Here is a 121,896-nt window from a genome sequence, read left to right on the forward strand (position 1 = left end):
AGATACAGTTGCAGGAAACATTTCGACAGCCATAATAGTGTTAAGGGTTAACTCTGAATGGGAATCTCCAAGAGAGTAAAGTAATAGTAATCATCATCATCCTTCATCATCATCGTCATCATCATCGTGGCAAGTGTTAAGGACTCACCCATGTGCCAGGCACTGTTCTAAACGGTTTTCATGGATGAGTTTATTTAATCCTCACTAATCTTGGGAGATGGCTGTTATTAGTTTCCTCATTTAGAAAGCACTGAAGCATAGAAGCTAAGTGAATTTCTCAAAGCCACAAAGCTGCCAAACGGCAGAGCTAGGATTCAAATCCAGGCATCCGAACCCCACCACCAGTGCCATGTTGCCCCTCAGTATAAGGCAGTGTGGACTACTGGCCTGTGTGCTTGACCACCGGCCATTAGAGCATGAGCTTCTACTGTCGCTAGAGGAAGCCAAAAGGGAGAGAGTCAAATGGGAATCAAAAGCCCCAGATCTTCTTTTTTTCTCCTCTGCTCTCCTGGGACAGGTATGGATGAGGTCCTATTTAAAAATGCCTCTGAGGCGGCCATGCTAACTGCCACGGTTGGTATACCCCTGTCCTGCTAGCTTGAAGGTTCACCCCTCCCCATCCTAGGAAGACCAATCCATTCTAAAGGCGTCACTCAGAGGGCACCCCTGTCTCAGGCCGAACCGGGAGACGTGCCATTTGAACCTTGTGCAGAGAACCAGCCCTGCCAAGCTGCTCCAGGCCACTGCTTTCAGACTACTTAAAAATTAAAGAATCTTTATTTTTTAAACTCCATTCTATACAGCATCTCTTGAACAAATAATGTTTTAATAATACATATAAGACAACTGGTAATAAAGCAAAATTTATACCTGTGTGTATAAACTGGTATTAAGACAAAGCTGACATATTGTTACTACTAATAATAAAATAAGTAAAAAACAAGAATAGTTAAGCTGGAAATATAATACTTTTTTTGGTTGTTATTCCTTTGGCTCCTTAAGTACCAGAAAACAAAAAAATCTAAAGTTCTCTTTGATTGGGTATACATTTGTTCTAGTGACCTTAAAGAAACTGAAAACTGTGCCTCTTTCTAATCCCCTCCTCAGGACTCTAAGAGTATCCTTGGATACATCTTTACCTCCATACTCTCCCCTAAGTCATGCACTTTTGTCTGTGCAACACCCTCTGTCAGATCAGGGGTGGGTAAATATTTCAGGCTTCATGGCCCCTAAGGTCTCTGTGGCAAGTTCTCGACTCTGCCGTTGTAGCAGGAAAGCAGCCACAGACGATACATGAACAAGCAAGCATGACTTTGTTCCAGTAACACTTCATATACATTGAAATTGGAATTCTTATAGTTTTCATGTGTCAGGAATATTACTCTTTTGATTTTTTTTTCCTGACAAAAATGTAAATCCATTGTTAGTTTGCAGGCTGTACAAAAACAGGAAGTTCACTGGATTGGTCCCAAGAGCCATACTTTTCTGACTCTTGTCTTAGACTCTAAGCTGCTTAAAGGCAAGGGAAGGACTCATCCTTAACTCCCCATCACCTAGTGCAGAGTCTGCATCAGAGGAGAGCTCAGTATCCATATCTTGAATGGCAGAATAAATGTAAGTAATAATTTCCCCTTGTGAAGATCCAAGTGTAGTTCATTAAGTTTTTGCTAATTTAATTTAATCGTAAGTGCAAATTCCCATGTTTCTAATTATTGCATCCTAATTTCAACCTCGATTCTGGGTATGGGGCTCATACCTAAATGTGTTTATTGCCTTAGTAATTGATTCCTGGTTCATCTTCCTAACTGTTTATTTCCATAGAACACTAGCTTTTCTACCATGAACTTTGTGGTATTCAGTTTTGGCCTTGTGGCTCTATTCCTTAAATCCACCTGCCCAAGATTTCTTCCAGCCATCTTGTTTTCAAAGATGCATGTGAGTGTAACAGGATGTCTTGGCCTGGTGGGGTCCAGGTTTCAGGGGCTCACCATGAGTGGAGGAGGTACCTCCAATGCTCCTTGGAGATACTAACATCCTAGATTTACATGGGGCTGAGGAAATGGGTATAGACGTGTCAGGTGGGATGCAAGATTGCAGTGGAGTCTCTGCTTGGGAAAGATCATTGAAAGAACTGCCTGGCTAAACACGGTAGCAATGGGGGCTGCAAGCAACCTGAGCTCAGTGTGCTGGAGAGGAGCACATTCACAGTCATGACAAGATCACCGGGGCACATGGCTCTCTTCCAGGGGTACCAACATCACACCCAGATTTCCAGCTCTACCACCACTTGAGGCTACAGACGTGAAGGCAGCCACATAAATGGGAGTAACATTTTGGCTCATGACAGCTACTCTGTTCATTGAGGCCCAAGTCCACGGAGCTCTAGCTTGGCTAGTAGGCAATGGTCAAGAGTACCCAGCCGACGCACGGGAGTCACCTAGGTACTCCCAGGAATTCTCAGGGTCAGAGAATCAGTAGCACTTCATTTCCCAAGTATATATGATCACAAATGTATATGATTGTGAACTGACAGAATAGAAGCCGTAGCACATGCCTGGCATGCAGCAGCCACTCAATAAACTTTTGTGGACAGAATGACAGAATACAGTGTTTTGTCTGTTTAGTCTACATCATATCCAGCACCTAAAACTGTGCCCAGCATACAAATGGCACTCAATAAGTATTTGTTGAATGAATAAAAGTTGAGTGTGTGCCTTTTCAGTTTATTTTATTGTTTTCTATAAATGAAATTTATTACTGAGAATACCTTTTAAAGATGTAAATAAATTAACAAATCAGGGAAAAGTCTTTGGTCCTATGTCCCGATTTATGTGTTAAAATAAGCTATCACTCTCCCTTATATCATTCCTATGATCCACTTTCCTTTGAACCTGCAGCTACCATTATCCCCTTGTACAGGAGATAAATTATAAATTAGGCCAGCCCGCTATGGCTAACAGTGCTGATGATATTTGAATATCCATTTAGTAGCAACTACTGCTGGCGTTTTCTTAATGTGGTTTCTCTTGTAATTCTGACAGCTTTATGAATGCTCCAGTAACTTTCAGCTAAGTCATCACAGAGTTTCAATTTCCATCTTTAAGCCCTGCGGATAGATCTTATCCATATTATGCTAATAAATAACTGCATCTCAGGTGGATGGTGGGAAATGATCTAAAGGAACATACAAGGCAATATTGGTGGTCCTTGGGCTTAAGCTAGCCCTCATTCACTTATTCCCCTTCAGTGATCAAAGGCACATTAACCAATTAAAAATTAAATTGGTAAATGTTGCTGACATGATTTCATTCTTGCTGTTTACTTTAGAAAGGAGAATCTTTCCAGTGAGTCAGTGCTCTCCCAGCAATTTTCCAGTACCATCGCAAAGCACTGGGGGACAGTGGCAGGCATATGTACGTGGCTATGTTTCTCAGCTAGTAGAAGAGAAAAGGAACTTTGCAGTTATTGTTTAGGGAGCTGACTTTGCATTTATGGCCCTGGCTTCTCTACATCTTAGTACGTCCATACGAAAAACAAGGAACTCTGATCCTTATGGGGTATCATTAATTACACTTGAAAATTTCTTAGATGTGTACAATTACTGGGCTGTCTTCCATTTATTTAAGGCAGACTTTCTTTAAAATGTACTTTTTTATTCCATAACATTTCAGTGTTTCAGAGCTCTCAGAGTTTCAGATGTCCAACTGGATCAACTCAAAGTTTTCTATTTTTAAAAGAGAAGAAAAATATCAAGAAACAACAAAATATCTTCTGAATGACAAAATGCACCGTGTAAATGACTTTCTTTGGAAGATCTCTAATTCTCAGCCTTGGAGTCTATCAGAAAAGTTGATATGGTTCCAGAATACACTCCGGTTAGTAAAATGAATTTGTAATATCTGTCCATAGGTAAATCACATGACTCCTTTTGTTCCAAGTGCAGTTTACTTAGACTGGCTACAACTTCAATTCTTCTTGCACTGAATCCAGTCCAACCCTGCTCGGCTGTCCTAACCATGGCCATCAACAAGGATTTGTTGAACATCTAGGGGCACATTCTTGTGCCAGCAGAGAATGCATTTTCAGTGTCATAGGATGAATGATGGCCCCCAAAGAGATATGTCTATTTCTTAATCCCTGGAACCTGTGAATGTGGCCTTATTTGGGAAATGGTCTTTGCAGGTGGAATTAAGCTAAGGATCTCAGAGATCATCCTAGACTTAGGGTGGGCCTTAAATCCAATGATAGATGGCCTTATAAGATAAACACAGAGTGAGATTTCAGACACAGAGACATACAGAGAAGAAAGCCATGTGAAGCTGGAGGCAGAGATTAGAGTCTGCAGCATTGAGCTATGCAACACCTGGAGCCACCAGAAGCTGGAAGAGGCAAGGAAGGGCTCTCCCTGAGAGACTTCAGAGGGAATGCAGCCCTGGAAACACCCTGATTTCAAACTTTTGGTCTCCAAAACTGTGAGAATATTAATTTCTGTTGTTTTGGGTACATCAAAACATTGTATTGCTTTCCATTGCCCTAGGAAAGCAATACAATCAGGTACCAGGTTCAATTTTTCATGCTTGAAGACATGTCTAGGATTTGGTTCTAATGGATTTATTAGAATCCTTTCTGTTTTGGCAAGCAACTTCCCAACTCCAAACACCATCCCCCTACCAGGCCCTGCCAAAAAGACAAAAAATCTACTCTTGTGTTTACTTTAGTCATACCAGCACATAATGTTACCAAAAGAACATAGTTAAGAATTATTGACAATTTGTTGCTGATTATTAAGTTGGTTAATTATGCCTCTTACCCTTGGGTGGTCCTTCTTGTCCTCTTACTTAGAATGAGAAAGATACCGTTGTCATAATATTTCTAGTTGCTCTTTGATGAATCAACAACTCTGAGACAGAAGGAAGATCCAGAATGATGAAATAAGAGAGTATTAAAGACCAGTTTCAGCCTGGTCCTGGCCTTGAGCATTTCAGTTTCCCTGAATATGTTTATGCAACTTGGTGATTTCCATATATGTCCTGTTACCCACACTAAACAGACTTGAAAGCAGCATGATTTCCACCCCTTGGATAGTGAGTAATCAGAGTCTCCTTCTCAAAGATACATTAATTCCAAAAATAAAAGCTCCACAGAAATACCTTCGGGCTGGAACGGAGAAATCACCGAATCAAAGAACTCTTGACAGCTGGCTAACAAACAAGGATGTCTTCTAGGGCAGCAAGAAGCCCAGCACGTTGTATAACTGGAAACAACTAAACCACAACTTCTAGACCACTTAACTGGATTTCCAACTGTTATTCTTGATGTCATTATCAGAACAAAACAGAAGAAAATCCTAGTATAAACAAAGCTATGCTCAGCCTATAAGCTTTTTGAACAAGACAATATAACATTCCCCAAACATGCCCCATGTTCTCTGTTTCCTTGCCCTTGTTCTCCATGAGTCTCTCACCAGGAAAGCCACTCTCACTTCCCCTATGTCTGCCTATTGAATTCCTACTCCATCCTAAGTCTGGCTTAAATGTCATTTCTCCCACAAAGATTCCCCCAGCTCCTTTCCCTAACTGAGGCCTAAGACCTGCCTTTCAATCCCATACTAATCGCTTGTGTCTTCTTCCTCACTCCAGCCCTGTAGTTCTGTGTGTGCTCCTCTGATCATCCTCCAAAACTAGGAGACCCTAGGGGAGTTCTCAACATTGTGACTCAACACATATCCCATGTTAGAGTCAAAGGAAAGAGCTACTGAATGAAACAAAGCCAAACAAAATCACTGAACTATGTAGGAAAGTAGTGGACCTGGATCCCTTTTCCCTCATCCACACTTCACAGAAGATACTAAAGAAAACATTCAATCATCTCTGACTCTTTCCAAAGAGAACAGTACAGGCTGACCTGGCCTCTTCTCTAAGTCCTCTTTCCAGCTGGAGTAAGGACTATGTTTTGTTCACCTTCATTGTTCCTATATTGCTTATTCTCACACAAGACACGTGGTAAGCGCTAGAAAATGTTTGTGAATATTGATCTCAGAAGCTGTCTGGCCAACTGGAATCCATAAAGAAGCACATGGTTTCCTGGTCCCTCAGCTCTCTTTGATCCCCCCCAAATCTTGCTCAGTCTCCCTTAGGACCACTCTCAGTATCCCTTTTCCTTTCTATTCACATTGCCATCACCCTTTTCCTCCCAAGCTGTTTTGCTGATGGTCTTCCTGGTCTAGAAGGCAAGATTTGGCTTCTTAAAGCCTTATTTGTTGTCACTGTCAATCATTTATCTATGAGAGAACAGCCTATGTTGCCACTGTCATTCATTTATCTCTGAGAGAATATCTGACCAAATCAAGTCAGAATCCTTAGTCTTGGCTCTAAGGTCTTCCATAGGCTTGATCTGGTCAACTTTTCTAGACTTTTCACTCGCTATTTCCCTTAAGAAACTCGAGGTTTTTTGCCAAGCTAAACATTATTCACTTCCCAAGCATACCAGAACCTTTCAATCTCCATATATCTCCTCAGGCTGATTCCTCCACCTGGGGTGCTCACCTCACCTGTCTGGTTACACACACCCACTGTCTTTCAAGTCCAATCCAAGTGCTACTTCTAACTTGACACCTCCCCCAGACACTGCAGCTGAGAAAGATCTTCTGACCCTTTCATATTTTATTCATAGCACCTTCATCAGGGTTGCCTGATTCCATCTAAGCGCCATTCTCTGAGGCTACTCAACCCCAGGCACTGTGTCAGCCACAGGCTTGTCTCACCTACTGCACAAGCCTTCTTCCCACACCTCTACCCCAGGGACCCAGGCAGTGAGTTATCAGTGAAGATCTGCTGAATGAAAGAATAAATTAAAGGGTAAGTCATGTGTCTGTTCTTGCAAACAGTCAGCTTTGATTATTGGAGAAGGAAGAGAATCTGTACAAAAAGGAGTTAATAAATAGTCCTGGAGGGCTTCCCTGGTGGTGCAGTGGTTGCGAGTCCGCCTGCTGATGCAGGGGACACAGGTCGTGCCCCGGTCCAGGAAGATCCCACATGCCGAGGAGCGGCTGGGCCCGTGAGCCATGGCCGCTGAGCCTGCGCGTCCGGAGCCTGTGCTCCGCAATGGGAGAGGCCACAACAGTGAGAAGCCTGCGTACCGCAAAAAAAAAAAAAAAGTCCTGGGCCATAGCACCACCACTCGCACCTTCTCACTGCCCTCAGAGAGATGACAATGTGGGAAGATAGAGAACCTTTCGCAGCTGCAGCTCCAAGCCTTGAGGGCTTCCCTGCACCGTGATGCGGTACTGAAGATCACACCTCAAAGTGCATCTCTCCCCACCCCACTGCCAGGTTCTCCACTCTCACCCCCTTTGTGGCAGAGGACAGAGTAAAGGGGGGGCTGGGAGGACGGGAACAGGATCTGATAACAAAGCAGGTCAAACCACAGACCTAAAAGAGCACGTGGTAAGCCCCAGAGAGTGGCACAGGCAGCGGCCGAAACACCAGGACTGCCTGCCCCTCGGCTGCCCCTTGGCTAGCTCCTGTATCTCCAGGGAGGTCTGCCATTTGGGGCTGGGCTGCAGTCCCAAGCCTCCTCTCTGACCTCCTTATCATGGTGGGCATCACAATCCAGGACCCAGAATTCTCTCCCACTGGCAGCGAGGCCACAGTGCCTGGAAAGGAGGGCTGCACTCAGCTGTCCAGGTCAGGGCAGGCCAGACCGAGGTGGTGGTTACATTGGGCTGTTTCAAACCCTGAGCAAGGGCAGTGGGGAGGGCACCCACATCCTCTGTGGGCAGTGATGGTGGACAAAGTGGCAACAGAGCAGTTCTGGGAAACTGGGCCAAACCCAAGGAAAAGGGCTTAAACAGGGTGTGGAGGGACCAAGGGTTTGCCATGTGATGCAGGCCCAGTACCAGCGAGTGCAAGAATAAGTGCAGGATCTGACTCCTGAGAGAAGAAGATAATCTCACCTGCACCCCACCATCACCGGGTGAAGAGCCAGCAGCTGGTAACACAGGATCACGGCTCCTTAGTTTCTCATGATCCAATTTCCAGCGTAGAAGGGGATTGTAGATGAGCTGGGAGACAGGTCTCTGGAGGAGACAACCACCGCTGGCTCTGCTGCATGAGGACTTCTGCTGGACCAGGGGAAGAGGCAGAGAAGAAAAAATGCTTAAAGTGACATCCTACACTGGGAAGTGACAACTGGGGAAGGCCTGGCAACAGGAGGGGCAATGGGAGTTTTTCAGGCAGTGGGGATAGCTGAGCACAGCCAGGATGCAGGAACGTCCATGTGTACCTGGAGGAGAATAGCAATTCCTCACACGAGGATGAGAAAATAGAACGCTTCATGGTCCCAGAGGAAGACAGCCAGTGGGCAGAGTAGCTGAGGAGAGGCAAGGTGGGCCTAAGTGATGGAAGCTTGATCCTAAATTGGCTCCAGGGCCCAGATGAGGAATTTGCTCAGCAGACCAGTATTTTCCAGACTTGCCTGGGACCTTGATTAAAATACAGATTCCTAGTCTCCTACCACTGAGATTCTGATTCTGTAGATTGGCAGTTGGGTCCAGGAACCGTAAACAGCGAGGAGCTATTGAAATAGAAGAGTCTGGATAAATGAAATCTGGTTGGAGGCTGTCACAGAAAATACAGCAGTAGCTGTAATCATAATAATAACTATGACACTTACTGTGTGCCAAGCACTGCTGTAAACAGAGGTTACTCATTTGATCACGTGCACATCAGCTTTATTATTCCCATTTTACAGGAAAGGAAACTGAGGCACAGAGAGGTTAAGGCCCTTGCCCAAGTTAGAGCAGCAGCATCAGATGTGTCCCCAGAAGATCTGTCTCAGATGCCTGTGCTCTGAAGCACTCTGTTATTCTGCTCCTTGAGGGTGAAGATGAGTCCCCTGACCTATAAGGAAGTTATGCCCTCCCCTTGCAGTGCCTTCTGGGCTCATGGTGCTCTCACTCTCTTCACCTCAGTTCACCTCCTCCTTCCTCTCACCCAACCCAGTGGGGAGAGGTGAGTGGACCCAGGCTCCGGAAGTCAGAGGGATCTGTCCAGTTAGGTGGAATGTGGTGGAACCCTCAGGCGTTTCCTCTTTGTCCTACCTTCCCTGCCTGTCAGCTAAGAAAAACTGACACTTCCACCAGAGAATGTGCTATTTTTTTCTTTCCGATGTTCATCTAAACAGGTCCCCTATCTCCGTAGGCCAATTAATTGTGCAGACCTGACAGCAAACAGTCTGGGAATTAATCAACCAGAATCTAGAGATCAAACCAAACCTTACGTATCTGGGTCGGACACTTCTCCAGTTTTCTCGGCTGCAAGTTGTGTGGTTCTCCCCCCCTGGAGTGTCTTTAGGATCCCTTCCCATTCAAATGCATTCTGCTGAAATCCTTGGTTTTCCCGCATGTTTCTTCCCCGTGTCTCTAATCTGAATGTTCTCTTCTGTTGGCCTTCCTTCCCACATGACTGTAAGGAATTTAAATGTGGACGAAATTCCCTTGGGAATTCATAATGCTCCTCAGTTTATTTTTAGAGCAGCTTTGGCATGGTGAGAACAACACTGAACTTGGGAACAAAAGCCCAGTGTTCAGAGCCTGTAAAGTGGAAAAGTCACTTCTGGATTCCTCAGGGGCAAAACGGGAACACTACCGTGAAGGTTGAATAACGCAGTGAGTATATCCCTTCTTTATAAGCAGCAAAGACCATCATTTCCTATAGTCCAGTAGATCCCCTCTAAGGCCAGGTCAGTTTGTCTAAAAATGAAACTCTCCTGGCTCTGCGTGTGGTATGTACATTATCTCACCACCTTGCACCTGCAAAAAGCAGGTCACTGGAGTCCAGATTTAAAGACCTCAGCAGGGCTTGGCTGTGAGTCAGAGGCCAGAAGACTCTCAAGCACCTTTCTTCAGGGTTAGCCTGTCCTTGATCAGTCAGGGGAGGCTGGGAGAAGTGTCATTCTGACCACAAATATGGAAAGCCAGAATACATATATTACTAGGAAGATCCTGGAGACCCTCCAACAAAGAGGCAGGACAAACCAGCCCATCTCATTCCAGCAGCATGTGGGATGCGAAACCAGAGCACCAGTTATGATGCTGCTTAGAGCTCTAGCCCACTAAACATCAGTACAGGCGGCAACTGGAGAACACCCGTGCCTGGTGTGGATGATGTTTTGAAAGTTTATTAGGCTGGTCTGAGGCTGTTGTTTGTTTCCTAGGAGCAAAATTATCTCATGAAATTCTCTGTCATTGCATATATGAGTTTGGAATATGAATATTAATGAAATAAAATGATACACCTTCCACTGAAACTTTATTTGTAGATTTTATTTTCTGCTTACAGGAACATTGATGTTAGTGCTTAGGTCTTTGCTGCATTTAAAGTGCCTCTGTAAAATCTCATTTGGAGTGAATATTCCATTAATATTTTGTAGTTTGGGGCATTGTTCCTTTTGTGTTTTGGTTGTTTGCTTCCCCACTTCAAGGGAGGGGTGGGAAAATGGAAAGAGGAAGGCAGAATTCAAGCTATTGAGAAGGAGCTGTGTACATCATCAGGCAACAGAACAGGGTGAAATGGACAGAGCCCTACAAGGTCAATTCTTGTTACAGCGAAGGCACGTCTTGTGGAAATTTTTCATTCTCTCCGTGGTTCCCTACCACCAACCACCAATTCTTTATTTTGATTATTTTCTGTATTTATAACCTCACCTTGTTCAAGAATGGATTTAGGTAGCTTCAAGAAGTTCCTGTGGTTAATTTATTTTATCAATTGAGGAAACAATCCCGAATCTTTGAACAAATGACTCAAGCTCCCTGGGAACAGATAGGATATGGAGCTACCTTCCCAAACCAGCTCTGATGACCAGGTCAGAACTGTTCAAGGACTCCCCAAAATGAAACTGACAACTTGGCTGGAGTCATCCCAGGGTTTGGGTGAAATACTCCATCACACAGACCCCTGAGGGAAACCCAAACACTGACTTGTCAGCTCCTATCATCAGAGCTCTTTGGAGGGTTGAGTAGTACCTCACTATACACATTCCTACAGCCCAAGAAGGCAAGGAGCCTTGGTGGCGGGGCCGGGGTGTGCCCCACCTTCCCCACAAGCTCTTTGCAGGAACCCGAGGCAGGGGTGGCAAGAGCTCACTGCTCCATGAGGCCGAGCATCCTCCCAGAGCTTCTGGAGCAGAGTAAAGCCTTGCTCTACCATGACTCTAGAAGGAGTCCTTAAGAGTTCCAAGTGCACAGCTGGGACCTGGAGCTTAACAGGTTTTATACTACTCGGCTCCACAGAGAGAAGAAAAGGTTCACACCAGAGCAGTTTGAGGACAAGATAGCAAATGCTGTCCCTTAGTCTCAACCCAAATAGTTTCAATGAATATCAGACTCAACTTATGCTGCACAGCTCCTACCAAGAGACAGGGAAAAGGTGCAAGGGCGGTGCAGGCACGGGCTGGGAGGCAGTCATGGCTGGGAGCAGTTCCTTTTACCCTACAGGGCCACCTGCACCTGCAGCCCAGTCCTCTGGCTAATCAGAATGTAAAGAATCCTAAAGACCATATAAAAACAAGGTGAACTAGCCTAAATTTGCTGAGAGTGAGGTTGTTGATGTCACCTCTGTTACTTACCCAAAGTTAGCAGACATGCTCCTGTTCCCTTTCCTATTGCAAAACCTGCCCTGGGATGGGATGGCAGGTGAAGCCCAGTCACGGCAGAGCCCACTTCACTGGGGCCCTTCTCCCAGTCACTAACATTCAAAATCCCTAAGAAGAGGCACTAGTCTGTAATGTTCAGGGCTGGATCTTCAGTAATAGCAGTGGGCCTGGCACCTGGTAAGTCATCAATAATATCTACTGAATACATGAGTGAATGGAGTTTATCCTCAAGAGAAACCTAAAAAACTTCTTCAGTGTACTTTCTGTGGATTTATTTATGTTTTGGAAAGGAAAACTCCAAGGACTGGATCACAGAAATCAAGTGACGTTGGAGTTTCCAGGGGCTGAAATGAACGTCCTGAGAGAGCCCAGCCAGGCTACAGAGGAGGGTGGCAATGAGCAAGGTGGTGTCACGAGGAGAACCCTGATGAGTCCACATATTCTAGAATCTTGGCAATGCCATCTTCTCCAACCTCCTTCTCAGTAAAAGGACTCCTTTTCTATAGGATCCTTCCAAGCAGGGTAAGAACCCACAGTCGTTGATCAGGGCAGTTTTTAGGTTGCAAATAGATGGTAAATGAGTATCTTCCCTGTCCCCACCCCACATCCAAATCTTTGCATATAATCAGAAGGAGTAATATCAGTAATATCTGTAGACTATTTGACTCATTTGTTCAACAAAAGTTTAAGAAGTCCAGGCTCTCTGAGGATATAACAGTGGTCCAGATCCAAGGTACTACAGGACCTTATAAGGTACCACCTGCCTTTGTAATGCCTATCACAGTTTACAAAGAACTGTTAGTTGATTGTATGGCCGCATTAGAACTGCTGGCAAAACTGCTTTGGGGTACAGTCTGTTGAATAAACTTCTTCATGGTGGAGGTGGGGAGAGAGTAGCCTCCACCTGGGATCCTAAAACTTAATCACCCATCATGCCTCGAAGTTTCCAGCCAAAGGGCAACAATCATTAGTCATAGCCTATCCCCCAGTTCCCTTTCTTCCCATTTAGCCTTCAAATCAATAAGATAATTACTGCTGTGGTCTGAAGGTTTTACATTTTCTATTATTCTTGTTGACTGCCATTCAATTTTTAAAGTTTATTTTTAACTTAATGATTTTTGTGGAGAGATTTTCTGGTTCATTGGAGGTTTTTGGTTTTATGGTAGGATTAAAGAAACATAAGAATATAATTTAGTCTGATTTTCTTTTCTGGCCTAAATCTGAATTTGACAATGTTTTCCAAGGCTGGGTTTTTGTGAGTGTGTCTGTTCCAGTGACCACTATTTCTGTGGAGGTATTAGAGTTAGCTACGAGGAACAGAATGCTGTTTTGTGAAATGACAATTGGGGAGTCTGAGGAAATGAGAACAACTTCAGCAGTGAGTGTGGAGAAGGACTTAATTGGGGAGAATAAGGTAGAGTAGGAAAAACACAGTCTGGTTTGACCCCCAGCTCTATGACCTTGGGCAGGCCACTTACCTTTCCTGAACTCTGAACTTCTCATCTGCTAAATAAGAAAATGACTCTGGGTAGTGTGTGCTAACATTGATAGCAGTGGCCATGACAAAGGGTCATTCTGTGGCATGTAGGGCCGACACACAGGGTTGGCGCATCAGGCCCCGAAGTCTGGAGACTGGCTTTCCGTGCAGGGTGACTGGGGCGCCTCTGTTGGGATGACATTAATACGGACAAGCCTCTGGTACTTCGTGAAGACCGGGCTGAGGGTATTAAGTAAAGGGGAGTGAGGGTGAGGTCTGCCTCAGTCTCAGAGAACTGAAAAGAGGCTTCAAAACCAAGGGGCCCATTCAGTAAACAAGACCAGCTGCCTGTGGAAGGGCTATAGCCACCATCTAACTCATCCACCCAACCCAGTGTGTTTTCACTCCATGACAGAACTCCTTGCATCTTTCCCCTTGTCTTCCTCAGCTTCGAAACCAGGTGGTAAAACAGGATTCCTGTCCAGCTCCACATCCTTCTCAGATAATTTAAGCCCCACGTGGGCCCTCAGATCACACAGCTCACGCGAAAACCTCCTTAGCACATGTTGGGAGAGTCCAGGGTGCAGGCTCTGGACTGACAGCCACACAGGGGTTTCACCAAGTCCCACATCATGCTTGGCTCAGCCAGGTGTGGAGGTCAGTTTGTAGAGTGACCCTACTTCGCTGGCTGCTCCTTGTGTCCCACGTGACTAAAGCAATGCTTTTCTGGCCAAGCTCTGAGTACAGACAATGTTACAGACAATGTTCCTTCCCACTCCCACATCAAAAACCTCATCTCCATGGTATTCTCACTCTAAGGTACCCATCTGCTGCCCTGGATTCTCCAAACAGAATCTCTCCCACTTTTCCCAGGTCCTACACATCTGAATGTATTTGGGGAAGCAGTTTATTTTCTTTCTTTCTTTCTTTTTTACTTTGCCCCCAACCTTCTCTTTGGACATCCAGGAACGCAGTTACTCCCCTTTTGAAGACGCCTAAGTCAGTCTAGGACTCACCCATCTCTTTGCAGCCTCACTCTCTGCTGTCACTTAAAAAAAATTTTTTTTTCATGTTTCCTGCCCTAGCCTTGCAGCCCATAATCCATCTCACCCTCTAAGACAAAGCAGGTCTAGGGTATTCCAAGTCTTTCTTATTTTGAACACCACCTTGGGCCTTCCGCTTTCCCCATCACTTCTCTTCAGCATCTCTCCACCCTGGGACCTTGCAGTACAACCTGAGGCCAGACAGTCAGGCTCAGTGAGGCACAAAGCAAATCCACTTTACCACAGGGTGTAGACTGTCTAAAGGACAAACTCTATTCAACTACATACAAGTAGATAAATCACAGCTATCCAGGACCTAAAAGCACAGGCTTGGAGTCTGTTTCATTCTCGTGTTCTACTATTATCCCCACCCTCTTTCCACCTGTTCCCTGTCCCCAGCCCCGGAGCCTGGCCCTCCACTCCACCCCAGCCAAAACATAACATCTGTCATCACTGTGTGGCTGGTGGGATGCACCATCCTCCCTGTCTGGCTTCTCTGCGACTTATCATTGCATTGAGGACAGGCTGTGCTCCAAGTCACCCTGACGTTCAGAGAAGGGCTCCTCCCCAGCCTCCTGAAGACTTCTCCCTGGATTCCTCTCCCCACTAGACTCTCAGCCTCCTCTCTACTCTCCTAGACTGTATTGCCTACTGCAGACTTCTCCTGTCTTTTGGGCACTCTTGACCATTCTGCAAGCATAGTCACGTCACGGGGCTTTCAGGTCCCAGTCTCTCAAAGATGTCTCCCTTTTTCTTCATCTCTGCCCCAATTCCAGGAGGGCCTTTGTTCAGGCCCATTACCAAGGCCTCAGCAATTCACCCTCTCTGGGCAGGCAGACTCTTGGCAAGGGGAGCAGAGACTGGATTTTAAACCCAACTTGTCCCCAGAATGGGCTTCTAACTGTCAGTTTAGCGCACTAAACTCACATTTATATTAACAGAGGTTTCTGCCTCAGTCAGATTCAAGTGCACTTAGCAGCAGAGGTTGGGGGGAGGTGAAATTTCCAAGATTCCCATTTACGGATTACATCTACCATAGCACTGATTCCAGCCTACCTGAGCCCCGTGGAATAATTAAGAGGAGGAACGTTTTACTGTATTGGAGGAAGAGAGGAAAATGAAGAAAGAAAAGGGGAAATGGAGGAGTAGAAAAAACTAGATTTTCATTTATCTGCCTTTTTTGGTTAATTTCGATGTAAATATAGAAGGTCTTTCGATTTATTTTAACACAATTAAGTACCTACTTGCTGTTAGGAAAACAAATTTCTAAACTGTTATCCCCTTATGCTCTTTTCCTAAGTCACAACATCTGTCTTTGTTTTGGGGCTTGGATTTCTTTTCTTCCTATTTTTACAGTCCTCAAGACAGCTACCCCAACGCCACAGTGTCATTAACACAGTTGCAGCTTTGATTCTGCTGGCTCTTTACCGTGGTTCCCGCAGCCGTTGCTAGCCCATTGTCCTACCCTGCAGAGAGGTCAGCAGACGCTATAACTCATGGGCTGAGGCATTCGAAGAGATACCAGGGAGCCATCATCTGGGCATCAAAATAAGCTAAGTGCTGAGAACTTTAATGCAGCAAAGAATCAGGAAATGCGAGGCTCCTGCTGTCCCTGCTGCTCAAGGCATCCCCCTCCAATGGCCTGAGAGAAGGTGAAGCCTCAGGTGTCCTGACAGCTGGAAGCAGCCTTAGCTTCTCCTAAGACGAACAACAGGGGCACCTCCTAGGTGCCCAGTACAGTACTGGTTGCTCTACCCACATTATCTTTCATTATTTTCCTTGTATTTTCCAGATGAGAAAACTGAGGCTAAGAGAGACACAATGACTTTTCTAGAGGTCACATTATCACCAAGAGATCAGTTCATATAAGGGGAACTTGCTATAGGTAAATTAAGGATGAGCAGGGCTCAGGAAGCAGGGTGAAGCCATTAGGAAATTAAAGAGGGGAGGAGAAGAGCGGCACTGACCCCACTCATCATTAGGCCAGAATTTAGGTGCCAGGACACAAGCCTTCTAATAACTTGAACTGGACCCTATCTTGTGCCCTGGTGCTCAGGTGATATTCAAACGTTCCATGGCTCCACTCCTAACCCAACTCTGAGTGAGGCAGCAGGTGATGTGAAGCTAAACAGCTACGTTCCCAGCCACCTCTAATCTCATTTGCTCACCTGGGTGCACGTGGCTTGCTCCTTAGGACTAAGATTGTTTACACCTACTTTGTCCAGTGTTGCTCTAGCCTCTCAACTCCTCTCTTCTCTCTCTTCAGGGAAGAGAGAAAACGTCCCATTTGGGGGCTGTTGGCTTCTAGCCCAAAGGCTTTATTCCAGATGGATCTGCCTCTGGCTGGCCACCCAGAATAGACAGGTGATATCCATATTCTCAGCTCATCCAGACCATCTGTTCATTTTTCCATAACACTGTCCTCTGGGTCCATGCTAACGGCCCATTTAAGAAAATGCTGCTCCAGTAACTAAGCCCTTTGGTGGGAATTTAAGATGGAGCCTTATTATAATTTACTTCACCTAGTAGCCCGTAAAATTATGGTGGGTTTCCAATAGAGTCCTAATGCTCTCCATAAAATGAAAACAAGGAAGAATTAGAAAAGTAAACAGTCTTTTTTACCTCCTAGAAGTCACTGCATAAATCCACTATCAGAGCAGCAATGTGGCCCAATTCATTGATTCCCACAAGCACTGACTGACTCTCTGTCATGCCCAAAGTTTTCTGATAAAAAAAAAAAAAATCAAGGGACACAGTTGTGATAAGATGAACCCTAAGTTTGAAGAAAAATACGTGGTGCTTATTAGGCTAACTTGGAGAGCTTTATTTTGCTGACTAGACTTTTTTTTTTTTTTTCTTTTTTTGCGGTACGCAGGCCTCTCACTGTTGTGGCCTCTCCCGTTGCGGAGCACAGGCTCCAGACGCGTAGGCTCAGCGGCCATGGCTCACAGGCCCAGCCTTTCCGCGGCATGTGGGATCTTCCCGGACCGGGGCACAAACCCGCGTCCCCTACATCGACAAGCGGACTCTCAACCACTGCGCCACCAGGGAAGCCCAACTGACTAGACTCTTTACTCTCACTAGAGAGAAGTTGTAGAGCAAGGGGAGAGAAATGCTGCCTGGTGTAGAAATTTGATTGTCCTGCTGTATGATTTATGATGGACTCTTACTTCCAATAAATGCCTCACAAAACTGTTGAGAAAAATCTACATTTTCATCAATGTGTTTCGAGTTTCTGTTTTCTTCATGGAAATAGATGCACTAAAATGCTATGTTGGCAGAGTCCGCTGAGGAGGGCCCAGTCACAGATGTATTACACAAAATGAGACAAACATGGTTCCTGCCCTCAAGGAACTCATGATCTGGGAGGATTGGTAAGACAATTACAGAATAGCATTGACACGGGTAAGGCTTTGGTCAGGACCCAAGTTAGGTGCAACAAAGAAATTCAGAGCAGAGCAAGACATTATGACATCTTCATTTTGACACTGCTGATTTTATATCATAAGTGCCACCTAAGTACTGATTTTTATTGCCCCATCTAGTGAAATTGAGGCTGGAGAGAATAAGGAATAGGGTTAGGATGTATGTTTTGCATCTTATTTGATATAACTTGACAATGTATGGTTGTAAAAGTAACAGAAGATAACTCACAGAAATAGTTCTATCTGTCGGGATGGAGGGACTTTTAAGCATTATACCAAAGGCAGAAATAATAAAGGAAAAGATTGATTTGACTGTGATTTCACACATAAACAGACATATACACAAACACACAAACCAAGTTAAAAAAAACTGGAAAAATATTTGCAACATATATCACAGACTGTCATCTTCTTTCCTTCAAGTTGGTTTAAGTTTGCCTTGATTATGCACTTAGATTCTTACCAAGCTCTGCCCTGCATCAGTGTAACAATGGTTTATTCAAATGATTAATAAAAATATACACCTGAGAAACTGTCACTGACCAGAGGAAACAAGGGAGAAATGATAACTAAGTGCAATGTGGGATTCTGGACTGGATCCTGGAACAGAAGAAGAAAATGGACAAAAATATATGTTCAGATAACTCAAAAGAAGAAATGAATAAAAATGAATATGGCCAATGAAAAAGGAAAAGAAGTCCAACCTTACTTTCCAATCAAAGGAAAATTGTATACATAATCCATATTATAAATTGTATCTACAATCCATATTATATATAATTTATACTCTACACACACCCCTTGGATTGGCAAAGACAAAAATGATCAATGATATTCAGTCTAATAGTGGTATTAACTGGTAAAAATCATAAAAGCATCCATTTTCCTATATTTCTGCCTTGATTTCTTATTATTATCTATACTTCAAACTAGTTTAAGGTGTTATCACCTGTCACTTGGACAACCATAATAGCCCCCTAACTTGTCAACCTCTGTTCATTCTTGCCTCTGTTCATCAGTTCTTTCTACTCAACCAAAGTTATCTTTTTAAAACACAGAGAATCCCCAGTCATTGCTTTTATCTCTCCTTGCTGTTGGAATAACAATAAAATCTTTAACAAGACCTGTGAAGCCACCTGCGGCATGCTCCCTACCCATTTTTCCAGCCTCATTTTGCCCGGTGATTCCCCTCTCTTTCCACTCCAGCCAAACAAGCCCTCTTCAACTCCCCCAGCAGACACATTTGCACAGGCTGAGGCCAAAACGCTCTTATCTCCCCTATTAGTCTAGTTATCTCCTACTTAAGCTTCAGGCCTTATCTGAAATGTCACTTCCCCCAGGAAGTCATCCTTGAACTCTCCAACTAGAAGGAATTCACGTGACTGTACTTTCTAACAGTATATGTGTCTTCTCCTAGTAATACTTACACAGAGTCCACAAGGGCAGGGACCACACTTGGTGGGGACCACACCTGGTGTTGCTCACCGTTGTACCCTAAATAGTACACAGTACTTGGCACACACTAGGATCTCAATAAATGTTGAATGAATCATGAATCTTTCTGGAGATCAGTTTGGCAACACATGTTAACATTTTAAACGTGTATATTCTTTGACTCAGTAATTTATTTCGGGAAATTTATTTTTCTTTTATTCCATTATACACATACACAGAGCACAGCACACACACACGGGAGGGAGTCCTAAGGTTTTCCACATTTCTAAGTACAGTTGACCCTTGAACAATTTGGGGGGTTAAGGGTGCCGACCCGCTGCGCAGAGAACCCAGTAGGGCACTCTGTCTATGTGGCTCCTCCATTATCCGGGGTTCCTCTCTATGCCTGGTTCCGAATTCTCAGATTCAACCAACTGCAACTCCTGTGGTACTGTAGCAGTTGCTACTGAAAAAGGAATCCATGTATAAGTGGACCATGCAGTTCAAACCCACGTTGTTCAAGGGTCAACTGTATGTGCATGTTATATAATCAGAAACAGAAGATATTTTCATTTGGGGGGAGGATGTACATTAATTGTCTTCCATAGGTTGTATCAACATATCCCCAGATTAAAACAGTCGCATCAAAGGGAGGACATCAAAATATCACTGTCATTCCAGTTCCAGAGCCGGTCCCAACTTGCTGTGACAAAAGGGTCACATGTCAAAAGTCAGAGCAGGGGAGCACCCAGGGGCGCAGAGGAGGAAGGCGGCCCCTCCCCCCAGCCGCTGCCGCCCAGCTCGCCCCAGGTGCTGCTGCTGGGGGAGCCGGTGGAGGGCTTCGGATGACCCTGGTGGACAAGGGTGACCTGAAATGGGAGGCGGCCATCTTCGGGCCCCCCAACACCTACTCCGAGGGCAGCTACTTGAAGGCGTGTCTCAAGATAGCCATCGACTACCGTTACTTCCCGCCGGCCTTTCTGTTCCTGACCAAGATGCGGGGCCCCAACGTCTACGAGGCTGTGGACGTATGCATCTCCATCCTCCATCTCCCGCTCGACTACCTCCTACCCTCTGAGCGGGAAGCTGCCCTCAGAGCGGCAGAACCCACCAGAACATAGGACCATCTCCTGAGCATCACCTCCCTCCTCAGCGAACCCAACACTGTTTCCACCTGCCAACGTGGACGCTTCCGTGATGCACACGAAGCCGGAAGAGAGCGAAGGCAGGACCGGGAGCACGCTGACGTGAACCGGAGGCAGGTCCTGGGGACCAAGGCGGACGCGGAGCGGGACGGCGGGAAGGTCCCACCGCGCTGGCCCAGTGCTGCGGGAAGACCCAGGCCCGGTGCCCGACCAGGGCTCGGACCTCTTCTACCAGCACGATTACAGGGCGGCGAGGCCCAGGCCGAGGGCCGCAGCTGGGGCGGGGACGACGAGGACGACGAGGACGACTCGGGCCACGAGGAGTCCCGACAGCGCATCCCCACCAACAAGCTTACAAATTTTACCTCAGCCGGCCGGACCGTATGGACTCCCGGGCGCCTCTGCCGCCTCGACTACCTCGGGTAGGCGTGCGCTGCCGGCCCTCGGCCGGTCCCCAGGTCCCGCCCTGGGTTTCCTCTGCTTTGGAGCGAGGCCCCGCCCCGCCCCGCCCCGCCCCGCCCCGCCCGCTGTCGCATCCTGCGGGCCGCTAGCGTGCTGGGCGCAGGCGCGGGGTGGAGGCGGTGCCTGGGGGCCACGGACCCCGGCCCTGTCTGCAGCTCCAGCTGGCTGGAGCTGGAGACTTGGGGACCCAGCTCGCGAGTGGACGGATTAACTTGGGGTCACCTCTTCTCTCTGCTTTGGTTTGTTTGGAATCTAAAGCGATTTTATGAGAAGCCAAATAAATGAAAAAGTCAGAGCAGGTAGAAATTTTCAACTAAGGATAGGGCATTGTAGAGGATCCAAGGTCCGAGGACATCTTCAGGAAAAGGGAGCACGTGAGTGAGGTTATAAAGGATAATTAGGATTCACATAGATGAGGAAGATAGGAGAGGCTGGGAACTGCATGTCAGGCAACAGAAAACAGGATCAGCCCAAAGAGAGGTACGGAGATGGGAGTGTGCAGGGCAAACAACGTGCTTGCTCATTGGGCCCAGTGTAAGGGATGTAGAGAGAAGCAAGATACAAGAGAGCACAGGTAGGCTGGAGCCAGATCACAAGAATCTCAATAGCTGATGGAAAACAATGACGGGATTAAAGTAGACGGTAAACATGGCAGGCTCCATGCTTTACTACTTTTTCATTTCTTTTTTGAGATGGTAAAATACGCTATTATGCTCAGTGCTGCAGTGAATATACTTATATATTTCCCCAGCCACAAGCTTAAATGTAATTGTAGGAGAGATTCCTAAACATGGAGTTGATGTGTGGAAGGATATGCACATTTTAAATGTTGATAAATATTCTGAGATTGCCCTCTTTAGAGGTTGTATCAATTTACATACCTCAAAAATGTATAAATGTCTGTTTTCCTACAACCTTGTCAAAAATAGGTTGTCAAAAATACATTTTAAGGAACTTTGGATATTAAGTGAAAAATATAGTTTTTGCTTATATTTGTTTATTGTGTGGGAACCTAGGTATCTTTTCAACTATCTTAGCACCATTTGTATTTCCTTTTGTGATAGGTTTGTTCATGTTGTTTGCCAGTTTTTTTTATTAGTGTTGATCTTTTTCTTATAGATTTGTAGGAGTTCATATTTTAACAAATTTAGCCCTTCTTCTGACAAGTTTGTTACAAATATTTTTCCCTGTTTATGACTTGTATTTTGACTTGATTTGTAGAGTTTCCTACCTTGCAGAAATGTTTGATCTTTAGAGTCAAACTTATCAATATTTTTTTATGTCTCCTGAATTTTATCATGCTTAGTTCTTCTCTATTCCAAGATTATTAATTTTTTTTCCATTTTTCCCTAGAACCTTGGTAGTTTAATTTTCATGTTGGTAGTCCATCTGGCACTTATTTTGGTATAAAACTTGGGAGAAATACAGACTTATTATTTGCCAGATGGCTACCCAATTGTCCCAACACCATTTATTTAATTGTAAATTTTTCCCACTGATTAAAATATGCAACTTGATCAAATCCTAAATTCTTATAAAATTCTTATAAATTCTTATAAATTCTTATAAATTCTTATAAAATTCTTATAAAAGCATTTGGGTCAATTTCTGATTCTATTCTGTATATTATGTTATTTCCACTATTTTATCTTCCAGGTCACTTATCCATTCTTCTGCCTCAGTTATTCTGCTATTCTAGAGAATTTTTAATTTCATTTATTGTGCTTTCATCATTATTTGTTTGCTCTTTAGTTCTTCTAGGTCCTTGTTAAACGTTTCTTGTATTTTCTCCATTCCATTTCCAAGATTTTGGATCATCTTTACCATCATTACTCTGAATTCTTTTTCAGGTAGACTGCCTATTTCCTCTTCATTTGTTTGGTCTGGTGGGTTTTTATCTTGCTCCTTCATCTGCTATGTGTTTCTCTGTCTTCTCATTTTGCTTCACTTACTGTGTTTGGGGTCTCCTTTCTGCAGGCTGCAGGTGCGTAGTTCCCGTTGTTTTTGGTGTCTGCTCCCAGTGGGTAAGGTTGATTTAGTGGGTTGTGTAGGCTTCCTGGTGGAGGGGACTAGTGCCTGTGTTCTGGTGGATGAGGCTGGACCTTGTCTTTCTGGTGGGCAGGACCGCACCCAGTGGTATGTTTTGGGGTACCTGTGACCTTATTATGATTTTAGGCAGCCTCTCTGCTGACGGGTGGGGTTGTGTTCTGTCTTGCTAGTTGTCTGGCATAGGGTGTCCGGCACTGTAGCTTGCTGGTCGTTGAGTGGAGCTGGGTCTTAGTGTTGAGATGGAGATCTCTGGGAGATTTTCGCCATTTGATATTACATGGAGCTGATATTACATGATATTACATTGGTCTCTGGTGGACCAATGTCCTGAACTCAGCTCTCCCACCTCAGAGGCTCAGGCCTGACACCCGGCCAGAGCACCAAGACCCTTCAGCCACATGGCTCAGAAGAAAAGGGGGAGAGAGAGAGAGAGAGAGAGGAAGGGAGAGAGGGAGGGAGGGGGAGGGAGGGAGGGAGGGAGGGAGAGAGAGAAGGAAAGAAAGGAAAATAAAGTTATTAAAATAAAGATTATTAAAAATTAAAAAATTAAAAAGTAATAAAAAAGGAAAGAAGAGAGCAACCAAACCAAAAAATAAATCCACCAATGATCCAATGATAACAAGCACTAAAACTATACTAAAACAAACAAACAAAAAATATGGACAGACAGAACCCTAGGACAAATGGTAAAAGCAAAGCTATACAGACAAAATCACACAAAGAAGCATACACGTACACACTCACAGAAAGAGAAAAAGGAAAAAAAAAGTATGTATCTTTTGGGAGGTCTGAGGTCTTCTGCCAGCATTCAGTAGGTGTTCTGTAGGAGTAGTTCCACGTGTAGATGTATTTCTGATGTTTCTTTTGGGAGGAAGGTGATCTCCACGTCTTACTCCTCCGCCATCTTGAAGGTCTCTCTACACCTATGTTTTAGGGTCAGCTCTCCAAGATCTCTGCAATACCAAGTTGAGAAAGGAAGGTAAAATTTTACATTGTCCTTTTCTTTCCAAATCCAGACTCTTGTGAATATGGTTTTGAGGTGCCCATGGGTTGTCATGCTCCTTCTCCCAAGGACAACTATTTCCTTCTTTATGAAGTCTTTTTATGTGTGTGTGTCTCTCATTAGCATTTGAAAGTTTCCCTCACATAGGTCTTTTGGGTGTCATACTATAGGAAGATCATTTGTCAGATAGTTAGCTAGTTAGGAGAGGAACAAAACTGGAAGTGGGATGGTCAGGTGAAAGAGCACTCCTCAGGCAAGATTTAATGCCGGACTGAGTTTTATGAAGGCAGTCGAAGTCAAAACAGCAGAATTTTTCCTTATTAGAAACTGGAAGCCAGGGAGAAAAAAAAGAATCAAAGACTTCTCTAAGGTTTTGAGCTTAAGGAATGATGAGGTTGGGGATAGTATTCTCAGAAAAGGATAAGAAGGAGAAGAATCAGATTGTGAACAGAAAGATTATATATATGGTTTGGGAAATACTGGCCCTTGGGGTCCAGCAAGATGTCCAGGTGGAAACGTCCATCAAGCAAGTGGAAATAAATGTCTGGAAGGTGAACCCATAGGGTGAGAGTCAAAACTCTTCTGGGAAGTGGGATTAGCTAGAGAGAGGAAGATGAGGGCAGGACCTTGGAGACAATCTTGTTTGAGGAGAAGAAGAAAGAAGAGCCAGCAAAGGAATCGGGAAATGAGGAGCAGCTAGAGTGCAAGAAATAGTCCAGAGAGTCGGAGAGAAGAGAAGACAGTGGTGAAGGAAAGCACTGCTGTACCTGCCTTCACAAAGTGCTCTCATAAGCTTGTATTAGAGGCTAGTCATCTGAGGTTCAAATCTTGACTCCATCACCTAGGAGTTATATGGCTTGAGGCAAGTCAGTTAAGCTCTCTGAGCCTCAATTTCCTTATCTGTGAAATGGAGATAATATTATAATAGTGCCTACCTCATAATGCCATTGTAATGATTAAAGAAAGATACTTCTTTTAAAAGATAGCCAGCACTCAGAAATACTAGCTGCCTCCTTCTTTCCTCCGTGTATCTGCTGAGGTTCATAAAGGTTGAGTGGCATTCCCATGCACACAAATCTAAGGAGTGGCAGAATCTCTGATTCAACTACACTGGAGTTACTTCGTTCTGGAAGAGTGGGCAGTGACATCAAGGAGGTTGAGAGTTTGGCATTTAGGACATTATAGGGGAGTCAGTAAGGAAAATGTCCTTCAGAACAGTGGATACAAAAGCCAGATTCCAAGAGATTAAGAAGTGAGTGGCTACTGGTTATATATACCCAGAAGAAATGAAAACAGGATTTCAAAGAGATATATGCACTTTCATGTTTATTGCAACATTTTTCACGATAGCCAAGATATGGAAACAACCAAAATGCGTATCAATGGATGGATGGATAAACAAGATGTGAGATATATATAAAATGGAATATTCTTAAGCCACGAGAGAGGAGGATATCCTGCCATTTCGACCCTGAGCACATTATGCTAAGTGAGGTGAGTTAGAGAAAGACAAGTACTGTACGGTATAGCTTAGATGCAGAATCTAATAGTCAAACTCATGAAAAATAGAGAGTAAAGTGGTGGTTACTGGAGAGTGGGGGGATAAAATTGATGTTGCTTAAGGGTACAAACTTGCAAGGAGTAGTAGATAAGCCATAGTTATCTAATGTACTGTAGAATGAATACAGACAACAATAGTGTCCTATAATTATGTATTGTGATAACTATCGATACAATGACAACCATATTACAATATATTAATGTATCAAAGCAACATTTTGTACACTTTAAAGTTACACAATGTTATATGTCAAATATATTCAATTAAAATAAATAAATGAGTGAGTGGTTTATTCCCTCCTATGAGCTCTGTTCTCGCTCTCCCAGTAGCCTACTTTCTCATGTATTCCTCTAAACTTTCTTTACGCATATACAAATATTACATGGATTAAAATGCAGTTCACTTTGTACACTGTATTCTGTATCTGACTTTTCCTAGCAAGCGTCCTGGAGTTCTTTCCATCTCTGTATGTACAGAGTATCTTCGTTCTTTTATACAGCTGCATTCCAGGGTGTGGATATATTATAATTTAATCTGTTCACCAGTTATGAACATTTGGGTTGTTTCCAATCTCCCACTTCCATAAATAATGCTAGGATGGTTAACCATGTACACATGTTGTTTCACACAGCGGTTCTTTCTGTAGAATAAATTCCCCAAAGGGAAGTTCCTACAGGACAACGTCTTAATCAGACGTAAAAAGAGAATCAACCTATAAACACAGAAATCAAGGCTATAATTCTTCTGTTAGGTGTCCAGTTTAGCACAGGAACAGATAACTAAAAATCCCTATAGGAAAGATATTTCTTACTTCCTCTCTCTGTAAAAATAGAAAACAAATCCAAACACCCATGATGAATGTGCATTTTACTCCCCATTTAATGTGCCTTGCTCCAGATGTTATAGAAATCATTGAGTTTGATGTAGTCTGTTATAATTTTTATTCACAGTGCTATTCAAAGTCTCTCGAATAACATGAGGGAAGTGGCTGAGTTTTGCAGGAATTAATATAGAGACCTGAGTTGGAGTTCATTAGAGTGACAACTATAGAGCCATTTTATGGTCGTACAGCTTCAGCAATCTTATGTTCCTAAATGGAGTTATTGGGTTAGCAGGTGTCAGTCATGGAAGTTTAAATTGGTATTGTTCTCCCACTCCTTTCCTGTCAGTTTCCAGCACCCTGACCCCAGAAACAACTGTATAACCGTCAAGTTACAACAAAGAGCCTCTTCTTCCGTGAGGCTTCAAGCACTAAGCCAGCTTAGCATGTCCACGGCTGGCAGTAGAGGCTTGGCACTTCCACTGCATGGGGTAGAAGACCCAGAGAGGTGGCCAGTTCTCCTTATTCCTGCTATCCATCCTTTCCTTCTAGATGATTCTGACAGTAAGAGAGCTGAATTTTTGCAGAGAAGCTCCACCCCAGGTCATGTCCTCATAAATCAGAACGAGCTGCCCTCCCACAGTCTACTCCAAGGACTAGCCCTGCAGCCTCAGCGGATGACCAGCCTAGGCACTCCAAAAGAGAACGCGATGGGCCCTGTAACCAGAGGGACTTGAGAAAAGAAGAGAAACGGCCAAGCAGGCAGAAGTATAAAAATACTTGAGTCTTGTAGCATTTTCTTACGAAATTAAAAAATCATCATCATCACAAAAAAGTCAGAAAACTGCCCGCAAGGAAGGAAGAGCAGAGGGATACACCAGCTAAGCTGGATGCAGCCAACAGCATAGCTCCGAAGGTGGTGCTACCTGGTGAAGATTCAGAGCGCTCGCGCAGGGTTAAGGAAAGTAGCTCAAGAAACTCCAGTGAGCTGGGGAAGCCTGGAGGAAAGGCATCAGAAATCAAAGTGCAGCTGCTCTTTCTGCTGTTTAAATCATTATATATTAGCTGCAAATTTAGTTTGTTGGCCAACACTCAGAAGTGACATATGGCCAATAAAAGGTTCGGTGGAGTTTTCCATCTGCTGTTCAACTTTACCGTGGCTTCCCTGCGGGCTGCTCCGTGTCAGAGCAGGCTGCACTTCGGAATCTGCAGTTCATGAACTGCACGCAGGCCATTAAATGGGCACGGTTCTATGCCAGAGCATGCCACCAACCCAGCAGAGCATCTGACAAGTTGATGTGCATGGTCCCTGGAATTTGTTCCACACTCAGATCTAACAGTCTTCCAGGAGCCACTGAACGAAAAGCGTCTGAGTGGACACGCTCTCTGGAATGTTGCAGGTGGGGACGCCGTAGGTTTTACGAGGGGAGTTCTCCTGAGGCATCGTCTGGATACCCTGCAAAAAGCTTGTGAGAGACAACTACACTCTGGTGCCCATTAAAACCCATGCCAAACGCCAAGGAATTGGCAAGGGCCAGTGGCTCAGGTTTGGAAACCGTATTCACTGGTTTTAAGATACAAAGAGAAGAGGTTTATTTTCCCGGCTCTAGGTTGTTCATTTCACCCACCTTGGAACTAGAATTGCCTGCAATTGAGTAAACTGTGTCCACTTTGTGCTGTGTTCACAGCGATCAGCTGGTGTGCTCCTTCTAAAAGCGGTCCCGCTACCCTCTGTGGCTAATATTCAGGGACACCTCGATGGACTTCCCGCCCTGTCACTTCTGTAGCCACCCTACAGTGGGGGATACATTGTTACCCCAAACCTTGGAATGGAAGGAATATAGATAGTCAAAATCATTCTGATCCTTTTCTAATTTTTGTGTTCTTAAACGTGGAACTGGGGGATGAATGATGTCCACAGTGACTCCTTTGTTTCAGTAAAAGAACAAAAATTGTCCCAATAGGTGATTTCATGGTAACCCAAAGGGACACCAGCAGAAAATATGATGATGCACAGTACTGTGTTCGCTTGCATTCTGCATGATGCTGTCATTTCTCTTGCCTGCTGTGCACCTGTCAGAAATATACGGCCAAAGGCAAAGTGAGATTCGGGGTTAGACTCAAAGAAAGCCCTGTCGCGAACTCCTGTTTTGAATCTGCTGGCAGAGAGATGGTGGAGGCGCAAGAGGGAGGCAGGGGAGAAAAAGGGACTTGTTGAAATACTACACAGGAATTGATGTAAAAAATGAAAAGTCCCGGGCTTCCCTGGTGGCGCAGTGGCTGAGAGTCTGCCTGCCGATGCAGGGGACACGGGTTCATGCCCCGGTCCGGGAAGATCCCACATGCCGCGGAGTGGCTGGGCTCGTGAGCCATGGCCGCTGAGCCCGTGCGTCTGGAGCCTGTGCTCCGCAACGGGAGAGGCCACAACAGTGAGAGGCCCGCGTACGGTAAAAAAAAAAAAAAAAAAAGAAAAGTCCCTGAGTCTGTGAAGAGGTGGCACAAGTTATAACAATGAATCATTTGCACAGAAATGGGCTCTCGGTTGTGACAGACAGTGAGGATTTAGGAAGATGAACTCCTCCCGGGTTCAGCAAGTAGCTAAGGCAAGGAGGCCAGTGGCGCTTGGGGTTTGCAGAGAGTCACAAACTCTTTCCTGAATGTGCTGACTTGGCAAAAACTCAGTCCTCAAGGAGCCAGCCTCTCCGGAGACTATAATTTTTTTTAACCCCTGTGTATTTGAGGGGAAAGTTAATCTCTCTGCCTCTGACTTATTTACACTTAAATCATCAAAAAAGTTGTTTTGTTTTGTGCTATTTGCTGGCCAGTAAGTTAGAGTCTAATTTAGAAACAGCCTCTGGTCTTGGAAAAGGAACCAAACCCAGACACAAGACTCAGACCAGCTTCTGCTTTGATTGCAAAGAGTGAGAGGTTATTTCTTTGGGTAACACTGTGGGGAAGGCGGTCTCTACATTTTAACCCCCAGCTCCCACGCTCCCACCACCCAATGTGCGCACGCACGCATGCACACACACACACACTCAACTAAGGAACTGAGTCTGGTAGGAGGTCAATGGAACAGGATGCCTGAATGGCTCTGTCCCCTAAAATTAAATTGGGTCACGGTAAACCTGCAAAAAGTAATGGTTAAGATGCATCATCCTTAACCGTTAACAGGGACAGGCTCTGGAGGCAGATTGCCTCGGCTTTCAGTCCTGCCTTTGCCCTTTTCTCACTGAGTTACCTTAGGCACTTTACTTCATCCTGCTGAGCTTGTTCTCTCATTCGTAAAATGTGGGCAACGATAACGGGGCCTGCTTCCCAACGGGGAGCCTTAAGTGCACTGACCCTCAGGCAGTGCTCAGTGCAGTCTCTACACACAGTAAATACCCAGGGCCTGCTTCAAATCAATGAACTGTAACCCACCTTGCCAGATGGCACGTGCCCATTGGACACCTGTTGCTCCACCTCAGATCCTCTCGGCCTCCCCTGACTCCCGCCCCAGCTGTCACTGCAGCTGGAGCACTCGCCCAGGTGCAGTAGAGCAGCCCCGGCCGCGTGCCCATGTCCCGGGCCTCTCACCTCCTTGAGCACCTCTCTGTGGTCTTCTGCTGGGTTCTCCTAGAAGCCGACTCTTAGATAAGGACACAGAGATGCTCCTTGGAACACTGAAAGGGGAGTCAGGGAGTGAGATGGGAGGAGAAGAAAGCCAATAAAGGGTGTGGTAATGAGCAGGTGATTCAGTGGTAATTGAGGCTCGACCACTGGAAGCCTCTGGAATAACATGCAGCACAGGCTTCATCATGGGTTCACACAAGGACAAGGATGCTAGCGTATTTAGCCACCAGCGACTCTCAGGCTCTCTGGGACGTTAACTCCCTGGTGTGTGGGCGGAGCCTGCTCCTCAACCCAAGAAAGCAGAGAGCTACAGGTGGTGCTCGCCTAGAAAGCCAGGGTGCGCAGGGAAATTGGGGGCACTAAGGGGCATGGCAGGGCCTGACCAAGTGGCTACGCCCATGACCAGGAGCCCTGGGACTTCTCAGGGCCCTACTCAGGACCCACGCATGCAGCCAGGATGCACAGGGGCATTAAGAACCCATGGAGTGGGCTTCCCTGGTGGCGCAGTGGTTGGGAATCTGCCTGCCAACGCAGGGGACACGGGTTCGAGCCCTGGTCTGGGAAGATCCCACGTGCCGCGGAACAACTAAGCCCGTGAGCCACAACTACTGAGCCTGCGCGTCCGGAGCCTGTGCTCCGCAACGGAAGAGGCCACAACAGTGAGAGGCCCGCGCACCGCCCACGCGCTGCAACTGGAGAAAGCCCACGCACAGAAATGGAGACCCAACACAGCCAAAAATAAATAAATAAATAAATAATAATTAAAAAAAGAACTCATGGAGTAAACCTTTTAGGCAGGCACTGGCAGGGAAGACAGAAGCTGGGAGATCAATTCTTTGCTCTCTCTCGCCTCAGGGTCAACTGTCCCGAGATCCAATTTATACCTCTTCTTAGAAAATGACCTCATGAGATGAAGCGACTTAGGGGAGGCTGGCTCTACAGTCCATCCCCACCTCACCCCTCCTGCCTCACTGCCCTCTGCCCTCATTCCTGCTCCCTGGAATTATGTTGTTCCAGTAAGCCTGGGCTTCTGGGGAAGCCAGGCTAAGACAATAGGGTAAATTTCATATTAATTCCAATCTCCATCACTCTACCAACCTCACAGAGACTATATCTTACTGAGTGCTGAGAGGCACGATGGAGAATATCTAATCATGTGTGACCTGTTAAGAAGGTAAGACCTTCTAAGTTATCCAGGAGAAAGTATTAGGTCCAGGTACATGGGTATCCCTAGAATGGGAAATACAGCTCCTGGAGACAATGGTCCACAAATGCAAAAACCCCACTTCCATGGAGGCAACCTAAGTGTCCATCGACAGATGAATGGATAAAGAAGATGTGACACATATATACAATGGAATATTACTCAGCCATAAAAAGAAATAAAATTGAGTTATTTGTAGTGAGGTGGATGGACCTAGAGTCTGTCCTACAGAGTGAAGTCAGTCAGAAAGAGAAAAACAAATACCGTATGCTAACACATATATATGGAATCTAAAAAAAAAAGGTTCTGAAGAACCTAGGGGTAGGACAGGAATAAAGACGCAGACATAGAGAATGGACTTGAGGACATGGGGATGGGGAAGGGTAAGCTGGGACGAAGTGAGAGAGTGGCATGGACACATATACAACCACCAAATGTAAAATAGATGGCTAGTGGGAAGCAGCTGCATAGCACGGGGAGATCAGCTCCGTGCTTTGTGACCACCTAGAGGGGTGGGATAGGGAGGGTGGGAGGGAGACGCAAGAGGGAAGAGATATGGGGATATATGTATATGTATAGCTGATTCACTTTGTTATGAAGCAGAAACTAACTCACCATTGTAAAGCAATTACACTCCAATAAAGATGTTAAAAAAAAAACCACTTCCCCAAATTAAAGAAATTAGAATTCATGGAGAAACTGGGAGATTGAATTTAATGGCTTCCTGGACTGGAGCTAGAAGCAGTATCTGTGCAGCCTGGCCATTTGATACTGTCTACAACAACTCTGGGCCACCCTTGCCGCTAACCAGCGGAAAACAAGGATTGCACGATGGAAAGTGGTCCTTAAATATATATATATATATATATATATATAAGGAAGCAGACAAGCCGTTCACTTGAAGTGTTTCAAGACTAATTTCAGTTTTTGAGATTTTAAACACAATCTGAAAGAGAAAATAACTGTCTTCTTTTATCTGGTAAGGCAGCAGCTATCAGGACACATAACTGTCCTGTATCTGTGGCGCTGAGGCATCAATCCCGTAGTCCAGCTCACTGGTCCTGGCACTGAGATGGTGCTCCTGATCTCAGTCTGCTTCCACCCCAGCTGGGGCTTTCCTGCTTCTTGCACTCCAGGAAACACCCTCTAAAAAATGAATAATACATCATTTTGTTTCTGTGAGGACGCTTGTCACTCTTTCACTTGCCAAAGTACAGATGAATATTCAGTGAGGATTGTGGCCTCCGATGCCTGTCACGAATGGGCAGGGGCAGCAGTGACCCATGTGAATGTGATTTCAGGATACTCCTCCTGCCCCGAATTCACCAGAGGAAGACACCAGAAACCTGCGGAAGAGGAAATTGCCATTTATTAAACGTCTATGCACCACGCTCTGCAGTAGAGCCTTCCCATGGTGTCCCTGGGGTGGGCAAAGTTTCTCTAGAAAGCCCAGAGAGCAAATATTTTAGGCTGTCCTAATACCCTAACCTTGCCACTGTAGCGCCAAAGCAGCCACAGATACTAAATACATGAAGGGGCGCAGCTGTGTTCCCATAAAACTTTATTTACCAAAACAGGATCTGGCCAGCAGGCTGCGGGTTCTGTCCCCTGGGCTAGCTTACATCATTGCTTAGTTTCATAAGCACTCACGGATGGTAAGCACTGTCCTCCTGGTGGAGTTTCTCTTCAAGTGCAATCACTCTTGAGAGAAATTACTCAGCAGATCCCAAATGTCTTAGCATGATTTAATTTATCATCCACTCTTCTGGAGATAAGTGGGCGGAGGAGAAACAGCTCTCCAGAATAAATGCAAGTACCAGGAGGGGGAAAAAGAAAGAGGGAGAAGAAAGGGCAAGGTGACAAATCGTGAGACCTATGGTGAGGTGGGAAGCAGGGGAGAGAAGGGATTTAGGGACAAATTGTTACAGGGTTCCATCATCCCAACTTTGCAGAACACCTGTAGGCAGTATCACACCATGGTTAAAAGCATGGTCTGGAAGTCAACTGCTTTGACATAACTGGCTCTGCTTCTGAGAGGTGGTGGGACCTTGGGTAAATTATTAATCCTGGGCATTAGATTTCTCATCTGTCAAGGGGGGATTCATAAGATCGAAGGGAGGATTAAATGAGATAATTCATGGAAAGGGCTTGGCAAAGTCCCTGGCGTGATGTAAGCACTCAAAAAAGGCCGGCTGTTACCATCATTAATTACTTAGAATGAGTCCAAGGAAGTAATGGCTATCAGAACAGAACGGCACTGTAAGTTCACAAATGCTCTTAGTGAATATTCCATACAGCGCCTGTCTCAGAAACTTATCAGAGAGTCCACTGGAGTGTCTGGACTAATAATAATCATCAGTATTGGCATACACTCAGACATAAGTTCCTGCATAAGCCAGGAATCCATCAAACCTTGCCCCGAAGAAGTCTCCCTTCCCCAATTTTGTACACTTAAACGTGTTATGTCTTACCAGTTGATTGCTAACACCATACGGAGTGTGTCTGTGACCCAACCTAAATGCTGAGGCTTGTTTTTCCAGTCATTTATTATAAGCATGCTTTCTTGAGGGCTTACTGAGGCTTGAGCAGAAATACAAGAGAGTACAAATTAGATAAAATATAGTGTTTAAGGTACACAAGACTAATTGCTTTTTAATTCCATTTGCGTGAAACCCAGTGAGACCCTGTTCACAGCTCTCGAACCTAAGGGGTCAACACATGACAAGAGCATTTAAGATGGGAAATCAAGTTTCTAAGCAAAAGTGTAGCCACCACCAGAAAAACAGAAAAATGAGAATAGGAAATCGAATGTTTCCTGGGCTTGAAATGCTCATTTATAGTGGAGCCCCGCTGGCCTCATCAATCCCTCCCAGCCTTTAAGAATCCATACATGTTCCGCCTTCTCGGGGAAGTTTGTACCCACAACTCCAGTCCGTACTGGTTTCTGGCTCCTCTCACTGCCCACAGGACAAATAGCAATGGTTCTCCATCCTGGATGCACATGAGAATAATCCAGGGAGCTTTTAAAGAATACTAACGCCCAGGCCCTCCTCTAAGGAATCTGATTTAATCAGTCTAGGTAGGATCGGCATAGCTTTTAACATTTTATTGATATAAAATATTACATACAGAAAGTGCACATGAGTGTTTAGCTTGATACATATTCACAGTGGAACACGCCCATGTAACCAACACACGGATCAAGACACAGAACGTTACCACCACCCCAATGTCCCCTCGTGTACCCTTCCAGACACACTCTTCCTAGGGTAAGCACTTTCCTGACTTCTAATAGCTTAGGCTGAATTTTGTTTGTCTTTGACATTAACAGAACCATAGAGTATGACTTTTATATTTAAATAAACTTCTAAATTTCGGAACAGTTCAGATTTGCCAAAAAAAAAAAAAAAAAAGAAGCGTAGACAGTACAGAGTTCGAGTGTACCCCACACCCAGTTTTTTCTATTGTTAATAACTTACATTGCAATGGTCCACTTAACCGTGACACTTTTTTATCTGGTTGCTTTCACTCAACATTATACTAAAGAGATTTATCCACATTGTTGCATGTAGTTGTCGATCTTTCATTCTCATTGCTAAGCAGTACTCTATTACGCGAATAATCCATAATTATTTATCCATACTGCTGATATGCATTTGGACAGTCTCCAGTTTGGAGCTCTTACAAGCAGTGCTGCTATGAACATTCCAGTAGGCATCTGTATTTTTAAAAAGCTCTCCAGGGATTCTAATGTGCAGCCAGAACTGGAAACCACTCATATAATCTAGGCCAAAGAATTCATTCCTCCTGGGGTTTGTTGTCCTGTTATTTCTTATCCCTCAGTCTTTTCTCCTCTGTGGTGGGGTGGGGGGTTGGGGCAAAGCGTGGTGTTCTCGGGCTCCCCACAAGACACAGGACAGTGCTGGAGCCAAACAGGTTTTCAACAAATGCTTGTGTGTTGATTCATCAATTGATGATGCTTTCCTATTTCACAACACCCTTTGCTCCAGGTTTGCAACCATTTCTGTGCTGCAGCATCTCTCCTGCTGATGCAGCAAGCTGTGCAGTGCCCACCTTTACTTCATCTGGCCTGAAACAAGCCTTCTCTCTGGTCTTCACGAGCCGGGTCCTGAACGTGCATCTTTGGGACACACTTGAAAGAGCAAATCTTGAGTACCAGTTTAAGAGGAGGCAGGATGTACAATGAGCCCAGGTCATCCAGGTGGTGATACATTAGTCATTTGCCATTTTTCCTTTGTATATTGATTGTTTCTTAACTTTCCTGACTTTTCTAAAGGGTATTTACCTTTTCCTCATTGATTTTTTGATAGCAGCTTTTCATATAAGGAAATCAACCCTTATTTTCCTACCATATATGTTGCACTTATTTTCAATGTGCTGTTTGCCATTGAATTCTGTATGTGGTGTCCCCTTGGAAGCCTCACATCGAAGCCTTTTTTCCCCTTCTCTGGCCCTCCACAGGGCCCATGCATGCAAAGCTTTTATGTGCCTGGCATCGCGAACATTCCAACCTTTTCTCAGTGGGACATCAGACCCTGATTTCTACTGGGAAATGAGGCTGTGCCACTGCTGAGTTTATCTATAGATTAGTTTCCTGTGGTAACAAATTACCATAAAGTAGGTCCTCAAAACAACAGAAATTTATTGTCTCAAAGTTCAGGAGGCCAGAAGTCCCAAATCAAGGTGTTGGTGGAAGCTCTGAGGGAGAAACCATCTCATGTATCCACCACCTCTTCTGTTTCCCCCTAAGATGGAGAGATGCTTGAGGGCAGAAAGCATATCTTACTCTCCCCCATCTCTGCCTTGTGTACCGAGCACACAGTGGGTCATCCGGAGATGTTTGTGGTTAGTTTGATGGGCCACACTGAGTGCTGCGAGCTGGCTTACTGTGCTCTTATAGCTTCTCGCTCATCATTTTTTATTTGTGTTGCTCCTCTTGAAATTCTTCTGGAGCATATGTTCTCCTAGCATTTCTCCCCATCACTCCATATCACCCACCTGTACTCACCATTAAGGAACCACTCAGACACGTCCATGGCCCACCGTCCTCACACGCCCTGCTGGGTGGGGCTGGGTCACACGAGCACAGCTCTGAAGGAGTGAGTCAGCTATGCTGCAAAGCTCCAACACTGGAAATCTCACCTTGGCCCTTGCCATTGCTCTTGTGCCTACATTATCGCACAAGCATGTTTCCCGCCTATTTGGGACATGGTACATCTACCTGAAAACTGACAATCTTGACCTGCCCAATCACAGAGATGAACTTAAGTTCTTAACTCAGGGATCTAAAAAAACATAAACAACTGAGACATGATGGAGAAGGCCAAAGTATCCCAGTTCCAACCCCCAAACAGATGGTAATGAAACCAGCTAGTGTCCAAAGAGTGAGCCAGATGGCTGGATACGCTTCTCGCAAAGCCTGATATATAAGATGACAATTGGCTTTCAGATTCCTCATGTCTCTGGTGAGATATGATGAAGGATTTGCTTTAAGCATATTCCTGCATTCTTGGTACAGTAGCATTTAGGACTGCTAGCCAGTATGCATGGTAAAAACTGACAACTCTGGTTTCTCTCTCCAAGCCACCCTCCCTGCTGTGACCAGAGGTCATTCTGAACTGTGACCATTCTGTGAATTCAAAAGGCCCAAGGCTCCTCACGTCATACAAGGCCGTGCAGAATGCAGCCCAAGCTTCCTCTAGAGAAATGGGTCACTCTGTGCTCCTTACCCACACTCTAGCCACAGCCTCCACTGCCCATCACCCACCAAACACAGGGGCTGTCACTGCTCCATGCCTTGGTTCATGCTATCCCCTACCTATATTCCACCTTCTCTTAGCCTGCTGGAAAATGCAACAGGCTATATATATACATATATATATGTGTATATGTATATATATATACACACATATTCACACACATAGGTTAGGGCTAGGGTTAAAGTTATGGTTACGGTTATATATATATATATAAAAATATATATATTTATTTCCTCTATGCTACATTGTAATGAATCAGAACTAGAAGTGATGGTAAACTGTTTTGGGGTGTTTTTTTTTTTTGATGGGGAGGATAAGAGCAAGTGTTACAAAAATATTCATAGCCTGTGGGCATGGAAGAGCTTCAGGGAATTCTGGGAACACATCCGACCACAGCCTCCTACCTCCCCCGTTCATGCTGCTTAAAGTGTGGGTGCAGCCCGAGCCCACTGGTGACAGAGGCTGGGACGAGTATAACACCTGCCTACTCACCATCAGGGCTACGTCACGAACTCCTGTTGTGTTAACTAACCAAATATCCCAAAATCAGGCTCCGAGCTCACCTGAGGGCTGTCACTAAAGCTTTACTTACCTAAAGTACAACATTATGAACCAGCCGATTTGAGTTTTAAAAAGTGAATTTTAAAAGTTAATCTGCACCACACACAGTCCGGGTTCTTACTCCATCTCTCATCCTACCTGGATTTGACTCCCCATCGCCCTTGCCCCTCCCTGAGCCTCACAGTATCCCTTACGCCCTCCTTTGCCCTTATCTCACCCTTAATGGGGTGAGCAGTAGAGTTGTGGTAAAGAAAGAACTGGTTTGAAGGGAGGAGGCGAGGAGTGCAATGATGCTTTGTGCATGACTATTATTTGGTAGTTTCTTTAAAGACAGAAGTTTGTTTTTCAATCAAGTCAAACTATTCTCATATCAAATTATCTGAATCAAGATGTCATGTGACACGAGAAAGGAAAACAGTAATTTCTGTGGCCAGGGGATGGGGCTGGGGGACGCTAAATTTTCAAGCTATATGATTAACACCTTTTGTATTTTGTGCTGGGTGCATGCGTTACCTTTTCACCAAAACATAAATAAGGGTTTTTTTTGTTTTGTTTTGTTTTTTTAAGGTTATATATGCCCTTAACAGATCCACTACACCCAGGTCCTAGAAAATAGTGCATGCCAACTCCAGGAGGGCATAAGGTTAAATATCCAATTAATTCCAATGTATTTGTGCCACAACTTCTTCTTTTTTTTTTTTTCGGTATGTGGGCCTCTCACTGCTGTGGCCCCTGCTGTTGCGGAGCACAGGCTCCGGACGCGCAGGCTCAGCGGCCATGGCTCACGGGCCCAGCTGCTCCATGGCATGTGGGATCTTCCCGGACCGGGGCACGAACCCGTGTCCCCTGCATCAGCAGGTGGACTCTCAACCACTGCGCCACCAGGGAAGCCCTGCGCCACAACTTTGTTGGAGATGCAAATTTGAAAGTTCTCTTAGAAATGTGTCCTCTTTTCTAGTATTAGAGGTAGAGTCTAGAACTGGTTGTGAACTTGTAAATAACAATTGAACATAAGAGATAGGTTCAACATCACTTCCTACAGGAAGCCAAGAAATTATACAAATATGTGTCTGAGAAGCAAAGCCATGTTTAGGAATGCAAACTCATGTTTCCTGATTGGTGAATAATTATTACAGTCCTGTAACTCGACATACACAGCCAGCAATCTTCAATAGTAGAGTTTATTGGCTTATTTATTTTTCAGAAACGAAACGAGCAAAATATAACATGCTGCAAATTTGTTTCATTTGCTCTCTTCAATCAACTCCAGATGAGCTGGTAAGAGTGTTGCTCTTTTATAGGCTATCAATAGTTTTTCCATCAAAAAGCTATTTTAATTCATTATTGACGCTTTTCAAAAACGCCACTATCTAGCCACCACCCGATCGATGGCAGAGGATAAAAGAGAAAACATCTGAGGAAATGGGAGACATGAATTCTGTGAGTACAACCATTGCTTTTGTTTCAATAAGGTCCATTAAATGATCTCTGATGATGCAAGTAAAGTCAGCAACACCTCTACTACCCATCAGCAGACTGGGATCACCAGCAGAAATTCTCTCTACACACACCGTCTTTGCTCTCCTGAAACCAGACAGTCAGTGTGGCTAAGAATTATGCTTTAAGGCTCAAGAGCCAGACTGAAATGCTCCACTTGCTCCTAGCTAATCACCTTAGCCAACTGTCTTAACTTTTCTGCCTCAGTTTCCTCATCTGTAAAATGGGAAGAACAGTTGTATCTCTCTTATGGGATAGTTACGTGGAGTAAATGAGACAATGCATGTCAAGAGCTTGGCAGCAAGTGAGTGCTCAGTAAATATTACCTATTATAATTATATTGCAATACAACAACTGGACTTGGCACTATTATATCTGAAAACTTTCCTATCTAGGTGCTTCTCCATTTCGCCATGGCCTCATCGATGATCCGATCTGTGCGTGGAAAGCACATTTCTGTTGATCCCTGTTCCCCACGTTTCGCTGGCTCATTCTGCCTCGGGTCTTTCCCATGTTTGGTATCCAGAAATTTATATCTGAACAACCTGGAGACATGGACTCTTTAACATCTCCTCCTCTGCTCTACTCCGATACTGCTCTTAAGCACAGGCAGAATAGTGAGGGCCAGGGCGGGCTAAAGGAGGTCCCAAACCTCCCCTCGTCCCTAGTCATCCCTCATCTCTGGAGAATGCCTGAATGGACACCATTGGCTCCGTTAAATCTTCAGTTAAAAGGAGAGAAAAGGAAAAAGGAAGTGGAAGTAAAGCTCTCCTAAAAGGAAATGAAACATGATTTTACCTTGTTCCTTCCAATCTACCCCAAACTCAAGTTTAAGACATGGTTGAAAAATATGGCATATGGCGGATTGTGTAGCCTGTGACTTAAGAACCAAATCCACAGAGTTTACTTGCAATACTTCACCAAAAACAGACATACGAATTACCTTTTCCCTTCTGCCTACACAATTCCTACACATCATTCAAAACTGTTCTACAAATACTTCATCCAGGAACAAACGCTCCCTTCTTTTTTAAATGCCCATAATGCCTTGTAACTTGATTCTGGCCTTTATTAATTCCTGCCTTGTTTTAGGTTATTTGTGTGTTACAGGTCTTGGTGACTATGCTCTAACTTTTCCACTGGGCTGTCAGAAACCTGAGGTCAGGGCTGCCGCCTCTATTGCTCGTCCGCAGCTCGTCATCCATGTTCATTTTCATGTTGTGTCATCCTTATTGCTCCAGCCTGCATCAACAGCCCCATTTGATGCATGAGATCCAACCTTACAGTGACTTTATATCAGCACAGCCTCAGAAACCATGACACAAACCAAGAAATAATCAATGGCATAGTTTTGAATAGTGCAACTAAAATGGATTACCCACTCCTAAGCACAGAGAAACAATTACAGCTGGAGCTGCTATGGAGGAGAGGGCTGATGTTCAATAAGGTGAAATAGGAAATCTCATGAAGCTACAGAAATTGGTTATCTATTCTTAGCTCCAACCTGGAAGTGACTTTTTCACACAAAGGGATGCAAACCTCATTACTAACCACAGTCCTTAGAAATTCAGCTTCTGGCCCCCAAGCTGCTCCTCCTTACAAAGGGAATGCAGCAGTCTAATCCGTCTCTTCTTAGAGCCACAAAACTCAGAAATCTTATGACCCATAGGCAGCATGTTGGAGAAATATCGAAGGGAAACAAGGTCTTCTAAAAAGTACATCTGATAGACTCAGAGCCAGTGACAGCACAGCCAGAAAGAGCATTTTCTTCTCATCAGCTTAAGTATACCTCAAAGCACATGTCATTCAGGGCTGTAGAGACAATGTCTCTAAGACTTTATTCCAGCTTCTTTCCCCTACAGTATTTGGAAGATTTACAAGGGACCCAGAAAGTAGGGGCAAGTCCTTATTTCTCTAACGACTTCCTCTGTCATATTTAAGATTTATGTCCACCTGATCCCTTGAAGTCTGACTGCTCAAAGCAGAGAGCCCATGCCCATCCTGCTCAGGTGCTCCAGTGACCTTTACCTCAGAAGTCTTGCCCGTCCCAGAGCTTCGCTGGGAGCAGGGCATGGGTCCCAACTGCTCTCCAGATTAAACAGCCTCCAGACCTTCTTAATAACTGGGATGTCCCTGCTCTCACCTTGTCCTTGAGACGCTCCCTCTGCATCTCTCTTCTCCAGAACACCCAACACCACTTCTGTGACGAGCTCAAGATTTTAAAACACGTTTGAAGAGTTTTGGACCTCAAGCAGCTTCTTCTCTCCGCCTTGCAAAAGTTTCCAAGGTAAAGAAATAAGAACAACCTTGTTTCCCGTCTGAAACAGGGAAGGAGGAGAAAAAATTGGAAAACTCACACCAGTTGATACATCAGTCCTTTATTCTGCCATAAATAAAGACCGTGTAATAAAGGCAAGAGCAAGATGCAGATATCCCAGGGCTGGTGGGAGCTTTTCAGATAAGAGCAACATGAGACAGGCGGAAAAGAAACCAGCTTGGACCAGAGCTAGTCTAGTAAAAAGTTATCTCCAAGTTCCTTAGGGAGGAGGGAGAAGAGAAAAGGGCAGAATCTGCTATATATCTTTCCTTTGCAGCTTGCAGTCTATACATAAGAACAATGAGCGGTGGTTCAATTCATTCTCCACAATACATTTACCATCTTCATAAAACCCAAGGTACAGAATCCTTTCTAAAAGTGTTAGAAACAGACATAGATTTGGACGATGCACACTTGAACACCAGAGTCCAAATAAGTGGACAAAACCAAATAAGCAATGCCCCCTAAGAGGACTGGCTTAACCCCAGATTATTTCCATCTCTATGTGCAGAATATGAAAAATCACAGTTTTTGAAAGGGGATCCAGGTGTCCGGGTGAGACTTTTGCATGACATAGACAATTTGAAAAATATCAGATGCATTTATCCAATTTATCACGCTACTCAGTTAATAAGGAAATGGATTCTGGAAGTCGGCCAGCCGTGCTTAACCTAAAGATTTGTGCTTTCCAAAAAGGAGTGAAGATAAACCTAGTTTATCTTTCCCATCTCAGACACAACCTACACAGGCAGAAGTTTTCGAGCCATAATATACTGTCCCCAAGCTTCTTTTTCATTTTCCCTAACTGTTGGGCAAACGGTCCTGGAAGAAACAACAAAGAATCTTAAACAGGTGTGGTAAACAGGCAAACAGTCTGCACACACGTGGGGAAATAATCTATAACTTTTTATTATGCAAGTAATCATGTAATGCTTGTTTGTTGTTAAACCAAAAAACCTAGAAGTTATATGGGTAAGCCAATAGTAGAAATTAAGAATTGCCTATTATCCTACCACCCAGTAATAACCACTATTAACATCTTGGTATAAATTTTTCCAGACTTTTTTTCATATGTACACATAAGTAGACTATATATCTAATTTTTACAAGATTAGGGTCATTGTACATGCTATTCTGTAACCTATTTTTTCATTTAGGAATATACTTTTATGTAAACAAGTTTCTATTTAATCATTTTAATACTGACGGAGCACTCCATTGTACCATAATTTATTAGAAAATGTAGGTTACCTCCAGTTTTTTGACATTATAAACAATGCTACAATGAATGAATATACTCTAGACGCATTTCTGGCCAGTCCCTTCGGAGAAATTCTTTAAAAAGGAATTTGAGGTCATGCTGTTCAGATTTCATAGTTGTTTTGATGTACAAAACTGCCCTTCAGAAGAGCTGTTCCAATTTATACTCCCACCTGCATGGTGTGGGTGAGTGTCCAAAGCATTAATCTTAATGCTGTGCAGTAAATGCACTGACAGACCCAACTTCTTACGGCTGTCAGGATCTGAAGCCCTAACAACACATTGTCCATCATTTGCAAAGGAGCATACCTGAGAAACAAAATATGATGATAAGTAATATACATGTGTTCAATCAAAACAAAAATCTTCAGGAGATTCTCATTTGGCAACGAACTCTTAAATCACGTTCTATTTTTAAGTACGTAGTTTAATCTAGTCACCGTGTGAGTCTCAGTTTCTTTATCAACTAGGTGTTCTCTAAGGTCCCTTCTGTTCCAAAGTATACGGTTCCATTCCACAATGGGAGAGAAAAAGGCCCCGGACCCCTGGCTGGGAACCAAAGGCCCTTCGTGTGGCCCAGCTTCCTCTCTAGCCATCCCTCCACCGGTTCCTGCAGGAGCATCTTCCTGCCCGCTTGCTGTTTCCCAAGGGAGCCAGGTCACTTCTGAATTCTGTGTCTTTGGACACGCTATCCCCTCTACCTTAGAATATCACCCTCCTTTTCTATCTCCTGTGGCAAATTCTTCTCGTCCTTCAAGGCCCAACCCCAATAGCACTTTCTCTGTGAATCTTTTTTGGGATCCCCCCACCAAAGTCAGTCTTTGTTTTTCCCACGTCACCCCGTTTCTGCCTGTCTTACACCATCATGCGACGATCTTCTTATGTCTGTCCCTCCCATGAGACTGTGTGCTCTCTGTATTTCCTGGATTAAGAACTGTGATGTGCATATCCAATGTGCTTTTAATAAGTACTTGATAAATGTGCAAATGAGCGCACAGGTTACAATTCTTCTGAGTCCATCTGTGACATCGCCAAAAACTTCAGAGATTTACTCAAATCTACATCAACTTGAAGACTGTTATTTTGCACATCTAGGTGTCAGGGTTTCTTCTGGGATTTATCCCAGATCCAGGCTCCTCTCAAGAGTATGCTCTTCCGTCCTTCTCAAGAACAAGCACCTACTACTAGTTCCCATTCTTGGACTGGGAAAGAGAGGGATTAAACCCAGCCCATACACACAGTGCCATAGGACCAGCCAGGGACTCTCTGCCATCCACGCAGAGGGTTCCAGGGAGAGAAGGGAGGGTTGCAGCAATTCTAGTTGAGCAAAGCTGGTCTGGTAAGTGTAATGGGACAGAGTCTTTGCACGCCCTTCCAGCAGCGACTATAGCATGACAGGGAAAATAAATGAGAGGGGATTAAAGGGGGAAATGTATTTCTACTCCTATCAACTTTATCTCACAGGACTCAGGCAAGGGCCCAATGTGAATTGCCCTCAAGCCGTGTGAACATCTGCAGGTACATCAGGTAACGCTTTAGAAGTGCTAACACTGCACACACAGTTCCCAAGGACACTCCTCTCCTGCTAATTTTCACACAGCAAAACTATGTGAAAATTAGATTCCCAGTTGTTCTTTGATAGATTTTAATCAAAGATCTGTTTCTCTTTTTGCCATGAAACTGTAGCCTCACCAAACGGCCGTGGCCAGAGTGGGGCTGCCACTGAGCCTCAGGGAGCGGCAAACCCTGATGTGGGAAGCTGGCATTCCAGGAGTTGAGATCCTACCTTCAAAACTGCCCTCGAGGCCTGCAGTGAGATTAGCCCAGAACTCTGAGGCATGAGGTATGACGGTCGAAGGCGAAGCTTCCCGTGTTTGATACCCCAGGCTTGAAATCAGCTCAGCCATTTTCTGTGTGACCCTTGACAAGTTACTTAGCCTTTTTTGAGTTTTTGACACCTCTTTTATAAAATGACTCACTCTCTCACTGTATACAAGTCTCTTCTCAAATGTCTGCTCCTGAGAGAAGCCCTTCTAGACCACTCAAAAATGGTACTTCCCGCCACTCTCCATCCCCTCGTCTAGCTTTAGATGCCTCCTGGCATTTGTTACTCTCTATATTCTGTTAGTATTTGTTCATTGTCCTCCATTAGTAGGGAAGCTCCAAGAAAACAAGGTCTTTGTCTCACTCTAGAAAAGTTGCCAGCACGTATTAGGAACTCAGTAAATACTTGCTGAATGCCTGAATGGGAATAGTGATTGTACCCATCATCAGATTGCTATGGGGATTAAACGCACAAAAATTGTTTAGCATAAGGGCTTCCCTGGTGGCGCAGTGGTTGAGAGTCCGCCTGCCAATGCAGGGGACACGGGTTCGTGCCCCGGTCCAGGAAGATCCCACATGCCGCGGAGCGGCTGGTCCCGTGAGCCATGGCCGCTGAGCCTGCGCGTCCGGAGCCTGTGCTCCGCAACGGGAGAGGCCACAGCAGGGAGAGGCTCGCGTACCGCAAAAAAAAAAAAAAAGAAAAAAAATTGTTTAGCATATCGCTTAGCATATTAGAAGCTCACAGTGTATGATAACTATAAGTTTTAATAACACTAATAATAAACATTCCATCCCTAGAGTCATTTTTTAGAATCAGTAGTGGCAATATGACTTCATGTAGTCCTGTTTTATATTCTTTAATGAATAACCCAGCTTCTCCCAAAAAAGGATTTTAGGTAGTTTACAAAAATATGTAAAACTAGCTGTACCAACGTAAGTTACATCATTCTGGAATATTTTTACAGTTGTCGATACATTTTTAATGTGTTTTATTTGCTTACTCATGTATTTCACGGCAAACACAATTAACAATCTCATTCTTCTCATACACAACACTTAATGAGACTAGTGATCAAACTTTAGAGAAAGAAGCATTCAGCTGACCCCAACAAATTGGTCTCTTGCCCCACTGTGTGAGCACCCTTGCTGAGCTGTGCTCATTCTCTGTCCTGCCAGCTTCGCATCTCCATCTGAGGAAAGCAGCTCTTATAAAATACAATAGGTGTCAACGAGTGTTCTGGAATACAGTTTCCCACAATGACAGTATTTAATGGGCTTAATGTATTTAATGACTCTCCACTATGGTGTACTGCAAAGCTCACAGCTGTAACCTGTTTCCTGTTTTTCCCTTTCATTCCCTTTACAGTGTGTAGATCTTTGTGTTCAGTGTTCCCATGTGGTTAGTTCTATAGAGTTTCACTCGTCTTCTCATTTCCATTTATTCTTTTCATCCCGCAGTGGCCTCTGTCCATATGTGTCATCTTGATCTCTGCTTTACTACCACATTTGCCTTTCTTATAAGGGTCCCAGAGTCTTTAGATGTGATTCAGTTCTTTTTTACACTTCTTAAATTATTAGATTAAGCAAATATATGTCAAAAATTCATAAAATTCCTTAATTAAACTAATAAAGGCTCAGATAGGAGCCTTTGATTTAACTGATAAATCTTCAGAAATGTGTTTACTTTTTCGTAAACAATTTTGTACCTGGTATTGTCCAAGACAGATGACACGTTGAATATTATATATTGTAGAAATTCTAAGCTTAACTCAAATTAGCTCAATAAAGCCTCAGAAATGCGTATTGTTTATAAATGGACCTAATCTGAATCTTCACTATGATAGTTTATAACAGGCTTGCTTTCTACATATCACCAGAAGTTTGTACCAGTTGAAGTGGTCAAGAGAAAACTTCATCTGGCTGAACCTTGGGAAAACACTCTAGCATTAAATATTCAAGAAAGATTCCAGAATAGAAACAAAAACATGAGAAGAAATCACCAAGATGAGGAAATCAGGAAAAGCTAATCAGATAAAGCAAAGGGTAAAATAATTCATAACAAACAGATACCGTATTTTTCTGCGTACTTGCTGAAGTCGAGCCTCAGCCACACATCTGGCTGTAATGGGCAGAGCAAAAAGGAAAACATATTTGCTTATGAGACTCACAAACTGTCTGTTCACTCAGGAGAGTCACAGGTCTTCCTAGCAATGAAATCTTAGAAAAAATTTCCCTTGTGGGTCTTAATGGAGGGGATAATGTGTAAGGGAGTGAATTACTTCCTCAGCAAGCCCCTATACTAAATACCATGGAGAATTAAACAGGAGTGCTTCTCACAGCAGCCACAGCAGCAGTAAATGTCATTACCCACAAGGCCGCTCACAAAAAGTGGTCCATGAGGAGTCGAGACAGTGGTGTCCCAGGATGCACCTCTCAATTCAGGAATAACTTTTAGAATTTTTTAAAATAATAGACTTATTTGTTCATTCAGTAAATATTTATTGAGTATTTTATGGGTCAGGTACCATGCTGAGCATTAGGGAGGAAGTACTGACAAGACAAACATCGTCCCTTCCTTCAGAGAGTAACATACTTGTTGGAAAGATAGACCAACAATTACAGAACGTTGAGATGTGTGCAAGATGAGAGGACATCCAAACTCTGGATTTTCAGCTCCTTGACCTTCTCATCTCCAGTTGCTTTTTCCTCCACTTTACTATAGCCGATCTAGTCTTATTACCACACACTACCTGGTTATTATCTGCATTCAGCACCACCTCCAAATCTGCTTCTGAAAACCCGATCTCTAACTCACACCTCCTCATGATTTTTTAACCTCACTGACATCCCCAAACCATCAGCCACGTTCTCATTACCCACCAGTCAGTCCCCTCTTTTTATTTTCTTTCTTATTCATTTAGATCACATAGTCTATAATTTATAATCACCTCCTTGAAAATTTCCTCTCCTCCTTTATACCTCTCTCGTCTGTCAACACTTGCTTGGAACAAAACATGCCTGATGGAGTCCAGTTTATCCACACTTGCATTTTAAAACTAGAATATTACTGGAGGAAAAACACACACACAAAATATAGGTGACCAGTTTCACTTTAAATTCATGATCAAAAACCTGAATAAAACACTCAACACTCCTCTTATGTTTGCCTGGTAAATTAGCTTTTCCAATATCATGAAGATTGTTTCATATCATCTACTGTTTCTCTTCTCAAACCTTCCTCAAATATGAATTAAACATGATTTTAAAAATGTTCTTTATGACTAAAAAATAGAAACCATCAGATAAGAATTTATGTATCCTCTTCCCCACCTAATCTGTGAATCTATACCCATCTTCTCCATTTCTCTTGTTTCAATGGAGGAAGCAGAGCTTCTCCAACAAAAGCCCATCTACCCTCTGGAGCTCTGGAACCCTAACCCCAGCACCTTCTCAAGGGTTCCCTTCTCTTTGTTGCATTTTCAATTCGTGCTTGTTTTTGGATCATCCCCATCAATGCACAAACATGCTAAAGAATGTCCCATGGTAAAAACAGAGAAACAAAACCCCAATTCCCTCATTCAATATTCCCGTCCAGCTCCTCAAGTTCTCTTTCACACACAGTAAAACAAACAAACAAAAACCCTGGGCTTTTTTCCTTCTCATGGTTTATTCCAGCTTTACTTCTACCCATAGGACTCCAGGGAAACTTTCCTCTTAAAATCACCCATGATCTCTCTGCTCTGTGTTTTGTATTTCACTTTAACCTCTAACCAGTCCTCAATGAAAACTGCCCATCTTCTGCTCTGGGAATACCACAATCCTTTGGTTTTCCCTCTTGCCTCAGTGACCCTCTTTCCGAAACTCACCTGCTGGCTCCTCTTCCTCTGCCAGGCTGCACCTCTGAGCTATGCACTCCTATATTCAACTGCGCACTTGACGCACAGGTGTTGGAAGGACAGCTGGTGGCGAGAGAGATGATACCCTTGTCAGGAGGCTACTTATAGAAGTCTGGGCAACAGATGATGGTAGCAATGGATATGGAAAGGAGTGTGTTGACCCAAGAGACGTTCAGGAGAAAGAGTTATCTGGACTTGGTGATTGATAGAGGTGGCAGAGGATGGGAGAAGTAGGAGTCATGGATGACAACCAGGGCAGTATCTTTCACTAAGATTAAGTTGGAAGGAAAATGCGCTGCATACAATGCAACCTTTAGAAATTTTCCAAAAACCTGCCCATGGTATCAGTGGCATTCATTGCTTCAAGAAAAGGGTACACACAGTCTAAAACAAAGGAGTTATTCCTTTACTTTGAGTTTCAAATTCAACCTGTTTTTTTCTTACCCACAGACGACGACATTTTTGAAAGCCAAGATACGTTGAAGGAGAAAGGCATTTTCTCAAATCTAAAACTCACTGTTCACATATCAAGGGTAAAGTTTGGAGTTCTGAGCATAATACTCTACCAAGCTATCAGGTAAGCTAGGGCCTGTCACAGGTAGGGTTCTTTGAAGCTGTCATTTAGACGGAGTTTGGGGTATAAGATGTTTACTGGGGCTCAGCACCCGTGAGAGGAAAGGGAGGAAGCAGGATTTGGAAGTTAAAGAAGTTGAACTTCAAGGCAGGTCCAATGAAGCCTTGGTCCAACCAGTGGGGAGCTCTGAAATGAGCACTGCCTGTCAGAGTGGTCTGCTTGGGACTCAAATGGCTGGGCTTCTACACCCCTGCCTTACTTAGACGTGGGCTGCCCTGGGAACGGTGTGATCTCAGGTGAGGAGACTCTGCAGCTCAGGCAGTCCCTGAAGGGACTAAGCTGGAGGCCATTTGCTGACAGCACCCCCCATGCTGGGGCAACAAGTCCTCCCTTGAGGGGTATCTGGGAGGTACACATCCATGTCTCCTACAGGGAACTTCCAGTTTGGGGAAGAACTGGAAAAAGCGGGAGAGAAGGGCAAGAGGTGAAATATGTGTGTCCTTAGGTTCTAGAAAAAAGTAACATAGTTCTAGTTCTTTGGGAATATCCAGCCAAAGACACAGCAGACTGAGTAGCCCCGCAGTCTGGAAAGCAAGCGTCCTTTTCACAGAGACTTATGCCAACCATGCCTGCAGGTCTTAACAAAGAATGACCACAGTCACAGTACCAACAACAACCCTGGCCTGCATGGGCATGGAGTACAAGCTACTCGTATGACAGTGGTCAATCTTCTTGGTCAACTCCCCTGCTTCTACTCTAGCTCCACACCCTCCACGACAACAACAGTGGCAGAGCTGTGACCACTTCCACCTCTACTTGCTAAGGAAGGACTTTGACGCACATGAGGTGATGTGTATAGCCTATCCCAGTATGGAGAGAAATACAGAGCACTTACTGGAGTTCCCTCTTCAAGACCAGATTCTCTTATGTTCCGTCCTTATGAGCTCTAGGGCTCTTGAGTTCCAAGCCTAGGGGAGAAACTCTAAGCCCAGCAAATTTGGAAGAATCCCTGATGAATGCCTTTGAACCAATTATTTACAGTAAAGGAGGCATCCATCTCCCTACATAGGGGTGGCAGCCTTCACAGAGCAGACTAAGGAAAAATGATGATGCTAGCTCAAACCCTGAGGGGGTTTATTATATCAAAGTGAAGAAACGAAAGCTCCTCACTCCAGCACGTTTGAGTCAGGGTCCCCCCTTCTCTTGTCTCACTTGCCACCCCCTCAGAACACCCCAATGAAACAGAGCTAGAAGAGAAAACGACAAAGCCGGGTTGAGGCAGGCCCTTTTCCAGATCACTCATTAAACCACCAAGTACTGAAACACTTCGGAAGGCTTTTCTATCTAAACTCTGAGAACAAAGAGTAAGGCTAGCACAAATGAAGTGGGTGGAACAAGGATCAAAATGCAGGCTAAAAGCAAAATTCCAGTTTTTGGTAAATATAGCTAATGAAAATCCCTTATCTATTTATTTTTTCCACAGCTCATGGCCTGCCCAGTGCATTCAATTTCACTGAGCACTAAACACTCTGCCAAGTTCTGGTGACATAGAACGTGCTCTCATGGAGTTACAGTGCAGAGGGAAAGGGGATGAATATTTATGTTCTATGTCTGTAATCCCACAGCCTAAAAAGCATGTGGTATCATCCCCATTTATTGAGTTTCAAAAAGAATGGAGGAGGGAGCCTTAACCCAGGTTTAGCTAATTCTAAAATTATTTCCACTCTAGAATGTTTTTTATTTTAAATCATATTTGATCTGCAAAACGCGAACCCCCCCCCCATTAGTATTCAGAGAATTGGAATACGCCCTCCAGGAAAAGAAAAAAAAATACAATTTTTGAGAAAACTTTGAAGGCCTTCTAGGAATTCAAAATGTTTTAAATAACTTTCACCGAGTTGGACCCACACAGCAGTGAATGAGACCAATCTGAACTGGGTTGGAAACTGGAAATGTTCAGTCATACTCTCAGCCAGTGCTTGACCCTGGGCTTTTGCTGATAAACTCACTAAGGATGAGGATGTGAGAAAATTGGCAGGTACCTTTGGAATATGTGAACCACTGAGCAGATTGCTGCTCACTCACAGCCATGGCTATGGCCCCAGCTAGCAACTTCTATGATGGTTAGAGATAAAAAATGAGGGAGCTCAGTAGGCTGAGCTGAAAGCTCCTTGTCATGAGGATTCCCAGGCTACTCTCTTAGGAAAGCAGCCTGAGGGAGAGCCACTCATGGGCCAGCAGCAACTGAGACACCGAGGGCTCCCTATGACCATGCGCTTACAGGCAACACTCACTGCACCCCAGCTCTCTCAGGCTGTGCTCAACATGGTGACAATCAATCACTCATCTCATCAAGGGGTGCCCATGCGGCCTGACTCTGCCTGTTTAAATAGGAAAAAGCAATGGCAAAGTATGTGCCCTCTTCTGTAGGTATATTATATATTTTAACAAAAAGTTAAAAAATAAAAAGGTAATAATGACAAGCTGGAGTCAGAGCCTGGGACCAGCCTTAGCCACCTGCTTCCTTTCCCTTCCTCTGTCTTCACAGTAGTTGGGGCAGCCTACAAAAACCTTCATTTCAGGGTTGGGGTGCAGATAATAAAAGGCAGGGGCTGACCACCATTCCTAGCTCTCATTCCATGAAGGAAAGTCGAAATCTCTTTTCAAATGACTGATTTCACAGGGTTCCTCATTGTAGATTTTCCATATTCCCTCCAACAGGAAGTTGGAAAGCTCAACCGTGTTTGGAGCACCAGCAGGTGGAGCTGGAGAGTGGACTGAGCCCCCTTGGTTAGGGGACACTTTAGACAAATGCTTGGGGAACTGAGCAGACAGCACTTGGATGGGACAAAAGGATCAACTTATAGAAGATGCTGTGTATTCTTATCCTGCGGACGTTGTCAAGGAAAAATCATTGTGGAATTCCTTATTTCATTCATTCATTCATTCATTCAACAATAGTTAGTAGATGCCCATCACATGCCCAACACTGTGTTGAACACTGGAAATGCAGGACGAAATTAGATAGGCACAGTTTCGCCCTCATGGAAATTACATTCTGAAGAACTGGCTCAGCTTAGCAGGTAAGGACGTTCCTGCACTTGAGCATTAGACAAACCTTTGTCTGCATGCTGGCTCTGACATTTAGTTGGAACTATGTAACCTTAGATCTTAGGCAATTGACTCAATCTATCATCCATAAAACAGGGGTAGAAATATCCATCCCAGTAGTTCTCGACAATCCTAGAATCACCTGGGAAATTTTTAAAAATATCCCTGCCTAAGCCACTCCCTAGATTTTGATTCAATTGATCTGGGTAAGCGTCAAATCATCAATAATTTTAAAAGCCACACATGCTTCTACTGAGCAGCCAGTGAAAACTACTCCTCTATCCTTTAGGGTTAGTGGGAGAGTTACACTGAATAGTGCACATGAATACCTCATGCTTAGTAAACATAACTTTACTGTTAGCTTTGATTCCAAACATAAAAGATGCTAACTCAGCAGAGGTCCACGTATCTGGGAGAAGACTGTGAAGGTGAAGCTGGTCAGTGAGCAAGGAAGAGCTGAAGAAGATGATTTTGACAGTTTTACTCCTCAGAAGAAAAAAACGACTACCAGTCTATACCTTGACCTCAACTCAATAACCATCTCCGCACTGATTTTAACAGGTTAGCTTACTTGGCTATTTCAACAGATGGCTTGTTCTGGGCTTCTTTGTTTATTTATTTTAATTGTCATTGTGAGTACAAACCACAGTTCAGAGTTTAATAATGTTATCAACATGAAAGAACTCAGGGAATATTGTTCCCATGAACCCTTCCAAAGAATCTACTAGAATATAAGATTTGGGCATCAAAATATCTAGAGAAACATCAACCTAAGAGTGCTGGCAAGCATTAAAAATGTAGTTACTTGTAGTACCAAGACTAGATGAGGGTTAAAGGGAGAAAGAATATATTTAATGACTATATGCTCAGGCAATGCAGATAGGCTATAGCTCTTAGAATAGAAAGCGAATGGAAAGAGCATATGCAAAATCTTAAAACTCTTCTCAGCAATTATATGAGTAGTGGTGGTATCAATACCATTATTTTGAGACTCATATATGTAAATAGCACCAGTAAATGAGTAATTATGAAGCACTGGATATTCTATTGTCCCCTAAGTACTGGGACCCTTGAGAACTGGGACCCTTGAATGAGAAGTACCAGTATGAACTCATGATGTATTCTATCAAGAGGTGTGTGTGTGTGCGTGTGTGTGCGTGTGTGTGTGTGTGTGTGTGTGTCTGTGAGACAGAGACAGAGAGAGACAATGAGCATGCCTAGCAACCCAGATTCTTAGGTCATGGTCTTGATGTACTTTGCATTTAAAAAAATAAAGAGGCATTTTGGAGAAATGGCTGGTTTGAGGTATAAGATGAGCCTAGAACATCTTTTTATATCAGGTAGTAAGAAAGCTACCAAAACTATTAAGATCATGTCAAAGGCTCTCAGAAGTCAATTTGAAGAGGCTCCCACTGGCTAAAGATGAGACAATTTGAACTTCAGAAAGGATAATAATTACAATTGGAACCCATCAAATGTAGTTAAATACCCTAATTCATAATAATTGTTTAAATAGAATTGGTTATTTGGGAAGGAAAAGAGAGCGCCAAACATCTCGAGAAGTGATAAATAAAGAAGAGTCAAGCATATACATTGTCATTGCTACCTAAACTGAGTACCCCTGGGTACCCGCAAAGTGGATGATAGAAATCACCTTCTTGTAAAATATTCCAAGTAATAAATGAAGAAGAAATTGTAGAATAAGAATGTCATTCTTTTGCAAGCTCTAAAGAATTAACAGATTTAGGTAATGAGCATGAATGGCTGCTAAAATCACCACAAAAGAGAGAAGCAGATACTGTGTGCTTTATGAGGGAAAGACCTCACCACCACCTTAGTGGTGCCAAAGGGTAGCCCAGGAGCAGAGCAGATTCTGAGCATGCAGAGCTAGTCTTGCCAAAGGGGCAGTACTGAGTCTGAACAACTTCTGCATCCAGCTGTCCATCAACAAAAATATAGAAAACGGAGGAACATATTGAGCTACCACAGGACACAATCAATAAATCAGGACTGTGGGAAACTCTACAAATCAAATGCCCTGGGGTTTTCCAACAGATAAATTATAGGGAAAAGAAAAAGAAGTAGGGGAAACCTATAAACTAAAAGAGACTTAAACGACTTCTTTTACGGCTAAGCTATAGTATCCTTAGCATGCCCCCAATTAGGGATGAGCGATAAACTATTAGAAATATACACACAAGGAGGTGACTGCTATAGAAGCCAGGAGGCTGGTTACTCCCAGAGAAAAGGGTAAGTTGGGATTGGAGCACATGAAAGGCTTTCTGGGATGGCTGGCAAACTTTTATTTCTTGACTTGGGGAGTTTATAAGGAAGTCCATCTTATAAAAATAAATAACAACAATAGTAATATAACTATACATTTATTTTATGTGGCTTTTTTAATGTTTTATTTTACAATAAAGCTTTTTCAGATTCTTTTGCAAAATGAAGAATAAATGTATAAAGCAAATCTAATTAGCCTCCTAAATTCTCTTTTCTTGGTAAACCTATATTTTATTGGATAGTTTGTTCAGAACAAGTATACTGTGTGTCCTGGGAATGTGTTTTCAAGAATCATTACAGTCTAATCAACCAATGTTTATTAAGTACCTACTATGAGCAAGATTCCACTGGAACTGTTTCATTGTAATTGGCTTATATATTCAGATACTTGCTCTGTTTCCTGGATTAACAACATACATTGTATAAGTATTCACTTTCACTGTGGGTTTGAGTTTTCCTGTCATTTTGTTTGTTTATAATGTTTAGTTCTAGTAATTGATTGAACTACTGCATTTTGGAGATGAAAGGTTCATGAGGCACTTGCACTTACACAGAGGTAAGTGGTCTCTTCCCTGGGGCTTAGCACTGCTGGCATTGAGGCCAAAGGCCCGTGGTCCAGGGCACCACCTCCTGCAGGTGTCAGCAGCCAGAACTCTGCTTGCTGGGAATCTGCTCTGTTACCGGGCTACACTTTGGTGACTCATCATCCCAGCCTCACAACCACACCACGTATCTGGATAGTCAGTTCCTGGAAATGACGGTTTCAGAGAGGCTTATAATGGGTAGCAATTCCCAGCAAAGCAAAAGAGTGTTTGAGAATTTTTACCAACTCAACATCACAAACTGACTCCTTTCCACCAGAAAAACGCAGTTTCTAAATTTAAAACTTAGCAAGCACATCAATTTTTATGCTTTTTCTGCAAAGGAACCATGAGAGTTGCAAAACTAAAAAATTCCTCTATGGCCAAGAAGCTTCTATCTTAATCAAAAGTAATACATTAATAATAATAATATAGATGATAGACAACAGATAGATAACATTGACCATGGGGCAGAGGCTGTTTTAAGCAGATTGCATGCATTCATTTATGTAATCTTCACACAACCCAAATAGAGGGCACTAAAACCTTCCCATTTTACAGAGAGTGAAACAGAGGAGCAGAGAGGTTAAATAACGTGCCCAAGGTCATACAGGTACTAAACAGCAATGCTAGGACTCAAGCCACGTGGTCTGGCTACAGAGCCTGTGCTATTCGCCACATGTTTCTATAGTGCCAGAAGTTCTTAACATCTTGGCAAGCCCAGTAAATGCTAGGGTAGGGAGGATAGTAGTTTATACTTGAACACTCCCTGGCTTGTCCAATTTGCATTTTAGAACCTCTGGCAGAGAGCACAGCTAACCAATGATCAAATAGCCACCATCCACTACGACTCTTACTAGTTCTTGAAGCTGCCCACTTCTCTCCATCCCCATTGCCACTGCTCCGGTTCAAGCCACCATTTCTCCACTAGGTTATTGCAGGAGTCTCCTAATTGGAGAGAGGACGAGAGGCCAAAACAGAAATATAAAAGGGTGACAGCCTAGCCGAAGAATGCATATACACGAGCTCCAGCAAATTCTAGAAGCAAGGGCTGGAGAGAGAGGTGGAAGCAGTTATAAACTCAGGTCCTTAAAAATCTAGAGAGTCAAAAGCAGAGCCAGTATGAAGACAATAAATAAAATCACTCTGTAAAGAGCAAGCCGCCTGGATCTGCCCTCAGGGACTGTGGGCCACAGGACTGTCTGCTTCCTCCCTACCTCCTCCAGCCTCTCTGGGGCTTAGCGCTCCTGATCAGAGTAGCTTGGCTGGCTCCAATCACCCTCCCTTGTCCACTGGCCTTGCTTTGATGTGCCCTGGGCAGGGCACTGGGCAGGAAGGAGACTCCTCACATGATCCAGCTTAATCCTCCTCTTCTCCCTTCCCAAGGCTGCACGTTGCAGAAAGACCGCTGCAGCAATGCAGACCAAAGGGGGCCCACGGTGGGCAAGAAGGGCCCTGCTCCTCGGCATCCTCTGGGCTACTGCACACTTGCCTCCCCCAGGTGCCTCCCTGCCCCAACGTCTTCCAAGGGCTACAGGTAGGTGGACGCTGGGGTCAGCTACCCCTGCTGCTGCTGCCACATATGGATAAACAGACAAAGAGAGGGAAATTCTTACTTGACTCACTTTTGCTTATGCTTCCTGCTGTATTTGCTCTGAGTTTTAGCATTTGGTAGGCTATCAAACACTTTTGATCCTTCGAATAAGTTCTCAAAGATAGCTCTGAAGTCATTCACAGACGTCATGAAGCAGGAGAGTCTTCAGTTTTTATTGTTGGAGACTTCATCATGGAAAAAGAAATCTTTCATCCTAGAAATTCTCTCTGCAACAGTGGATGATTCTTTGTGGGCCTTGGGCTTTGCGGACAACTTGGGCTCTGAAATGGGAAAATGAAATTGTACAGATATTAGGAATCTTTATCTTCAAAAAACAGTTTCTAATTGAGGAGGAAAAGGGGTTCAGAACTCCCTTTTATTAATGAAGCAGACAAGGAAGACTGATTTCGTTATTTCCTCTTTTTAATTCACCTGCTATCATTATCTTATTTCATTTAAAGCACCTCTTTCAGGTCCCAAAGACTAATTTTTTTTTTAAGGATCTACAATTACATCATATTCAAAAGTGATTTAATCCCACACTTCCTGTTTTTTTAAGGAATTTCTCTTTGTGGGCTTGGAATGTGTGACTTGAACATCCTTCAAATTTTCACCTCCTTTTCCTTACCAGGAAATAGCACCCAATGTGTTATGTCCCCATCTTCGGAGTTTCCTGAAGGGTTTTTCACAAAACAGGAGCGTGCAGATGGAGGCATCATAATCTACTTCCTAATTATCCTTTACATGTTCATGGCCATGTCTATTGTCTGTGATGAGTACTTCCTACCCTCCTTGGAAATCATCAGTGAATGTAAGTAGCTGGAAATCTTCTCTACAACTTTCCAGAACAGTAGTGCCACACACATATACAGCTGTCTTTGGAGTAGCTCTGCAGCAATCCTGTCCATCTCAACTGGCTGCAGAACACTGACTCCTGTGTCGTGGTGTCCTGTACCTTGAGGGACTGGCGTGAGTATGGTTTTTCTTGGTAGTTAATGTGCAGCAGAACATCTTTAAATGAGTACAGAGCAACTATTGTTATACTGCCTATCTCCAGAAACTTGCAGTTTGTCTATCGTACTGCCTAGCTGTTTGTTAGTAAGCTGTTCCACGTTTCATACACATGCACTTGGTACATACTCCTAATACACTGGACTTCTAACGCTTGCCATCAAATACTTCAAAAATTTTTTTCATTTTTACTCTAAAATCTCTGTAACTTTTTTAAAGGTAGATGATAAACAAATACCTTTAAGGACCACCCTCCTCCCTCTTCCTTTCCCAGCCTCCTACCAGTAAGGAAACTAATTCATGTTTATGAACCAATAAATAAATAAATAAGTCCTGCATTTTCTGTAAAGTGCCCTTCGGCATCAGGTAATTAAACATTAAGCTCAGTTACTGGTTTCTGGAAATAAGATCTGCCAAGCCCCTCAGTTCTACCCCTTCAATCATGTATATCGCCCAGAATTCTGAGCACAGACCTTACATTAGCACACTGGTCCCTAAAATCAGGATATCAGTGATGTTTTATGCCAAATAAGCGAAAGTGCCAGCGTTTCCAGTCTCTGTCTCCTGCTTAATTAGTTTAACTGGTTGAGCATGCTCACTTCAGGGAAGGTCAAAGTTAAGGGTTAGATTTCCCACTGCGTACTCCCAGGACTGCACAGAAATAGCATCCCCCCGCCACACACGCACACACACACACACACACACACACACACGCACACACACACACACACACACACACACACACACACACACACACACACACTGCTAGCATTTCTTCACAGGGAAAGAGCATGAATGTAAACTCTCCCTTCCTCCCTTTTCTCATGGTCCCATCCCCCACCCCTGCTGAAATACAAGTCATTTTCTCTCTTGTTCAGTGCAGTACAGCAGTATCCTTAGGACTTAAAACAGGATCTGGCAATAGCAGAGGCACTCAACACCTATTTCTCTAATGAAAAATAATTATAGAACAGGTCAGCGTAAGTTTATTATAATTATTATTTAACTTATACATATAGTTTCACATTGATACTACATTTGACATTGACATTGATAGTTTTCCTTAATAGAAATTAAATTACTTTAACATAATACTTTTACTTAGACTGATGAAATGCAAGCAGAATAGAAGAAAAAACAAATTCCTCTACATTTCTATCACCCAGAGACCCCCACAGTTATCATTTGGTGTATTTCCTTTCAGTCTTTTAGATCTTGCTACATATACAATTTGAGGTCGTTTCCTTTTCCTAAGATAATATTTGATCATGTACATTTCCCTATATTATTGAATACCCTTCAAAAACATGACTTTTCATGGCAGCACAATAGTTCCTGATTCTGGAAACGATTTGAGCACCTAACACTGGCTTTTATACATAATAAGCACCCAGTAGAAATTTATCACAATTTTTAAAATTATTAATCTTACTAGACATTTGAGTTTTAATTTTTTGTTCTAAATGATGTTATGCCCATACTTGTACCAAATCTTTGCAAACTTCTCTGATCATTTCCTGATAAAGATACAGAGCTATACATATTTTAAGCTTTATATTATACATTTCCAAAAGCATTTCACAAAGGGTGTGCCAACGAAAACCTCCACAATGTGTGGTAGCTTCCATTCCAGAAAACCATGAATAATACCTTTTTTAAAAATAATTCTTATTGGGATCATTTTAAATGTCTTTGTTAATTGCTTTCAAATGGAAGTTATTTTATAAAATTTGTATTTATCTTACTATTTGTGAGGTTGAAAATTTTATATGTGTATTAAAATTTCTGGTTTTTGCTTTTGTGTTTTTTGCCCATGTTCTAATACGGGAGTATTTGTCTTTTACTTACTGATTTCCAAGATTTTTTTTAATATAAGGGTATTAACTCTTTCTAATATAATTTTTATATGATATACTTTTTATGGTTTGTTTGGTTTTGTATTTTATGTGTTTATCACATTGAAGTGTACTTTTTAATTTTTTTTGAAGTGTACATATTTTTAAGTAAATTTACAAATATGTTCCTTATGACTCCCCTTTTGGTTTTATACCTAGAAATACCTTTTTATCCCTAGGTCAGAAAAATTGTCATCTTTTCTTCTACTTATAGTTTCTTTTTTTTAAACATTTATTTATTTATTTATATTTAATCTTTTTATTTCTTCCACCAAGAATTTGTTTTGCTATAGGATACAATGCTATTTTTTCCAAAAGTTGATCCATTTTCTATACTCTCAACTCTATACTCTATTCTAATGATCTATTTGTTCATGTTTGTGCCAGTACCACACTTCTCATTAGAAAAACTAAATCATATTAATTATATAAAATTAAGAAATTAAAAATTCAAGGTACCATATCCCCACTTAGAATCCTTCTCTTCCTGGAAAACAAACAAACAAAAAAAATCACTTTTTTTTTGCTTGTTTTTCGTCTTCACATTTCCAAACAATGACTTGACTGAAAGAATAAATCCATCAAGAATTTTTTAAATAAAAACCTGTCTTGGGAGTGGTAAATAAACAGATAACTTTCTAGCCCTGCAGAAGAAACTACTGCATTAAAATTTATATTGCTACTTCAAAATAATCTTCATTAAGCAACTTCATAAAATATCTATAATAATGATTTCCACCATGCCATTTGTGGAATTACTTTGGAACATCATCAGCAAACATTCATTTCTCAAGTGAATAGCTCTTTGCTCTGAAGTGTAACACAGTAGCTATTATGGATGTGTGATTGATGGATGCCCACATCACTGCCAAATCTTCAGCTGCTAAGAATTGACCCCGGTCTTCAGCATTGAAAATGCTGGCAATGAAATGAAATGGAAATAGTGCTAGCTGGATTCATTTTTTAAATGCCTCTAAATTAATTCTGTCGTTTCTCTTTCCAAGGTCTTAGTATGGTCTTGTCCAAATTAGGACATCAACAATAAAAAACAATTTCTCTGGAATTTCTTTACATCCACAGAAACTAACTTCAGAAAGTCTGCAAATGCTTTACATTTCCCCATAGTTCTTTGACAAGCTATAATAGTCCCATCCAACTAGTAAGTATTAATATAATCCTCTAAACAATTTACAGAGCATTCTACAATGTACTGGAATGCTATTAACTATTTATATACTTATTATAGTTATTTATCATAAAACAATTATAGAAGACCAAGCATGGTTCTAAATTAAACATATATGATTATATTTAGTATTCACAGAAACCCTATAAAGTAGGGACTATTAGATTGGTTTTACTAATGAAAAAACCGAGGCTGAGAGAATATATAATTTCTCAAGACTACACAGCCAGTACACAGGAGAGCCCTGGTTTCTCTAATGCCAAAACCCAAGAATGTTTTCAATTGCTGTGTGATATAATTTTACACGTCCTTGTTTGAGATTAGCTGCCATAATATGGTTGTTTCAGAAGAACTGTTCTTTCTGAACAATTTTAAAAGGTATTTTTCCTCCCAAGGGCACTGAAAATTTTGACCACAAAAATACATCAAATACTCATTGTAACTACAGAGGAAATATACTACAAAATAATGAGAATCCACCAAGTCACTTAAAAAAATCAGTTAAGAATTTTAGCAACCTACTGGGGGCTGTAAATTAATGTTATAAATGGTAACCTGCAATAATGAGACCCTGAGAACTGAGCATTTTGTCTACGATGTACACGAAATCATAGTGCAGTACTGTGGAACCAAACCATCATGTATAACGCAATGACTTTCTATGGAGTACATGTCTGAGTCCCAACCTAGGATACAATGGTTGAATTGGCACACCCCCGGCCCACCCCATCACCCCAGGAACCCCTCCTCCAATCACTAACAGTGGTTCATTTGGTTAGCACAAGGGTCCTCAGCAAGGTGAAGACTAGAAAAGGCTCAGGACTGGAGTCTCCATGCAGGGGATAAGTTAGAAGTGGTGGAGGGCAGAGCCTCTGGCTGACGCCCTGGCCAGGGCCAACTCAGGCAAGTGTAGCTGTCTCTGTCTGTAGCTATATATGCTGGTCTGTCAATTACCATTAGAACCACCACCACTTGAGGCTTTCAACAAGGATCTTTCCCTTTCTTGCTCAACTCATGACCATCAAAGTCACACAACCTCTCCTCCCCACCTCAAAACTGGAAAAGCAAGCACATACCCTGAGACATTTTGCTGTCATCTTAACTATGTAGAACCAATACAAGAAAATGTTGTTGCTATATATACCCCCTTCCTCTAATCCTATTTTCCCTTTTATCCATTTAAGTTCTAAAGGAAAAGAGACTAAAGATGATTCTTTGAACACATTTATATATAATATAAACTATATTAACTTGTAGCCCAAATAGTAGGACTATTACCTCTCATCTTATCTTTATAAGCAGTTCATTTTTAGAAACACGAAAGTTCAGTATAAAGTCAAAACAAATCCTTTTTATGTGTCGTTTTAACATGTAATGGGGATCTCCTAGAGTTATTTAACCACTGTTTAAATCACCTTTAACTTTTCCTAAGCTAACTAGAGAGAAACATGAGAACCCCTAGTGACTGGTCACTTGATATAGCCCAAAGTCCACAATGAGCTAGTTATGAAACTTTTCTTTTTAAATGTTACACTAATACGCTATTCAGTTAGTAGTTCTAATCCCTCCACCATGTTGATCCTTTGAAGTATAACATGTCTTAAGTGAAAATGATCTTAGTAAGGTTTTCAGAAACATACTTAAATAAAATATTTACTTTTTTATTAAAAAATTATTCTTATTCACTATGCTTTGAGCTAATATTTGCCCATGTTCTACTTTGTGTTTCAGAAATAGACAATAAGAAAGAAAGGCAAGTTTTAATTCCAGGTAGAATTAATTCTAAATTGATAAAATTGAAAGGGAGTGGAATAATTCTGCGAGTATGGCATTTGGATAGCCCACAGTTTCAGGGGATTGTTTGATTCTTAATCCTTATGAAATTTACAGAGGCAAAGCCTTTCCAAAGAACAAAGAATCTAAGAATAGCGCTTCCTCCCTGCCACACAGGCACTCATTCTCCTCTTAAGAGCATTTTCATCCTCTTTGTTTTTCTTCTCCCTCTGATCTAAACTAACCTAAATTTAAAATATAAATAAATACATTGTGGTCACCTTGGATTGCATCTAAATCTACCCCAGGTATATGGATCTAAATAAGTGCTAAGTGGTCTGGATATTACCAAGATGCTATTCAGGAGCAGGCAATGATGATGATGATGATAATAATAAAGCTATGTATTAATCTCTTCACTTACATGGGTAACAGAAAGAGCAGCTTTTTAAATTCAAAAAGGTCTAGCTGCCCATCCCATCTCTGCAACTACTACCTATGTGACTTTGGGCAAGTTATGGAGACAAAACTCAGGTAATTGTGAGCTTTGGAGATAAAATGTCTTACATATGCTTTATATGATAGACTTAGGGCAAGTGGAAATTAATTAATATTAAAACTGTTAGATTAGGCCATGGGGGAGTCTTTCTTTTTCAGTGGAATCAGGCCTTTCAAAACATTATACAGAGTTTCAGAATTTATTCCATTATAGCTCAGACAAAATATGAGATGATAACTCTAAAGTACTTCAAATGTTTTTATTTCCTGTTAAAAGCACCACAGAGATATACATGCAGTTGTACATTGAGGGGCTAGGCATTTATTTCAATGATGCTGACTTCACTCAAAACATTTCTAGAATATATTTGGAATTAGTATCAGAACCAATTTTGCAAATCATAAAAGACATTGGTTTGCTGTCATACTTCATGTTGAATAGAATTACTCAGCATGACTACCCACCCTAGTCACTAGAGTTGGGTCTGAATGACTTTTAATTGCTTCCAAAATTCAAATCCATTCACAAGGCATGAAAATTTGCTATCACTGAGGACTTTACAAAATTGTGCCAGAAGACACAAAATTGCTTATAGCCTTCTCTTGTAACTCTATTAAACGCACATTGTGAAAAGAACTGGAAATACATAAAGAACGGTAGCAGTGGTTAAAATACAATGTTAAAATTATAAATGATCCTCCCCATTGTTTTCTCCTCCATTTTCTGAATTTTCAGCAACAAAGGGGATTTTTATTTATAAAAGGAATTGATTTAACAGTAAGAAGCAGTACAGAGGCTTAAGGCATAGAATTCATATTTTATATTTTTTGTAAAAATTGATAATATAGAAGATACCTAAATATTGTGTAGTCCAACCCTCCATTTTACAGATGGCAAAATACAAGACTTGTCTGAATGACTTATCTAAAGTTTCACATCAAGGTAGTGGCAAGGCCAGAAGCCAGGTCTCCATTTTACTTTAAAACTCTTTCTACTATATTTCCAGAAGAGGATTTTCAAAAACCGTTACAAACTTTCCAACATGGTATCAGAGAAGAGAACATGCTTAAGAAAAAGTCTGATGAGTTCCAGTAATCAGTTCATTATCATAAAGTTGCACTTTATATAAACAATGTAATATCTAAACCTATAAAGAAAACTCACCTTGAACATTTCTACTATATCCTGAAGGAAATATGATTATTCCTTTAGAGTAATAGAGAGGGAAAAAAGTAATAGCTCTTGGGAAAGGGGGGAAACCAGAACAATTTATCTTTAATAATAAACTATAGCAGAGAGAAATGCTACCCAAGGGTCAGTGAAGACAAAGCCAGTCGATTCTAAAGTTCAAAGGTATAAACCATTTTATAAAATATGCTCAGAACCTTAAGATATAACTTGTTAAAATATCTTTGAAGTTTTACACATCCATCTGTACAGAACCTTTCTTTTCATAACTCAAATAGAGCCCAGTGAATAGCAACAAGCTTTATTGTTACTGCCTTTTGAGAGTGAAAGTGCTCAAAAGGGCCACCTATTTTCCTACCTTGTGACAGCCGGATGGGTCACTCTTTCTCTCTCAAGACTGAATTTGTCTAATGAAGCATTCTTCAGCCAGCATTAAATGAAGATTGGCCATTCAGCTGCCCTGAGTTTAGACAGTTACTTCAGCTGCCCTGAGTTTAGACAGTTACTTCAAGATAAAGCACTTTGTTCTTTTTCAGTTTCCTCCACATATTATCGAGCCCTGGTTTGATTTGAGAAGAGAATTCATGGTAATATCACTAAATTTATACATTCTCTGGAATATGCTGGAAAACGTCCAAATTATTCCTGACTCCCATTAGCTATTTTCCCCCTAGCAAGGAATGGAACCGTGGTAGTTATGTACCAGTGTCATGAGGCAGGAAAGAAAATGACTCAATTGTCCCCCATAATTGGCCTAAGTGCCATTCTTATATTATATTGAGTTTCTGTGATGAAACAGAAATAGCACTGGGTTTAGAAGCAACAGACTTGTGGTTTATGCCCTAATTCCTCACATTTAAGATCCTTGCTCTCCATGTAACTTTTAGTTACTTAACCTTCTGGACCTGTTTCTTTATCTGTAAAATGGAAATACCACCACTCACACCTGAGGATAGCTGAGATGATTAAATTATGTACATGATCGTGAACTGTATACCATGAATGTAAGATATTATTTACTTCATACATAAAATGAAAAAGTTAAGAACAGAACAATATGCTTCATCTTGTTCTATTTTAAGTTTCATGGCCAATTGGTCCTACTACATATCAGAGTTGTAGTAAGAGTATAAATACGATATACTATATATATACTACATATTTATTTGTAAAATTACTCTAACCAGTAAAAGAAATGCTATGAAATGTCACTTACATAAATTATTACTTCTCTCCCTTCATTAGTCACCACAAGTAGATGTTCATCAAGCAAGGTGACCAAAGGAAAATAGTAAGGAATAGGATAGAGAGCCTGGATTAGATAATTCCGACTATCCTGAGAGGATTTTTCACAATGGAGGCTTAACAGGTGGCCCAACAAGCTGGTTGGGCCTCTGAGACCAGATAATCTCATGGGGATAAAAAAGATGACTGCTGCTGGTATTACCAGCAAGCAATATTGTGGATGTCTTTCCAAGCACTTCCCATATTCTTCACAATAAAAGCCCAAGTCCTTGCTAGGATCCACAAGGCCTTACATGATCTAGCCACCTATTACCTTTGACCTCATCATCTACAGCTCTCCTTCACACACTTTATTCCAGACACGCCAGTCTTTTTCTGTTTCTTGAACACACAGGCTAGCTTCTACCTCAAATCCTTTGCACTCACTCCATCTGCCTAGAATACTCCTGGGTCTATGTGAGGTTAGCTCCCTCACTTTGAAGTCTTTGTTAAGTTACCATCTCAGTGAAGTCCTTTCTGGTTACCCAATCTAAAATTACAATCTTTCCTCCATGACCTTTTATATCCCCCCACCCTGCTTTTGCTCCTAACATAATACATAGTTTTCTTATCCTGTCTGTTCTCACTATAATTAAATTCCAGAAGATGAGAAACATTTGTCTGTTTTGTTGCTGCCACATTCCTAGCACATAAAAAAAGCATCTGGCATACTAGGTAGTCAATAGATAAATAACAAATAAATGAACAATAGTCAGGTGTTCCACTTATCTACGGCTGCTTAACAAATCACCCCAAAACTATTAGCTTAAAAGAACAATCATTTCATACCTCTCACAGCTTTGGGCGTTTACTGGCCTCAGCTGAGTGGTTCTTGCTTGAGGTCTCTCATGCAGTTATAGTAAGAAGAGAGGACTAGAATTATCTGAAAACTCCCTCCTTCACATGTCTGGTGCCTGGGATGGGAAGATTCAAAACTGGGGGGCTGCACCAGCCGGGGTTCCTCAGGGATCTCTATTTCTATGTGGGCTCTTCACAAGGTCTTTCCAGTATGGTAGCCAGGGTTTTTATGCAATCACTTAGGGCTCTGAAGCAAATGTTCCTAGAGAGAAAACCATGAGAAAGTTTTGTCACCTTTTATGCCCTAGTTTCAGAAATATCACGGCTCTGCCATACTGTTAGTCAAAGCAGTCACAAAGGCTCATCTAGGCTCAGATGACGTAAACATAAACTCCACCCTGTTTTTTGTTTTGTTTTGGTTTTTTGATAGGGAATGGAGAAGTTCTGGAAAATCATGTGGGCAGAAATATCGTAGCTATTTTTGTTTTGTTGTCACACCGCCAACAACAAAAAGAATCAGTAATGTCAAAGGTAGATGTCTCAGCAGAGAAGTAGAACCTGATGTGGACCTGAGAGTGAGCGACAGGTAACGGTCCCCACAGGCAAGAATAAGGAAATACTGACCACAGGTGAACGGGACTCAACAAAGCACACCAGAGTTTGAGAGTCTGGAAAGACTGAGTGTCAAATATCAGTAGATATAGCAAACAATAAACATCAACAAAGGATTGCTATCAAAGCCTTGGAAACCTGAGTTTTAGTTCTAACTTTGACACTAACTTTCTGACCAAGGGTAAATAATGCCTAGCACGCTGCCTCTATTGGCTATTTTCCAGCTAAAGTTAATATTAGTGATTTTCTGTGAAGGTGTAGCTTTGATATATGTATCTATTTAGTTATAAAGACATACTTTCATTTGTCACTTTACCAGGCATAACATAATCTCGTTTGTCTTCAGCCTTTGGATTGTCCCAGAATGTTGCAGGTGCAACTTTTATGGCAGCCGGTAGTTCAGCTCCTGAATTGGTTACTGCTTTCCTAGGTAAATATTGCTCCTTATATTTTTTCTTACTCCATGTGATTTGATCTTCTCCAAGTCAATACTAACTGAGCTACGATCTTGCTTATAGGTGTATTTATCACAGAGGGCGATATTGGCATTAGCACCATTCTTGGATCTGCAATTTATAATCTCCTTGGCATCTGTGCAGCCTGTGGCTTACTATCTAACGTGGTATGTAAAACAACTTTATTCAACAAAATTTATTGCCTTGACAAATTATAAGAACCGTTCACAGTCTAGAACAAACAAGGCACTAGTAATGCGTTCAATTAAATTTATTAATCGGTAGAAAAACAACATGTATTCAATTTTAAGTTAACCCACAAATACCTCTTGGTCAAATTTATGAAAATCAGACTAGGTTTAGAAACACAATTTTTCTTAAAATTCCTTTCTCTATGCAATATGCAAAAGGCAACAATATTTAGCTACAAATATACAAACAATTTTATTATTGCACTAAGCAAGTACTTGAAGAAGTAACAGTGTAATGGAAAACATTAATTATTTTTATAGGTTTCAACGCTATCATGTTGGCCCCTATTCAGAGACTGTGCAGCATACATGATTAGTGTAGCAGCAGTTCTTGCCATAATATTTGACAACCAAGTTTACTGGTAAGCTTGAATAATCATTATTCTTAATGTAAAACAGTTACAGAGAGGATTTTTATAAAATTCTGATGGTTTAGTAACATTTCTTTTTTTTTCAAAAATGTTATTTCAAGCACTTCTCAATTATCCGCCACTTCCGTACATTTTCCCTGTAGGTCTCTGAGCTAACCCCCTCACCACCATTGCTAGTTGGGTTCTTCTCCCTTCTTTGCAATTCTTTAGTCAAGTCAGTCTTTTTTCTATCTAACCACTGGATATTACCACCCTTCGTTCTCTCCACTGACTTTCTGTTGAGAAGATCTCCCAACTTTTGTTGTCTGTTAAAGCCCTAACAGGTGGCTTCTTCATCTATTGGGTGGTTTACCTTGCTTCCGTTAAAAGTGACCATGGTCACAAGATTGGAGAAGATGACAAAGGAAGTAAAAGTTCCTTTAAATTCCTCCAACTTTCTCCCTGATGTTCATTTAGTAAGAGGAACTATAGCCTTCTTCCTCTAAAAATCAAAAACGTTTAGGTTTCAATATTCAAACCTGTTTGCTTTATAATCTCCCCATGCCTTGCTGTCCCAAGAAAATGAAAAAGGGGGTGACTTAGTGAACAGATAGTAATCGTTTCAGCTAACGAGTAGGTGTTTATCACTACACTAGGAATCTTAACGGATAAAGAAATGTAAAACACAGCCATACGGATTGTACATTGCCCAATGCCAGAGATCACCAGAAAAACAGAAAACACTGTAAACGGCACCCCTCTGGAATACTACAATTTGGCAGTGCTGCATCAATACCTGCTATCAAAACACTTTAAACCTCGCAGGGAGCAAATTTTTTAAATGAATCATCCTGAAATCTAGCCTGTCTCCCAAGGAAAGACTGTTGGTTACAATGGGGATGCTTCTGGGACTTAGCAGTTGTCTGTAAGGGGACAATGACTGTGAGAGCATCCAAGCTAATGCTCCCCCCCATTAGGGAAATCAAGAACTCCGTGCTTTCAAGCTGTAGCAGAGACTCAATGGCTATAAAATAAAAGGTAAATGCAAGGTTCAAATGTGATGGTATTAGCTAATGAAAATCCTTTAAACAGCAAGCCAGAGTACAGGAAAACGGTTCTCAGTGCCTTAGGTATAATTTTATTTTTGAGAACATCCTTGCTTTCTTGTGAATGCAAGCCAAACTCATTTACATTAAAATCTTCGAAAAATCTCTGTATAGCAAACTGAAAGGCTCCAGCCAAAGTCTAATATATTCTGAATATTTTACACAAAATTCCTATACAATTGAAATGAACAGATACTATATGTTCTTATAATTATTATATTCTTCCAATGACCTGAGGTGGAGAATGCCCATCACTATTCATTAGTTTCACTTTTACTTTGAAAGTCTATAATTACTATTATGTTTAAAGAACTTTTTATGCCTGCCATTAGGAAGGATTCTACAAATTAAGACAATGAATTTATAATCTTTGTTTTTGAAATACAGAAAGGACAGTGTCAAGCTTTCAATACATTTTTATTAATGCTGTAACCAAAGGTGGACACATCTGCAAAACCAAAATATATGTAGAACATTTCTGTTCTATTGCTGCATTAGAAAATTAAGCAGATACTGCCCCAAAGCTACTAACTCTAAAATAACTTTCACATTTTTAATTGAAAAACACACAAATTTCTCTAATTTATAGGTATGAAGGAACTTCACTGCTTTTGATATACGGATTGTATGTTTTGGTGCTGTGTTTTGACATTAAAATTAACCAATATATTATAAAGAAATGCAGTCCTTGCTGCACCTGCCTTGCCAAAGCAATGGAAGAGAGAAGTGAACAACAGCCACTGATGGGATGGGAAGATGAGGATCAACCTTTCATCCGTAGGCAATCAAGAACTGACAGTGGAGTATTTCATGAAGATTCTGGCTACTCCCAGCTTTCTATAAGTTTACATGGTCTTAGTCAGGTTTCTGAAGGTAATAACCACATCCTGGCCACTATTAAGTCTATTCACTAGCAAAACTTAATTTCATTTCAATTCATTAAGTACTATATACTTACTATGTAAAAAACACTAAGGGGATTAAGGGATGATCAAGAGGCAGACCTATCCCTAAAGAAGCTTCCAATACTACAGGGGGGGAAAAAAAACCCAAATAGCTAAAATGTGAACACTGTAAAGAGAAACAAATAACGCATAACTGTGGTTCCTAAACGGGACAGATGGTATAAAATTTGATGAGGATGGTTAGATAAGAAAGATTATCACGGAGAAGGGAGCATTAAAACTAAGCCTTGTAGAATAGTAAGATTTTAACTAACAACCTGATTTATGAATAATAAGTAACAGCTATTGAAGTCTAGACTTCAATAGCTGTTACTTATTAGTCATAAGTAAATGATGCAGAGATAAGAGTAAAGAGTATTCCATGGACTGACAAGGAAATAACATGAGCAAAAGGCCTGCTCAAGTACTAACATAACTGGAGCACTGCATGTGCAGAATGGAAGCAGAAGAAAGGTGGATAGAAAGGAAGAGGATACAGTCTTAAATGCTAAATTAAGAGTGTTTGCAGGTTTGTGAGCAGAGAAATTATCAGAACTGAAATATGGGATAAAAGACATGGAGGTCTTTAAGAGGCTACAAAACCAACTGATGTGTTTAACAGATGTCTAGACAAAGTGAAGGCAGGGGGGATACAAGAGAACAGATGTGAGACATTGCAAAGGGAGCATCACCAAGACCAGGCCACTGAAGGGCTACTTGGGAGCAGAGATAATTCTGAGGCTTTTGATCATGACTGATTAAGAAGATGAGAACACCACTTACAAAAACTAGGAATTAAGGAAGAAAAGCTGGTGTGGGAAAAAAGAAAGTAGGAAGGAAACAGTTGAATTTTAAACATGTCATTTGAAGAAGTAGCAAAACACTTAAATAAATATACTTAGTAGGAAGTCGAATTCAGCTATGGCCAGAAATACAAATTTGGTGGTTATTTTTTTTATAAAGTGGTTGTAAGAAACAGATTCTAAATTTTATTTAGTAGACAGGGAACTTATTCTAATTTATTACCTTAAAAAGTTAAAGTATGACTTTTCCCCTTCTTACAAAAATTATAGTTTCTAGTCTTTCAGGCGCAAGAGGTACACACGTCTAAGTTAAATTTTGTAACAAGAAACTCAAAACAACCAGTCCAAACATTTTTTATTACACTAAAATTATATCTGTTACTTTCTGGCCCATTGGCTGAGGCTTGGCAAAAAATTTTTTATGAGTTATTTTACTAGCATTCGTTGTAATGTGACCTAATATGGGTATAGTATTTTATAAATGCCATACAAATTTTAAACAATTTTAAAGTGAATTCCTTTTTATTGAATATATTATTGTCTTCCACTAAGTATTGAATTTAAAAAACACACTCAAGTCTTATAAGTTACATTGTAGATTCTATACTAGTGCCTATTTTCTTAAGGTTCTTTCTAAGAATTGTGGTCAATTCTGTGTTTGGTAAATTAATCAAAGAAAATAATGAAACAAGTCCCCTAAAGACACTTACAATGAGAATTAGAAATATTCAACTTAATAAAAAGATTATGCTATAATTATCTTATACTCCCTAAATATACATTATGTGATACATAGGGCAGGCTGGAGGTACCATCAATATTGGGAAATGGAAACAACGGGGATAGCTAAGGTAAGACAGCCAGTTAATCCCATAAGCAAAAGTTACTAAAGACCATCCACACTGTAGAAAACATCAAGAGATGTTGAACTGACACTTCATAAACATTATGTCTCTAACATACTTAGTGAATGATCCAAGACATTTTGATGGATTTAAGGCCCCAAATCAAGAAACGCTGAGTATCACATTTTACACCGTCAGCCCTGAAGTCTCAATTAGTTTCTTTGCCAGCAATATCAGTAATGAGGTATTCGAATGTTTTAAATAGCCTCTTAAAAACTGATACAGCTAATTTATTTCAATACAGCTCTCTAAATGAACATTTCTAACTTAATTGGCCACTTGAGAAAACTCAAAATCGTTTCATTTTTCCTTAACAGATCCACCAAGTGTTTTCAATATGCCTGAAGCAGACTTGAAAAGAATTTTTTGGGTACTATCCCTTCCCATTATTATACTACTTTTTCTAACCACACCAGATTGTAGAAGAAAGTTTTGGAAAAATTACTTTGTGATAACCTTTTTCATGTCAGCACTGTGGATATCTGCATTTACATATATCCTGGTTTGGATGGTCACAATAACTGGTATGTATCTTAAGCATAAGAGCACAATTTAAAAATAAAATAATCAGTTTTATATAAGAACAAAGCATATATTCACTAAGTGTAGTCTAGTTAAAGAGCAAATTTTTTTTCAGTAAAGACTAAAGATTAGTGCTATTTACAGAAAGATTAAATATTAATACACCAACAAGCTCATTCAGGTTTTGTGAGTTGTATATCACATGTCAACTATATTCTCACTGTTATATACAGCCCAGGGGTACAAGTCAAAGGAATGTACATGTTATAAATGAAATCAAATTCACAGAATGTCTTTCTATTATGCTAATAATTAAATCACATTGCATGGGTGCACAATATAGTCTTTATATTGAATTCCATTCCATAATAAAAAATATAGCAAGGTGCCAGTGTTTTGAGAAAACGATGGGTACTCACTGTTTAACTGGATTACATTTTATTTTGCTTTTTAATATGGGAATATAAACGTAGTATGAAATGAATAAAAAGGGTACAAAATAAAGTTTCATTTTAGGTTTCTACTACCTTCATGATTAAGATTTAACTATTACTGCTTGGTCATAAGTAGCTCTAGTCCCACAGAACTCCTAGTCCAGAAGGAAAAACTGAATATAAACAATGAACAAAAAAATCAGGAATTTCTCCCAGAAAGGTTAAGCTGAATGGACTTATATCATAGGTGAGCAAACCACCACCTGTGTGCCCAAATCACTGAGTCTCCTTTTGAGAGTTAAGTTTTACTGGACACAGTCATGCCCATCAATTTATATATTACCTATGGATGCTTTCACATTACACTGGCAGAGCTGAATAACTGCAACGGAGATCATATAGCCTGCAAAGCCTAAAATAATTACTATCTCACCCTTTCGAAAAAAATTTGCTGACCTCTGACTTTTCTCAAATTAATATATGACTTAGAATAGTATGCTATTCTATTTCTTTTTCTTTTACTTTTTTTTAAGAGTAAGATGAAAAAGTCCAATAGCTTGCATATTAAAACTCTAAATTTTCTCAGACAGATCACATTTGACATTAGGAAAGCAAGAAAAGAACAAAATGAAGTACTAGATCATAGAACAGTCCCCAAGATGATAAATATTACTGTTATTTATGTACATATGAACTCTGGCAAACCAGTAACAAAATTAACAACCAATTACAATTCCAGTATCAATATATAAGCATGCAATAAATATGCTACTTGAAGTTCTTCTAATTAACATTTTAAGAAAAAAAAATTCTAAAGTAAGTTTTCAATTACAATATTAAGAGCAGTTACAATTACTTTTTTTTTTAAACTTCCCTCTAGTTCTGTTTCCCAAAATGAATACATTTATGAAAAATGTTGAACTGACATCAGACTTAACACAAGTATTAAACTGGGACCATAAAGTTAGAAAGACTCAAGCCGAATCCTATTCTGTTTTCCTCAGATTTATGATTTCCCAAAGAAAACACTAAACTAAGGTCTGTCACTAAAGTAGGAATTTAAAAACGCATACCATGTTAACACATGTACAGCTTAAAAACAGCTACAAATAATTTGCTTAAATCTGACCTCTTTAGCAAATGTTTTTAAAAGAGAAAAGAGAAAATGACCAATCTCGTTAGCATATTTTAAGCAACAGCCTTGACAACAGTGGACAGCCAAAACTTCTGTAAGCATACCAGGCAAGGAAATTACTCCTTGGTAGAATTTTGTGTATTAAATATCGATATCTGTCATTAAAAATCTGTGCTACCTGGGTTACCAATTCACCAATATTATTCAAATATTTTGGTAGCTAAAATCTAAGTAAATACATATTGGTTCTCAAATCTAAATATGCCTATTTTCTTTTTCAGGAAAGAAATATCTGAAATATCTGCAGAGAACAGTTAGCGAATCTATAAGATTTGTAACTTGTAATATCTATGTTTATTTCAGGGGAAACATTAGAAATTCCAGATACAGTAATGGGCCTTACTTTATTAGCAGCAGGAACAAGCATACCAGACACGATTGCAAGTGTGTTGGTTGCAAGAAAAGGTAAGAAGTAGGTCCCTCAAGCTGCAGTGCCCTTCTTAAAAGCCTGGCTGAAATACACTGAGCAAAGGTAACTTTAAAATATTTATTTCCTCAGTAACATACTTTGAAGAAAAAAAAAGGAGTGACTCAGAGGAAGGATTTACTATTTAATAGCAGATTAATTTCACTAAATCTAATCGCCCAAGTAATATTCATCTGAAATGTGCATTAAATCATAACCATGTTAGAATGAAAAGCAACAAGTAATCTACATACCTTATTGAAAAATGGTTTAATAAATAAAGATAATTATTATTAGATAAATAAATGTTAAGACTTTAAATACTAACCCCCCAAAATTTAAAAATACAAATTCATTAAGACTTTTCCTCTAATACAACAATTTTCCAAAACAAACAGAGAAAGTATCCAGTGTTTTTTCTTATGAAGCTTATTAATAAAATACAGTATTGGTGTGCATATTTTAACAACATGCTTTTTTTTTTACAGGCAAAGGAGATATGGCTATGTCTAACATCGTGGGATCCAATGTGTTCGATATGTTGTGCCTAGGAGTTCCATGGTTTATTAAAACTGCATTTATAAATGCATCTGCTCCTGTAGAAGTGAACAGTAGAGGACTAACTTACATAACCATCTTTCTCAACATTTCAATTATTTTTCTTCTCTTAGCAGTTCACCTTAATGGCTGGAAACTAGACAGAAAGTTGGGACTAGTCTGCCTATTATTATACTTGGGGCTTGCAACATTATCAGTTCTGTATGAACTTGGAATTATTGGAAATAATAAAATAAGGGGCTGTGGTGGTTAATGTTATGTGGAAAATGTGAATGATGGGGAAGGGCAGAGAAGGAAAACTCCATTTCTCCATTTAAGTCAAATAAAAAATATTCTGAACTTTAGAATCTAAAACTTACTTACAGTAATTCTTTATCACCAAGAAAAATTTAAAACCAACCAAAATCATATCCTAATTTGTCTGAGCCCTTTCTTTTCAAGGACAATTACATATATTAAACAGAAGTTTTGAAAAAACCATCTATGTTTTACCTTACAATAAGTTGATAAAAGCTGGGGACACTTGAACAAACAAATCCCACTATGCAGAACTGAAAATAACAAGAAAATGGCTTATTTCATTAAAAATAGTATAACCATTCATTTAAACTGAATGACCAGACTTGCTGTCTTTAAAAATCCAAACTTGAGATTAACAAAAATCACAGTATATTAACACTATACTGTTAAAAGCTGGTGGGAGTTTTAAAAGTTCATCTTTACAACTTTTGTAAGCATACAGTATTACTTAAAAAAATGACTTTTACTAGGAGATTCAGCAAAACAGATGTAAGAATGTTCCAACCGTGGTTTCAAATTATGCATTACGATCCAAGCGAACATCAATTTCTCTGCCACTGATTTTTATGCCATTCATTATTCTGCAGGCTTTTTCAGCTGATTCTGGGGAGTCAAATCTGACCGTTCCACAGCCTTTTGACTTTCCATTCTCCATTTTTATTTCTGCAAACATTACATGACCTATAAAATAAAAATTATAGAATTACTAGTCTGTTTAAACAGGTTCCATTTCACTACACAGGTTTGAAATTTCTCGTAGCCAATGAAATGATAACTTGGCTAAAAACATCAATGATTTTAAAACAGCGCATCATATAAGCATTATTCTCATCATTTTATATTCTGAATATAATGCAATTCATATAAAGTTATGAATATATACAGGTTATAATATACAAAATTGAAATCAAAATAAATTTGCTTAGGATTTAATATTTTATTAAAATAAAAATTTTTAATGTTAAATCGTTACTTCTAAAGTGAATTTTATAGCAAGATAAGGTAAGCTAGCACAAAATGACACCAAGTCACCATGCCTAATAACAAACTTACAAATTCAAACAAAATTATTTTTAGAAAAACAATTGCTCTTTTATGCCCAATCCCCTAATCTCTCTTCCCTCCCTTTTATCCTCCATTTCACTCTTTTATCCCTGAAAACAGTAGCAACTGCCCAGAAATTTAACTTTTACCAGGCCACAAAGAGCTCCGCTAATTCTGCTTTTCAACCACAGTGCCAAAGTCATTTATTCAATATGACAATTTGAACTCCACATGTAAGAGTGGCACCAAGTATATTACAGAAACAGGCATGGACGAGATACTGTAGATTTAAATCAATAAAAGTAGAAAACAGTGATGATAAGAGCACAAAGAAGAACCTTAGAGAAACTTCCAGGAGGAGGAAAACCAGACAATGGTTCTGTTTATAGTTAATATCATTACTGACTCTATACAGACTGGTATTTGAAATAAATGAATACATTTATCAAAATACGTAGCCATAAAAATCCATCATCCAAACCAGAAACTTCAGAGAGTAAAAGAGAGAGTTAATAATAATTACACACAAATAACAGATGTAAACATTGAGACTATCCCCAGGCATACAAGGATGTATGATAACCCAGTTCACACAGATTTAGATGTGAGGTGACTACTTGCCATGTTTCCCTCCCGTTGAGTATTATAGTTGCCAGATCACTATGGGCTAATTTTAGTCTGGCAATAAAATCAAACAGTCAGACATATTTAGTTCTATAAAGGGACAAAAAAAGGAAAAGGGGGGAAGGTAAAAGAAAAGGGCTTGGGCTTCCCTGGTGGCGCAGTGGTTAAGAACCCCCTGCTAATACAGGGGACACAGGTTCGAGCCCTGGTCTAGGAAGATCCCACAGTCCGCAGAGCAACTAAGCCCGTGCACCACAACTACTGAGCCTGCACTCTAGAGACTGCGAGCCACAACTACTAAGCCCACGTGCCACAACTACTGAAGCCCGCACGCCTAGAGCCTGTGCTCTGCAACAAGAGAAGCCACTGCAATGAGAAGCCTGCGCACTGCAACGAAGAGTAGCCCCCGCTCGCCACAACTAGAGAAAGCCCACGCGCAAAGACCCAATGCAACCCAAAATAATAAATAAATTAATTTAAAAAAGGGCTTATCAAAAAATTGCATAAGCCCTTTCCAGGCGATGGGATGAACTTTTAATCCCAATGCATGAGTAAGATTTTTTTTTCCTGTTTAAATTTTGATCTGAATGATTTCTACAACATCCTAGGCTACTTTTCTTCTTTTGTTTATTCATCCATCCCCGCCCTGCCCCATTACTGCGTTTTTTAAAAACCAACTGATAGGTAATCACTCACCCACTCAATACTAATTAAATGGTTCAAGTTAATAAATATCACACTGAACCAAAACCATGATCTGTAACCCAAGCCAGGCAGTCTTTAACTGTGTTCTAAAAGTTATAAAACAGACTAATTCCCAGAGAAATTATTATAATGGTTAAAGTAGATCCAAAACTTTTTAACCTACAACAGGTAAAAAACCAAACACACCCCTGTGCACCATTAGTGGGAATGTAAACTGGTGTTGCCACTACAGAAAACTGTATGGCAATTCCTCAAGAAATTAAAAATAGAACTACCATAAGATCCAGCAATTCCCCTCCTGGGTACTTATCCGAAGAAAATAAAAACACTAATTAAAAAAAGATACATGCACCCCTATGTTCACTGCAGCGCCATTTACAACAGCCAAGATATGGAAGCCACCCAAGCATGCACTACTCAGCCATAAAAAAGAATGAAATCTTGCCATTTGCAACAACATGGATGAACCCAGAGGGTATTATATGCTAAGTAAATAAGTCACAGAAAGATAAATACTGTATAATTTCACTTATATGTGGACTCTAAAAACCAAAAGAAATGAACGTAACAAAACAGAAACAGTTATACAGAGAACAAACAGGTGGCTGTCTGAGTGGAGGGGGCTGGAGAGAAGAAAGAAATAGTAAAGGAAGATTAAGAGGTACAAACTTCCAATTGCAAAATAAATGAGTCACGGGTATGAAAAGTACAATGTGAGGAATATAGTCAGTAACTATGTAATATCTTTTTATGGTGATATATTGTAACCGGACTTATCGTGATGATCATTTGAAAAGTATGGAAATATCGAATCACTATATTGTGTAACAGGAACTAACATAGGGTTGTAGGTCAATTATACTTCAAAAGCAAAGAAACAAACTCATAGAAAAAAAAAGAGATCATTTTGTAGTTACCAGAGGTGGCAGGTGGAGTGGAGAGGGGAAACTGGAGGAAGGGAGTCAAAAGGTACAAACTTCGAGTTATAAGATAAATAAGTACTAGGGATGTAATGTACAACATGATAAGTGCTGAGTGTTACATATTAAAGTTGTTAAGAGAGTAAATCCCAAGAGCTCTCATCACAAGGAAAATCTTTTTTTCTATCTCTTTAATTTTGTATCTATGGGATGATGGACGTTCACTGAACTTCTTGTGATAACCATTTTATATGTGTAAGTCAAATCATTATGCTGTACACCTTAAAATTATACAGTGCTATATGTCGATTCTATCTCAACGGAACTGGAAGAAAAAAATTTAAAAAAAATACAGAAATCACATTTTCTAACAAACATCATAAAATGAAACTGGAGACTATATATATATATTTTTTAAAGCTTTAAAGACAAATGCAAAGCAATTTCCAGAGTCATAGTCCTCTTAGTATCTCAAATGCTGGGACCTGAAAAAAAAGCAAGTTTAATTAAAGAAGCATACCTTGGTAAATGGGAGCACTTTACAGTGATTTTGAAGAGAACTGTGGAGAATTTTCAAGAGCTTTTAAGGTTAAATGTTCTTCATTATCCTAAATTTATCGGTTTTTCTTAACATAAGTATCCCACCATAGGTTTATTAGCAATACTAAGGTTCACTCAAGCAAGAAATCTTCAAAACTTCAAAGGAAAATATGTAATAATCTCTTGCAAAATCCGTTAATCTCCCAGGACAAGTTTCTCTTTTTTTCTCTTAAATTTCCTCTCTTTTTAGGAATCATGACTCAAACCCCCAAATTCCTGACCTCACAGTGATCTCAAGGCTTTTCTAGCTGACACGGTCTATCAGCTAAGATACTTGAACCTTCTTACAGTTTGGACACTCAGGTTTATAGAGAAAGTAACTTATAGATACTTGTTTCACGGTTAGATTGCCCCAAAAAACCCCTAGGTATAGAACTAGAAAGTTCTGTTTTCTAACTTTCTTCTCAATCCCATAAAAACACCAACTGAGATATATTCTTTTCTAAAGATAAATAATTGAGGAGAAAAAAATTTAGTTTTAATTAATTAAAATCAGACTTCTCTGGTTTTGTACATGCTCCGAGGACTCTTAAATGACTGAAATATCTACTGATCTTGTGTGATTCCAAGAAAAACAAAATAGGGCTGCTATTTTAGCAACAGTATAAAAGAGTATGCAATGAGAAATCAGTATTACAGTAATCAAAAATACTGCTGTTACATATACTAACTACAAAAAATGACTCTCCTGCAATAAAAGAAACCTTTCTGCTTTATTTAACTCAGCCTATTAAGTAATCTTGTGGGGTATACTCTGGAAAATGATGATGTAAAAGCATATCTAAAAACTGACCAAATTAAAGCATAAATAAATAAATAAATGGTTTAATAAAACCTACTTCCAAAGTACAGCTGTAACATAACCACAGGACAAGAAAGCAAAATCAGATATTCTACAAGAAACTATAATTATGATATGGGGGACAAAAACCAAAGTTTGAGTGTTTCTTTACAAACAAAAGAAAGTGACTATCTATGAATATTCTTCATATATTGTTTTTACTCTTACTGCATTATTTTTACTGTTATTTTAATCTAGAGTCCACTAGCCATGCTTGAAGCACCATGTGTTTTAGTAAATAAAATCTACCACAAGTCTCCATTCTCTATGCAGGTAACAGGTAGCATACTGATGTAAAAAATGAAAATAATGGAAACCTGTGGAACAACGTTATATTTGGTATGGTTTATAGCAGGAATAATTAAGAATGGGCTTTCCTTGCTCTGCAGTTCTAAAACACACTAAGCCAGAGTATAGTTAAAGTGTACAGACAATATGGAAGTTTGAAAAACTACACCTATTTGACTTCATTAACACAACCTGAACTAATGCGGGGTCCAACTCTGAATGGGTTAGTTATTTATACTCAGTCTTCTTAAAAATGTGTATTGAGGAATTACATATAGCAAAATAAAAGAAGATCTACTTTACTATACTCACTTCCTTCTCATCTTGTTATATTTGGGGATATATGAATACATTTTTTCCTGAATTATACCTGCTAAGGAAATGTTGTATTGAGGGTTATTTAACTCATACTCCAACATTTTCTTGATCTTTGTAATTGCCCCACCAAGGACAATTAACCACTCTAGACATCTAATAATCAGAGGGCTTGCTGATGGGCCATTTACTAGCAGTTACTGTCTAGAGGAGAGCAGGGAGTACCACTAGACTCCTACTAAGAAGTAATCAAGAGAATATACTTACTCACCTTGGGCCCAGGGGGTTAAAAAAATAGCAAAAAACTGACTTCTACTGTGAAAAGGGGCACTATTGGCTTGGAGCAGGTTAAAAAGAAACTTTCCATTCTAAGAAAGAAAAGCTAAGATTTGAAAATAAATAAAGTGATGTGTGGCAGAAAAACAGATGGTTCAGTTCATACAAGCCAGATAATTTCCATAGTTGTCAATAGCTGGACACTTAATTCTATAAATTATTACTGTAACTTATCTTCCTTTCCATCAATGTAAGTTCAAGGTTAAAAACAGGAAGATGGTAGGAAATTATTTACTATGGTATTACCTTAATATAAATCTGAAAGTCAAAAGCTTTTACAATTAGAATTGAGAAAACAAAACCAAAAAGCATTACTCTCATGATATAATACAGACTGATCAAAAAGGGACATAAACATAGAGCTAAAATAACAGAGTTAAGCACTTTATTTTATTGGCTAAAATGTTGTACAGATTTTTTAAATGTAGATTTGGGGACTAGTTTTTCCTTTTAAAAAATGTTTTTGAATTGTTGATGTCCTTCTGTCAAAACAATGCCAGCAACAAGTATAGAAGCCCACCAAAAGACCTCAAATTTGCTGCAAGCCTTGCTCATATCTAATCTTGAAAGGAAATCTGCCTACGTACAAGGAAACAGTCAACTCAGTTTTGGTCACATTTTCACTAATGTCATTTGTTTGCCCCACTTTGTTCTTTATCTTGTTTCATTTCTACTTTTTAAAATAAAGTCATATGTCATCAGGAGATTCTTCTTCACTGAAACTACAACAGCAGGGATTATCTATACTTGCTGCCACTGCTCCTCATTTGATGGATCTCACTAAGGCCGTAATATGCTCATTTCCCCTGTAGCCTATGGGATTCACGGGTAGATGCTGCTTACTCATCCTGGTAGATCTCCTTACTCCTAACAAAGACTACCAACACCTCAAAACAACTTGATAATTCTGCTTTCTCTTAGTAGCAACTATTTACTAGTTGACTTGTTTACAACAACTTTTTTATCAATAAAAATTATCTTTCTCTTCTTTGAATAAAATGTAAATAAATATAAATTAAAAGATGATCAACAAAAAGGAGCCACTAGAACACTGTAGACAGATCCACACTGTATGTTCTTTGAGGGCAGGGGTAATATCTTACTTTCTTCCCCTTTCTAATCCTAATGATGAGCAGACTACCAAAAATACAATATTTGTAGATTTACTTAATAAATAACCAAATAAATGAATAAAGATCTTTTCAGAATGCTTAACTCATTCATAACATTTAATAAACTCCTACTATACGTGCAGAGGCAACGAAATGTGCTAGAATAAATAGATGATGGTTCTTGCCCTCAAGAGCCTCCATCTGGGAGGGAAGAAAACATGTGAACAGATTACCACAAGAAAAGTTAGGTATAAAGTACTCTGAGAACACATTAGAGAACAGTTTCCAGAAGGATCACTTTGATCCCCTCTGACAGTGACTACAAAGGTTACTTTTGTGGGAGAACACTAAACTTATCCCCTTCATGATCTCCAGAAATTAAAGATATATTCCAAATACTCTTAACTTTCCATTAACTCTCAAAGGTTGAATATACCACTTTTACTTAGCTATTTTTCATCATTATATCCCACCGACATAGTTGTACTATTAATACTCTCTGGGTTACCATGCAATAGCAAAAAAAAACGAGCAGGAAATCTGTTACTTTGTTCTACTCACACTAAATCTCTCATCATTACAAAAAAAAGGCCCTCTTTTAAAAGTAATAAACCACCTAATCATCTACAGACCTAATGAATATATTACGGTCGTATAGGTAGTATCATTATAGCCAAGAACAGTTTATAAAAGGAACAGAAGGACCGCCAGAATGTACCTGTCTAAGGCATTCTAGGCAGTGGGTTCTATGCTATCAGCTAAGTTTCCTTTATTGTATAGGTGACAGAGTGTGCAGAACGGGTCTCATCTATTAACTCCATATCACTTGGATGTCAGCATTTCATTGGGTCATGTTGGCAAAGCACTGTACTACATTATAAACAAAGAAATACATATACCATTTGTTAGTATTTCCCACATAAAAAACATCCTTTTAAATTCAAGCAATGATGATATAGTAACCATTTAAAAATCAGGTAATAAAATAAGCCCTTTCTTTATCCACAGGAGACAATGACAGACTGTACTCTAAATCTTGTTATTTAGTAGTAATTTGCACTGCTGTACGTCAGAGGATAGCAAAATAATTCATTTCTTTGAAGTGGAATTAAACCTGTCATACTACCCAGGAATAAGCATCTGGGCAGGTAAAGGTCTAAGCAGTATTTAAAAGTTTAAAATCAATTTTTCCTCCATAATCAATATCAATATATCTACAGTCATTGGCATACTTACCACACTGACTGAATTTCTCTTTTAGTTTCTGCCAAGTCAAGTCAAAAGGCAGCTAGAATGAAAAAAGGTATTAGTAACAGATATACAAGGAAAAAAATAATTTTAAGTATACTTTACATTTAGTTGCTTACATTTCTGACAAATATCTGGTTGCCTTTGGAGCCTATTCTGTCTCTCATTCCGCTTCCCATAGGACCTGATAAAAATCCTCGATCCATATCGATGCTCCTTTCCAGTATAGCTCCTATACCTGGTCCCATTCTATCAAAGCTGGAACTCATCCGATCCAGTCCCATCCCCATTCCTCCAGTCACACTGTTCATGCCACCCATTCCACCACCTGGATTTTCAAGAAGGGAAGGGAGGATTTGGGAGTTTGGTGTTTTTGTTTTAAGAACAGAAGGAAGAGGAGAAGGAAGAGGAAGAAGGAGAGAAAGAGGAGGGAGAGAATCATTTTTGAGAAAGAAAGAGAGAAAAATTAATTCATTTATGTAATTAGACAATATATAAATAAAATTATTTTTATACACACAATATAACAATCTTCCAAGGAACAGATTTTAGTTTTGTATATATTCAGTTAGTTGAATGTTAATGGCTAACTGAATCTGTTCATACTATTATACATATACATTTCTAAAAAATTATATCCTGATCATAAAACATAAGTTATATAAATTTTCTATCAATGACTTTATTCATTAATGTTATAGTAGTTTGTATCCTCACTTTTATCTTTTAATAATACCAAGCTTAGTAATTGTTAGAACAAAGACATATGGGGTAAATTCAAATAATTACAACTACGACATATCAACTGTTGCTCTCATACTGTCCTACATAATATTCTTTTCCTAGCTTACCTTTCACCTCAGTATCTTGTTTTGTATACAATTGCTCTTTTCATATCAATCCAATTTTCAATAACCACAGAAAAAGCTAACTTTTAGTCTCTATGTTATACAGAACTTGTGGAGATAACAACAAAAACTGGAATCACACTCTTTTAGCCAGAGCTTAAAAATCTAGCTTGTAGCTCGTACCCACTTGATTCTTATACATTGAGTCCCCTTTAACTATTCCAATCCTACTCTTTCTCAATCGTATCCTTTTTTCTCGTACCCAATATCCCCACTCTAAAAATTAACATCACCCTCAAATTGGCTTTCTGTGAATAACATATATAAAATTAGGGGAACAGAAGTATAAACACTGAGGTGAAAAAGGAAGGTAGGGAAGTTATGATTAACAGGAAAATGGCCAAGGCCGAAAAGATGATGAAAAGAAGGAATAAAATGAGAAGCAAGGTACAATGGAAGTATCTTCAGCTGACAAGATTTTTTTTAACTCACTCTTAGAAGAGTTCAAGTAGACTTTGTTTCCTATTTGTGAGATTTCAATCAATTAAAGGAAGTCGGTAACTATGGAGAGCTCACATAGACATGGTTCAGTAAGCAACATGGGTCAAAAACTAAGCTTTGTGTTAAGGGTTAATATAAGGCCTAAAATGTACTAGTGGAAACAGAGGGAAGAAATTTGGCATTCCCCAGTTTTGCAACAATAGTACTCTTGATTCTATCAAAGAAAAGGTTTAAGAAGCAAGGAAATAAGCATTTCTTTTATCTTTTAACCTTGCCCTCAACCTCAGGAGGTCTCCAGAAGTGTTAGATCTGAGGTGATTCACCTGCGTTTACCAAAAGACACAATTTTTTTTCACAAATGAAATAAGCTAGTCTCCAACAGCAGTTATAGAGAATAAGCAAAGAAACAGAGTTGGTGCTAAAGCTAATGTTGTTCGTGACATATGATCAGAAAAAGCCCCAGATTCTTTAGTTGGAATAAAGGTTCTTGAGTTGGGTGACAGTTAACACATATTCTGGTGTTAGTTTAGAAATGTCAAAGAAGTAAAATTCAAAGTTAGTTAAGAAGTTTCCAACAGCAATAAAACAGTAAAGCTCAATAAATATCAAAGTTTCTCTAAATTATGACAAGTCATATCAACATATAAGAACAAAGTATTACAATACTACAGTAACTACTCTTGCAAAGTTTTTTGCAAGTATTCAAATATTACTGTAAAATTCTAGTAAAATTTAAACCTACTTATTCCAGATCCTACTGGACCCATGTTAGAAGCTCCTATTCTTCCTGCAAACCCTCCAATCATTGCACTGCCTAAACAAGGATGGAAAGATAATATACTAATTAATTTAAATAATCATACTTTGAAATTCCCAAGGTATTATGCTCTCAGAAGATGTACAATAACTGAAAAGTATAAAGTCTTCTACAAATAGGGTTCAAATATGTAAGACACTGAAAAAGAGAGCTAGTACATTAAAACCTCTGAAGTATTTTTCTTCAAGTAATAAATTGCACGAAACATTATAAATTTCTAATTTTTCATACAAAAAAAGACAGCCAAACTTTGAAAAAATACAACCTGCAAAAAGAAAAGAAGTAAACAGCCAGCCCTACCAAGTCTACCAAAGGAATCTCCAAAGCCTCGATTTATTCCAATATCACCACGTCCAAAATCTCTCTCCATGCTACTAGTCATCGCACCACGGTATAGCTCTGAAAAGATTATGCAACAAATTAACCCTTTTTCAAGTATTATCAATAAACAGTAATCCATTTAGGAACTTATTGAAACTAAACTGTAATGACAGCAAAAGCCACAATACAAGAAGTCCGTGATTTACCCAACCTACTTCACATGCCACAGATATCCCAGTTCCGCTCTGCCTGTCCCTACCCCTGGTGCCCATACATCCTCTGAAAACATCTACAGTATCCATTCCTAAGTAAAGGGGGGACATTTTTAATAATGGAGGAAATGAAATGTAGTATACACATCCCACTATATACATTTACCTACCTCCCATTCGACCAACTCCTCCAAATCCTCCCATGCTACTCATTGCTTCCAGACCACCAAACCCAATTCCTATGGAATAAAGGTTAAGTTTGAGATCTGTCAGTTATATAGCTGAAAGGTATATTTTGTAAATATTAAGTCTCATCAGTAAGCTCTTCATCCACCCTACCTTGTGCAACTGCTTCTTAACACATCACCTTCCATATCCCTTAAGTATGTACCAGGCTCAATTTCTGCTAGCAGTCTTTAGGACGTGAGCCAACAATAAACCATGACTTTTGTTTCCCTTGGAATTCTCAACATAGTTTCTAACTTACTAAACATGGTGATGGGTACATACAAGAAAACAAATGCTTATACATACCTCCTCCAATTCTATTCATTCCTCCAAAACCTGGACCATCCATTCCCATACCTCAAATAAAATACACAGTATGTACTTTCAGTAAATCTTATTTTAATGACTAAAGAATGACATAATGCAACACAGCAAAATAGATACCAATGGTCTAGTCACAGTGGAATACTAGAGAAGCAGCAGGGCACAGATGGGACGGTTTAAAGTGCTATGCCACAGCAGGTGTCTAATCATGAGTCTTCAAAAAGGCCTCTTTGAATATTTATTAGACAAGAAAACAAAATTCACTGGTCATACTCACATTCAGTTAGAGAATATCTAGGACTAGGTAATCGTTCATTTTTTTTTTTCAGCTCAGACACACAAATATCACTACAGCAGATTGAGAGATCAGGTCAGAAAGTAAGGACTCCTTTAAACATGGCAGCTAAGGGAGCAGTAAAAAATGAAAGAATAAAAATAGTATGTGTTTAGGAGGGTAGAGGGCCTAAGAGTAAGGGAGAAGATTTCCATCTGTTTAGACCATAATGATTACCATAACTACCCTCACAATTTAAAATGTAACTATAGCATCTCAACAAAAATAGAAACCAGATAGCATTAATTAGTCCATCAATTAAAACAGCAATTCTCAAAATATGGTCTAAGGACCTTTGAGGGTTCAATAGGTCAAAACTCCTTCATTATCCAAATAACACTAAGATATTGACTGTTCTACTCTCATTTTCTCATGAGTATAAGGTGGAATTTTCCAGAAACTACATGATAGATGACACTGTAACAAACTGAATGCAAAAGCAGATACAAGAGCATGACTGTCTTGCATTAAGCCAAACATTAAAGAGATGTACAAAAAGGTGAAATAATATCACTCTCCTCACTAATTTTTGTATTGGAAAATACAATTTATTTTCTTAAAAATTACATTTATTTTAACACATAATGTGTTTATCATTGTTATCTTAAATAAATATGTAAATTTTTTTAAATTTCTAAGTTTTAATTTCAAATACAGTAAATATTGACAAATATAACCACATAAGCAAAAGCACTTTGGGGTCCTCAACAAATTTTAAGAGTATAAAAGGGTTCTGAAATCAAAAAGTTTAAAAATCAATCTTCAAACATAAACTGTAGGTTATTCTACGTGAATAGCCAAACAGCTATCTGAAAAGCTACCCTCCCAAATAGATATTCAAATTTAAATTGCTTATATGGTAGTATTTCAGCCATTCCACAAATACTGTATATCCATGATACACAAGGCATAGACTATGTTGAATATTCTCCTTCTACCTTAAAGACAATTCAAAATCTAAAAGGCTAAAGGCTAGCTAAAAGTGCTAAAAGGCTAGCTGTAACGTGGCTGCCCTCAGAGGAACCCTCCTGACCTTCTGTTCAACCTCTTTCACGTTCTCTGCTCTCAAAGGTTTCATTCCTTTTTCAGACTAAAGTAACATCTTAAATATTCAACTATAAACTACAGTCCTTTAAGTATTATTACACACTAGTAAATATAAGCTTTACAATGTAGCAAATGTATCATTTAAAAAGAAACAATAAAGTTAGAATACTCACCACTTGGACCTAAATTCCCCATTACACCACCTATGTTCAACTGGCTGGCACTAATAGGCTGTCCACCTGGACCAAGTCCCATTCCAATGCCTCCAAGACCACCTAAAACACAAATAAGAATATTACCAACTCTTATATGATCAACTAACTGGCACTGAAAAAATTTTTAAAGCTATATGCCTGTAGTAGTATTTCTAAAATTTCGCAAATTTGTAAATAAGAGCACCACAGTTCTTGTTTTCATTGGAATGCAGCACATTGAAGCCTCACTATAATATCATTTACTAATGAGAAGTGTTTTATGAAGCAGATCCATCTTATATCCCAGTCAAAGGCATACTGAGAAAGAGTAATGAAATACCAAGAGGATTTTGAACCACCTTATAAATGACATACATATCTGAAAATAAGAATCTTGCTTGAATCTGTAGACCCTCTTAAAACCTAGGAATTACTTTTCAGATGGTTCAAATCAAACTAAAAAGTCAACAAACATGAAAACATTGAATAAAGCAAACATTATATTACCTAGTTTTATCACTGAAATAAATATTTATATAAACAAATATATTTATTTATATTTATATGGTATTTTAATTTATTTATATACTATGGTATACAGTGTTTTCACATCTATTATCCACAGATGAGGTAATTTTTGAGACCGTTAAGTTACTTGTACAATGCCATTTAACTACGTGATTAAGCTAAGACTAGAATTCAAGTTTTTCTGTCTCTAAATCCAGTATTCTTTTTACTTTCTCTCTTAAACTAAGTTCACTGAAAAGAGACTGTAAGAAGACAATCTGATGACTTAAAGACAGTAGGAACTGTTTTATTCTACTAAATCTGAGTTTGACTTAAAAGTTCTTGCTAGTCAATGTAGCAATTAGTAAGTGGTAAGGGCTGAGAAAACCATATACTATATATATATTTTTAAAAAGAGTACAGAAGCATGTCGTGTTAAATTGGAGAAAGATCAATGTGACCTGGTAAAAGAAGTATCTTTTTTAGCTCAGTCCCTAAAAATGGTTCAAAGCAATAGCACACTTCACTATCAACAATGCTCATGTCTACACCTAAAACTCTTATTTTCTTCTCTGATATCATTCTTCACTAAAAGGAACCAGGCCTCTTTGAAAGTAGGCCAATCTCATGTCTTTGAACAAGAAAAATCTTCATGGATCTGGGAAATCCCATTCTCACCAGAAAGTAATAGCAGAGGCATAGAAAATGAGAGGTCCCCTCTTGCCAAGTTATAATAATTTGAGAAAAAGAAGTGGGGGAGTTGGGGAGAAAGGCAAAAAATAGGGAGGTTAATAATAATTAACTTAACTAAAACAACAAACTGATTCTGTTAAAGTCTATGAGTTCATATTACATCTCAATAGAAAAGAGTACATAAAACCATAAATCTTAAAAAGAACAGATATAAAAGTATGAATGTAATTTTTAAATCTAAATAAATTGAAAAGTACTAACAGTGGAAAATAAATCGAAAGCCCCTACTTTATAAAACCAGGATATTAAAAGATGACACCCTGAGTGATAAGGAAGGGCAGGAAAGGACTGCCCTACAAAGGGAGAACAGGTAATATTCAAAGACATGTAAGCTGAGAATTTATTTTAAAAAACTGAATTCTCAATTGTGAAAGCCCAATAAACAGTAATCCACACCCACACTGTAGTAAAACTGCATGCCAAAGATAAAGATCTTAAAATCAGCTACATGAAGAGCACAACTTATCTATAAAGAAAGGACAGTTCAACTGACAGCTGACTCGATAGCAAATATAGAAGCCAGTAGACTGGAATATTTTTAAAGTGTTGAGAGAAAATAAGTACCTTAAACTATATAACCAGTGAAACTATCTTTGAAGACATTTACAGACAAACCAAAATTAAGAGAATTTACTAACAACAGATACTCATTGAAAGAGCTTTTAAAATATATGCTTCAGGGGGAAAAAATAATGTCAGGGTCTGTGAAAGCAGATGATAAGTAATAATAATGCCTAATTTGTGGGATTGGTAGCAAAGCAATATATAACTAAAACACTGAGCAATAATAGCATATAATTCGGTAGGAAAGTGATTAGAATTAGAGCATTCAAAGGTCATTCTACTATTGAGAATAACTATATTAACTTCAGACTTTATATAGGCATATTAAAATATCCAGGATAACCACCAAAAGAGAAAGATAGGAGAAAAATAAATATAAACATTTGTAAAACACAGAAAAATAAAACACATAATAAGATAATGGGAATTAATCCAAATAAATCTACAAATGTGAATAAACAAAACAAAGCTGTTGTATCTCCATTACTATTAGACAAATGACTTAAAGGTAGTTACTAAGTATGAAATCACTCTATAATGATAAAATCTTGATTCACTAAGAAAATATATCAGTTCTAAACCTGCATGCACCTACTGAATTAGTTTCAAAATAGTTCAAGTAAAAACAAGAAAAAATATGCAAATTCACCATTATAGCAGGGGATTTTACCATAAACTTATCTCAGTAATTGATAGCACAAGCAGACAAAATTACTAGCAGAGATATAATTCAAATGATTAACAAACTTGATTTAATGGACATATACAGAACAGTATACTGCACACCTGAAGTATTTATTAAAATGTATCATATATTAGGCCACAATGCAAAGTCCAAATTAATTGATTGATTCCAAGGAATCACAGAGACCATCTTCTATGACCACACTGTTAAGTTAGAAGTTAGTAAGAAAAAAGTATACATTTGGAAATTCAAAAATATATGACTTAGGAAGAAATCATAATGGCAATTTAATAAAAATTAAATCACAATAAAGACACTCTATAGCAAAACTTGTATATAGTGGCCAAATTTATAGTCATAACTACTTGTATTAAAAAAAAGCCTGCAAATTAGTGAAGTACACATTCAACTTAAGGAGTTAGGACAAAAATAAGAGACTAAACCCAAAGAAATAGAGAAGGAAATAAAACTAAGAGAATAAATTAAAATATAAAAAATGGAATTCACTTCTTTGAAAGCACTAATAAAACTGACAAATCTCTAAGAAAACTGACTAAGGGGGCTTCCCTGGTGGCACAGTGGTTAAGAATTCGCCTGCCAATGTAGGGGACACGGCCTCGAGCCCTGGTCCAGGAAGATCCCACGTGCTGCGGAGCAACGAAGTCTGTGCACCACAACTACTGGGCCTGTGCTCTAGAGCCCGTGAGCCACAACTACTGAGCCCACGCACCACGACTACTGAAGTCTGCGCGCCTATAGCCTGTGCTCTGCAACAAGAGAAGACACGGCAATGAGAAGCCCACGCACCGCAATGAAGAGTAGCCCCCCCGCTCACCGCAACTAGAGAAAGCCCATGCGCAGCAGTGAAGACCCAACGCAGCAAAAAAAAAATAAATTTAAAAAAAAAAGAAAAAAAGAGAAATTGCAAACCACTGGAATTTAAAAAAGAACTATGGATGTGGCAAAAATTTAGAGACTATTTTATGCCAATAAATCTGAAGATGAGGAAAAACGGTAAAATTCTCAGAAAAGTAGAAATTACAATTGAGTCAAGAAGCAATAGGAAATATGAACAATAAATAGTTAAAAATCTTCCCACAAACAATAAAACAAGGCCAGACAGTTTTACAAATAATTTCTAGCAAACATTGAGAACGTATTATTCTAAGAGAAAAAGAACAAAACACTCCTCAACTTAGTATTGTTTCTAATAACAGAAAATTAGAATAACCTAAAAAATATATATGTAAAATGTGGTATTAGCAGTTAAAATAAAGGAACTAGAGCTACAATCTATCAAACATAAATGAATCTCAGAAACAAGGTTAAACCAAAACCAGCAAGTTGCAGAATAATAGGCACAATATAATTTCACTCACACCAAATTTTAAATCCAGCAAAACAATTTCATATAATGTTTATGGATGTATAAATGTGTGATCAAATTATTAAAACCTAAATGATAAACACTGTATTCATAAGTTGTTTCCTCTAGGTAAGGTATCTAGTGGGAGGTGGCAGGGGAGAAGAATCTTTATCTGTAAAATTTTATTTTAAAGAAAAATCACCTAAAACAAATATGGTCTACACAGCTACACGAGTGATTTTATATTTTAAATATTTTATGGAAGAAAAACTTTAATAATAACCAGAGAAAATACAACAAAAAGTAAGAACACGAGGTAGTATTTACTGAGTGCTTACATTATGCCAGAACTGTTCTAAGTGCTTTACATATACTATATATTAATTCATGTAATACTCATGCCAACCCCATGAAGTAGGTACTATCAAGCATCCTCATTTTGAACAAGGGGTATTGAGACACAGATGTTAAGTACATCATATTGCTGTTTTATAATCCTTTGGAAAACAATTTGATAATACTGATCAATAAGCATACCTAAAAACCTGTAAATCTACATCAAGATATCCATCTTAAGGAAATAACCAAAAACATACCAAAGATTTGTATACAAAAAGAAAGAAAAAGAAAAAACTCTATTGGTGATTAAAGGGAAAATGTTAAAATACTTACAATATACATAACAGTGAAATAGTTACGGAGCATCCATATGATAGATTATCAATAGCCAATAAATTTTGGAAAGAATTTTTAACATAGAATAATGTTTTTGTTAAACAAAAAAATAGAAAATTATTTATATGGTAGTTCTCAACTGTGTAAAAAAAACCACCTAGAAGGAAAGACTGGAAGGAAATGCACAAAAATGTTATAATGGAGGTTACTTATGGGTGGTAAAATCACAACGGTTTTTTCCCCCCTCACATATGAGCTTAACAAATTTTTTAGTATATATTGCTTTTATAATCAGGAAAAACTACAAAAAGAAAGAAAAGTGTCTGTCACATACAATCAATTATGCCAAACTAGCTCCATAACTCCAAACACCAAACTGTGGGCAACTTGGGAAGTAGGCACAAAAATAAAGTTTTGCTTAGCATATCATGAAATTGAAAAAGAATAGTCTGTATTACTTCTAATAATAGCTTTTACTTACGTGGTAATTGTGGTGTTTTACTATCATGTGAACGGAAGTCTTCATGAGGGACAGACTTGTCATCCTAATTGCAAAAAAGTTTATTATATGGTTAATATATAATTAAAAAGATCTGTAACATAGAAGAGAGCAGATAAAACATTTGAAGAGGTTGGAGAGTTGAAGTGATATACAGGAACTCACCATTTTCACATGCATAGGTCTATCAAACAAAAACTGCCCATTGAACATAGCTGTTGGTTCAGTCAAGGAAAGCCAGTTAGGCAACTATGAAATTATACTTGAACACAAACACATTTTTAATAATCATATTTAGCATCAGACTATCTCTAATATTTTAAAAAACATCCTTAGTATTTTACTTATTTGTATTAGTCTCTTCCGCATACTCAAAAATCTTCAGTTCTTTGCTTTATAGTTTTATAAGTATCTTTAATTCAACCACTGCAAAAAGAAAATTAACAAGGCTTCATTTAAAGCAACTGTATTAACGTACAATGAATTACATTACTGTCAACAGCATGTATACAATTAGTTGTGGTAGGAAGAGAAAGTAGAAAAAAGTTCATACCAGGCCTATACAATATGGCTAATTCAAGTTTTAAGAGTGACTTTAGTACTTGGACATAGTAAAGGTTTTATGTGCTGGAGACCAAATTCTAATACATATTTCTAAGCCAGGCAACCTTAAATTCCATAATCCCCACAAAACGGTATCAAACTTCTTCAACCTTATTAAATAATGCTAAAGTGTAAGTCAGGATACAAATTGCTTGAACTGCTTCAATTGCTTGTTCAAAAGTGACTGTGCCCATTCCTCTGCTCTTGCCATCTTTGTCTTCTTTAATATCTGCCCGCTTTACAGTTCCAGCTATGCTGAACACTTCCTTTAGCTTCTTCCAACCAACTTTGAAGTCAAGCTTAATATAAAATTATATAAAGTTACACACCTATTAACTCCTCTCCCCACTTATAAATAATACAAGTCTTTTCTAAACTCTCAAAAAGATAAAGAACTATAATTCTTGTTAAACAGTTTATCAATAGTATTCACGTAGAAACATCTTAAATTATTAAAGATCGGTTAAGCTACATCTACATTGTTCCTTACCCTTATTTTTTTTAATTCCCAAAACAGTCTCTCAGAGCTGCTCAATCCTGTTTTGTACATTTGAAACTTTCATATCTATTTTTACTGACAGAAATTCAGATTTTGGAAAGTATGGTTGATATCACTGACTTCCAAAAGCTTAGAACAAATGACAAACCAACTACAACATGCACATTCACAAATATCAAGTATCAAAGCTAAAGAAAGAAATCCATTGACCAATATGAACAAAAATCACATATAATGTAAGTACATAATTTCAAGAACTGCTTAAGTGTTTATAAATTCCACAGTTCCGTTTTAAAAAATCCTAAATACTTGTATTTACACTCTGACCTTATATTTATGGACTTAAATTGGGTTTGAGTTTACAATAATTACTGTTTTGCTTAGTTAAAAACAAGCAAAATGTTCTATAAACCTATGACCCATTCATCTAATTAAATAATCTCATGATTAGAACTAAATATCTGAATGGCAAATTTTTAGAGTAAAGCTTAAACTTACATTAGCAACAAAAATTGTGGAACCAAGTCTACCAGCCTGCAAATTACTGATAACCTCAGGAGGAATGTTTGGATTATTGAGAATGGAAGGTGGTAAATTCATCAATCCCGATCCCATGTCGGGTACATGTCCTCCTGGAAATGATCCTCCTGTTCGTTGCAGTGCCCTACGAGCATTTTCTCCATCAGGATCCTATAACACACAGTGAATGTTAAATGCCACCAGATACATCAGTAAGTCTATATCACTAAAATAACAACTTCAAATTCTACAGCAGCTATCCCAACTGGCTCAAATTAGTGGCCCTCTTGAAGAGTGAGCTTTTTTCTCATCCAGAGAATTCAGTCCCATAAAAACCTGTGGATAGACAAGAGATTTCAGTCTCCAGGGATGTCAATTAAATATCTCTTTCCAATCACTAAAGTCACTTAAGAACTTGAAATTAGTTTAATTTTGCCCTCATACAGGTATACAAGTATATGGCACACACACATAAATCCACATAACTCAAAGAGGAACAAAATACTTACTGTGACTCTTATTCCCACCACTATATGCCCAATGTAATGACAAATTCATACTAACTCAAAGCTTTCAACAGAAGAACAGCCTTTTATAAAACCCAGGAATACTGGGGTAGAGGGGAACTGTTATAATGTGGAAATTTCATTCCCGAACAAAATACAATTATCCACTTTCCAACCTCTTTCCATCCTCAACAATGATTATGATCTGAGATGGAAGGAGAAGGGACATAAAGAAAGGCATGAAGAATGGTACTAAACATTGCTTGGTTTTTGTTTTCTTAAGTTCGTTGACTTTTAAGAGAAATATGCTGCCTTTAAACAAAGCAAAAAAGGCAAGCTTAAACATACTTCTCACTCATCTCAGTAAGTAGAGTACAAAAAACAAACAAAAACCAAATAAACACACAGATAGACTATCATCTGCAATACCAAATGATTATGATATATGTAACCATCAACTCTACTCTGCTGGCCTCCATCTGGGAATACTAATAAAAAGAAAGTTGGATGACTTTAATAAATTTTCTAGGAAGGCTGGAAAATAGAAGGTGAAGTGAATGTAAGAATAAAGGTATTCTGGCATCCAATGTATTCCATCACCATGAAGAAATAAAAAGAAATACAAAAGCAAAGAAATTAATGTTTTGAAGAATGCTATAAAACTCTTTTAAGTTAATAAATAAATGCTTCAGGTCTAAGGTTTCAAAATCTTGCACAAATACAAAACTTAGAATAGTGGTTACCTATGGGGGAAGGAGGAGGACATAGCAGGGAAGATGCTTCATGAACCATTACGATAGTCAGATTGTTTGTCCTTCACATCTTAACATTAATAAAACATTGTTATATTTTGATTTTTTAGGTATGATATATATATAAACATATATACACACAAAAATATAAACACACATGTAAAACATATATAAAATACAAATTATGTAAAACCACCTACTATGTAGCATGATTTTCATTCCTCTTTTCTCCTTAGATGTCAGCCTGCCAGTCACTGCCTGCTACTGCTATGAGAGGGCCTCTAATAAGTTTACAACTGCTACTAAACCTCACTTAATTAAATTTAAAAATGCAATTCTAATATCTGTTAATGAATATCGGAAATATACTCTTCCCTAGACTCGAACTAGTATTTCTCAGCACTGACCCCAGCCACCCACGTGAAAATCAGATAATTCCAAGAAAGGGACCTTTAGAGATATTAATCCGAAAAAGTTAACTGAATAAAGAACACCTCATCATTTAGCCAGGCCAAACTCAACCATTTTTCTCTTTAGGAAGTAAAAACTGGGAGTATCCTATATCAACTTGGATCACATAACTCTATTATAGGGTCTCTGAAATATCACTGAGGATCTACAATGTGTTAAAACTTAAAAGAACACAAACAATATGGGCTTGGCCTTTAGCATCCAATAAACTTTTTTTCCAGTTAAAAAAAGACACAGAATCTATAATACTTGTCTTTTTTTTTTTTGGCCACACTGTGAGCCTCGTGGGATCTTAGTTCCCCGACTAGGAACTGAACCCCAGCCCTCGGCAGTGAGACCACAGAGTCCTAACCACTGGACTGCCAGGAAATTCCATATAACACTGGTCATTTGAAGAGGAATAGGAAACATCATAAAAAAGCACGTCATAATTCTCAAAATAATAATTTCCCAAATGGTGGCTATTCTACAAATGTCACCCTTATGGGAAATTACTAGGGTATCAGCACATTTCTGGAAAACTGGTCCTGGCTTATGCATAAAAATTACCAAATAAATGGCTGGCACAGATTACAACAGTCTAAACTTTCTCTACCAATTTTCTACATCTCAGTCAAAATATTTAAAAAGAAAGGAAAGAATAAGCCCCTAGGCTCAAATAGAATTAGAGAAATTCAGAAGCTGACTCCAATAAAGGGATATGGGATACCTGTATTTGTTGGCAGCATGGCCTTTAATTTTAAGCTATTATCATCTCATATCCAGGAACAAGAGACCAAGGACCAGTAACACTCCCACCTTGGGCAGGAATAACAACAATCAAAATTATTATTACAGGGACTTCCCTGGTGGCACAGTGATTAAGAATCCATCTGCTAATGCAGGGGACACAGGTTTGAGCCCTGGTCCAGGAAGATCCCACATGCCGCAGAGCAACTAAGCCAGTGCGCCACAACTACTGAGCCTGTGCACTAGAGCCCGTGAGCCACAACTACTGAGCCCAAGTGCCACAACAACTGAAGCCCGTGCACATAGAGCCTGTGCTCCACAAGAGAAGCCTCTGCAATAAGAAGCCCGTGCACTGCAATGAAGAGAACCCCCCACTAGCCGCAACTAGAGAAAGCCCACGCAAAGCAACAAAAACCCAATGCAGCCAAAATAAATTAATTTTTTTAAGTTAAAAAAAATTATTATTACAGCTAACATTTATTATGTAGTTACAATATTTTCAGCACTGTGCTAAGTGCTTTATATAATTGTAACAAATATGTAACATTTATTGTTTTATATATATTAACTCTTTGAGTCCTCATAACACTATCACATAGATTCTAGTATCATACCCATTTTAGTGATAAGAAAACAGAGAAGTTAAGTAATTTGCCCTGGGTCAGATTCTCTGATGCCAGAGCCTGAGTTTTTTTAATCCTCATAAATGTATCTCCATTTAATCCTCATAAAAACCCTAACTAGGTAAGTATTATCTGTATACTATTATAATTACTAAGGTTCAGACAATAACTCAACTAAGTACACAGCTAGAAAGTGATAGATCTGGGACTCAAACCAATACCATACTAAATTAAATTGTGACTGACAGTACTGCTCTATAATGATTTGCATCCATGTTGGTGGAAACTCTTCAGGGACCCAAAGTTACATCCTCTATCATTTTTTACTATAGACTTTAGCAAGGATATATACCTATGTGGTCTGTGATCAACTATTCAGTAAGATCAACAATATGAACTAAAGAAAGACATGAAAATGACTTCTATTCAAGTTAATCATTTCCAAGGTAAATTACACCTAACTGTAAACAGGTTTTCATGTATCGTCCAATCATTCTTTTTGTCAACATATTTATACACTGTTTCATACAACGGGAACATCTCCACTTTAAAGGTTTCCAAGTTCCAGTTATAAATTTCACTAACCGATTTATAACTTTTATTAAATTTTAATCTGGGATAGTTTCAGGTTAATTTTATTAAAAGTGAGTATCAATTTTATTCAAATCCATAAGGTATTTGCATTATTAAGCAAACTAATTATCAACTAGAATATCTACAATATTTCTTAAATCTAATAACAGTCTAAAAACTGAAAATGTTTATACCAAGTATAAACTTGGTATAAAAACGTCAGCACCTTAAGTTTGTCATCTTTAAATTTCTGTGTCCTGTAATTTTTTAAAATCATACACCCCTGCTTATAATAACTTGGAACAAATCATATACACAGGATACTGCTTAAGGGCAAATAGGAAAATCATGTACAAGCAAAACTATCATCAATTATATAATGCTTTAGTAAGCATCTACTCTTTAAAAAAAATGCTGTAATCAGATAAATAACCTTACTAGATGAAAATCCAAACAAGACATGTCCTTATAATTCAAATGTTTAAATTATTCCAAATATGAGAAATCTTACCTCTTTGATATTCAAGGGTCTTCCGCTAAGATCATATTTGTTCATAGTTTCTAGTGCTTTCTTGACAAATTCTTCATCTTTGAATTCAACCACACTTAATGGGGAAAAAATTTATAGGAAATGTTTATGTACTAAGATTTTTTTCCAATCATAAGTTTAAATTTGACTTAAGATACATAAAAAAAGAAAATTCTTACCCACAACCCTATATCCAGGTAGATTTGTCAATATATGCAAAAGAAAAAAAGTTCTGGATCAGTAGACGAAGTTAATGGCAGATTCTAACATTTAAATCATTAAAAATCAATAATACAATCATTCTTTGTCTTTTAGACCTCCAGAATATAACAGGCACGTGACCACAAATTTTCTGTAAATTTTCAGATCTATCTATTTAAGATTGTAGAATCTAGCATCTAACAAGTTTGGAGCACATTTTTACTTTTAGATGATTCTTCTTTAAAACTAAAGTAATGTCATCCCACAAATTCAATCAAAAGTAACTCAAGGAAGTAACTGAAGGCTCTCAAATACCTATCTTTACATTGTTATGAATATTTTTGAAAGATATATGGTACACAAATAATTTTTAATGTAAAATTTTCAATTTTATTAAAATCAAAATAGGAAATATTAATCTAATGTTAAAGTTCTCAAAACTGGCTGCACACAATTTAATAGCATCCAGTTGTAAGTATATTAAAAAAAGAACTATGCTAAAGAAACAAATTAGTAGAATCATTTTTTATATAATTCCTTGTCAATATTACTGTTCAAAGTGCCATTTGAATGTGATGACAAAGTTTTTATTTCTCATGCACCCAACTGGTTTTTGCTAGTATAATTAAACATTGTTAAAAAGCTTTCCATTATATTCCTCAATATATTGCTTTCTTGCTAAAATTCAAAATCTACTATCAACCAATTCCTTCTATGTCAATTTAATCATCAATGTTATTCATACCAATTGGCCAGAGCACTGCCTTTTATGTAGTCCTGCAGGCTACCAAATTAGGCTCTTCAGTGCAAGTTTCAAATGTACATTCTGAATTAACACCTTTAAGCTATAGGCCTCTCATAGAACTCTTAGGAAATATTATCAATTCAGTGATTTTTAAAATATCCTTAAAGACATCAAAACACAACAAAAAATATCCTATATTAAAATCTATTGGCTAAGAAGCATTACCTTAGAGCATTAGAAAAGTGAACGCCCTTTATGAGCATTTACAAAACCCATCCCTTCAAGGCAGCTAGTTTGGTTTGTATAAGTGTCAGACTTGCTAGTATAAAGCCTCAAATCTTTCATAATAAAGTAAAGCAAAATGAAACTTAAGTTTCCAAAAACTGGTACAAGTATTATACAAAAAGTAAACTGCTGAGGAACTTTTAAACCTCAAGCAGATGATTGCCCACAGCACTTACCCTTGATTTTCCTTCCGCATCCTTAAAGAGCTCCACGTATGTAACCTCACCAACTACATAAGACATACAAAAGGAAGATACCAAGAAACAATACATTTAAACACCAATATCTTGCTTTACTGCACACCTGTGCACAACTCTACAGAAAAGCACCTATTATTCACCAACAATCAAAACCAGACCAACATACCTCCTGTCAATGGCTATGTAAATTTAACTAATTTTCAGAAATGTACATCATCCACATTCTCTAAAAAAGCTAACAACCATATTAACCTAATTCATGCTACAGATCATATTTTGGCCAGCATGATATAGTTGGTGAACAAATACACATATACATACAAATGGTCCCTTAGCCTATCATATTAAAAACATCAACATTAGCACTTTTCAAATAACTTTGGTCGCCTACACACAACAGCTGTTTTAAGGTGACTTTCTACCTGAATGTCTTCAATCTTGTTTGCCGTCAGTAAACTAAATTTACAAGTCATGCTTCACAGCAAGCCACACACTTTCTAAATAAAGTCAATGAATAAAACCAATCAAATAGTTGTCACCTTACAACAGATACACCAATGCAAAATTTTTTTTATTTATTAGAAGAGATCAGCCTCAAAACCAAGTAAGTAGTTTGCAGGACTGTTGAAACTCAATTTTTCAAGAGATAACAAAACTAACTTTTACAAGATCAAGTATTAAAAATATTTTTCCCCAAAATCAACCATGTATATAAAATGAAGGTTTTCAGGTTATTCTGAAAACAAAACTGCAACAGCAGTAACACAATTTTAATATAGAACTGCAGAGACAGCATCATGGCATTCATGACAATGCAAACAAAATGAATTCCACAGCCAGATTCCAGACTCCACCAAGATAATAACAAAACAGCTTTTGGAAAAAAAAATAATCAGACCTTATTATTCATACGTTAACACGCTAAATATATTGCTTACCTAATGCAATAGGCCTTTAAAAATCTATAAAAACTTCAACTAGACAAAGCAATCACTTTAACAAAATTCTTGGTGGCATGCATATGCTGGTTCGCTACTACCCCACTAAAATGGCAAAAAAAAAAAAAAAAAAAAACTTCATTTATCCATACTACCTTGTAATGAAATTGTGTCAAGTGAAAGAAGAGGAAAAGATTAATTTATGTGTCAAAAAAATCAATTTTTTGAGTCTGTGTGGCTAAGAGGAATAAAAAAAAGTTTGCTTAGCTCCCTCTCATTCTATATGAAAATTATCCAACAATGGGTTTCTCAAAAATAGTTACCTTTTTCTCTCATTAGATCTTTAATGGCTTGCCATTTCATGTCATATGGGATGTTGCTAATAAAAACTCTGTTACGATTTGGACCCTTCTTTTCTCCAGTGCCTGAGTTCTTATCTTTTGAATAAGGATGAAATCTGTTGGCTTTCTTATTTCCTGTAGATTTTTCTTTTAATTCAGATTTCTCTTCTTTGACCGATTCATCATTCTCCCTGTGAATTAAAAATAAAACAAAAAACAGAACAACAAAAAGAAAACCTCAGCGGGGCTTCCATAATGTAAGTCTACGTTAAATAAATATTTCATATTTATCACTTCACTTCACAAAATTCTCCCCTAAGTTAGATCTCAGCAAAGCAGCTGGAGACTCAGCCTACTGGCTTTGAAATTACTCAATGTCTTTTCAAAGCAATGATTTGGGCATATTACCAAAGTTCTCATTTAACAACCATCCTTTTATTCTGTATTAAATAGCTGCAGCATTCAAATAAACCTAGTTTTTCCCATCATACTACTTAATAAACGTTGTTAGAACCTGACAAGAGGGTAAAATGGGTGATTTTATTCCTAGAGTATATTAAAACTTCCACCTTTAATGGAGAATTAACTTTCTGAGCCTCATTCAGAACTCTACAAAAATTAATTTACAAAATGAGACCCAGAAAAAGTTTCTCTCTTAAAGGTTAATAGTTTCCTCCCAAAACTTTCCTCTTCCACTGCTTTAAGAACATAATTAAAACATAATTTTATCTATATACTCCCATACGACTCTCATAATTTTTGTCTCTTCCCAAATTGGTCAACATAGAAAAATGATAAGGTATCCTATTTTCATGCCCAATATTTTCTGTGTTTTAACCTATAAACTAGGATAGCATACTTCATAGAATCATGCCATTTTTATTAGTAGTATCACCTAAAATGGTGGGATGGGATGGAGAAGGGAAGCAGTACTTAAATGCAACATGAACCAGAATTTTATAAATCTACTTTTTTTTTTTTTTTTTTGCGGTACGCGGGCCTCTCACTGTTGTGGCCTCTCCCGTTGTGGAGCACAGGCTCCGGACACACAGGCCCAGCGGCCATGGCTCACGGGCCCAGCCGCTCCGCGGCATGTGGGATCTTCCCGGACCGGGGCACGAACCTGTGTCCCCTGAATCGGCAGGAGGACTCTCAACCACTGCGCCACCAGGCAAGCCCTACAAATCTACTTTTTAATGAGGTCCTAACTGGAAAAATATTTAATTTATAAGATTGCAATCACATTACAACTATATGATGCTATCCACCAAGCACCTATAACATGTTAAGTATACACTTAAAGCAAACCCTAAAGATAAAAATCTGGAGATACATTTTAAAAATGCAATTTACTTCTCAAAAGTAATTTTTTTTTTTTACAGAAGAAACAATATATTTCTTTTAAGTCACTAATTACCCTAGTGAATTTAAAACTATTTAATTAAAACTTCGATTTTAAAGCAATTTTTCACAAACATATACTAAGAAAAATCTCTGGGAATGACATCCAGGAATCTAAATCTTTTAAAGCTTTCTGGATTATTCTGACAACCAATCAGGTTTCATAATCCAGGCTCTATATTATCTTCTAAGCCAAGCGACTGTGGGAATCTATACATTGCAGTGCTCCACACATACCTCTTACTGTAGTCATTTGTTCCACAATATAGTGAAGTTTTCAGACACTGTTTTTCTGAGCAGGTAACAACGCAGCCATAAATACAGTATGTAAAACTCTACGAGAACAAAAACTATCTGCATTGGTGTCAGCAGCATCTAGCGTGGTAACATGTGTTTGATAAATATTAATTTTTGAATGAATAGTCAATTAAGAACCCATAGATGATGCTACTGTCTGCCAGAAAAACTGCTAAAATCAAGGAAGACACATTAGGGCCAAACATGCTTTGCTACCTCTTTAGACCTTGACAGGGACACCTTCACTATCAAACATCTTCCCTCATCAGAAACAGCATGCCTGGAAGCAGTCTTCTCAACTGTCCAACTCTAGCAAGTACCTACCTGTCTGAACAGAGTGGCACTCCTATAAATGGCAGCAAGCAGTCAAAAAGCCACAGAGCACTTTTCTCTTGTTTCTGAGTACAGTGAATACAAGAACAAACCCTTCTTTTTAATCCCCCAAAGAACCTATTTACATAACAGGCTGAATTCAATGAAGGTTTTTTAAAATAAACTAAGTCTCTGTTCAGGTGAGCAGACATCTATACAGTCCCTATCCAAATACACCTTCCCCTGCCTATTTTATTCCTAGATGAAACCAACTGTGAAAACTGAACAAAGTTCTGAATCACTCGCTATGTTCTTTTATTCTTACATGGATGTTGTAAGCTTACAACAATCTAACAATTTCATTAAGAGGTAAAGTTATTATATAGGATATGTTCTTTATTACTCAAGGGATGACCAGAGGGAGAGATTTCTTCAAGCTTTCCCCAATTAGTGGCATCTTAAAGATACTGTTAAACTGCTCATCTACAATGCATAAATTAAGATTACTATGGAAGGTAGATCAGTTTAGTTGCTAGAGGTGTAGTCTGATTATTAAGAAAGTGAACTGTAATTACTCAATTTCTGAACTCATTTTAAGTCATAAATACACTATGGGAAAGACAGTAAAGATATATGTGAAAACTCATAGGAAAATGATACTACATAATATCAAAATATTGGCACTATATCCAGAATTCCATGTAATAATTCCAGAACTATTCATCTAAGCAATCTCCCTTGTAATGTACTTGAAATAAAGACCGTGATGATTCTAAGTCACAAAAACATTATCTACTCTTAAGACTAAATTATGTCTACCCGAATTAACATCAATTTCTGAAAAATCAGTATCCAACATCAAATGAGGACACACAGTTTCAATATGTGACTTAAAAAGCATAATGCTATGAGATCCAAAATCAAGCCCGGTTCCATTCTTTACTCCTAATATAATAAAAAATACTACTCTACTTCAAACACTACACCTTGCACCAATACTTAATATTTTATACAACCACTGTAATGTAACTCTGAATCTCCATATGCTCCAAGGTGTTACTTAGTCACACATGAATAATAAAGAGTTATAACAATACTGCTATTTTTCTCTCTATTCACTTAAGGAGAGCTAGTATACCATTTTGGCATAAAGAAAAAGACGAGACCTACGTAAACATCTTTAATTTCTTGTCAAAAGATGTGAACATGCCAAATAAATCCTCTGTACATGAGTTTCATGATCATATAAGTTCACTTCTGCATTTCTTAAATGTTTATTGCACCTTTTTAAATATAAGGACTTGGGAAATACAAACAGGAGTAAGACATAGCTGTCTCTGACATAGCTGCCTCCATCTTTAATTACTATGAATTAACCTCAGTAAAAATCATTTCAGTCTTGATGACAAACAGCATTCTGTCCACTTCTAAGCAACATATATTTTAAGGCAATATTTGGTAATTTTTAATCACCTCTATGAATTCTTATCATTAAAAATATATGGTGAATCAACTCAAGGTTTATGTGTTGGGTTGTAAACTACTCCAGTTGGTGCCCAGGGTCAAAACAAAAAAAGGCTGTTAGACTGATGCAGGTAAATGTCCCTAGTTATTCAGTGTGAGTGACCCATGATAGACCATTATATGTTCTTAAGGAATAAGCAGTACAAGAAACCTCTGACAGTAAACTGGCTTCTTTACTCAACTGGGAAAAGAGGGAGAGAGATGAATTATAAGCAATATGAAAAGAATCTGCATTTGTATTTACTGGTAACATTGCTTCACCTTATGTTTTCCTCTTCCTCAATCAGAAGTGAAAGGGATTCTTTTCCCACCTCTGTCCTCTTCTGTCTAGCTAAACCCCAGTGAGACTTTAAAAGGGATTAGAGCCTTTTAGATCTAATGGAGGTTTAGATACCAGCTTTATCTGTACCAAGACTATTAAACTAATCATACCCAAGTATAGCACGACTTCTCTCCATAATTCAAGGCTGTACTTTTTGTTCAGGAGGTGGCAGGCCCATATTTAGGTATAAACAAAATGCTTTTATCATTCTACTAGTTTTCATTTGTATTTATGATGCCAAATCCCTGAAAGCCCACATTTTGGCAGGCAGGGTAGAAAGTGCTTCATTCACTTTCTGGGTCTTCAGTTACTAAGTGCACCACGTTCCACCTCTATTTTGCCTGGAAGATACTGCCTATCCTATTCAAATCCAGTTGAGAGCAAGAGTACATAACAGAGCTGGGAGACCTACCTTATCTATCTGCAGTCAACCCTTAAACAGACTGGTCCAGGTCTGTTCTTACACAGGTTCTTATACAAAAGAAAAGTAAGAACATTTACCTTTCCTATTTTTGTGTGAACCTTATGTTCACTTTCACTTTCTACTAAATTTAGTGTTTTCACTAAATTATTAACATACTTTCAACTTCAGGTTTAAAGAGCTGGGCATGTGCAAATCAAATGCCTGACTTCATATTCCCCCTATATAACAAGAACAAAGGGGAGCACAGCATTATTATGGATTCGAATCGACTACATTCTTTATCGGTACTGATGACAGCTGCAATCTTAAAAGTAGTGGGGTTTTTTCAACTAAAAAAGATCTTATTTTACCATTTTACCAAAATTAATATCCTACCATCCCGCAGAGTTTTTTTTTTTTTTTAAATAGCCTGCGTGGCTAACAAGGGGAGGGAGTTGAGGGGGGGCGGAGCAAGGCACCACGCACAGTTCCCTTTTTAAAGTACCTCTTACCAATTCAAGGGTAACAATGGATTCAGTCTCACAGCATATTACTAAACTTCCTCTTGCTATATATCAGTTAAGAAATGAATACATACTTTAGAAAACAACAGTGAACTTATAAAGCTCAGAATGAGGACGGGGAGATGGGGGGATATTCCTTTTACAAACGTCTTCGGTGGTTAAGAGAAAATGTCCGATGATGTCATCCCTAGTTACTCCCTAGTGATGAACACTAACTACTGGCCTTTAAAAGGGGGACCATTTTTCTGCAAACTGTGGCGGCCGCCGACCTCTGCTGAAAGGTTTTCCAGCCGAAGTCAGGGAAGAAGGGGTGACTCACGGTCTTGGGCCAGAAGCAGGGGAGGGGCGCCAGACCCCAGGCCCACACCCGGGATCCCCCGCTTCGGGGCGGACGGGGAGGGCCGGCTGCACCTGCACCTCCCGCCGCCCACGGCCCAAGGCTCAGCCCTGCGTGGGGCCCCCCGGTCGACTTCCCGCCCCCCCCACCTCGTCCCAGTCCCCGGAGGAAAAGACAATACATTTTAACGCCATTGGAGCTGCTGCTGTGCTGCGGCGGCTGCTTCTCCTGCTCGGGCGGGTGAGGTTCTCGCCGGGGCTCGCCCGGCGGCTCCGCGGGCTGCCGATGCGGGCTGTCGTCGCTAGCTGCCCTAAGCACCTCAGGCTTGTCGGCGTCGGCCATCCCGCCGCCACGGCCTCCGCCTGCGCCGCCTGCGTTGAGGGGCTCCGAGCGCCACAATGGCGGCGGCTGGGAAAGCGGTAACGGATCCCGATTTGAAAAGGCCCCGAGCGCTCAGTTGCCCGGATCTCGCGAGAACCGGTCGGGGCTTGGAGACTGGGAGATGGTGTGAGCTGATGGGGGGGAGGGGAAGGGAGGGGAGGGGAGGGGAGGGGAGGGGAGGGGAGGGAGGGGAGGGGAGGGGAGGGGAGGGAGGGGAGGGGAGGGAGGGGAGGGGATGGGGTGGCGGGTCATGACCGACGCGGCCGCAATCGGCCCTGTTTCAGCCCGGGGAGGGCTTGATTTGTCCAGAAGCCCCTGGTGGGGCCGTGTTCTCACCACCAGCCCCATCTGTCGTTTGGCACCCAATGGGGTCTTCGCATAAAAAAGTCGGCTCTGGGTGTTTGAAATCCCTAGAGTTCTCAAACCCAGACTATTCTAACCATTCCGTGTAGGGGCAGTTTAAATTAGAGTAGCACACACAGCTTTGCATCTTTAAAAACGTCTTCAAATCTTCGGACTTCCCTTAGAAATCCTTTGAATCATGCAAATAAATCACTTGCCAATTCAATGCCTATGCACCCTGTGGACATTCAATAAATAGTTATTGATGACAGGGTGCAATTCACCAAATGAATGGCTTTGAATTTCTTTGAGTTCTGGTTGTTCTTGAGAATGACGCCATGAGCTTACAAAAAGACTAAAGTTTTTAATTTTCCAAGTAGCAATCAATGAGGAGAAACTATACTTTTCATAAGAAATCTTCTACTAGATTGGCCAATAATGGACATTTTGGTTTTGGGTTGTGTTTATTATATACTGATGGAAATTATATTTGAAGCAGTTATAGGTTCTCAAACAAATTTAATTACCGTATGGAATTTTAAAATATAGTCATAGAGTTTTTCCTCTAAGTATGAAAAAGAAACCCATTAAACTTAATTCCTAACTTGGGAGTACTATAATAATATTTCATGTTGAAATAAACGTTTTCAGCTGAAAAGTTCAAAGACTTTACCAAATCTTTCTTTTCATAAAGAGACAAACATGTATGATTTACATGCTTTGCAGAATATCATGCACACATTAGCAGTAAAGCTGTATTAGAAACTAACACTCAGGTAATACATAATTTCTTCACTTTCCCCCATTCTTTGACATTTCAATGTGTAGGTTTTTTCCCTGGACTAAAAAATGCCATAAAACATCCAACACTATGCCAGAAGAGTTGAGCTACTTCATCAAACACACACACGTAAGAATCAGGACAATTTTAATCATGATGAGTACAATTGGTAAAATACTGCTGTTTAGGGTGCTACTGACATTGTTTCATACATACAACACAGGCTATTATAGTTGCTGAATGAATTGTTTCTCCTCAGTCAATCCCCTAAGATTTAGCATTCCGAGTACAGAAAGGGCATTGGATTTTGACACAAAAAACCTGGGTTAGAACCCCAGCTCTGACACTTTTTGCCTGTAACTCCTTGGGCAAATCACTTAACTTCTCAATCTTTCCATAATAAATAAGGATAATAATACCTACTTAGCAAGATTAAGATGAGGATTAAAAGAAAACACTTTATGTAGGGCAGAGTGCTATATGAATATAAAGTAGTATTACAATTCCCTTTCTCCAGGCTGAGCAGGGTTTTAGTCAAAGAGAAGTCAGGTGATATTCATAGAACTGAATTGTAGGTACTTTGAAAACATTCATCACTCGTTATTCTTTGGCTATTGTTGAATTGAGATAAAAACTTAACCCTGCAGTCTCTAATATAGTATATTCTTGCAAAATCCTTCAGTAGATTCAATTTAATATTTTTAGGAGGTCTTTATGCTTAAAATAGAGTAGTAGGCACATGAGGAATACAAAAATGAGTACAGCCTATTCTGTTGGGAGAGAACATTTATAAAAAGCACTGTTTGAGTGCTGTAATAGAGATAAATGTGAAGTGTAATTAAAAATTTATTTAGAAAAAGAGGAAACTGGCTTGCATGCTGTAGTGTGGTAATTAAAATATTTCATTAAAATATTTATCTTGATTACTGAGCTTTCTGGCACCCCTTAAATGGTGTGCCTAAGACAAACACCTCCCTCACTGTACTTTAGCCCTAGTCCTGATAAATGCATAAACAGCAGAGGTTAATTTCTATAGGCGGGCTGTGAGAACTTCATAGAAGAGCTGAATCTCAAAAGATGGAGAGAATTGGGGCAGCTTCTGAAGAGAAAATGATTAATACCTACTATTCCGTCTGAGGGCTCTGTAGATTGATCTCGCCTCCCTCGCTTGCTATTAATATTGTACTTTCCTTAAACCTGAAAAAAATAAAAAATTTACTAACATCCTATTGCTACATTCCATTTCTATATTTTTCTTCCTTCCTTATTTACTTTTTTTTAGTCCATATACACATACTGAAAAATCCTCGAGTTAATGCTTTAGCTTTTATCTTCTCACAATTCCTACTGCAAAATCTTTCCTTTGCAATTGCACAAAATGTATTACCGATACAACCTCACATAGTTTTATCTCACAAATTGAAATGTGTGTGTTTACAGTTGTTTGTAATAGAGTAGCAGAAGGAAGACGGAAAGGAGAGAGAGGGAGAACCATTATACATATCTGGAAACTTAACCCTAAAATTCCAAAATATTTTCAAATAATACTTTAATAGGTGTATCATTTAGGAATTGTGTTCACCTGCTGGTTACAGAGCCGAGAAATAACAGTGTCTTACACAAGATAGAACTTATTACCCTTTTAAGTAAAAACAGTGCAGAGGGAGGCATTCCAGAGCAGATACAGTAGCTCCACAATGACCATGAACTCAGGTTTCTTCTATCTTAACCTTTCACCATCCTAGTGTGTGGCTAACATTTTTAAGGTCACCCTATGGCCCAAGATGGCTACAGGAGATCTAGGCATCTTGTCACATTGGAGACCAGAAGCAGTTCAGAAAGGAAGAATTCTATCCAGAAATCTCACCCAACAATTCGACTCACGGGTTAGAACTTAGTGACACGACACACCCAGCTGTAAGGGAGGTGGGCAAATAATTTTTCAGCTGGGCTCACGGCCTAGGGTTCTGCTACCAAAGAAGAGAATAGAGTAGCAACTAGCATCCTTTTAATTTGCCTTAAAGAACTGAAGGCAAAGACCAATAATATGAAGTCAAAGAAAAAGTATGCTATGATTTTTAAGTCAGTTTACTTGGCTTTACAAAATGAAATGGCTGGATTTGAAGCCACTGTTTCCAAACTTTAGAGAATTGGAACTTAGAAAGGAATTTATAACTTTAAAAAATACAACAGGTTATACTGAAATCCATATATAGTTTACTTTTTCACCATAGAATTCTATGGTGAAAAAGTGGATGTTGGTTATTGTCACTGGAAAGAACAGGTCTATTCTGACAATTAACTACTTATAGTCTCTCTCTTCCTTTCTCTCCCTTTCTCTCTCTCTCCTTCTCCCTCCTTCTATTACTCTGCTTAAGTTAGGAGTCTATTTTTTAGCATTTACCATTCGAAAATTACATACTGAAGAAAGTTCTCTACTAGCCAAGAGAAGTTTAGAATTAAGCAATTATCTGAATAATCCAGGCAGAAATTCCACTTTCACCTCAATTATTCAAATAATTCAGATAATACCAAGAGTTTTGCTTGAATTCCTTAGATAATTGTTTCATTTTTCCACTTTACAATGCTAGGGTCATTGCCCATTAACAGATTTACTATTGATTTTTGTAAGCAATATTGGGCCAGTTTTTTTCTTTGGAGACTGAAGACTGCTGTAATTCCTGGTAACTTACTTGAGTCTCAATTTTTATTCACGTTCTAATTTCTTAACTTAAATCACCCTGCCTTTTCCTCAATCTCACCCCAGTAACTCCATTAAAAGGAAGATCAGAAGAGCAAATTTCCAACAGCTCTGCCCTACCTCCCTTCCTATAGGCACAGTTACTCCCTCCTCTTGAGTAATTACATGAATTAGGCTTCATTTGCCCAAAGCCATGGATATTGTATGGTAATATTTTTAACTATTCCAAATTTGGTATCCTAACTCAAAGAGTATTAATGAAAATGGTTACTTTATAGCAAATATTGTTTTTAACTTAAATAATTGCCCCTTTTAGCAATATCATTCTCAATTTTCAATGACAACATTTAGAAGGGAAAATACATTTCTTGGAGTGTTGAATAATAAAGTTCAATCCACACACTGTCCTGCATATTTGAATATAATCCTATAAATGGTGATGATAGACTTCATAACTAACATAATCCAATTCCTCTTTTTATTTGATAATAGAAATTTATTTTAGATGACTGTGAATACTGCCAAAAGTCCACATTTCCTAGCCTCACTTGCCACTGTGCATGGCCACATGACTATGTTCTGGCCATTAAGGTATGAGCAGAAATGTTGTGAGGACTGAGTAGGAGGTTCCTTAGAAGGAACTGACTTAACTGGAAGAATGGCCTCTTTGTCCTCTCTTGCTTCCTTCTGCTGCTGGCTTGGAATGGAGAAATGATGTCTGCACCAATAGCAACCGTGATGGACCATGAAGTGACCTTATGACTGAAAGCTAAGTACTGAGGATGGCAGAACAGGAAAATAGAATTAGGGTCTCCGATGACACCATGAAGCCACAGTAGCAACGCTCACATTCCTACCTCAAACTTGTTTCCAACAGGAGGAAAATTTCTACCCTGATTAATTTGCTACTATTTGGAGTCTTTCTATTATGCACAGTTGAACTTAATCCTGATGGTCATAATTTTTTATTGTAATAACCAATTTGCTTGAATAGTTTCCTCTACAGTGTGGTCACACAAATACTGCTTTAAACTTATTTTCTCTGACGACATCATTTACATTTGTTTTTATTTGTTCCTTTCCTGTATGCTGTAGAACACTACAAGTTTCCTGCCTGATATCCATTCTCCCTTTTTTTTCTTACTGACAGAATCCCAATTTTGTCTAGTAGCAATATGCCCAGCTAAAATACTGGGAGTGGCCATAGGACAGAACTCTAAGAAGTTGTAAGGATAAATACACTTGGATTCTAGAAGGATCTTTCCTAATAAGTTCTTTGCATTCCTTGTTTCCTGTGAGGCTAGAGGGTGAAGTATCCCTCTGAATCCATGAGGTAACAGGTTTGAGGACAAGAGCCACAAGCTAAGGATGACAAATTAGAAAAATAGGAGTCTGAAACACTGATGACCTCACAGAGCCATTGTGTGAGCCCTAGACTGCCTATATCCAAACTTCTTGTTTGGGGAGAGAAAGAACCTCCATTGCCTTTAGGCATTGCATTTGATTTCTGTTACCTGTTTCATGAAACTGAACAGAATCCAAAAATTCTACCCTTTTGCAACCCTTTAAAACAAGGGTTACACCATTCCTGATGGCTGTGTATGAGCCTACTTTGTTGGAAACATATTTTTTCAGTAGTATACAAATATGATATATTTTTTTCATGGTGTACTATAGAAGGGTAGGCTGAAGTGATTTCATGTCATTATATTTCAATTCACAAACTGTTTAAACATGCTAAAAATATATACGTATATACACACAACTATAAACATACAGATGTTTATAAACAAAGTTGACTAGGTATATTTTCATGATTTTCATTTCTTGCTTTGTTCGGTAGTCAGTCAGGAAAAGAATTAAAGCTTTCGATCCAGCCGTAGATATTTCATGTAGGAGCTAATGCACAAAGACAGAGGTTTACACAATAATTAGTAGGATTGATGGAGCAAAGGTCTAGGAGCTATTGCTAGGGTTTGAAAAATTAGGAAAGGAAGGAATCATGGGAACCATCACCAATTATCTTTGTTTCATGTGGCAGCAGATAAGTTTCAGAACTTCCTTATGCCCAGAAGCTGCTGGCATAAATCTCATCTGCCATTTGCTGATGCGTACAAGGTTGCTTCTGCTGAGATTGGTGGTTTCTCCTCTCCCTCCCCTTAAATTTTATACCAGTGCCTCTCATTAGTAGAATTTAGGTTGGAATACCGCTGGCAACAGAGTCTGAGAAATGTCATACAAGGGAGAGATTAGAAGCTTGAGGATGAGGCTGAGTATCAGTAAGTAATATTTGGTACAGTGTTTAAGCCATTTGGTATATATTCTGAGGGAGGTATCCCAAAACAAAGGAGAGAATAACTATATTTATTTGTTCATCCATCCATTCATTTATGGTGTCTGTTAGATGCAGGAATCCCTGCATCTCTAAATAAGGTTAAATATGTAAAAACATTTGTAATTTATATTATTCTTTTGAGTCCATTAACAAATCTCAATTGTGAATTTCCCAAAGTATCCTTCAGATTATGCATGGTATTTCTGTCTGACAGTCCCAAGGTCATTAAGGAAATATAGGCTTGCATAAGTGTCCATTTACTTCAACCTTGATTTCTGCATCTGGACTCCTAGCATTTCTGGAAACTAGTGCCAAAAACATTTCTGAAAAATCATATCTTACTCTTCCCAACTGTTTATTGCTTTGAGCATCATCTAAAGTCTTAGGGGCAGTCATATAAGAATTACTGTGTATACAGAATACTATGTAAAAAATATTGAAATTAATCAGTCCTCAAAATATCAGGTTTATAATCTGTCCTTAAAATCTTCATAGTTTTAAGTACTGTTTTATACAATAGCCACTAGCTTCAACTTATTTTATACCAACTTTTATGTAGTATTGAGATAAGGTCCCTTTGTAGACTCTTTCCAATCTCACTAAATACTCACTCATCTTAGCTTTGCTTATGAGAGGTGTGAGCTCAGTTTAGCTGGTTTAGTTTTAGAAATCTGATATCAAGTATACAAGTGTTTCTTCTTTAACAATGCATGCATTTCTGAAAACAAAAACAACTCATGTCCTACAAAACCATTCCCTAAAAATATCTGGCAACTTAAGAAAATGAATAGACAAACTCAGACTGGGATAAAATCTTTGCAAAACATGTATCTGATAAAGGCCGTATTTGCAAACTATACAAAGAACTCTTAAAACTCAACGATAAGAAAACAAGCCACCCAGTTAAAAAGTGGGAAACCATCTGAACAGACACCTCATCAGAGAAGATATACAGATGAAAAATCAGCATGAGATATTCAACATCTTTTGCCATGAGAGAATCGAAAATGAAAATGGCAGTTAGATACCATTGCATACCTATTAAAATGGCTAAAATCTGAAACACTGACAACACCAAATGCTGATGAGGAATGTGAAGCAACAGGAACTCTAATTTATTGCTGGTGGTAATACAAAATGGTACAGCTACTTTGAAAGTCAGCATGGTAGCTTCTTACAAAGACAAATATACCCTTACTTATTTACCAAAATGAGTTGAAAACTTATGTTCATACAAAAACCTGCATGTGATGTTTATAACATCTTTATTTTTAATTCCCCCAAATTCAAAGCAACTAAGATGTCCTTCAATAGGTGAATGGCTAAACGAACTATGGTATATCCATGCAATGGAATGTTATTAAGTGATAAAAAGAAATGAGCTATCAAGCCATGAAACATCATGGAGGAAACTTAAATGCTTATTGTTAAATGAAGAAAAGCCAGTCTGAAAAAGGTAAGAGTCTGTATGACTCCATACATACATTCTGGAAAAGACAAATAATAGAGACAATGGCTTCCAGGGGTTAACATGGTGGGTTAGGGGGAAGAGGAGGAATGAGTAAGTGGAGCACAAGGAATACTTAGAGAAGTGAAACTATACTATAATGCTGGATACATGACATGCATTTGGCAAAACATATAGAACTGTAAAACACAAAGAGTTAACCCTAATGTAAACTATGGACCTTAGTTAGTAATAATATATCAATATTGGTTCATCAATTGTAACAAATGTACCACACTAATGCAAAATGTTAATAATAGATGAAACTGTTGGTAAGGGGGAAAGAGATACATGGGAACTTTCTATACTTCTTTTTTTACTTATGATATGTCAGGTGATTTTTTTTAACTTATTTTTTTATTGGAGTATAGTTAGTTGCTTTACAATGCTGTGTTCGTTTCTGCTGTACAGCAAAGTAATCAGTTATATATATACATATATCCACTATTTTTTAGATTTCCTTCCCTTTTAGGTCACCACAGAGCACTGAGTAGAGTTCTCTGTGCTATACAGTAGGTTCTCATTAGTTATCTATTTTATATATAGTATATATATGTCAATCCCAATCTCCCAATTCTGCCTCCCACCCCCTGGTAACCATAAGTTTGTTTTCTAATCTGTGACTCTACTTTTGCTTTGCAAATAAGTTCATCTGAACAATTTTTCTAGATCCCACATATAAGCAATATTATATGATATTTGTCTTTCTCTTTCTGACTTACTTCACTCTGTATGACAATCTCCAGGTCCATCCATCTCACTGCAAATGGCATTATTTCATTCCTTTTTATGGCTGAGTAATATTCCATTGTATATATGTACTACATCTTCTTTATCCATTCCTTTGTTGATGGACATTTAGGTTGTTTCCATGTCCTGGCTATTGTAAATAGTGCTGCAGTGAACATTGGTGTACATGCATCCTTTCAAATTATGGTTTTCTCTGGATCTATGCCCAGGGGTGGGATTGCTGGGTCATATGGTAGCTCTATTTTTAGTTTTTTAAGGAACCTCCATATTGTTCTCCATAGTGGCTGTACCAATTTACATTCCCACCAATGGTGAAGGAAAGTTACCGGACTTTCTGTACTTTCTGCTTGATTTTTATATAATCCTAAAACTATCTAAAAAATAAAGTTCATTCAATTTAAAAAACAACTGGCGGGCTTCCCTGGTGGCGCAGTGGTTGAGAGTCCGCCTGCCAATGCAGAGGACACGAGTTTGTGCCCCAGTCCGGGAAGATCCCACATGCCGCGGAGCGGCTGGGCCCGTGAGCCGTGGCCGGTGAGCCTGTGCGTCTGGAGCCTGTGCTCTGCAATGGGAGAGGCCACAACAGTGAGAGGGCTGCGTACTGCAAAACAACAACAACAACAACAACAACAAAAAACAACTGGCAATATTTAGGGAAAAATTCATGTTGGGGAAAAACCAATGTAAAACCCATGAAACTTCACAAAAACACTACAAAAACATTTATAAACCTAATGAAAATACAAGTTAAAATATACATTACAATATACCTAGAACTCCAGAAAATTTTTTTTAATTAAGAATGATGAAAAAGTGTAAGTAAAGGGTGAATTATGAAAACAAGGGCAAATGCACAAAGATCAGGAATAATTACTCAATATGCATTTTCAAGACAGAGCATATGGCCAAATTGAGCCAAGAGGAAGAAGGAGGAGTGAACAAGCAGTGTGTATAGGACTGCTTTCCTCCACAACTTGCTGCATTCAGCTTTGTTAGTGGACTTAGAGTTAAACTGCTTTTATTTGGTAGTCAAAACGCTAATGTATTGGGGAAAGTCGTGTATAAACCAACCAATTTTCTCATTCTTTTGACATTCCCATTCTTTTGTCAATTACATATTAACTGATTCATATTACAGAAACATACACTGTAGCAGAATTAACTGATTCTATTTCTCTGTTTCTTTAACCCAGCAAAATAACTTACGCCAATTAAATATACTGTGGTTATGGCTCACACATTCATGGAGATTGTGCCCACGGTACCCTATCATACTCATTATACTCAACAGTAAATATAGAGAGGACTTGAAGTACAGTCTAAATGAAAGGCTTATGGGCAGTAAAATTAAAATCAATTAAATGAAACTTCATTTAAATAGTTCACTCTGAACTGACACATTTAGTGCATTTTTCTTTGCAGAAAAGTTTACCACCAAAACATAACATCTCATTTTCAATGGGACTCATCAAATAGACTTGCATTAGATCATTATCTACACTGAAGTGTCATATGCTCAATTCACTTATGAGTCCACTTAGATAATTTCTTCACTGTTGACAAAAATCCCACCGTTATTTCATAATCAAATTTAATCATCTTATTACAGTACTCTCTAATCCTATTTCAGCATATTCAGCATTGGCTACTCTCTAGAGATGGTAAAATAACCTAGAGGAAGAACTCCAAAGAAAGAAAAGAGAAAACTAATAGGGTGGTTTAAAAAATACAGGACTTTCTTCCAATCCAAGAATCAACATTGTGAAAATGACTATACTACCCAAAGCAATCTACAGATTCAATGCAATCCCTATCAAACTACCACTGGCATTTTTCACAGAACTAGAACAAAAAATTTCACAATTTGTATGGAAACACAAAGACCCCAAATAGCCAAAGCAATCTTGAGAACGAAAAATGGAGCTGGAGGAATCAGGCTCCTTGACTTCAGACTATACTACAAAGCTACAGTAATCAAGACAGTATGGTACAGGCACAAAAACAGAAATATAGATCAATGGAATAGGATAGAAAGCCCAGAGATAAACCCACGCACATATGGTCACCTTATCTTTGATAAAGGAGGCAACAATATACAGTGGAGAAAAGACAGCCTCTTCAATAAGTAGTGGTGGGAAAACTGGACAGGTACACGTAAAAGTATGAAATTAGAACACTCCCTAACACCACACACAAAAATAAACTCAAAATGGATTAAAGACCTAAATGTAAGGCCAGACACTATAAAACTCTTAGAGGAAAACATAGGCAGAACACTCTATGACATAAATCACAGCAAGATCCTTTTTGACCCACCTCCTAGAGTAATGGAAATAAAAACAAAAATAAACAAATGGGACCTAGTGAAACTTCAAAGCTTTTGCACAGCAAAGGAAACCATAAACAAGACCAAAAGACAACCCTCAGAATGGGAGAAAATATTTGCAAATGAAGCAACTGACTGAGGATTAATCTCCAAAATTTACAAGCAGCTCATGCAGCTCAATATCAAAAAAACAAACAATCCCATTCAAAAATGGGCAGAAGACCTAAATAGACATTTCTCCAAAGAAGATATACAGATTGCCAACAAATACATGAAAGAATGCTCAACATCATTAATCATTAGAGAAATGCAAATCAAAACTACAATGAGATATCATCTCACACCAGTCAGAATGGCCATCATCAAAAAATCTAGAAACAATAAATGCTGGAGAGGGTGTGGAGAAAAGGAAACACTCTTGCACTGCTGGTGGGAATGTGAATTGGTACAGCCACTATGGAGAACAGTAAGGAGGTTCCTTAAAAAACTACAAATAGAACTATCATATGACCCAGCAATCCCACTACTGGGCATATGCCCTTAGAAAACCATAATTCATAAAGAGTCATGTACCAAAATGTTCACTGCAGCTCTATTTACAATAGCCCAGAGATGGAAACAACCTAAGTGTCCATCATCGGATGAATGGATAAAGAAGATGTGGCACATATATACAATGGAATATTACTGAGCCATAAAAAGAAACGAAATTGAGCTATTTGTAATGAGGTGGATAGACCTAGATTTTGTCATACAGAGTGAAGTAAGTCAGAAAGAGAAAGACAAATACTGTATGCTAACACATATATATGGAATTTAAGAAAAAAAATGTCATGAAGAACCTAGGGGTAAGACAGGAATAAAGACACAGACTTACTAGAGAATGGACTTGAGGATATGGGGAGGGGGAAGGGTAAGATGTGACAAAGCGAGAGAGAGGCATGGACATATATACACTACCAAATGTAAGGTAGATAGCTAGTGGGAAGCAGCTGCATAGCACAGGGAGATCAGCTCGGTGCTTTGTGACCACCTGGAGGGATGGGATAGGGAGGGTGAGAGGGAAGGAGATGCAAGAGGGAAGAGATATGGGAACATATGTATATGTATAAGTGATTCACTTTGTTATACAGCAGAAACTAACACACCATTGTAAAGCAATTATACTCTAATAAAGATGTAAAAAAAAAAAAGTCATGTACCAAAATGTTTATTGCAGCTCTGTTTACAATAGCCAGGACATGGAAGCAAACTAAGTGTCCATCAACAGATGAATAGATAAAGATGTGGCACATATATACAATGGAATATTACTCAGCCATAAAAAGAAACAAAATTGAGTTATTTGTAGTGAGGTGGATGGACCTGGCGTCTGTCATACAGAGTGAAGTAAGTCAGAAAGAGAAAAACAAATACCGTATGCTAACACATATATATGGAATCTGAGAAAAAAAAAGGTCATGAAGAGCCTAGGGGTAGGACGGGAATAAAGACACAGACCTACTAGAGAATGGACTTGAGGATATGGGGAGGGGGAAGGGTAAGCTGTGACAAAGTGAGAGAGTGGCATGGACATATATACACTACAAAACGTAGGGTGGATAGCTAGTGGGAAGCAGCCGCATAGCACAGGGAGATCAGCTCGGTGCTTTGTGACCACCTAGAGGGGTGGGATAGGGAGGGTGGGAGGGAGGGAGATGCAAGAGGGAAGAGATATGGAAACATATGTATATGTATAACTGATTCACTTTGTTGTAAAGCAGAAACTAACACACCATTGTAAAGCAATTATACTCCAATAAAGATGTTAAAAAAAATACAGGACTTTAAGACAGTCAGTACTTAGTTGTGAAACTGAGAATGAGACCATGGACCATTCATTTATAGCAGAAATTTTTAAAGCATTCCTTGGATTACTCTGGGATTACAAAAATGGACATCCAAGTGGCCATGAATGCTCTGAATTGTGAGTGAAATTATCTGCATGTGTATATTTTTAGGGAGAGGGCATATATTTCCTATGGAAATTTCAAAATCATTCTTAATCCTCCAAAACGATTAAAACCATTTATGTAGAAAATAAGGCATAAGTACCTAAAAATTCCAAAACAGGAATGTATTTTTAGAAAGTGAACAGGTGACTTTTGGACATAGCTAATTATCTAATACCACTTAAAGCTAAATAAGCATTGGATTAATTTTTTAATGTTTATAACAAAAGTAATTCAAATTTGTCTTTAATATATTTTTTAAGTTGTGCATTTGTAAGTTGTAGTATCCAATATTTGAGTAAATAACAATATTTTTCAAATAGAAAAGCAGAGCTACTCTCAAACATTTTAGCTCAGAAAGAATAAACAAACTTAAGCCAGACAAGATGTAGATTTCCATGAAAAGCTGGAGGTAACATGTTGGCCTAATAAGTTCAAGAGAGGATCCCACTATAGAAAACTTGAGAGCAAGAAGTCAGCTGGAATCAAGGTGAGTAGAATTCATAGCAAGGAAAATTTTCCTCTGAAAAGAATCCTGAGCTGACTTGTTGGAGGAAATTCTTGCTTTCAGTTCCTTTGTGACACCCTTATACTATAGTATATTCATTAGAATGGGGATGTGATGTTCTTTAAATTTCTATAGTTACCACATCTTCTAACAAGGTAGATAAAATACTTCTGCCCGCTGACATAAGAAAAAGTCCTAGTCATACAAGGGACACTATTTAGTGTATAGAAGGAGAAACAGGGAAACGATGTGTTTTGAAATAAAGTTGATCTGTAGTTATATAAAGTGAAATTTTCTTCTACTAGCTTAACATTTATTATTTAGTCACAATAAGTTAGATTTTTATCTTCATAGCTAACTAATCATTTCTTCTATACTTAATATCTTGTTAAAAACGAATTTATAAAACAACCATACATATTCACCCAGTAGTCAACATTTTTTTGCCAAAAAGTGGAGAAAAAATTTACTTATTTACTTATTTTTTTATTTATTTACTCCATTTCTGATTCCATGAGGACATTTATATGAGGACACACATTAAAACAGATAATTAAAAGAAAATAATATACCAATACCTGAGCAAAAAAAAATTGCAGTATTCAAGGCAATAAAGAAAGGACACACATATAGAGGCCTGAAGATCTGATAGTTACTAATTTTTAGCTGTTAATTTGACCATGACATCCCTGGTAACTAAAAGAAAAGGCACATGTGATCAGCTACAGGATATATATTGTATATAAGAAGAGAACACACCACTTACCTTGGGATGATTTAAGTGAAGAGGAGGGGTATGAAAGTTCAATTCATGAAATTGGTATGGAAAAAAATGTTTTTTGAGGGATGTCATATTAGGAATAGTAAAGGATGTGTTGGGCAAGTCTTTAGTAACAATCCCATAGCAGACATAGAGCAGGCTGTGTAAGCTAAGGATTGCTTTATATAAAATACTTGCACATAAGCTGAAAGTGTAAAGTCAATGCATAGTAAAGGCAATTAATTTGGAGGAGGTCTAAACAATGCCACCCATATATTTACCTTTCTAATAATTTGGATTCCTCTGAAAATAAATCATAGACAATCCAGAAGTACAGGGTAACCATGTGTGCTTTAGAAAAGCGTTCATATATATCATATCTTTCAACAATTTGAAATTAAAAGTTGGGCAGCAGACATTGGCAATGACCTGAAATACATCTGTATTTTAAATACACCTGGGTTTTTCTACTTTGCTATTCTTCATCACTTCTTTGGTAATGGAGAATAAAACATACATTATTAATTTCTGTGCTTCTATAGAACTTTGTAGAATCTGCCATGTTGTTTTGCAAAATACCTCATCAAGGGCAGAGACCAAATCTCATTCATCTTTGTATCCCACCATATAACAAAGGAAGTGGAACATAATTGATGTTTAATCCATTACACTTTCCTGAATGAACCACTTTGCAGACTTTTCAGAACATCACCACTGTTCATATAGCTTGAAAAAGGTCAAGGTCATGCACCAACTAACACCAAGGAACCTAATTTATAGTCAAAACTTTCCTTTGGCATCAACTCAAAAGCATTAACTGAAAGCCCTGTACAACTGATGTAGGTATGGATTTTTTTAAAAATCAGAAAATCATCCAGAGGATGATTTCTTCAAAATCTAAGTATAAATGTATTATGTCAATGATATGACAGATCAGATTTCATTCAAAAGGTCTGTGAAACAATGGTCCTCTTCCACTTTCTAAACTGGGTGAGCATTAGATCTATAATGTCTAAATTTTAAAAATCAGTATCATGAGCATTTACTACAGAACCATATTTAAAGTCATAAAATGACAAGTTTAAGTCTTCAATCATGATAACAAATTCTTGGAGTGGGGCCCATATACCAGTAGTAGAATCATGTAACTTGGTTCTGCTTTCTTAAGCTTGGCTTGCAAAGAGAATGGGTGATTGCAGATCATAGTATGGAAATATAGAGTGGAGCAGACTGTAGCATGTGTCTAGACAATGTCAAAATCAATCAGATGATAAATTCATAAACAGTTTGTTAATATTGTGCAAATAAAATGGTTAATCTCTGAACTTA

General features: G+C 39.2%; 2 protein-coding genes across 3 annotated transcripts; one reads left to right on the top strand and one right to left on the bottom strand.

Annotated features, from left to right (window-relative positions):
* Nucleotides 1-55,990: 55,990 nt before the first annotated feature.
* Nucleotides 55,991-74,599, top strand: SLC24A5 (solute carrier family 24 member 5; the record flags this gene model as incomplete). Its single annotated transcript, XM_082848026.1, has 9 exons — nucleotides 55,991-56,111; nucleotides 56,800-56,979; nucleotides 66,761-66,844; nucleotides 66,933-67,036; nucleotides 67,382-67,482; nucleotides 69,166-69,449; nucleotides 71,546-71,752; nucleotides 73,683-73,784; nucleotides 74,274-74,599. 9 exons carry the CDS (start codon nucleotides 55,991-55,993, stop codon nucleotides 74,594-74,596), a joined length of 1,506 nt encoding a protein of 501 aa, XP_082704152.1. The 3' UTR covers nucleotides 74,597-74,599.
* Nucleotides 74,599-106,593, bottom strand: MYEF2 (myelin expression factor 2). 2 transcript variants are annotated; one of them, XM_082848038.1, is made up of 17 exons: nucleotides 106,367-106,593; nucleotides 101,048-101,256; nucleotides 99,763-99,815; nucleotides 98,535-98,542; nucleotides 98,338-98,431; nucleotides 94,152-94,343; nucleotides 93,300-93,453; nucleotides 92,717-92,766; nucleotides 92,534-92,597; nucleotides 87,482-87,583; nucleotides 85,910-85,960; nucleotides 85,546-85,614; nucleotides 85,143-85,241; nucleotides 84,768-84,839; nucleotides 82,796-83,004; nucleotides 82,665-82,716; nucleotides 74,599-75,324 (listed from the first exon to the last, which is right to left on the bottom strand). In XM_082848038.1, exons 1-17 carry the CDS (start codon nucleotides 106,525-106,527, stop codon nucleotides 75,161-75,163), a joined length of 1,803 nt encoding a protein of 600 aa, XP_082704164.1. In that variant the 5' UTR covers nucleotides 106,528-106,593; the 3' UTR covers nucleotides 74,599-75,160. The 2 variants fall into 2 exon arrangements, with proteins under 2 accessions (XP_082704164.1, XP_082704165.1); XM_082848039.1 differs by lacking the exon at nucleotides 84,768-84,839 and having other exon boundaries at nucleotides 74,600-75,324.
* Between the last annotated feature and the right edge of the window lie 15,303 nt (nucleotides 106,594-121,896).

This window comes from Leucopleurus acutus (assembly GCF_964270905.1).
Source record: "Leucopleurus acutus genome assembly, chromosome: 1".
Classification (NCBI taxonomy): Eukaryota; Metazoa; Chordata; class Mammalia; order Artiodactyla; family Delphinidae; genus Leucopleurus; species Leucopleurus acutus.

Coding starts and splice junctions, on each gene's coding strand:
- MYEF2 (XM_082848038.1), bottom strand. CDS start 106,527: ATGGCCGACGCCGACAAGCCTGAGGTGCTTAGGGCAGCTAGCGACGAC. Junction 85,961..87,481: donor GGGGAATTTAGGTCCAAGTG/GTGAGTATTCTA, acceptor ATTTTATTTGAG/GTATGGGAATGGATGGTCCA. Junction 84,840..85,142: donor AGATTCCTTTGGTAGACTTG/GTAGGGCTGGCT, acceptor ATCCTTGTTTAG/GCAGTGCAATGATTGGAGGG.